Here is a 144179-nt window from a genome sequence, read left to right as displayed (position 1 = left end):
GTTGTAATCTTGGTCCAAGTTCTGTGATTGTATTACTCATAGGAAAAATATTAAAATTGACTTATTGTAGTTCAGTTATACTCTACCAAACTATCAAAACTTGTCAAGAACTCTAGTTATACTCATGAATGCTTGACTGCAAATTATTTGAATACTTAAAAGTACTAAAAGATGTTTACTTGTAGTGGAACAGGGTACTAGCATACTCCTTTGGTTGAACATATATGGTTGCTTGTATCATGTGTGGAGGCTGGAGGGGACCAAATACATGCAGATATAAACATTTTGAAGAGGAATGCACATAAATGCTATTTGATTGCGAACTTTTTACCGTATTATTTGTCTTGTTAGCTCTTGCAAAGTTTGTTGCACATAACTGGATGCAATAGACTAAAGTGGAGAAATCTGTTTCAATTTATGCTCTCTAAACTAACTAACAGGGTAGATAATCACTATTGACACAGGAAATTGCAACCATCTTTAAGACATGACATGATAAAAGATGGAAGATTTAGGATTTGCAACTCAACTTAAACACCTGTCAAAATCATAAACTAGAACCAACAATTGTTAGTTGTCAGCTCATCCAAATTCATAGCAAAACTTTCCCAAAAGTTCCCTTCATTTCCCATTATTACAAAATTATGTCTTAGTGTATGCTTCTTACAAGCCATTTTTGAAAATATGCTACTTGAAATAATAATTAGCGTTTTAATCCCCTGTTTGACTGGACCTCTTGACTACCCTTGAAAAGTAAAAAATAATACTCAATTTCTTTCCACACCTTCCACCTTTGTTTTCCAAGGAAGGATACTTGAAACCTTTTGGCCATCAAAGTTATAAAAGGTTTTCAAACAGCTAGCTATTGTTCAGCACTCTTAAGACTTATCATGACATTCATTGTTCTTTCACATCCTTTTATTAGATCTCATGCTCATCTTAAAGAGCATGTACTGTAGTCAAATGTTGCACAGTTATGACAGATGGAAAATAGACAATGCTCCAAAACACTGCAACATAAAGGAATAAAGAGAACATAGGGAAACAGAATTCCAAACAAGCAAACATCAAGATGAAACATCATGCTAAGAACTTCCACTCTGTGGGATCTAAAAACACAACCTATGACTGTGGCAATCATGGTGCAAATATCTTATCCAAAAACTAGTCCTATATGCTCTGAAAACCTATCCTATATCATTCCTATATAAAAACCAAATGAAAATCCTGGTAATCATTTTAAATTCTTGAACATGCCGAGAGTTGCTTTAAAGAAATAAACCTTAGATGCTAAAAATAACATCGCAGAATCAGTCAAACAGAAATAACCACAGAAATATCATATATACCCACTATACACATCAATGATGTTAAATCATCTATCTCCGAAAAAAATTTATAAATTGCCGGACAAAATTTAAATTAGCGGCATTTTTTATATATGTTGGTAAAAGAATACTGTTGTTTCCATAAATTGGTGTAGTGCAAGTGGTACTGATCTAAAAGCTGACCTACAAAAGAAGAAGGGGAAAGTCTCTGCCCTACCTGCAGAGTCTCCTCATACAGGCAGAGCTGAGTTGGAAAGCAACTAGTGGCCCTTTTATCTAGCTTTGGTAGTCTAAATGAAATGCTACGAAGAATGAAAAAAGATCTCTTAATTTAGTCTAAGTCTACCTGGTCCAAGACACTCTCCTCGGCATCAGGACCATAAGGGGTGACTGACGGGATCGCCTTTGAGGTAAAAGAGGATGAGCCCCAAGAACCCAACCTAGGGTTGGAGATGGATGACTAGCTCATGGCGAGCTACTAGACATGGCTCCTACAACCAAAGAGGAATGAAAAATATCAAGGGAGAGGAGCATGTACCAACCTAGAGGCTGAAGAAGACCAAACTGGAAGGACTATGAAGAGACTGAGACAAGGAGAACCATTAGAAGATCGAGCTAGGGAGAGACCTAAATAGGATTTCAAGATGCTCAAAATGAGAGGAAGGCATTGAGGCTTGTCTCCCTTATATAGGGTGCTTAACGGCTTAGATCTATGCACTTGATCGACTTCATGACTCAAAGAGCTAACATGTATCGTGCCAACATCGGCTGCTAGCTAGTCACATGGATCCGCTATGGCGCCTCAGAAAAAAAAAAGGTTACAATGCGGCATTCAAAAGCTTCCCTCCAAAGATTTAGAGCCTGTATCCTAAATCTCCTCAATCGGACTAGACGACCAGACTGAGCTCAATTTAGCTCGTGATCAGATGGATTGTCTACTTCCTTCACTCGAGCCAAAAAAAATGGCTCGAATTCGAAAGTAGGGGCAAGTGATGTAGCTTCAATTCCTTTCTAAGTTATAGGATGGATTAGGCATTCAATCATAATCCGATATGTAGCATATGAATTCAAAGGATAAGTTGCCACTCTGCACAACTAAGGGGTCCGAATAAAGATGGTTACATCTCATCCTCTAATCTCGAAGCCCAATCATAATTGTTCTACACCTTCATCTCTATATAAACAAGGCCAGAGGGCCTAGGTATGCATCAAACAAAAGCTTAGCTTGTATTCTCATTTTGCTCTTCAGATCTTCTTTCCTTTTTTTGTTTTGCCAAAAGCTTTACATACTTAGGGTCAAGGGATTCCTAACCAGATCAGCTACAGTAGCCTTTGATATTTTTTTTGCTCGCATGTCAGACTTCCTCTTTGAGCAAACCCACCATCGACTGTAAGATCTCCATCTCCATTCGGTCAAGTTTTTTGGCTATAACAACTGCCACCAAAATTAACCTTCAGAAACTAGAGGTGGTGGCTACCAAGAGAAATAAATCATTTGTGGAAATGTAGAGTTTGTGGAATAGGAGCCACAGTTTTCCTCGATTGTCAAAGATTCCTTCAAGACAGTCACTTGGATATAATTTTAGGCCTAGACAAAGGCTTTCATGAGGATCATTCTAGGATATAGAATATTATTATCAAAGAAGTGATCATTTTTTGTTAGCCAAATATGATTAGCAATATAAGACATTAAAATAACATATATACTTTGATTACCACTCAATGATCTCTCTTTAATTGTCTAAAGGAAGGCATCTAGAGAGAGTATTGGAATAATCGCCGCATCAAAAAGGGGAGCCCATGTCGAAAGATGGTTTGCCAATCTATAGTCCAAAATAACAAGAGAAATGGTTTCCTTTATTTCAGGGCATAAGCAATGATTGGATTTGGAAAATTGGTGTTCATGCAAGGGTTGTTTTGTTTCAATAGAAAATAGAATGGGGTTGATTCTCTTATCATGGTATTTACATCAGCATGATCTCCATATCCCAAATTGGCCTAAAACATTTATAGAATTCCACACCTTTAATTGACAAACCAAATGATGGACCCCATCCTAGCCTATCTACACTATTTCTACCCGATATAAAACTAGCAAGAATTTTTTTCTGCCAACTTCTCTGTAAAAGCTCAATAGATTACAATCATATCCTATTTGTTCTTACCTATCATCATAAGGCCCTTCACCATAAGATTTGTAGTGAAGAGATATCAACAAGAATAGGCCACCATGTAATAAGAATAGATAAAATCCATGGATCCTGAACCAGATCAATAGACGTCCCATTGCCCATAGATCACTTGAGATTAGAGTAAATAAACTGAGCAAAAGAACACTTTTTTTCCAAACAGGCAAGCTATTCTATGAATACACTAGAAAGGACAATAAGGAATATGCTCCATGCTTAGCCTTCATGAAAGAAATCCATAGATCATCTTGAGTCAAGATAAATCCCGCAGCATACTTAGCAATAAGGGCCTCACTCTAGGGCTAAAATTGGATCAGAGACAAACCAGATATTAGCATATCCATATCCTTATTTGTTTTGTATGATGAATACAGATATGGATATAGATGTTAGTCGGATGCAAAATTTCATATCAATATTTGTTTTAAATAGATATGGATATAAATTAGATACTGATAATATGGATATAAATACAGATATAGATCAGATAATTAAACTTAATCACCACAAAATCAAAGATAATATTAAAGGATGATAAATTAAGTTAATAGCATATTAATATGGTTATTTGTTGCTTTAAAAAGTTTATGCGCATCATATAAAATTAAATAGAGTTACAAATAGAATCAGATATTCGGATACTGATCTATCTATCCATATCCATTTTTTTATGGATATAGATATAGATACAGATATTAGTCGGATGCTCAAATTTTTATCCATATCTAGATAAATTTGAATTAAAAATAGATTCAGACAAATATTATCCGATCCACTTTCACACCTACCTCACTCCGAGAATATAAAGAAGGAATCTCTAAACCACTTGTCTAGGTAGTCTGGCAAATTCAATTCCAAGACTATAAATGCACTCTCCTAGAGGTATCAAAGGAACCATATAGAAAATTTTTGATTATTCCTTCCAACTTCAATAGAGCCCCTTTCGGAATTATACAATTTGATATCAAATATACGAGAAAAGCTGAACGAATGGATTTAATTAAGGTGATTCTTCCTACCGTAGACAAGGCTGTCTATTTTCATTCCTCTAATCTCTCCGGAAACTATTGTACCGACCCTCCACAGTCTACTGAAGACAATTTCTTGAGATAAGAACTCCCAAATGATTCCATGTCCCATTAGATTCTTGAATCTGTAGATGATTCCTTATTCGATATCTTGATAGACTGTTAATCTTTGGACTAAATCTAACTGCTGATTTTTCCATATTGACTCTTTGTCTTGAAGTCTTGCAATTCTTCTTAATAATATTGGATAGCACCATCACATTTGTCAATGTGGCTCGAGCAAAAAGGACACAATCATGAGCTAAAGGAATATGGGAGATATGAAACCTCAATCGTTGTGGCTGATATACTGATAAAGAATTTGAGGAAACTGCATCATTAAGCATCCTTGATAGAGGGTTTGAACAAATAATGTAACAAATAAGATGATAAAGGGCATCCTTGTCTCAATCCACAGAAGAATAAAAAGATTTTGAAGGCATTCTGTTAATCAAAATAGCAAATGAAGATGATTCTATATGGCTATGGATCCGGTCAATCCAAGTATCATGAAAACTCATCTATTGAAATGAGAAAAAGAGAAAATCCCACCTAACTCAATCATAAGCTCGTTCAATATCCTATTTAATTGCCATATAACGCCATCTAGCTGAGGCCCTCTATAAATCATACATTACCTGCTAGGCCATTAGAATATTATTTGATATACTCTAGCCTTTAAGAAAGGCCTCCTATCCCGGACTATTAATAGGATGCAAAACATGTTGTATTCTATTAACCATAAGATTAGCAATAATTTTTATTATGTTGTACATAGACAATAATGAGAAGGGAGAGAAGCATCTAGCCTCTTGGGGATGAGAATAACAAAAGTATACTTTCTAGATTGGAACATTGTATCTGAGAGGAAAAAATTACTTCACCCCGAGGCACACATCCTTATGCACAATAGGCCAAAAGTGTTTGAAGAAAATAGAGGAAACCCATCTTGATCTAGGGCCTTGTCACTAGACATCGACCACAAAGTATTCTCAATCTCCTTATCATCTATTGTCCTCAAGAGAGCTTCATTTTCAAACATGATACCATCACAGGTTCAATATTGTCTTTAGTAGACTAAAACATGAAAGTCTTTGGTCAGTACCAAATAGTTTGTTAGTAAAGTCACTAGAAATTAGGTATGAGTGACCTACCCTCACCCTAACATCTGCTAAGTTTAAACCCTTCCTATTTCCCAAAAAAAATATTTTAGTTATATAGAATTTTTAGTAATGATCATTAAACTGACTTTAACTAACAACATATTTTGTTGCAGAAAAGTGGCTAAAGTAGAAAGGCTGTATTTTCTAAAATGTGACTTTCGAAAAGTAGCTCTTGCTGGAAGTAAAATTTTGATGCTTGGTTTGTTTGGAAAGTGTATAGTTAAGGACTCATTTTGTTCGTAGGAAGAAGAGGGAAAAAAGTGTGGTCAATAGAAAAATACAGAAATGCCTCATGTTTGATTGAAGTTTTCAAAGAAGAAAGATGGAAAAGTAGTTTTTTCATTGAAATAAGATTTTCACATTTTATAGAATAGAAAAATCCATATGGGACATGCGAAATGCACTTTCCCTTATGTTGGGAATTGGGGTAATTATTTTTTCAAAAGTCTCTTAAGCTTTTAGATAGATAGGATAAAGTATTTTTCTTTAATGAAAGCATAATAGATATTTCACACAACTTCTCAAGAAAGTGAATAATCAACCAAACATAAGCCACTCTAGAATGTGCTACTTTTTCATGGTCAATCAAACATGCAAAAACTACTTTTTCAAACATCATATACCTAGGCATCGGCTTTCCAAAGTGCGAAAATTTCTTCACATGAACCTAATGAGTCCTAAAACTTTCTTTGAATACGAATTAGCATAAAATATCTATTAGGTATACATCTATTTATATCATATCCTGACAATCGGGATCATGGTACACATGGCAACTTTGGGACAAGATCCAAAAAGAGATTCCAAGTCAAGGAAAGCCTTGAGCCAACTAAGATCGAAAGCTTTGACTTCATTTGGTCTTACCAAAGAGTTAGCCAAGGAGGAGATGTGGCACCTAATAGGCTGACTTAGATAACCATCAGATCAAGTGGTTGTCAAGAAGGCCAAGTAAACAATGAAGCTAAATCAGCCAAATCATCCATGGTGAATAAAAGATCATTGCCTAACCAAATGGATGAAAAAATAGCACAAGACTGAATGAACAGTTTTGAGACTCAGCGATTCCCTAACTAGAAGTGGGAGTTGGTCGCGGACTGCTATCATTGGACATAGGAATTATCGTATCATTTGTCATCCTACATAAATAATAAGATCCAATCTAAAAGAGGGGACCCTTCTAATAATCACAAAAGCATTTATTATCTTTATTTTTAATTTATTGACACTTCTATCCTTTAAATTTATTGCTTTCAATTATCTTGTTAAACTCTAGTTTATCTGTAGCTTTAGCATAGATCCATAGCCCTAGCTACACCCTACATTCTTCTCTTTTAGGCAAACGACATTATATTAGCAAAAATCTTTGAAGGATAAGACACTAGGGCCACACCACCATCCTTTCCCTTTATCTTTTTTATCGGCTATTTAGTATCAGTGGCATGCCTACATATCCGAATCCACCAAAAGGACATCATGCCTTCTAGATTCCCTCCTACTAATGGTGGGTTCTCTAGCCAACAACTCTAAAGCATGTACAAGATAATAAAATAATATTCTCTTATTATTAATTATTTCTTGAATACTTAAATGATGATAATGTTATTATTATTATTTATCATTCAAAATGTGGATATAACCTTGATATGCATACCATCTCTATGGAATATGTATTGATAGAGTGAAATAGTATATTTTTATTTTCGTAATCTGTAGCACCCAATCTGATCAAGTTCTACTTGGTTTAGGTGAGGTGGGGCAGCATTGTTATTTTTTCTTCTTTTTCTGCTACGCAACCGAGTTCTATTTGGATTGGGCAAAAAGATCCCACTACCCTTGTCTTAATCCCACACTCTCTCTCCTTGAGAAACCTATGCATATCTTTGATTACATTGCATTTCTCTCTCTCTCTCTCTCTCTCTCTCTCTCTCTCTCGAATCCTCTCCATCTCGATCGAAGGAAACCACACTCTCCATGTCGTCCAAACACCCCTCTCGCTTTACCTGAATCCCTTGGGTTCCTCTATCTTCTAATGTTTAATTTTCTTCGTAACTGCTATGCTTGTAAGAATTTGGAAGTTTTAGTATAATTTCTTGATTTGGAGCAAATGAATGGTTTGGATCTCTTATTTCATGTCTTCTTGTTCATCGTTTCCTTTCTTTTCCCCTATTTATAGTTCATTTCTTTATTTGTATAGAAAAATTGGTGCTTTTAAAATGGTTTTTCTCTATATATAATTTGATCTAGCCACCCTGTTTTCTTTCTTCAAAAATTATATCCTATTCTGTAAATTAATTTTCTAAAAAATCATTTTTCTGGATTTAAAACTTTTGAATATTGAAAACAAAAAAGAACTATATATCCTATTTCAAGAACTAATTTCTATGAAATAAATTTTGCAATATTTATTTGTAGCAAAGCAAAATCTGTTTTGAATTTATGAAATTAAATTTTCTAAAAATCATATTTTGCTTTATAAATTTTTAAATTAGGTATATATCAAAAATTCTGTAAATTAATTTCTTAAAATTAATAATTCATTGAGTCATTTCTGATAATAATTAACAGAAATCTAAATTCTGACAATTAAATTTCCCTATTTTATATTCTAGGAACTTAATTTCTGCAAAATGAAATGCTATTTTAAAATTCTGAAAAATAATTTATGGATATCCATATATCAATTTTCATATTTTTGATTATTATATTTATATATTATAATCTATAATAATTTTTGTAAACTGAAAATGTTGTGATTCAATTTCTGTACAATAAGTAACAATTAAAATTTATATTATTAAATTTTCAGTCTATATTTTATATTTAATCTTTTAAATTTTGTATACTATTAAGAAACTTATTTCTATAAAATTATGAAAATTCAGAGCATAGATAGGTAATTAGAAATTTAATTTAGTATATCTTATGATATACTATTTTGAATAGATAGTAAGCATAAATTGATTTTAGGTTGGTCAATTCCATGCAGGCTTAGATTCTAGCAAAATTCTTCAGGATTGTACTATTTTAGCATGGCTCTATTTTGATAAAACATATAATTCTTGGAATATTAAGTTTTAAAAAAAAATCTTCAGGATTAGTTGGATTTGTTTACTGGGTACGCTCACAAGTAAGGTAATTATTCACCTTTCCTGAAGTTATTATTTATTTTCCTCTAAATAAATATTTGATATCAAATAAACCATAAATTGAGTAATAGGAAAGTTATGAATATCATATATTGCTTCTGCATACTTTGTTTAGAATTTAATATATATAATTAATTTATGAATATCTTTAATATGTTTCAAATCTATGACTCTTAGCTTGGTTATATTTTGGACTCCACTAATGGGGGTTCTACATTTGATTATTTTGAAATTTATTATTTTGGTCTACTCTGTAAGATATAAGTATAGTTTTTTGACCCTTTCATAGAGTATAAATGTGGTCATACACTCAAACTATTGAATTAAATTAAGTATATTAAATTATTCTTATAAATATTAATACTTGAGCAGGTACTAATATTCTTGATTATAAATTTATCATATTAAAATATAATGATTTTACTTATATGCTTAATATTAGCAAGAAAATTTTATTAGTCAATTACTTTAGTAAACTTGTTGAGGTATTTCATTATTTATTAGGCTATTCAGTTTATTATTTGGCTTCTTTCTTCTTTACAGATTTGGAGAACTAGTTACTAACAAGATAATGTTACAAGAGTGTGACTAAATGTAATAGTAGAATTTTTAATATGGCCTAGAACTAGTAGTACTCTTTGCATAATACGGCAAGCAAATTTTTAAATTTAAAGGCTAATAGTATTTTTGAGGCCATACATGCTATTTGCTTTGAATTTTTGACTATTAAGGATATTGATAAATTAGATTGTGAAAAAGATTTCATTAAAGAGTTAGAAAAATTCATACAAACCATGGAAGAAAACAATACTAATATTGATAATTCTCATAATAATGGTAATCATGAAGATATTAATGATAGTGTTACTAATAAAAATGACTTAAAACCTAACATTATAGACCTAAGAAAAAGCAAAAGATGTATCATTGAAATAGATTTGAGTCCTGAAATGTTTACATATTTATTAGAAGAGGATCCTAAAATATTTGAAGAAGCTATGCCTTTACTAGATGCTAACTTACAAAAAAATGCTATAGATGATGATGGTAATAATATATGGGCATTATGTGATCTTCCTCCTAACACAAAATCAATTGGATGTAAATAAGTTCTAAGGAAAAAACTTGGAACCCGTAGTAGTATAGAAAAAAAATACAAGGCTAAATTAGTTGCTAAAGGATGTAGCCAAAAGGAAGGATTTGACTCTTATGAAATATTTTCACCTATGACTAAAATAACATCTATTGGAATAATATTTGCAATTGCATCTATGAATTCTTTATGAATTGGAAGATACATTCAAAACCTTTTATAAAAAAATAAATTCTATTCGACCGGCCCATTTCGAGTCCAAATGATAGAATTCGGGCCTCATCAAGTCGTCACCTCAATCGAGGACAAAGCTTTTATCAAGGGGCAATAAATATGTCGATCAGTCTCCTTGATGTGTTGCCGGATACAGGCTCGAAAATGGGGGGCAAGTGATAAAGAAAATATTGGACACCACGACCTCGAACCTAACCAATCTCGACAACCTGGGTATAAACCGAGGCAAACAACTTTGTTCCTAGTTGAAGAGCCAACCAACTGAGGTGAATAGCTTTGCCTCCAACCGAGGAGCCAATCGACCGAGGTGAACAGCTTCGCCTCTGACAGAGGAATCGATCGACACGTGCCAACAAGGACTGACAGTCATAGCAATCAGCCATCATGATAATGACTGGTCGTTACAACAGCTTTACATCTAGTGCGCGGTCAGAACCGTGTGCTGCCCATGCTGAGGTCGTACTACTGGCCACCACCTAATCACTGGTGCATGCAAACTCAGGTGATGATAAAACTGACTCTCCTATATAAAGGGGCACTTTAAGGACCTCAACTATGCAATCACACGTGCTATGCGATACTAGAACCACTTTTCTTCCTTCCATATTATTGCCTCTCTATTCTAAATTAAACATCGGAGAGTTTTCTACTGGAAACTCTCCAACAAGCAACTTCTCTAACGCCACCATTCCATCGACCAATTGCTCTCTCTCTCTCCATCCACCGTGAAGAGCGAAGCCGCCACCCCTCTTCTTTCTCCCCTTCCTCCACTATCCCCTCCCCAATTCCTTCCTTCTCTTCTAGGGTTTCTATCTATCCGATCCATCGATTCCCAGTGATCGATCGATCCTCTCCTCCCACCGTCTGGGGTTTCTTGGAGCGAATTCTCTGACGTTCGATCAAACTCTACCCGGGGATCGATGCATCGGGTAAGAGAGTGTTCCGTTGGTGTTCTCAGTTATCTTATATAAGAAATAACAAAGACTAATAGGACGAAAATGATACTACGATTATGCGGCAACCAGCCTGCTCAACTCATCTCCAATGTCATCCGAGCTGCACTTCGACCTTGGTCTAGATTCTGCGGCAATAGTAAAGTTAGGAGATATTTGAAACATCTTTACATTATGGTTTGCATTATAAATGTAGTTCTCCTATTTTAGAATGTTATAGTGATACTAACTGGGCTCAAATAGAATTAATTATAAGTCAACTAGTAGCTACTTATTTACTATTGGTCATGCTAGTGTTGCTTGGTTATCTAAAAAATAATCTTGTATCTCATTGTCTTCAATGGAATCTAAATATATTTCCATATCAAGCTAGTAAAGTGATATTATAGATGAAGCAATTTTTGAGATGCATTCCTTTCATTGAAATTCTTAAAGGTCCTACAACCATGTGTTATGACAACCAAGCTACTATATACAATATCAAAAATATGAAAATAACTTGTAATATCATCAAGCATATTTCTATGAGATACAATAACATTAGAAGGATTGTGAAGAAAGGTAATGTAGTACTTGCATACCTTCCTATTGATCAAATACTAGCTAACCCCCTAACAAAGCCTTCATCTGGTGATAAAGTTACTAAAATCATGAGAGGTATGGGACTTTTATCAGTTTAAAAAAGATGGACTTAACTGTAGCCTACACTAAAAGGTGAAGTTAGTTTAGGATTCTACCTGATAACTAGAATATCACTGCTTAGAGTTATCATCCATGAAATATTAACGTGTAGGTTGCATTTTTGATATATTTTTATCTTTGGAGTAGTGGGGGCATGAAACTATATAAAGTTTCTTATCTATGTGATGTATTATCCACAACAAAATAGGTTGAACAATGTCCTTAACAAAACTCATAGGTTATGTGGGGTGAATAGTGAGGTTGTGGATACATTGGATAAGTTTTACATTTAAAAATATGGAGATTAGGATGGCTTCCAAGGAATTATTGGTAAGATGCTAGTAGACTTGCTAAAACCGAAATAAAGTGCGTAACAAGGACCCAATGTATAGTGTGAACATTAATATATGAGCTTTGATTAATTAAGATCAAAGTTTAATCCTCTTAGTTTTTCAAGTTTCATAATTTTTGTTCAAACCTTAGGATCAAGCATAATCCACCTAAAGCCTGCACCATATCAAACCTATGTTTGTTTTCTTCTTTTTTTTTCTAAACTAGTAATATTATTATTAGGAAATAAGTGGGAGATTGTCTTATATTTTTTTTCTAATAATAGTTTTTTAAAAACATAAAACTTTGTTAAATATTCTTGTTAAATCAGAAGTCTATTATCTGAAATTTTAAAACCTTTTAAACTCTTAATAGTTATTAGCTTTTGTGAAACCTCTACAATGTTTAAAAAAAATACGTAGAATTGCATTGTTTCTGAAAAAAATATGTATGCAACATTTGGACTCTGGAAAGTTGCATTGCTTTGGCTGAATGCAATCTTTGGACTCTTGTAAATTTATCGGAATATGAGAAGGTGAGATATACTTTTATTACTTTCTCTTCTGATTTTCTATTTTATAAGTTTTCTTTTCTAGAGCCTTCCTTCTGCACTTTATCTTTTTGGGTATAGGTTCTTGATTAAAGATGATTAAGAACTGCAATCTTATATTATTTTTAAGTTGGATATTGTATCTTGAGGGTAGGGTTTTTAAGAATCCTTTTGTCACTATCTTTAAGAAAGCTCACTAGAAGTGCTTTATCTAACTAAATTTTCTGCTGTTTTTATTAAACTCCTTTCTATTTCTTTGAACCGGCACAATATGGTTTGCTGATCAAATTGTAATGCAGTTGTGTTCTCGGTGCCGACTTGCAAGGCTGGTTGCTGTCTTGGATGAGACAGTGGAGCCGCCCACATAATGGGGGAGTTCTAGCCTACCCTCTCCTTGGTCCCTCGAAATCCTTCCGTTTTTGGACGCCATTATTCTCCTCTCCCGAGTCTCTTTTCAGTCCTACGCCCGGGCAACGCAGGAGAATGAGTGTTGTCCAGCATCTGCTAACGTGCCCATTGTCTCCTCCCTATTCAACCACTTCTAGAACTATATCCCACTCCTTGGCCCATCCATGCCTTTCTCACGAGGGAGGGAGGGAGAGAGAGGTAGTGAAGGTGGTGAAGACATAGCCAGATACGGTGACTCATTGCATATGCAGTGAATGGAACCATGAAGGAAATGGATGGGGTTGGTTGCTCATTCCTGACATGGATTATGGCATCCCCCTCTTTTTCTGGTGGGAACCCATGTCACTTATTGGAGAGGCACGTAATAATTGCATTGCTCTTTGTGGTGGTGGAACCACCCTCTTGCTGCCCTATTTGCCTGCCTTTCAATCAGCATCTTCTTGGTGCAACCCACTCCCCATTATTGACGTCCAAATGTCCAATAACCAGCCCCCTCGTCTCGCAAGCATTCACAAGTGGCTCAAATATTGCTGCACCTACTAATCAACGCATGCCATTCTTCATCTCTTTCATGGCTTGTGTATTAGTAGGTATCTGCTTACATCTTGCTTGTCTATTCTAAGGATGTCTTGTTTCCTTACTTCTATTGCTAGTGGTTCACCTTACTGGTCCGAACCGGATAGTACAAGGCATATTATATAGTACACCATATCGGTTCAATACTAGTATTCCGTACCAAACCATACTGTATCGATGCAGTGCTAGTGTGGCACCGGTACAGGATCCGGTACCGAGACGATGAATTTTGGTTAATCTAGATAGGCAGTGCATCATTATTGATACAATGTGAAAGGATGAAGAATGAATTTGAGGTTATAATTTAAATCATCTAGCACATAATCGACTACATTCCTTGGAAGTTGGTCACTCTCTTTATAATTGAAACGTTGGTGACAGCAGTCATAGACCAAGAGAGAGACAAGCATTTGAGAATAATGAGGAAGTTTATACATGCATCCATGTTAGCTTTCAAAGTGGTAATAATATGGTCGAGCATTGCATGTGAGGGCCCCCCCTTAACAATAACACCACGTTATCTTACAAGGGAGCACAGGTGTACGTACATGGACTGCTTTCTTGCTGGCTGAACATGGCACAGAGACCTAAAGACTACCTAGCACTCAAAATACCCGAATTCTGAATACCACCCTAACTCCGGACTTTAAAGCAAGCCACAGCTTTTGACTGTAGAAACAACAAGCATTTCTCGATCCAAACGGAGGAAAAGGAGATATGGATGAAACTTGGAGAACTTCCAGAATGACGTGCACGCAATTATGGATTGTTTCCAAGAAGAAATTAAACTGAAGCAGCCCATTGGACACTCGGCCACCGCCCAAGTCCACCCATGAGCCCAGGAGGGCCCTCACCAGTCTCATCCCACATTATACCACATGGGTCCTGGGCCAGCGCGACGCGTTCTATCTTTTGGTTGGTTCCATCTACTGACCTTCCAAAACCCCTAGCTTCCTTCCAAGTGTCTCTCACGCGGATTAAGAATGCTGTCGGCCCTCCACCCACAAGTCGTTGCCACGTACCCTCGTGTCACTTTTGGCTCTATACCACGTGTCAGGTCGACAGACATCCATAACCATGATGGGATTCTAGTGACCCACCCAACCCACTGGGTTGAATTCAAAGACAGTCCCACCCCAATCCTACATATCGTTTTCGGCCGCATTCCCGTCCAAATACTTAGGGGTAGGTTCATGTCTTTTAGATTGATATCTTGGTCTCATCAGCTAATTTGGCCCCCACCACACGCATGCAGCTCGAGATATATGTGCAGCCCATTGTAACTCCCATGAGCCACCACTTGGGGCCAACGAAAAGTAAAATCGCGCCAAATCATCAATTTGAATTGACTGTGACTGTATGAATGACATGCTAAAGATTTAGTGATTGATGGTGGCCTTGAAGTCGATTTCCGAGCTTGCATTCGAATCGCGTAGCAGGCAACATGGATAAACCCAATTCGCCATTGTAGATTCATGGGATGCAAAGATTGCGCGTAAATGACATGCGTTATGGTACGTAAGGACCTTGTAACAAGTAGATTTTTGACACGTAGATTGAAATCAATCTGGGGAGTCAGATGCATTGCTATCAGCGGTGGAAGTTGCTCAGGTGCATGAATTGTGTCATGGATAGCTACGTGACAGCAGATGCTTTTAGGATTTAAATTAGTGATGGACGATGCTGCGGTAGAGCTAGGGTGTGACAAGGAGGTGAGAGTTTTCGTGTCTTGATTGGTGGAGGGAATTGAGAGCCGAATGGGCTTCACATATTTAGGAATGAGAGGTGGGTGTCAGCGAGATGGATCTGTCGTTCGGGCCGCTTTCGGCGTTCCACGTCATGCGCGAAAGAGCGCAACAACAGCTGATCGATGCAGCATGGTGATGCAAGACAGGTCATGCGATGGAGACCATCCCTTCATCTCAAAGTTTTCGTGCACTTTAAGATTCACGCACGTCAGGTGATGCAAGCAGGGCTGTGGGGGAAACCAGAGAAAGCAACCATCATTGATGCATGAGTATTTGATGGTGTGGGAAGGACTGTGATGTGATATTATAATGGAAGTGAGACAATTGAGAGCAACTAAATGTGCATGCGTACATGGCAAGTGAGAAATATGCACATAGCTAGCTCCCATGATCTAACAAAAGACCAGGAGGGGGCCATGTCGTGAAATGATACCATTGATCGGGAAGTTAAGGTGATACTAAACATAATGGATAAAAGAGTGAAAAGATGAAGATACATACCTCCTACCTTGTATTTGTTACTTTTTTTTTATCTGGCTGGATGTACTCATGTTAAAGCTATATAAAATGTCGTTTTTACTAAAAAATAAAAAATAAAAAAAAAAGATGAAGATACATTAATTTTGCATCTTTCAATAACTAATTGCATCCAGTAAAATGATTTACGATGGATACTTTGGCTAGATCAGAATCAACTTTGTAGTGAGGGTAAAAGCCCAAAATTACTGTCCACAATTTCTAATGCTAAACCATTCCTGATGATGCTAGATTATTCGCGATGATAGATATCCAACCTCCCATTATGGAAGTAGCTTAAGATCGACTCATGATCTACAGTGCATATTTTGCACCACAAAGAATGTTGCATGCTTGGATGGCCACCATGTTGCTTTTTTTTTATTCAGTATATTTAACATCCCAACATGATGCTCTCCATTTTTGAGCTAAACAAGAGTTTTCTATTTTGAATATGAACAACATGACAGTTATCCAAGCAGGCAAATATGCACTACAGGGATCCGAACTCATTGAGACCTGCTTTTGCTTGGTAATATTTTTTTTCATGCATAGCACCTTCAATATTATACCAATTGAATGGAGTTATCACATTTTCCTCCTCCCTCTTTTCTTCTCCTGTGTCTTGTCATCTGCTTAGACTATGCTCTCATCAGAAATATTAAAGGTCCTCCCAATGGAGATACCGAGAATTTCTATCAGCATGCGCATAATTTAATTGCCAAGGTCGATGTGGTACATTATGCATCCTGCCGATCACCAAATTTTATTTCCATGATGCAAATATTTTGACACGTTAATTTGATGAGGCCTAATGCAACAAAATAATTTGAAATCACCATGTCAATCAAGATGGCAATCGATGAATGTCCCAAAAGCACATGAAACTTGAAGATAGAGACTTGTGAGCAGTATACCATGTTGCGCCCCAATTTTGTTCCATGACAAAGCTCCTTCGCCAATCCAGTTTAACTGCATCACCCATTAACCATGTTACGTGCGATGACTTCTTCTAAAGATATCGCCGAGTTCACCGACCATGGCTTTCCTATGTCACAGTCACACAAATATGTGACAAGCCGTCTCTTGCCACGAGCACGGAAAGGTGGCACCTTTTTGCATGTCCTTGGGAACATCCAAGCTCCCTACGTACGTTGGATTCCCACCAGCCTAATGTAAACCAACCATAAACCAACGACTGTATTGCCCTGCTTTTCCTATTATTAGTTTTTTCTTCTCATGCACGTTGGTTTATGCATGTTGGTTTATGGTTGGACCCATCTACCCAATAATTTCACATATGAACCCAAATAATTTATAACATAACCCTAATTTATGAAATCAAACAAGTTGCTAATGTCAACAAGTTGCTAACCACAAAAACAGTCCAGTTCGATTAAAGTATGTCTACAATATACTAACAGTCACAGATTGTTTGATGCTTTGCTGTTCACGTAGTATATTATCTTTGGTAGATCTATGGGTTCTTATATACTCTGGGCACAGAAGCGGATAAATGACTTTAGGGATGTCCATGAGTCCAGCCCAAGGCCGGATCAGCCCAAAATGACAAAAGCATCAGGAGGGGTTTTAACTCGATGATATACGATATTATATTGTATTGAAATTATGTACTATATTATTTCTCAAAACCTAAGCATGGGCCTGCCATGAAAGTTTCCAAGCTTCTTGTAGTTCACAAATTCAGATGGTTAAGGTTGGTTAAGGTTGGCCGAGCACATAGAGAGCCCTCATTCAGATGGTCTGATTTTTTGACCCTGGCATTAGACATACCAAGTACATGTACACTGGTAGATAATTATTTACAAAATGCATCATAAACACACATCAGTTAAATTGTATCAAGATATAAAACTTTCCAAACTCTCTGTAGATAATGCATGAAAGTTGAATTTGAGGTCAGCATCGAATTCAATACCAAATCAAAGTTAGTTTTGAATATCATATGCAAGTTTCTTTTTTGTGTGTGTGTGGCAGTATGTGTTGCTTTGTGATGAACTATCATATCCATTTGCACGATACATTTATAATTTTCTATGAGGCTGTTATTTCATGTTTATAATAAACTATTTTGGATTTAAAATAACAGGAATTTGTACTCTTTAATGATTAGATCTAACTCCAAAATGTTGTGACCGTAGATCCAAAGTAGATATAAACATCACAATGTAACTAAATCCATGATTAGAATGTTAAGCTGTTAGCCATACAATATGAGTAATTAAATATATTGATAATATCATGCAAACGTGTTTGAGAGTTAGAAAATGGTGGAACAAATTGATTAAGGTAAAATAAGTAGTCGCTTCTATGGCAAAAAGTTTTTTTCCCAAACGTATTGCAACTAGTATAAAGATATTGGATATGATATTTAATCACACACAAGTGCCATTAACAAATTGCAGTTCATGATGCCGATGGTCTTTATAAGAAAGAATCATAAAATTTGGTTAACTATCATCATAACTGAAATTTAGACCCTAATAATTTGATTAGAAATAATTTTCTCGAATGCAAAATTTCATATCAAATTTTTAACTTTAAGGTAGATAAATTTGAATCTTAGTTCAATTTTTTGTTGTAATGGAATTTATATTTGAATAGTTATTTTATACAGAAATTTAGTGTTGGAGTTTGCTTCGGCAACAGGAAATTATTGGTGCCTGTGAATAAGAAATAAAATATTGGCAAGTTTGTGTTTCTTTGGGAGGAAATGAGCCGAATCCAAAGATTCACTTAGAGAATGAAAAGTTCACCATCCCACACAAATAAAAAGGAAAAGAAAAAAAAAGAAAGAGAGAAAAATGCACCACATGGGGCCAAAATAGAAATCTGTAGCTCCTTAAACTTATGGGCAGTCAATGAAGTCAATCTTTAATGATTGAAAGCATCTTCTTAGATTATGGGCCTCATATTAGATAGTTTTGTCAGAGAAGATCCTCCAATTACTTCTAAGCAAATATACTAAAGGTTTCTTTGGATATGTTATAACTTTTGGCTAAAAAACAATTTTTGGCAAAATTACATTTTCAGGTAAAAAGTTGTTTCAGGGCAAAACTATTTTTGCTGTAAAGGCGTTTGGCTGTCAAGATGCAAAATCTGTTTTGAAGCTATAAAAGTGGTTTGCTGTGTGTTTGGATGATAAAACCAAAAACTACTTTTTGAATGACAAAATGACCGAAGAGGCCAAATGCAAAAAATGATTCTAATATTATTTAGATATAAGGCAAATGAGAAAACAAATTTAATAAAAATCATATAACACAATTTTTTTGCATATAACTAATGTGAAAAAAATAAAATAAAATAAATAATTGTTAAGCATGTTTCATCAAAAGATGGTTACATTAGCATACTCCAATAGCTATCTATATATGTAAACTATCACGTACTTGAGCCATTAAACGATCATCTTGTGCCACAATGTTTGGTAAGGGTTGTTGTATAATATCCCCATAGCTAACATCGCCCATAACAAATAGCATATAATCATCATCATTATCAACCTTATCAAACTCCTTAACATGCTTTACATGCTTCCTAATATAGTTATAGATAACCATGCATGCTAGCACATCCAGCTTATATGTAGGCATTCACCATTCATTTTTCCAAACTCCAAATATACGCTCTATAATATTTTGAAGTAATGCATGAGCTTGGTTGAATATCTCATTTAGACCTTGTATTGGTTAACTAGTATGTCGAAATTGAGGAATGTGAGACATTTCTTCTTTATAAGGTGCCACATACCGTTTCATGTTTGGGTATCCCGCATCAACAATATAATATTTGTCTATTCCAAAGTATAAATAATATCATGTCAAATAGAAGAATTATTCATTCTATTTAGAAAGTTGTAATAGAATTTATTTGTTACACTCACCACCTCATGGATGTGGAAAATTTAAGTACAAAGTTTCAATGAATATATGTGTATTATGAGCGATGTCTTTCCACTTAGCCCATACAAATATATAACATATGTCAAACCTACATACTATCATGATATTCTATGTGTAATCAGATTTCTTTCTTATATATGGGATTTCCTTATCCATGGGAACCACCATACATACATGTATTTTGTCAACAACACCAATACAGTCCTATGCATTATATGAAAAGCAGAGATGCTAATAAATATACAGAAATGTACAATTCATATATACAAAAATAAGATATCATATTGAGTCCTTAATTTGCAATATGGTTAAAATTGAGGTATTTGTCGAATGTATTTAGGGATGGTATCATTATAATCTGGTGGTGGCCTTACCATATCAAATGCAAATTTCTCTGATGCTCGAAGAACTCCATGCACAATTCATCCAAGTCAAAACAATGTTCAAACCTTGTGTCCCTGGATTTTTTTGCATGATATAAGACACATTAATTAGTATAAAAAATATAGCTAAATATATAAATCAAAACATATTTGTATGCATACCTTAATTATTCCTCCCACCATTCATCTGGTGCATCTATAGTTTGCTTTGCATGATCCTAACCTAGCCGAGTTTCTTTGTCCACTAAAGCATTCAAATTGTGCCACACCTTCACATTATCCCAATAATTTTCCAATTGGATTCTATCATATTTTTTTTTGGTCTCTTCATTAAACATTTTCACTAACAAATTCCACCCATCCTTTATGAAATGGGTACCAGGTCTGTATCCAACCCTTATAAGTTCCACACAAGTGTCAACAAAAATAGTATGACTTTTGCTATCCTAGACTGCTTTCTTCCTAATCCCCTCATCATTACTATCACCAATAGCTTGGCCTTTTCCTTTTATTATCTTATAGCTTTGGCCCTTCAGAATCTAGAATATATTCTACTCACTTGTCATTTTCAAAACTAACAAAATATTTCAAAATTTAACATCAATATAAAATATTGAAAATTTAACTTCTAAAAGTATTTGTAAATAATCAACATGGACATGGTTCATACTATTACTTAGTACAAGAAGTTTTATTAGGTTGAAAAAAGACAAAAATGAGAAAATGGCAAACTGATGCATTTAAGTGAGGAACAAGATTGTACCCAAAATCATTTTTCATAAACGCAAATACACCTGCAAACATCACCAAGTGAGGCAGTAACCACAACCTCCGAACCACACCTTTAGTTCTTCCTTAAGGTTGAATCTCCAATCAAATCAATATTGAGACGGGGGAGAGCTAGGGGACTTGAAGCTTGGATGGAAAGAATCTCCAAATTGATAAAGAGAAAGGATATTAAGAAGAATGTGATTCATGTTGTTAGCATCCGACCGACATAAGCAACAAAAGAAAGGATCCAGCCCACCTCGCTTTTTGAGATGTTCTCCACTTAGGATCTTATCTTTGATGACAAGCAAAGCAAAATAATTAGTGTTTTTGAAGGAAACATGGGCATTTCCATAAAGAGCTGGTAAGCACTGAAGTCACACCATAATTAAGAACTTTTTGATAGACATGTAGAAAGATCAAGGTGATTGTAATGGAAAATGATGACCTCTTTGTGACATATCTATGCATAAAAATATGCACAAAAGGTTAAAGATTTTTTACCGAGCTATGATGTGATCTTTAAGTTGAATTTATCATCTTGAGAGGTGTTGAGATTGTGAATAAAGCTTTACTATCCATTGCTACATCAATCCACATGCACAATTCTTAAGGCCTTTCCTAGACTCAAATCTCCAACGAATTGGGAGCGAAGAAGATGCTTCTATGAGAGGAGAGATCTAGTGCTTTCAATCTAACCCTTTTCCATCACTTCCTTTTTTTTTCTATGTACTTTTCACCACATTTGTTGCTCCCAAGTGTAAGGTATAAATAGACGAGGGCTGGGGTTAGTGGCCTGCCCTTGGTTGGCTGCCTATCTAGTGCCTTAGTTGGACTCGGACACTAACTAATAGGTGACCCTTATGTTGGGACCTCTTCCTACTAGTGGTTGAACTCTGTTAGGAAGTTTGGCTCCTAGTACATAGTGAAGAGAAGGGAGGGATGACCCACTAGGAAAAGTGGTTGCCTACTTCACCAATCATGGTCCAACTAGGATTAGTCTAGGTCTAGTCTAGTTCTTGCTAACAAGACTTAGCCTCATCCATTTGAGCTTCGGCAAACCCAATCTGAAGCTTAATAAATGCTCCAATTTGATTTTACTTGTCCCATTTTAGGATTAATAATCAAGAGAGTAATTAATTATAATTTTATTTTAATTAATAACTGGAGATAGGTCACACATGCTAAACATGTTACTTGAGGCCAAAGACCCTCAATGAGTTGGTGCAAGGCTATCAATTATCCTATTTTTAGGTTATTTTCTTCTTCTAGTTCAAGTATCCGCTGTGCTACTTTGATTTGGTATAGGCTTACCAAGCTAACCTTCATCATCAACACAATAATAAAGACTTTAAAGTTCAAAAAGTGCAGTTTGAATTGCAAAATAGTATTGCTAACCATTGCTCAATGCCTAAATCACCATTTAGATATAAGTAGCTTATTTCACCAAGGTTAAATTGTTGGAATTGTATCCTAAGAGTCAATCATCAGTATGTTGATGATTGAATTTTTGTAAATGAATTGACAAATTAATAAAGTGGTATTTGGCATTATTCATCATTTCATTGTACATCTTCAAATAAACTCTTATATGATGAAGTCCTTAGGACTTATTTTATGATAAAGAAGGATTTATCTTCAAGTTCTTAAAACTGTTCGCGATCAAATGATATGTCGTTAATAGAACGACAGCATTATCAAGATTAGGTCATTGTGTGACATATACGTTGGTTGTTCTCTTAACCAAGGAGTGTGGAGACACTGATATGTCACACAGGTAAAGTGTAGGAGTACATTTTACTGAACGTGACCAATTTTGGAATGCTCTACTGTTGAGAGATATTCCGAATGGATATGGGTATATGTGTCTCTCCGATCTGAGATCACCACGGTGACTAGCAAATAACTCACTGTACTATGGTACCGAACTATCAAAGTTTTTAATTTAGTGACAGAAGGTTACTGCGTGCAGTCAAGTACTTGCAAAATCGGTGTGGGAGTCAAGATAGAATTGACCCCTCTTGAAAATAGGAGATAATGCTTTATGTTCAATTTAGCAAAATCTTGGCCAAGATAATCCTTGTGAGGAGTCACAGAATTTCTAAAGTTGATCACATAAAGGATGTACTTATTACAGAGTTGACAGTGAACTTTGAAGTCATCCTGAGCATTTGGAGTCATAGGGATGAATTATACGGTAACCATAGTCCAAGGGTTCTTGAATGTTGCTTTGCAATCATTCGGCCTATCCGGACGTCGGGTACCATTGCTAGATGGTCATTTCAATTAGTACAAGAAGTTATTCTTTTACTACTCGCTTAGGTTCGAATCTATGGGGTCACGCGCATACAAGTTTCTAGGTTCATCAAATGGTTGATTGATGATTAAGAATCATTCAGGGATAATTTGGTCAATTCGATTGACAAATTATCCTAAGCAAAAGTTGCATTAAAATAATTATTGAATTATTGAAGAATTAATTAGAAATTAGATTGCTAATGAACTCAATTTGATTGAGTAATTGGCCTTAGGTTGAGCCAAATTGAATAGGATTCAATTTGGGCTGCATCAGGGTTTGACCTAATTGGATTGGGTTCAACCCAAGTAGATTGAGCTTGACCCAATTGATGGGACATGATCCAATTGGATTGTGTTGACCTCCTAATGGATTTTGATGGGTACAAAACACTAGAGTATAATTCTCTTTATATTAACAATTTATTTGAGGATTTCAGGTGTTTAACTAAGAATATTGTTAAGAATTGTCAAGGCATGTTTCCATATTTTTTAAGGATTTATTGAAGTTTTTTTGAGATGAAGAAATCAGATCAGGGGCAGCCGAGAGGAAGAAATGGCACGTCTGGAGACGTCCCCGGCACCTGCCGAGGCGTCTCGTAGGGTCGGAGTCGACTCCCGATTCTGCGGAGCCGACTCTCTCAGAGACGGCAGAAAGGTCGATTTCAGGGGATACGCGCGAGTCGACTCCGAAGGACGCGGAGTCGTCCCCACGCATAAAGCACAAACTTCCGGAGTCGTCCCCAGATAGCGCGGAGCCGACTCTCTTAGGGATTCCAGAGGACTCGTTTTTCATTGAGAAAACTTCGGAGTCGTCCCCGACATCGCGGAGTCGTCCCCACGCATAAAGCATGAACATCTCGAGACGTCCCCATAAAGTGCCGAGCCGACTCTCTCAGAAAAAGAGAAAAACAAGAAGTCGAGCTGTTCTTCGGAGTCGTCCCCAGAAAGCGCCGAGTTGACTCCAACATCGTCAAAAGAATTTTTATACAGTCGAGACGTCTCGCGTTCAAGCGGAGACGTCTCCGGAGCGCCTGGAACGCGACTGACACACTTTTGCAGGTTTGTTTGAATTTCAAACGGCTATATTTTTGTGTCTAACGGATCTATTGCTTGTAGGGCTATAAAAAGGAGCTTTTAAGTGCCTTTAAACACCCTCTCACCAACCAAACACAAGATCATTCAAGAGAGAAGAAAGAGAAAGAGGTTCAAGGGAGTTAGTGCTTTCAAGAGGAGAAATCAAGTGCATTCAAGTCTTCTTCTGATTTCGTGCTCATCTATCCACTCCCACTCGGCAATCAAAGCTCATATTCAAGCCAACGTGATCCACATCGGAAGAACCATCATCACCCACGCTTCCAACGGCAAAAAGGGTTCTTCCGGTTTTGTTGTTTCTCATTGCTATATTTGCTTTCATAAGAGCTTTTAAATCTTTGTAAAACGTTTGAATATTGAGCTTGTTCCAGTCAAGGGACTTGGAACAAGGGATAGGCGTCCCAAGCCTAAGTTAAAATTGGGGGATTGTAGGGTTCGTTGTTAGCCCGGGGTAAAACAACGAGTTGGGTAGTTCACTCGAAAAACTACCGGACTGTAATCGCTGATTATAGTGGAAATTCCCAAAGGTGTTTGGAGAGTGGATGTAGGAGCAGTGGAAGCTCCGAACCACTATAAATCTTTGTGTTTGTGATTGACTGTGCTTACAACTTTATTTTTACTTTAGCACATACACTTGTGTATTTTCTTTTAATTAGTTAAAAAGTTTTAAAACACCCAATTCACCCCCCTCTTGGGTGACCATCTCTGAGCAACAAGTGGTATCAGAGCCGGTGCTCTGTGTATTCTTGAAGACCTAACCGTCTTAGCCAAAGATCAAGATGGCAACACCCTTCAACAATGTTCCTGCTGAGGGGCAGGCTACCAATAGACCGCCACTCTTCAATGGGACAAATTATTCCTATTGGAAGACTAGAATGAGAATCTTTATTCAAGCACAAGATTATGCCCTGTGGAGAGTTATAATCAAAGGACCACACGAACCATCTCATATAGTAAATGATGTTCAGGTTCTCAAACCTGAGGAGGATTGGGATGAGAATGATAGTAAGTTAGTTCAACTCAATGCTAGAGCCATGAATTCATTATTTTGTGCTCTAGATGTAAATGAGTTTAATAGAGTCTCCACCTGTAGTTCCGCCAAGGAAATATGGGATAGGCTTGAAGTTACCCACGAGGGTACTAATCAAGTCAAAGAGTCTAAAATGAACATTCTAGTTCACAAATATGAGTTATTTAAGATGGAACCTGATGACCCAAAGATTGATTCATAGATTGATTTTGATGATCACAAAACCTTGAAGTATAGATACTAATGTTTATGTTGCAAGGAGAAAGATATTTATTTTGCAAGGAACATAGCAAGTTGGGAGAACACAAGAAGGCCTCCAAAGCTCTCAAGTTGGAAGAAAGCTACAATTTATTGGCCCAAGTTTAAAGTTCAGAGGATTCAAATTGGAGGAGTAAAATCAAAAGAAAAATTCAAAAGAACAGTCTTCGAGTCGACTCCAGTGGAATTCGAGTCGACTCCGGAGAAGTATGAGTCGACTCCGGAGAAGTATGAGTCGACTCCTAGGAGTCACAGGCAGAAAAGTCAGAGAGCAGTTTTCGGGTCTGAGATTCGAGTCAACTCCCGCATTGCACGAGTCGACTCCGAGACTCCGCGACCATCAACAGACAGAAAACCAAGTTACTGCCTCTGAGATTCGAGTCGACTCCCAGACAGCTCGAGTCGACTCCAAGGCAGCGCTACACCAAGATGGCAGAAGGCTGTGTTTCGCAAACTGAGAGCCGAGTCGACTCCAAGGAAGTTCGAGTCGACTCCAAGACTGGACGAGCCAAAAGACAAAGGATCGGGAGTTCGGGCTCTGAGATTCGAGTCGACTCCCAGGACAGTCGAGTCGACTCGAGTGGATCAAATTCAAAATTGGATCCACGGACTTCAGTGGATGAGCCGACTCCGAAATTGCCAAGTCAGCTCCAGAAGTTGGCGAGTCGACTCCAGGTTAAGTCGAGTCGACTCCCAGTCGAGGCAAGCACATTAATTCAAATTTGGAACAGTGGCCGAGTCGTCTCCGGTAAAACACGAGCCGACTCCTGCAACAGGCGAGCCGACTCCTGATCGCGCGAGTCGACTCCGATCCCAACGGTAACATTGTCAGGAAATGCAGACTGTGTCCAACGGCTCTTTTTCTTGTCTCTAACGGCTATATTCTTGTTTCCACGCCATCTAAAGCTATAAAAACAAGAAGAGAGCTAGGGGAGAACTTATGGAAGTGGGAGAGATCATCTAGGAAAGAGATCTCAAAGAGATTACAAAGGAAATCTCCCACAAGCACAAAAGGGCCATCCAAAACGAAATAGAGAGAAGAAGAGCATCCAAGTGAATCCGAAAGCTTCCTCTCCATCCGTGTGCTGCCTCGGGGATCCTCTACTTCATGCCAAATCAGAGGAGGATCAAGTAAAGAAGAAGCCGAGCTCCTCCATCTTCAAAACTCGTTTGAGGGCTTCTCTTTACTCTATTTGTTTATATTGTCATATCTGCTTGTTTAAGAAGCTTTGATTTGTTTTTATTCTTTGTTTTAATATCTTGTAACTTGATTCAATCAAGGGATTGAATCAAGGGGTTAAAGGTTTGTTGGTGAGCCAAAGGGAAAACCAACGGTGTAAGGTTTGTTGGTGAGCCAAAGGGAAAAACAACGGGATTAAGGTTTGTTGGTGAGCCAAAGGAAAAACCAACGGGGTTTAGGTTTGTTGGTGAGCCGAGGGTAAAACCAATGTGTAAGGGTTTGATTGTGATCCCGGGAAAACAATCGGAGTGGTTCTAGTCGGTGAGCCTGGGAAAACCGACCGAGTTCGTTGTGACCTCGTAAAACAACAAGTTGGGTTGTGAGCTTGTAAAACAACCGGCTATAATCGGTAGGATTATAGTGAAATTCCCAAGAGGTCTTGGGGAGTGGATGTAGGTGCTGGGGTGCACCGAACCACTATATGTCCTTTGTGTTTGTAATGCCTCTAGTTATTGTCTAACTAACACACTTACTTACTTAGATAAATTGCTTGCTTAATTCTTATCCGCACATCCTTTAGTTGCAAGCATATTTAATCAAGTCGAAGTCTATACATCAAACCCTTGCTAAGTTTAACTTTCACTGTGCATCTATACAACTTAGCATAGTTAATCATAAAGTTTTAGAAGTAGCATAAAAGTTTTAAAAGACTCAATTCACCCCCCCTCTTGGGTTGTATCTACTGGGCAACAAGTGGTATCAGAGCAGGTGCTCAAATATTATTTGTAGTCTTAACCAACTAGAGCCAAAGATCATGACAACTCAAATAGATAGTTTTCTAGGAGAAGGACAATCAATTGATACACCTCCACTATTTAATGGCATAAACTATACACATTGGAAAATACGCATGCGCATTTTTATACAATCAGTTGATTATAATTTATGGAGCATTATAGTCAATGAAACACACACAAACACTAGTCATAATGAGAAAATGGCTCAACAAAATTCAAAAGCCATGAACCTACTATATTGTGCACTAGATAGGAATGAGTTTAATTGCATATCTTCTTGCATGACTGCTAAAGAAATATGGAATATGCTTGAAGACAAATATGAATGCACTAACAAATCTGAAACATCATGTGTAGAAGGAGAGCAGTATCACATTGAAAATCCATGCTTGGTGGCACAAGAGGTACATGCTGAAACTGAAAGCAATTTTACATTTGATGAACTCCATGATGCCTTTTCTGATTTGTATTTAGAATATAAGAAACTTATTTGTAAGAACAAAAACTTGAAGATTGAAAATCAAATTCTAATAGATGAAAAACTGAAACTAACCAGTAAAACTGAAATCTTAATTAAAGAAAATCAAGAACTAAATCAAAGAGATCAACTTCTCATTGAAAGTCATGATAAACTTAAGAAAAACAATGAGTTACTTTCAGAAGATAACAGAAGATTAACTAAAGAAGTTGACAGATTAAAACCTGTTGTTGAAAGATTTACCCTCAGCTCTAAAAAATTGAACCTAATGATAAATAATCAAAGAGCTGAATTTGATAAAGTTACATTAGGATATCAACCTTGGTACACCCAAAAACCTTTTAAGAATATGTTTGTTAAAACAGTTTTTAATTACTCTAAAACAGATTCTTATAAACAAAAGCTAAGTAAAATCTCTTCTGTTGTTCCTAAATCTATACATTACAAATTTGATGAATCAAAAAGGGAGAAACAGAAAATTAAAAGTTTTCCTACTACTCATGTTCGATCTAAGTTTGTTAAATTCAACAAGAGGATACAGAAATACATCCCTTGTAATCCTAAAATCTGTAAATTCATGGACAAAATAGCTATTAAGAGAATATGAGTTCCAAAAGGAACAATTATAGCTAACCTACAAGGACCCAAAAGAGCTTGGGTTCCTAAATTGAAAATATGATTATTCTTTCAGCATGCATGTCTAGCTATCCAAGGTTCTAATGAAAGATGTTATCTAAACAATGGGTGCTCTAGACATGTGTTAAAGAATTGAATTTAAAATGTAATTTAAAAGAATGATTTAAATGAAAGAAAGAATGAAATAAGTAATTCTTACATCTTCTCGTATTGAAATTACTTTATTAGTTGATTAAAACATAACTTGAAAGTATTAATCATTTTTGTGATATAAGTGATTTTTTTTTGGGTATGAAAAGAAAATATATTCAAATCACTTCATTTTTATAGTATGCTCCACTCACTATTGGATAAGTTGCTAAATGATTAATTAATTTATTAAGAATAACTCTATGAATTCTCTATATGCTTGATTAAGAATTTGTATCCATGGCATTATTGTTTATTAATCATAAATATGATAATGTGTACTTGGTATGCTTTGGAATATATGCACTATGAATACCAAGATTAAAGAAACCATCTTTGGCATATAAAATCAACTCATGCTAGTATGTACTTAATCTCAAAAGACCTTACCATAGGCTTACATAGATTATCTACTTAAAGGTCAAAGTTTTGCTATGCATGCTAACTAAGGAAACAAACAAAAATCATTTCTAAATCTAAAGATGTTGTTTCCATCTCCAAGTTTTTCAAAAGCTTACATTGGATTTATTCTTGAAAAATAAAACTGAAGTATTTTTCTGTATTTACTAAATCTTGTAAAAGTGGTTCAAATGATAAAGGTTTCCAAACTGTGAAGATAAAGAGTATCATGGCACAGTGTTGAAAACCAAAATCCTGATAAAGGTTATACAGAAAATAATATTAAATCCAATGATTTCAGCACCAAGGACACCATAAGCAAAATAGGATTAATAGAATTCTTGAAGAAATGAAAAAGATAATTATGTATGATAGTCATCTACTTAAATAATTTTTAAAAGACTATCATCACTGCTTGTCATACATATGATTTCTATTTTTGATGAAAATTTTGATCTTCTGAAAAATGGAAAATGAACCATTGCATATCTTTCATATTTTTCAGTCGTACATGTTATTATGAAAATAATGCCAAATCTGATAGAGATATGTCTATCCTTGGATATCATTCATCAAGCAATGCATATAGAATATTCAATGAAAAGATTTTAGTTGCAGAAATATCAATTCATTTTATTCTTTATGAGACTAATGATTTATTATCAAAATACTAAAATCAAATTATATGGTTAATCTTTTACATATGCACTTAATGAAGAAAAATTGATGACTACTAAAAGACTAAATCAAGAAAAGAGAAAATAGATCTTGATAAAGATTCTTGCATGATTAGAAGTAAAGATCATCATTATCATGTGCTTGCTTCATGAGCTTTATATTCTGTCAAATAAATGTGTAGAATTCACTCCTATGTGGTTACTTCATTAAAAAGGAGATTTATGAAAAATAACCACCATATTTAAAAATACACATTACATATATGATAAAGCAATATGTGATTTAGAACAAGCATCAAAAGCATGATATATAAAAGCTTAAGCAACCTTTTTGATAGAAAGTAATAGTGATAAATCTATGCATCAAAAAGATAAATTTGTGATATCTTATTTGCTCAAAGTATGCATTGATGACATCATTTTTGGTTCTACTAATGAAGAGTTATATTGCAAAGTGAGTTTGAAATATGATGAATGAATTAACATCTTCTCTCAAACTCCAAATTAAGACAAACAGAAAAGGGGATCTTCATTGACCAACGTTAGTCCACAAGAAAACTCTTATAGAAGATTGGCATGAAGAAGGTATATCTATGACCCCATCTTGTAGAATTTGAAAAGGATGAGCAAAGTAGATCTATTGTGTTAAAGCTGTATTGAAGCATGATAGAATAATTATTTTATCATACAGCTAGTAGACCAGATTGTATGCTCATTATGTGACCTTGTGCAAGACTTCAATCTAACTTTAATTAATCATATTTTATTGATAACAAATAAATCATAATCTGAATTTTGATAGAAACAAATGTTTAAGATAAATTGATTAAAACATAGTTAATATATCTTATTGATAATTATCTTAAGCAAATAGAATCTAAACTAAATTGACTTGAACTATCTTGGTTAATGAATCTATCTCTTTAGTTCAAATGATATGTGCTTGCTTATATTTAGGCAATCTCTTGAGTAAAGTGACTCAACATGCAACTATTGTCATATCTTATATTGAGTCATCTAGTTAAAAAATATATATGTTGGATGAATGCTTTGTATCTTAAAGAAACTAATGACCTTCCTTCAAGAAAGAAAAATGAGAAATTTCAACTTGAAGGATATCTTCATGTAAGATACACTAAACATTCACATGCAAACAAGAGAGAGGATCTTCTTCAGCCAAAAGTTCACACATAAGAAATCTAGTTTGGCTTGAAGAACATATAATGAATAGGTAATTTTAGATACCTTTCTCACAAATTAATTGAGCAAAGTCAATAACTTAAATCCTATTATGGCATGATTAAATTCTTTAATTATTAATTTTTGATATCATGTCTATATGTGTATTGACTGACTTATACTTTTAGAAATTGTTTCATGGTTTGCTCAATCTAAAATATTTCTATGGCTGTATCATAACCATGAAATACACAAGTATATGATTAAAACTCTGATTTAGAATGACTTGTGAGAAGCTACGAATTCTTGGGCATAATGAAAATAGTGTTTGCATGATATACCTCTATACGATACATTTCATTATTTCTTTATTCTGCTCTTTCATGTAGATTACTTGAGAATAACAAAAAGAGAGAGAGATAAAGAAAAGAAAATGGACATTGTTCAAGAGATGAAAAATCTGAGCAAAGGCAAGTACTTCAATCTTAAGGAAAAGCAAAACAAGCATAATATATTCGGCACATTTGGAAGGGATAAAATCTATAATTAATTACACTCAAACAGGGAGAGTTTGAAGTAAACATTTTAACCTTTCTATATTGCTCATCATAGGGATGGTGCCAATGGGGAGGCTAGTGGTAGTACCCGGCACTATTTGACCCAACTATTCGGTGTAGGGCATATTAGGGACGGCACAAGAGGGAGGCTAGTGGTAGTACCTCGTGCCCCTTCCCAACTCCACCGGATAGGGAGCAAATAGAGTATAGAGCATAAGAAAGTAAAAATGAAAGACAAAGTAAATGAAAGTATATAAGAAGAATCAAGTCTTTTTTTATCACTTGAAAACATAATTTAAGGATGAAATCAATGCAAGATAATATTTGAATAGGAGGAGTTTATTTGAAAAGAATTGATTTTGATCCTTGACATGCTTGTTCTTATTATTTTAATGTATGACTTAACACTTAATATAGTGTGCATATGGTATGATGTTTTGAATTATGGGTTCTCAATATTTTGTAATGCTCCATGCTTAGATAATTTAATTGAATGTTTGAAATACTGCATAAATTTTTGGGTATTATTGAAAAGAAATTTCAGATTTGTCGTTCACAATCATCTTTAAAATCTGAAAGTTAAATAAATTTGTAAAAAGGAGAAGAGAAAGATATCTCTATTTAGGCAAAATGAATTAATCTTGATCTATCTTTCTACTTGCCTAACTTTGATACATAATATCCTAATACTTGTTAAAATATCCTTCATTTTGTATCAAAACTCAAAATTAAATACAAAGATTCTGAAAGTGCTCTAATGTTATTGAAATATGCGTTTTCAATCTTAATGATTTAAGATGAGCTATAATGTGGAAGATACATATCTCAAATTATGATTTTGAAAGCCTCAATTGAAAATCCTATGTAATTCAGAATCTGATTTTGTATACAAGCTTAGACTCAATATGATTTCTAAATAAAATCTTAATGTAAGAAAAACAGAATTAATTCTGATGCCTTTGGTTGATTGCTCCGATACGCATCCGAAACATATCATTTCTTATCTTCAAAGTGTACTAATATTGGTCCAAATGATGTGTCTTTCGAAGATCTTGATTGCAAACAAAAATTTCTAAATATATGATCTTATTTTGATATTAAAAAGATTTATTGTGCTTCATGTATCCATTGCAGAAAAACTATAATTAAGAAATTGAGTTCTATAAATAGATATACTTCAATGATCATCTATATGTTTTTCTCTCCTACATTATTAAAGACTTCCATCAATAGAGTGAATGATCTTAAAACTAGAAATATTTCAGTTCACTCAAATGACTCTAAAAGAAAGAAAATGTAAATGCTTTTGAAAGAAATTGAGCTTCAAATGAATCATTTTCTGATTAATATTTCTATACATTTTCTCTAAGATTAAGAGAAAGCATAACTTGTTCGTAAAGGATTAGAAAGAGTAATTACTACAAATTTTGGAATAATACTAGATTACTCTACATTCTCGATATTACAGAATTTCAGTGTTATTCACGTTTATCACTAAAATCTGAAATTCAACAATTTAAAATGATTAAAGAAGAATGCATCTTTTGAGGGGGAGCTTTAGATATTCAGTATCCTATCCCAAAGACACTTTATTTTGATGCATACTTTGAATTTTATGGATTGATTTTGATGAACCTCCTTATATTGCAAGACATGCTTTAATTTCCTTGAGATGAGTTCTATAAAGGTTGTCTTATCTCAAACCTTGAGTCTTATGAAAATAAGCTGAAATATATTTTTGAGATTGACAATCTTATTGAACATTATCTTAGGATTCTAAACTCTTAAATGGAATGATCAATTGAGGGGGAGAAAGAAAATTTCAGAAGGAAAGGTCTTATGGAACTTAATCGCATAAATCTATAACTAAAGGAGAGAGAAAGAACACTAAATGAAAAGTGATTCTAATACTCTCCAATATGTATCATCTGAAATTTAAATCTGAAAATCTGTATGATACACCTTGAGGCGTGTTATTTGGTTAGTATATCTCATGCATCACTCTTGAACCAAATTGCAAATCTTAAGAGCCTCTAATTTAATGAAAAAGGGGGAGAATAATGTGTTAAATTTTCTTGAGTATCTCTTAGAAAATCTATTTTTGGAACTTCACTAATGAGCTCTAATTGGCTTGCTTTTTGGAACTTCAATTTTGTGCAAATTCATTATTTTATGTATCAAATTGTGCTTATTTTCTAAAGAAATAAAAGAAAGTCTTTAAAAGAGCTCTAAGATGTATCAAAAATTGCATGAATGTATATTTTGATATTTGTGCCCCAATGCTCCTATTATCATAAAAGAACTTTGAAGTCATAAAGAAAATTAATTAAATTGCTCTCATGGTTGATAAAATACTTAATAGATTGGGCAAAAGGTCTTAAACGAACAAGCTTTCATACTCAGTGAAGAGAGGTTAGATTTCCACTCATGTTTTTCCTTGAATATCATTTGTAGTACTTCTTGAATTAACCTAAGGAAGATTCCACCTACACTTGATTAGAAAACTATCTGTGGTATCAAATTAGAAAACCTTTTGAATTCACACTCGATGTGTTCTGCTCTGATCTTTGTGCTTAATGTTTCACTATCTTTTTGATGTTGTCAAAAAGGGGGAGAAATATCTAAGTATATGCTATATATACTCATAATGCTTTATTACTTTGAATTGAATACAAATCAGCTTAAAATTTAAATATGTTAATTGTGTTAAGCTGATTAAATCTAAAGCATTATCATGAAGTATGTTTTTACATATATATGTTTTCTACTTCATGCAACTTAGCTATGTATTACTTCTAGAAATCAATATCTTTTATATTGCATATACTCCAAGTTTTGTCATCATCAAAAAGGGGGAGATTGATGACCCAAAGATTGATTCATAGATTGATTTTGATGATCACAAAACCTTGAAGTATAGATACTAATGTTTATGTTGCAAGGAGAAAGATATTTATTTTGCAAGGAACATAGCAAGTTGGGAGAACACAAGAAGGCCTCCAAAGCTCTCAAGTTGGAAGAAAGCTACAATTTATTGGCCCAAGTTTAAAGTTCAAAGGATTCAAATTGGAGGAGTAAAATCAAAAGAAAAATTCAAAAGAACAGTCTTCGAGTCGACTCCAGTGGAATTCGAGTCGACTCCGGAGAAGTATGAGTCGACTCCGGAGAAGTATGAGTCGACTCCTAGGAGTCACAGGCAGAAAAGTCAGAGAGCAGTTTTCGGGTCTGAGATTCGAGTCGACTCCCGCATTGCACGAGTCGACTCCGAGACTCCGCGACCATCAACAGACAGAAAACCAAGTTACTGCCTCTGAGATTCGAGTCGACTCCCAGACAGCTCGAGTCGACTCCAAGGCAGCGCTACACCAAGATGGCAGAAGGCTGTGTTTCGCAAACTGAGAGCCGAGTCGACTCCAAGGAAGTTCGAGTCGACTCCAAGACTGGACGAGCCAAAAGACAGAGGATCGGGAGTTCGGGCTCTGAGATTCGAGTCGACTCCCAGGACAGTCGAGTCGACTCGAGTGGATCAAATTCAAAATTGGATCCACGGACTTCAGTGGATGAGCCGACTCCGAAATTGCCAAGTCAGCTCCAGAAGTTGGCGAGTCGACTCCAGGTTAAGTCGAGTCGACTCCCAGTCGAGGCAAGCACATTAATTCAAATTTGGAACAGTGGCCGAGTCGTCTCCAGTAAAACACGAGCCGACTCCTGCAACAGGCGAGCCGACTCCTGATCGCGCGAGTCGACTCCGATCCCAACGGTAACATTGTCAGGAAATGCAGACTGTGTCCAACGGCTCTTTTTCTTGTCTCTAACGGCTATATTCTTGTTTCCACGCCATCTAAAGCTATAAAAACAAGAAGAGAGCTAGGGGAGAACTTATGGAAGTGGGAGAGATCATCTAGGAAAGAGATCTCAAAGAGATTACAAAGGAAATCTCCCACAAGCACAAAAGGGCCATCCAAAACGAAATAGAGAGAAGAAGAGCATCCAAGTGAATCCGAAAGCTTCCTCTCCATCCGTGTGCTGCCTCGGGGATCCTCTACTTCATGCCAAATCAGAGGAGGATCAAGTAAAGAAGAAGCCGAGCTCCTCCATCTTCAAAACTCGTTTGAGGGCTTCTCTTTACTCTATTTGTTTATATTGTCATATCTGCTTGTTTAAGAAGCTTTGATTTGTTTTTATTCTTTGTTTTAATATCTTGTAACTTGATTCAATCAAGGGATTGAATCAAGGGGTTAAAGGTTTGTTGGTGAGCCAAAGGGAAAACCAACGGTGTAAGGTTTGTTGGTGAGCCAAAGGGAAAACCAACGGGATTAAGGTTTGTTGGTGAGCCAAAGGAAAAACCAACGGGGTTTAGGTTTGTTGGTGAGCCGAGGGTAAAACCAATGTGTAAGGGTTTGATTGTGATCCCGGAAAAACAATCGGAGTGGTTCTAGTCGGTGAGCCTGGGAAAACCGACCGAGTTCGTTGTGACCTCGTAAAACAACAAGTTGGGTTGTGAGCTTGTAAAACAACCGGCTGTAATCGGTAGGATTATAGTGAAATTCCCAAGAGGTCTTGGGGAGTGGATGTAGGTGCTGGGGTGCACCGAACCACTATATGTCCTTTGTGTTTGTAATGCCTCTAGTTATTGTCTAACTAACACACTTACTTACTTAGATAAATTGCTTGCTTAATTCTTATCCGCACATCCTTTAGTTGCAAGCATATTTAATCAAGTCGAAGTCTATACATCAAACCCTTGCTAAGTTTAACTTTCACTGTGCATCTATACAACTTAGCATAGTTAATCATAAAGTTTTAGAAGTAGCATAAAAGTTTTAAAAGACCCAATTCACCCCCCCTCTTGGGTTGTATCTACTGGGCAACAGAACCCAATGAAACTATCTCATGCATGTTCACACGCTTCACTGATATAATAAATGGTCTAAAGAATTTGGGTAAATCTTACACTAACTCAGAACTTGTGAGGAAAATTCTCAGGTCTTTGCCAAAAGTTTGGGAAGCAAAGGTCACGGCGATCGTAGAAGCTAAAGACCTCAACAAGTTGGCACTTGAAGAACTATTGGGCTCATTGATGACGCATGAGCTCACAATGAAGCAACATGAAGAAGATGGGCCAAAGAAGAAGACAATCGCCCTCAAGGCTACTTCAAATGCTTGTGAAGAAGAAAGCAGTGAAGGTGAAGAAGAAAGTGAAGATGAAGACTTGGGCTTAATAGTAAGGAAGTTCAAGAAATTCATGAGAAGAAAGAAGACCTTCCCAAGAAAGAAGTTTGGAGGGAGAAATGATTGGAAAAAGAAAAAAGAAAAAGAAAGAGACCCAATCATATATTATGATTGCAAGAGACCGGGACACATCCACTCCGAATGCCCTCAACAGAAGAAGCACTATGGAAAGAAGAAGAAGAAGGCGTTGAAAGCAACTTGGGATGATAGTGACACATCCTCCTTCGAGGAAGAGAAGGATGAGACCGCCAACTTGTGTTTCATGGCATTCGACGACGATGAGGTATGTCAAAGCTCAACTACAGATTTTACTTTAGAAGAATTATATGAAGCTTTCCAAGAACTCATGAATGATTGTGCTATGTTAGGAGCAAAAAATAAAGAACTAAAGGTCTCCAATCAAAAACTAAAGGATGACATTAAAAATCTATTGATTGAAAAGGAGAGCTATGAAAATGATAGCATCGTTGACCTAAAAGATAAAAATTCAAAACTTATCATTGAAAATGAAACGGCAAAAACACTCATTAAGGAATTCAATCTAAGAGTCAAACTCCTACTCAATAGTAATACTTCACTTGCACAAAATGTTGAATCCCTTAAAAATGATAAGGAAGAATTAGCTAAAGAAAATTTGAACCTTAAAGATGAGCTACATAAGTATAAACCAATTGTGCAGAAATTTACACATAGCTCGGAAAAATTAAATCTTATTCTATCTAATCAAAGAGCTGTTTTTAATAAAGCCGGATTAGGATACAAAACTAGCAAACAACAAAAATATCTAAAGAACTTTTTTGTAAAAGCAAAAGATGTCAAAACTGAAAAACCTACATGCTTCTATTGTGGAAAAAGTGGACATAAAGCTTATTCTTGTATTCAAAGAAAGATTCAAACCAATAAGAACACACTTGTAAAGGGTAAAAACACAACTAAAATGTGGGTGCCTAAGGGAACCAACTACACTAACCAAGAAGGACCCAAGAAAACTTGGGTACCTAAGAGCTTCACATGACTATTTTGCAGGTATGCCTTGCAGCCGGGAGCAAAAAGAGAATGTGGTATCTTGATAGCGGTTGCTCAAGGCATATGACCAGTGACAAGAGCCTTTTCGTCACTTTGAAATCAAAAGAAGGAGGAGTAGTCACATTTGGAGACAATGTTAAAGGTCAAATCATTGGCGTTGGTAAAATCTCCATATCACCCTCCTCATTTATTGACAATGTATTGTTAGTTAATGGATTAAAACATAATTTATTAAGTATAAGTCAATTTTGTGACAAGGGCTTTAAAGTGTCATTTGAATCTTCCCTATGCATAATTAGTAGTCCAATTGACAATGAGATCACACTTATGGGACATAGACTTGGAAATGTTTACATGGTAGACCTTGATGATCTCACCATGAAGGATGGCTGATGTCTTGTAGCCACAGATGCCAAGGTCAATGAGACTAGCTGGTTATGGTATCGTAGGTTAGGGCATGCTAGCATGGATTTGATTTCTAAATTGATTACGAAAGATCTAGTCAAAGGACTACCAAAAATAGACTTTGAAAAGAACAAGATTTGTGCTGCATGTCAACTAGGAAAACAAACAAGAAGCTCTTTCAAATCTAAGAACATAGTCTCAACATCAAAACCCTTAGAACTAATTCACATGGATTTATTTGGACCCACTAGAACTGCTAGTCTAGGGGGTAAGAAGTTTGGTCTTGTAAGTGTTGATGATTTTTCACGTTATACATGGGTTTCATTTCTTGCCCACAAAGATGAGTCCTTTCCCGCTTTTATCAAGTTTCATAATAGGATTTTGAATGAACTTAATCTTAAACTAAAAGCAATTAGGAGTGATCATGGTACCGAGTTTGAAAATCAGCATTTTGAAAAATTTTGTGAAGAAAACGGTATCAATCACAATTTTTCGGCCCCTAGGACACCCCAACAAAATGGGGTAGTAGAAAGGAAGAATCGCACACTAGCAGATATGGCTCGTACCATGTTGTGCGAATCGGATCTACCAAAGTATTTTTGGGCTGAAGCAATAAATACTGCCTATCATATTTTAAACCGTGCCTTAGTTAGATCTATCTTAAAGAAAACACCTTATGAGTTGTTGAAAAATAAGAAGCCAAATATAAGTTATTTTCATGTTTTCGGTTGTCGTTGCTTTATTTTAAACAATGGAAAGGACAATCTAAGTAAATTTAGTGCTAAATCAGATGAGGGGATCTTCTTAGGTTATTCCTCATCTAGTAGAGCATACAGGGTCTTCAACAAGAGAACTCTCGTTGTTGAAGAATCCATTCATGTTGTTTTTGATGAAGCTAATGGAGATTCTTCTAGAAAAGAAGAAGATAGTGATGCAGGTATACTTGAAGACAGAATGAAGGAGTTCTCCATACAAGACAAACAACTTGAGGATGAAGTTAAGGAAGATACAATTCAGCAAAATGAAGAAGATCAACCCCAAGCAAGAGATCAAGATCTTCCGAGGGAATGGAGGTATGCACATGGTCATCCAAGGGATCTAATCCTTGGTGACCCTTCACAAGGGGTAAGAACAAGATCCTCTTAAGAAATACTATTAATTATCTTGCACTCGTTTCACAAATAGAGCCTAAATCACTAGAGGAAGCCGAAAAAGATGAAAATTGGATAAATGCTATGCAAGATGAATTAAACCAATTTGAAAGAAATCAAGTTTGGACTCTAATGAAAAGACCCCCTAATGTTTCAATTATAGGCACCAAGTGGGTATATAGAAATAAACTAGATGAAGATGGAGTAGTAATAAGAAACAAAGCTAAGTTGGTAGCCAAAGGCTAAAATCAGGAAGAAGGCATAGATTTTGATGAAACCTTCGCTCCTGTTGCTAGATTAGAGGCTATTAGACTACTTTTGGCATACGCATGCTTCATGGATTTCAAACTCTATCAAATGGATGTAAAAAGTGCTTTTCTAAATGGTTATATAATGGAGGAAGTTTATGTAGAACAACCTCCAGGTTTTGAAAATCACTTACATCCAGATTATGTCTTTAAATTGCATAAAGCATTGTATGGGCTTAAGCAAGCTCCTAGGGCATGGTATGAAAGATTAAGTAATTTTCTAATTGAAAATAAGTTTAAAAGAGAAAATGTAGACAAAACACTCTTCATTAAAAGAAAAGGGAATGACTTATTGCTTGTACAAATTTATGTGGATGATATAATTTTTGGTGCTACTAATGATAGTCTTTGTCAAGAGTTTGCTAAGCTTATGCAGGGAGAATTTGAAATGAGCATGATGGGTGAGCTCAACTTCTTCCTTGGGCTACAAATTAAACAATCAGAGGAAGGCATCTTCATTAGTCAGTCTAAATATATCAAGGAAATATTGGAGAAGTTTAAGATGAAGGATGCAAAGGAAATCAGCACACCCATGGGCTCAAGTTGCAAGCTTGACAAAGACGAAAAAGGTAAAAGTATAGACTGCAAATTGTACAGAGGTATGATAGGGTCTTTACTTTACTTTACTGCTAGTAGACCAGACATATTATTCAGTGTTTGCATGTGTGCTAGGTACCAAGCATGTCCTAAGGAATCACACTTGCAAGCTGTTAAAAGAATATTCAGATATCTGTAGGGACATTGTAATGCAGGCTTATGGTATTCTAAACAATCTGTTTTAAATTTAATTGCTTATTCCGATGCTGATTTTGCCGGGTGCAAACTCGACAGAAAAAGCACAAGTGGCACCTGTCAATTCTTGGGTGCTAACTTGGTTTCTTGGTTTAGCAAGAAACAGAATTCAGTTGCCTTGTCCACAGCTGAGGCTGAGTACATTGCAGCCGGAAGCTGTTGTGCCCAAGTTCTTTGGATTAAGCAACAACTTGAAGATTTTGGTATCAAAATGGACAACATACCAATTAGATGTGATAATACAAGTGTAATTAATTTAACAAAAAATCCTGTCCAACACTCTAAATCAAAACACATAGAGATTAGGCATCACTTTATAAGGGATCATGTGCTGAAAAATGATGTATTGATTGAGTATGTATGCACTGAAAATCAATTGGCCGATATCTTTACAAAGCCCCTTTGTAAAAATAGATTCAACTTTTTAAGAAATGCTTTGTGCTTGTATGATCCCAGCAAATAGATTGAACTTGTAATGCAATGCTTTGTAAGCTCTAGAGATACATGTGAATGCTACTCAAACTAATAATACACTTCAAGGCCACATATAGCAAACCTAGTGCCTAATAAGTGAAAATATGAATCTATCAAAGTTAGATGACGAATTGTTTGACTTTCCGGAGGATGGTTACCCTTCCTTGGACTCTTCATGGAGATATTTTCAGAGCCTATTTCATAGGCATTCGAAATTTGGTCAAACATTCCTCATTTCAATATTGATAATTCAAAAATCAATTATCAAACTTTTATAGGATGTATTATTGAGGGGAAGGATCACAAACAAGCTCACTCTATATTCACCAAAAGAAATCATGCTGATTATTGTGGTTGAATAAAACAAATTGGGAAAAGATAGAAATAATTCTGAAATTTTTCAGTGCCGGAGACGTCTCTGGCAAATCACAGAGACGTCCCCCCGGCGAGACGTCTCGCATTAGTCGCGGAGACGTCTCAGGGACCGAATGAAAGTTTTTAAAATAGGTCGAAACAGCTCGAGCCGTCCCGAGCTGCCTTTCTTCGTCCCCAACGAAAACCTAAACCCTAGCCTTCATCTTCTCTCCACCACAAATCGAACCAAAATCTCTCCCCATTTCCTTAGATTTCCAATCAATGGCCCCTAAGAAAGCTAGGCGTACGGGTGGGAGGCGTCCTAGGGTAGCAAACGACGATGAGGAACGGAGGGAAGAGCCCTCCACGCCGTCTCCTCCGGTTGCTCCGCCAACCGTGACCCCCTCCTGTGCGAATCGCACAGTAACCACAGGTAGATACATTGATTTTAATTTCCTAGCAAGTGAGGGGTTCTCTATTGGAGAGAGACTCCGTGCCCAAGGTTGGGAACACCTATGTTCCCTAAATATGTCAACCTATCCCGGCCTAATAAGAGAAATGTTTAGCAATTTGGCCTTAGGGAGCTCGGGCTACACCGGATATGTCCGAGGCACATTGATAGAAATCAATGAGGACATCTTATCTAGCTTGTTACAAATACCCAAATACGGTGAGGCTCCGACCTCACATCCCCAAAGGGAGATTGCCCTAAACCTAATTTTAGGTAGAGAGGACTGCGGTCCTCTTGACATAGTTAAGTCCCAAGACCTCAATGCTGAAATGAGATTACTCTTGAGCATAATCAACAGGGTCTTATTTCCAAAAACCGGTCGCTTCGATTTTGTTTCGGAGCGAGACTTGGCCATTATGCACCATATCTTGCTAGGGATTCCCCTAAACCTCCCGAGGCTCATGTTGAACTACATCTCCATATGTCATAGGTATTCTAGATTTAGCATACCATATGGGATGGTCTTCACCCTACTGTTCAAACACTTTAAGGTACCTATCCCTGAAAATGAGCCAGAAAAACCCTTGAGAAACACTGATTACTACAATGAGAGCACACTACATAGGATGGAGTTTCACAAGAAAGACGGGTCTTGGGTTAAGGTCTCTAAAAGAAAATCCCAAACCATAGAGCCTGAGATCCAACATCAGGAGCCTGACCACCTCTCTCCTCCACATAGCCCTATGGCCTTTCCTGATGTACCTTCCAGCTCGGCTGGACCATCCACTTCAATGCCTCCTCCTCCAGCTAGTGGATGATTGTCCTTATCAGATGAGCAGATGCACACCCTAGCATCTATGATGTGCCAGCAGATGAGGGAAGAGATGAGATCAATAATCTCTGCTGAGTTAGCTCCCATCCGTACCTCACATGAAGCACTCCTAGAAGAATTGAAGGAAATCAAAGTTCAGATAGAAGCTATAGCGTCAGAATTGGTTTGTGTGGCAACAAACCAAACAAGAAGATCATGTGAGATACAGGCTAAATTAAAGATCATATCAGATGGTCTTCAAGAGTTGGCAAGTCCTGAAGGAAATGTGGGCAGTGTGGCTGCCCAACTTAGAGGAAGGATTGACAGGGCAACCCATGAGTTTGAAGCACTAGTGACAGCCTTCAATCAATCTCAGGGAAATCACTTTAGAACCCTAATGGATTCAATAAATAGATTTATAGAGGCTGCTGCTGGGGCTATTGAGCATGGTCGCCGGTGAGGAACATTTTGTGGACATCTAGGGTTTATCCTTTTGTAAAATCCTAGGCTTATTTGAAACTTCTTCTCTTGTATTAGCAATCAATACTTGTAATAGCTTTTTATCCTTGTAATGGCTTCAAATGATTGTAATACCATATGAATGTCATACCCTTCTTTTTGAAACTTTGTGTATGTCTTAATTCTGTTATGTGCCATGGAAATGTCATAACATACTTTAAATGTTCAAACTTGACAATGTGCAATCATTTTACTATTTTGCCAACTTAACAATGCATATTAAACAAGGGGAGCACAACCTGTAATAACTGTATTTGAAAGGTCTGAAATGAATTCCAAAACAAAGGGGGAGTGAAATGAATGCTGAATTCATTAATGGAAATAACTTGGAAAGGGGGAGCATAACTTGAAAATCATTGATTGATTCATGGTAATATGAATGCTGAACTCTAATAGGAATTGCGTTTTAGGTACCTAAGGAAAATTTGTCCCCTTCATTGTTGATGACAAAAAGGGGGAGTAGAACCCAATATGGAAATGGAATGCAAAATACAAAATTTACACTCATACTTGAAAGTTTAATTAGAATCAACAAAATGAAAAGATAAAATTGAAGAATATTGGCTTTAAGACAACTGTCCTTCTGGAAAAGAAAGGGGGGGTCAAAAGTATTTGGTTTCTTAATTGTTTTTAGCATCAATATTTCATTAATTTACACTCTAACTTGATTCAAATCTAAAAGTGATAGATGACATGCCAAAATTGCTCAAAGAGCTACTAAGATCAATACTTATGCATAAAAGATAGAACTGACAGTTGACTATATTGAATTATGCATACTGTATCTAGCTCTAACTAAAACACAATACTTGTACATCTGATCAAATACTGTGTATATGTTCAAATTTTAAATTTTGCATATACTCAGTGTTTTGTCATCATCAAAAAGGGAGAGATTGTTGACCCCCTAATGGATTTTGATGAATACAAAACACTAGAGTATAATTCCCTTTATATTAACAATTTATTTGAGGATTTCAAGTGTTTAACTAAGAATATTGTTAAGAATTGTCAAGGCATGTTCCCATATTTTTCAAGGATTTATTGAAGATTTTTTTGAGATGAAGAAATCAGATCAGGGGCAGCCGAGACGTCTCCGGTTTGTCCCAGAGACGTCTCTGGCACGTAGAGGAAGAAATGGCACGTCTGGAGACGTCTCCGGCACCTGCCGAGGCGTCTCGCAGGGTCGGAGTCGACTCCCGACTCTGCGGAGCCGACTCTCTCAAAGACGGCAGAAAGGTCGATTTCAAGGGATACGCGCGAGTCGACTCCGAAGGACGCGGAGTCGTCCCCACGCATAAAGCACAAACTTCCGGAGTCGTCCCCAGATAGCGCGGAGCCGACTCTCTCAGGGATTCCAGAGGACTCGTTTTTCATTGAGAAAACTTCGGAGTCGTCCCCGACATCGCGGAGTCGTCCCCACGCATAAAGCATGAACATCCCGAGACGTCCCCATAAAGTGCCGAGCCGACTCTCTCAGAAAAACAGAAAAACAAGAAGTCGAGCTGTTCTTCTTCGGAGTCATCCCCAGAAAGCGCCGAGTCGACTCCAACATCGTCAAAAGAATTTTTATACAGTCGAGACGTCTCGCGTTCAAGCGGAGACGTCTCCGGAGCGCCTGGGACACGACTGACACACTTTTGCAGGTTTGTTTGAATTTCAAACGGCTATATTTTTGTGTCTAACGGATATATTGCTTGTAGGGCTATAAAAAGGAGCTTTTAAGTGCCTTTAAACACCCTCTCACCAACCAAACACAAGATCATTCAAGAGAGAAGAAAGAGAAAGAGGTTCAAGGAAGTTAGTGCTTTCAAGAGGAGAAATCAAGTGCATTCAAGTCTTCTTCTAATTTCATGCTCATCTACCCACTCCCACTCGGCAATCAAAGCTCACATTCAAGCCAATGTGATCCACATCGGAAGAACCATCATCACCCATGCTTCCAACGGCAAAAAGGGTTCTTCCGGTTTTGTTGTTTCTCATTGCTATATTTGCTTTCATAAGAGCTTTTAAATCTTTGTAAAACGTTTGAATATTGAGCTTGTTCCAGTCAAGGGACTTGGAACAAGGGATAGGCGTCCCAAGCCTAAGTTAAAATTGGGGGATTGTAGGGTTCGTTGTTAGCCCGGGGTAAAACAACGAGTTGGGTAGTTCACTCGAAAAACTATCGGACTGTAATCGCTGATTATAGTGAAAATTCCCAAAGGTGTTTGGGGAGTGGATGTAGGAGCAGTGGAAGCTCTGAACCACTATAAATCTTTGTGTTTGTGATTGACTGTGCTTACAACTTTATTTTTACTTTAGCACATACACTTGTGAGTTTTCTTTTAATTAGTTAAAAAGTTTTAAAACACCCAATTCACCCCCCTCTTGGGTGACCATCTCTGGGCAACAGATTGGCTTGATCCAAATCAATTAGAAGACCTTATTTGATGAAGATTATGAGTCCAAATAATCAGAATTGGATAAGGAGAAGAATCCCTAAATTTTAGGAATCCATCCTTATCCTTCTTGGAGAAGAATGACACCTTGATTTATCCCCAAGATTTCCCATACCTATCCTATTTATTTTTGGCCAAAAATTGGTACGAGAAGAGAGGAGGTGTGCGGCTATATTTTCTATAAAAGTGGAACCTCAAATATTCCTAAAAAGATTTATATGAATTTCCTAATTTGTAGGGATTGCATGACACATGAAATAGGGTGGTCTGTGGCTAAACTTTGGACGCATGAATTTCTATCTTTTAGGGATCCAAAATGCACAAAATTTGGATATGTTTATCTCCTCTTATCTTCCAAATCACCATAACTTTTTGGAGATTTTATTAGTTAAATTAATTGGCTAAGTTAGGTGTGAGGCGTGAAGACCCCCACGCCTAGGGTTCAACATATACAATATTTAGAGGTTTCAAAAAATTCTGAAAAACTTTTTTGAGAGCCTCCATCCCTTCTTCTCCTTATTCCTCACGTCCATCCTCCATATCCTTGAAGAACAATCAAAGATTGAGTATTTAGAAGGAGAAAGCTTCAGCCATTGCAGTGTTCCTGCGCGAGCTAGCACTTCCGCGGAAAACGATCTACCTAGGACTTCGCATGGACATCTATAGAGGCCGGACACATGTGCGGCTGCAAAGCATGATCAAGGAGTCATACAAGACCTCCAAGGAATCAGGTATGAGATTTAATCTTATTAAAGTTAAGATTAGATCTTAAACATGGTTGCTGAAATTTCAGGATTCCTGAAATTTCATAATTGTATATTTGACATACAATCATTGTTTCATGCTTTACATAAATATTTAAATCATGGTTCTTATTTTTGTTGTAGAGATCTAATCTCTAGCATGCATGAAAATTAAATAGTTTAATTTTTAAATGCTTTCGCTGTAATTTGAGCCAAGGTTTATTGAATGTTTAAACTGTTTATGCTTAAAACAATTTTATTAATCTGAGTAATTTAGTAATCTAATTGGATTAATAGCCAGGTCATGCGGTCATAGGAGAAAGAAGGATTTGTTACCCTCTTTTTCCATTCGATGGGATCTCCTATGGTGTGTAGAGGTGCCACTATGATTGATCCTTGAAGATGAACAACGAAAAGTAGATTGAAATATATTTTAATCTTTGTAATTAAATCCAAGATTTATAAATATGTTTAGATCAGATCTAAAGAGTATTTATGAATAATTTAGTTACTGATTTTGCATGATTAATCAGATCTGAAAATCAGTTGCATGTGATGCATGATATCTAGGTAAATTCATGTTGATGTATATGTGATATAAAGAACATGAATAAATCTAATATCATAAACTTGTTTAGATTAGATCTAAATAAAATTTATGATTCATTTATTTTCTGATTTTGTATAACAAATCAAATCTGAAAACAAATGTATACGATGTATGTTGTTTAAGTTAATTCATATTAGTTTGTATATGCAATATATGAACATAAATCATCTAAGATTTAAACATAAATTAAATCTGAAATAAACATGATTAATTGCAAATCTCAGATTTGAAAATAAGTTTTAAGAACTAAAACTTTATAATTAATATGTAATTAAAAAGAATATGCAATGATCTGAAATTTTCATAAGCTTACACTTAATTAAGAATTAAGTGATATGAAAATCTAGATCTAGAATTGTGAACTCAATTCAATGACATTGCTTAATTCTTGGGGCATTTGGATTAGCTCAAATCAAGTTCTTAAGATTGGGTTAGACCTAAGGTTAGAATCAAATCTGGTCTAATTAGAGTTAATTGATCAAATCTAATTAAGTAGTAACTAGATTAGGTAAAGAAAACTCTAGTTTAAATACAATAGTTGTAGTTGATCAAATTTCATGTCTTTGATTAGACCAAGATGGAACTTGATTGAGGCTCAAAGGTTGAGCCCGAGTCATTTGAGTAATCAAATCGAAATTGATTAACCAGTCGGTGTCTAAGGTAAGTTTGACAGTTTTGATCGGTGATTTTTAATTGGGAGCTACTCGCACTGATTTATCTTTGTCGAGTTAATGGCATATCCCTTCCACCGATCTCACTTATCTGGCTGACATGGTCAATCACATTGTGATTGGATCACTTAGTGATTCGAGTTGACCCATGCCTTTAAGAAAAATCAGTATGACTGATTTAGGTACCTCCTTAACCGGATTGAATCTAGTTCTTATTAATCTGTCTTGATGAAATCAGTGGAAGGATCTAGATTAATCGGCTCTTCTCATCTATTCTCAATTAAATCAAACCCTCTAAAATTATTAGGTCCTTAAAATGAAACAGAGATAACTAGGTCATTGCCTTCCATTAGGTTGGGTGGTAATGGGTCCAACGGATAGATAATTGGAGGTGCTACACGCCTAGTGATTATTTGATTATTGGAATTGTCATTCAATATATGATGAGTCGAGTGTACCTTCAATATGTGATCAGGTGGGCCGAGCCACACTCGGGCTTGGTCATCTATTAGTAGATTACACGGAACCCTATCATTTAATGGTGGACCTAACTAGGATTTTTGGTGGAGGCGCCACACGCCTGCCGAAAAGACTGGGGCAAAATTATCACTAGAAATTGTTTGATGAAACAATTGGTTCAGAACCTATCAATAGGTACATATGGGTTGGCCGAGCCACACTCGGGCCCATATGCGATCTATTGGGTTCTAGTGCCTACTAAAGAGTTAAGTGTAATTCTTTGAATTTGAGGTAGAGGCTACAAATTGTATAAAATAGTGGGAGGACCTTCAGACTAAAGTCCAAATCTTTAGGGTGTTGTCAATTCATATACTGATAGCCGATATTCTTTTTATGCAGAAATGGCCACTAGTTTGTCACTTCATTTATTGTTGGATAATGACAAGTTGACTGGACCCAATTTCAATAACCGGCGTAGAAAACTTAAGATAGTGCTAGAGCATGAATGGATCCTTTATGTGATAACGGATCCGGCACCTAAGCAACCCGCTGCTAATGCACGGGGTACAGTCAGAGACACTTATCAGAAGTGACTCAGTGACCGTATCATTGTCTGCTGCATTATACTTGCTGCAATGAACAACGAGTTCAGTCGTAGGTTTGAGAATACACAGCCTGAAGAGATCATTTAAGTGTTGAACGAATCCTTTGGTATTTCTGACGATGTTGAAAGGCACAAAACCAGTTGTGCTATATTTAGCGCACGGATGAAGGACGGAGCCTCGGTGACTGATCATGTATTGTATATGATTGAGTTAATCGAACGTCTAGGCACTCTCAGATTTTCCCTACATGATCAATTGGGGAAAAATGCTATATTAAACTCTCTTCCTGGTTCGTACCATCCATTTCTTACCAACTTTCGTATGACGAAATCGGTAGTAAATTATCACCAATTGTTGGGTTTACTACAAACTTTTGAGAAGAATCACCAACTCTTAAAAGGGTCGGTGAATTTAGTGGGAGGTTCGTCCAGGGGTCGTGGTACCTTTAAGAAAGGGAAGAAAAAAAATAAGAATCAAAAGAAAAAGGTGCAACATGCTAAGCCAAGTCAGACAAAGAAGATAAAGGCTGTCAAAGTAAGGCAGAGTGCTTCTTCTACAAGAAACAAGAACATGGAAGAGGAACTGTCCTCAGTACATTGCCTTCCTTGACCCAAACAGGCAAAAGAGAAAGATGCAATCAATTGCTGATCAAGGTACTTATATGATAACACCTTGTAATTTCTCAATATGTGATAATTCGACTTGGGTATTGGATACCGGTAGTTCCTTTAATATTTGCAATTCGTTGCAGGGACTACAAGTCAGTGAGAAATTTGGAGAAAGCGAAAGATTCCTGAACGTTGGAGATGGAAGATCAGTTCTAGTTCTAGCTTTAGGATGTCTGAAACTTGTATTCAATTCTCAAGAAATTGTCTTAAGTGACTATCACTTTTGTCCAAATTTTTTATTGAACATAATTTCTATAGGCCTTTTGGCCATGAATGGTTATGAGATTTCAATAAAAAGAGATTATTGTGATATCATTATGAATAGTGTTACTGTAATGCATGGACATTTGAGCAATGAAATTTATATATTGTCACAGCCTGTTAATGTAATATACAAGTCAAGTAAGCGCCCTAGAATAGATAATATCACGGATGTCTATCTTTGGCATCATAGACTAGGTCATATTAACAAGAACAGGATGAACAGGTTAAGTAAAGAGAGAATCCTCAATGTTAATGATTGCGAATTATTGACAATCTGCGAGTCATGTCTTCTTGAGAAGATGACCAAATCATCTTGTACCGAAAAAGGTGAACGAGCCAGTGTCTTATTGACCCTTGTACATTCTGATGTATGTGATCCAATGAGTACAAATGCTGGAGGTGGGTATTCATATTTCATTACATTTACAGATGACCTTTCTAGGTATGGTTATGTCTATTTAATGAGATATAAATCTGAATCATTTGAAATATTCAAATTATATCGTAATGAAGTAGAAAAATAAACTAAAAAGGGTATTAAAACTCTTCGATCAGATTGAGAAGGTAAATAGCTCACCAGTGAGTTTTTGACATATCTAGGAGAAAATGGGATTCTCTCCCATTAGACTCCTCCTAGTACACCGCAAAATAATGGTGTGTCAGAAAAGAGAAATCAAACTCTATTAGATATAGTTCGATCCATGATGGGGTTTGCTAAAATGCCCATATCCTTTTGGGGATATGCACTTGAGTCAGTCTGTTATATACTTAATAAGGTTCCAAGTAAATCTGTGAATAAAACACCCCATGAGATGTGGACGGGACGGAAATCGGTACTTTCTCACCTCAGGATTTGGGGGTGTCCGGCTTATGTCAAACGTTTAAAAGCAGACAAACTTGAAGCTAAGTCTGACAAATGTTTCTTTGTCAATTACCCTAAAGAAACTAAAGGATATTATTTCTACCTTGCTGAAGAACAAAAGTTGTTCGTAAGCAATAGAGTTGTTTTCTTGGAGAAGGAATTCCTTGGAGAAGGAAGTAGAAGCTCTAATATAGAATTTATGGAAGTTCAATATGTAGAAGACCCAACACCATCCACTAAACCTATTGAGTCAGATTTGATTAGATCAGATCTCGAACCCATCTTAGATGCACTATTAAGGCGATCAGGTAGAGTACCACGTCAGCCGGATAGATACTATGGTTTCTTGATTCGGAACGGGGATCTTGTCGAACTTGATGAAAACGATAAGGATCTGATCACCTATATGGATGCAATGCGGAGGTATGACTCTGATAAATGGCTTGGAGCCATGCAATCCGAAATGGAATCCATGAAGGTCAATGATGTATGGACATTAGTTGACCCACCCGAAGGGATTGAGCCCATAGGATGTAAGCGGATTTTCAAAAGGAAACGGGGCGCAGATGGAAGGTGGAAACCTATAAAGCCCGTCTAGTTGCCAAAAGATATCGTCAGCATTATGGTATTGACTATGACGAGACGTTTTCTTCTATGGCAATGCTCAAATCCATTCGGATTATGCTTGCGATAGCAGCACATTTAGATTATAAAATCTAGCAGATGGATGTTAAAACCGCCTTTCTAAATGGAGATTTAAAAGAGGAAGTGTATATGATGCAACCTGAAGATTTTACATCTGCAGATGAGTCTAAAGTGTGTAAGCTTCAAAAATCTATTTATGCATTAAAGCAAGCTTCACGGAGTTGGAATATACGTTTTGATAAGGTAATCAGAATATATGGCTTCATTAAGAATGAAGAAGAACCCTACATTTATAAATGGGTCAATGGTTCAGTAATTATATTTCTAGTTTTGTATGTGGATGGCATTCTATTAATTGGAAATGATGTCCCTACATTATAAGGAATAAAGGTCTAGTTATCATCTCAATTTGCCATGAAAGATTTGGGTGAAGCATCTTACATCCTTGGGATAAAGATTGTTCGTCCTTTCCTGTCTAACTAAAAATATGCTAAACAGATCATTGTTAGAACCGACAAACAAAGTTTAATTTAAATTTTTACTCTTACATGTTCTACTCGAAGAATAGCGGTTGTAAGAGGTCGATTCATAGGGAGGCAATTGGAGTTGCATAAAAATTAGAACATTCACTCGGATTCAAAATCGACTTTTGAATGATGAAAGAAAAAACATTATGTCGGGGATATTGACTGATTTCCTGGTCTACCAGAGAATTATTTTTTATTGAAATCAACTAGAGGACATATACTTAGATTTAAAAAGCATTTATATATTTAATAAAAAAAGAAAGCTCTAAACTGAAATGGATGAAAACTGTGCTAGGAATATTGAAGACTAGAACATCGATTTCATGAAAGAAATTTTAATGTATTAAAGAAAGATTACAGAATCTGAGGAACGGAGATTAAAAACAACATAAATTAAAAACTTTAGCATAAATAAAACTTTTTATTAAACTAAATCTAAAAACCCCAAAACAACATGTTTCAAAATAAAACTCTTACTAAAAAATTAAAACATTGCTCTCAATTAAACTAAAGAAATAGGAACAACATAATGCCCAAAATCACTAATACACAAATTAAAAACATAACTTCTAAAAAAATAAACAACTAAAACAATAAAAAAAAAAAAGTTAAGGAAATGTGATGCTCTGTTTTCAAATCTGAAAACAGAGCATTACTCTTCCCCTCTTTCTTCTCTCACAAACAGAGCCTTCCCCTCTCCTTGGACAAAAACCAGCCGAGCTCCCTTCTTCTTCCTTTGGACCAGCCGGTTCCCACCACTCCGAGCTCCCTCTTCTCCTCCTCCTTCTTCTCCTCTTATAGCCGCAGGGTCACTTGAAATGGAATCACGGAAGGGGGGCGCGGACGCGGTGCGGGATCGCGGAATCACGAAAGAGGGATTCCGAATCCGGCTCGGGCGCGATGTCGATTCGGGAAGGACGTTGGCTGCGGTTCTTTGATCACAGACGGAAGGAGACGCGGGCTGAGGTTGGGATTTGCTGGCTGTGAACGCGTTGATGGCGTGGGATCGACGGGAGGACGGACGCGGGATGCCGTCGCGGAAGGAAATGCTGCTGTGAGGAGCCGATTACGGAAGAGATCCGGGCGCTGGAGGCTGGGGATGCTTCACGGGCGGATGGAGTGGGCAGACGTGGATCACGGGATGGCTTGGAGTCCGGAAGAGCCGAGATTTGGGTGAATGGTTTCCTTCTTTGGGTGCCGGTTTGGGAGCGGGATCGACGGGAGGACGGACGCGGGATGATGGCCGAATTGGAAGCTTCGTGAATGGCTGGCTGTGAGGCGCTGGATCACGAAATGGATTTGGGATGCATGCGGAAGGTGGGGACGCTGGGAGGTGCGGACGGTGTGGCTGGCTGGCGAGCTGAGGCGTTGAAGACGGGAGAGAAAAATGGATGCGTGATGCTGGGGATCCGACGGGAGCTGGCACGCTGAAGAAGAAGATCACGGACGGTGAACAGCTGGGATGAAGCTTGGAAAGATGTGGCCGTGGGATGGTGCTCTGATTGCTGAGATGGGGGAAACGTGCCATGCTTGGGTCAAGTTGGTGCTATACCAGAATCAATGATACTCTGATGCGCGCGATTGGGAGCTGGAATCAAAGTTGGGCTGAGACAACGGTGGGTGGCAGCCGGTAGTGACTCGACTCCATCAGGGTGATGCCCGTGGGAATTAAGACAAGTCAGATGTAGTTGGGCTCGGTTGAACCTGGACATGGAATGTGGGATGCTTGCTCAAATAAAACATTAATTAGTTAATTTTATTTTAAATGATTAGCTGAAATACTAATTAAAATGGCCTGACGATTGCACTTTTGTGCTCTCATCAAAGATCTATCTAGATAGATCTAAAAGATTGCTTGGATTATCCCAATCTACATACATTGATACTATACTGAGGAGGTTCAACATGATTCATTCCAAAAAATGCTATCTTCCGATGAGCCATGGAATTAACCTCTCTAAGAAGGATTGTCCGACAACTCCTCAAGAAAGAGAGAGTATGGATAGAATTCCATATGCTTCGGCAGTGGGATCTATAATGTACGCCATAATATATACTAGACCAGACGTGGCATACTCACTAGGAGTAGTGAGTAGATACCAATCTGATCCAGGTAGCAACCACTGGAAGGTTGTAAAAACTATCCTTAAGTATTTGAGAAATACTAAGGACCAGTGGCTTGTCTATGGTGATTCTGACTTGAAACTTGAGGGATATACTGATTCCAATTTTCAGTCAAATCGAGATGATAGCAAGAGTGTGTCGGGTTATATCTTTACTCTTAAGGATGGTGCTATCTGCTAGAAGAGTTCCAAGCAGCACACAGTGGCGGATTCTACATGCGAAGCAGAATACATCGCAACATCTGATGCAGTCAAGGAAGCCGTATGGTTGCGCAAGTTCATCACCAAGCTTGGAGTGGCACCCTCCATTGAAGGTCCAGTTCCTATATTTTGTGATAAAACTGGAGCCATAGCTCAGGCAAAGAAACCTAGAGCACATCAGCGGACCAAACATATTCTGCGACGCTATCACCTGGTTTGATAGATTATAGAACGAGGTGACATTGATCTACAGAAAATTGATACAAAAAAAAAATCTGGCTGATCCATTTACCAAAGTCATCAGCATCAAAGAGTTCAACGAATACAAGTCGAAGATGGGTATTAGATATTGTGCCGATTGGCTTTAGGCTAAGTAGGAATTGTTGGAAATGTATCCTAAGAGTCAATCATCAGTATGTTGATGATTGAATTTTGTAAATGAATTGACAAATTAATAAAGTGGTATTTGGCATTATTCATCATTTCATTGTACATCTTCAAATGAACTCTTATATGATGAAGTCTTTAGGACTTATTCTATGATAAAGGAGGATTTATCTTCAAGTCCTTAAAATTGTTCGCGATCAAATGATATGCTGTTACTAGGACAACAACATTATCGAAATTAGGTCATGGTCTGACATATACGTTGATTGTCCTCTTAACCAAGGAGTGTGGAGACACTAATATGTCACACAGGTAAAGTGTAGGAGTACATTTCACTGAACGTGACCAATTTCGGAATGCTCTACTGACGAGAAATATTCCAAGTGGATATGGGTATATGTGTCCCTCCAACCTGATATCACCATGAAGACCAGCAAGCAACTCACTGTACTTTGGTACCGGACTATCTGAATTTCTAATTTAGTGACGGAAGGTTACTGGGTGCAGTCAAGTACTTGCGAAGTCGGTGTGCGAGTCAAGATGAAATTGACCCCTCCTGAAAACAGGAGATAATGCTTTGTGTTCAATTTGGCAAAACCTTGGCCAGGATAATCCTTGTGAGGAGTCACAGGATTTCTAAAGCTGATCACATAGAGGATGTACTTATTATAGAGTTGACAGTGAACTCTGAAGTCGTCCTGAGCATTTGGAGTCATAGAGATGAATTATACGGTAACCACAGTCCAAGGGTTCTTGAATGTTGCTTTGCAATCATTCGGCCTATCCGGAAGTCGGGTGCCATTACTAGATGGTCATTTCGATTAGTACAAGAAGTTGTTCTTGTGCTACCGGCTTAGGTTCGAACCTATGGGGTCACACGCATACAAGTTTCTAGGTCGAGTAGAATGTTTCGCTAGCGAGAGAGACTTTGATTTTGGACTGACAGAGAAAAGGTAGCTATTGCTCTTTGCTGTAAGAGCTAGTTCAAAAAGGTCCATTCCGAGGAAGAGCCCCGAAATAGGACCTAAGCAAAGGAACTCGAACCTCATAACCTTAGGTTCGGGAACTTTCGGGATATCAGGGGAAGGGAAATGCATTTTTTTATGAAATTAAGAGATTGCCGGGACCTTCGCTCTACTGATAGCTGGCTCTAAACCTACCTTTTCCTTCCCTACCTCTTCTGAACCTTACCCGTATCAATGGAATGAACCTCAGAGCGTATCAAGGTTTTAAGCAATAAAACCATATCGAGCGAAGAACAATACCCACTTCGGGGATGGAGGTCCTACGGTAGGTAACAGCACGCACAAGCAAAAGTTGCATTAAAATAAGATTAAGAATCATTCAGGGGTCATTTGGTCAATTCGATTGACAAATTATCCTAAGCAAAAGTTGCATTAAAATAATTATTGAATTATTGAAGAATTAATTAGAAATTAGATTGCTAATGAACTCAATTTGATTGAGTAATTGGCCTTAGGTTGAGCCAAATTGAATAGGATTCAATTTGGGCTGCATCAGGGTTTGACCTAATTGGATTGGGTTCAACCCAAGTAGATTGAGCTTGACCCAATTGATGGGACATGACCCAATTGGATTGGGCTTCATCTAAATCAATTAGAAAACCTTATTTGATGAGGATTATGAGTCCAAATAATCAAAATTGGATAAGGAGAAGAATTTCTAAATTTTAGGAACCCTTACTTATCCTTCTTAGAGAAGAATGACACCTTGATTTATCCCCAAGATTTTCCATGCCTATCCTATTTATTCATGTAGGTTCTACCCCTCCGAGGGAGCTTGCCTTGGAAAGTCAGTTTCCTTAGGCAGAGATGACTCATTCTCATACCTATCCTTTTCATGATTTAATTACGTAAATTAAATTCCGTATGGATAAGAGTCAGCATGATCTCTTGGAGGTGATCACTAGTCAAAAGGCCATAGTATTAGGCCACTCATGGAGTGGAATGAAGTGTTCTTTTTCTTAATTATGAAACATGTTGATCGACTTGTATTGATGCTTACTGGTCAGTTTCACGTACTGCAATTCACTCCGGTGTGCGATGCGGCAAACAAGGCTGGTCATGTTTCGGCCTATCAGTGTCGACAATATGGAAATGTCACACTCTTGGAGAGGCCTAATTTTCAAAAACTTTTGGCCTATGACAAGGACAAGGTCGGATACTATCTTGGTGAGATCTCAAGCTCTTAAACCCAAGGTAACGAGGATAGTACTTTGAGAGTAAATGCTCCCAATGGTCAACTTGAACTGGTGGCTAGCAACATTGCAGTTCCTAAAAGGCCAATGGTTAAGCCTAGGTTAGGTTCTATCCATGCTTATCTCCATAATACTATGTGAAAGAATATTGGGTTCCTACCCTAGGTTAGGTTCCTGCCCTTGGTTGGCTGCCTATCTAGTGCCTTAGTTGGACTCGGACACTAACTAAGAGGTGACCCTTATGTTGGGACCTCTTCCTACTAGTGGTTGAACTTTGTTAGAAAGTTTGGCTCCTAGTATATAGTGAAGAGAAGAGAGGGATGATCCACTAGGAAAAGTGGTTGCCTACTTCACCAATCATAGTCCAACTAGGATTAGTCTAGGTCTAGTCTGGTTCTTGCTAACAAGACTTAGCCTCATCCAATTGAGCTTCGGCAAACCCAATCTGAAGGCCAATAAATGCTCTAATTAGATTTTACTTGTCCAATTTTAGGATTAATAATCAAGAGAGTAATTAATTAGAGTTTTATTTTAATTAATAACTAGAGATATGTCACACATGCTAAACATATTACTTGAGGCCAAAGATCCTCAATGAGTTGGTGCAAGGCTATCAATTATCCCATTTTTATGTTATTTTCTTCTTCTAGCTCAAGTACCCGCTGTGCTACTTTGATCTTATATAGGCTTACCTGGCTAGCCTACATCATCAACACAATAATAAGGACTTTAAAATTCAAAAAGTGCAGTTTGAATTGCAAAATAGTATTGCTAACCATTGCTCAATGCCTAAATCACCATTTAGATATGAGTAGCTTATGTCACCAAGGTTAAATGACATCTTGGGGATTGCTTTTACTTAGAAGTACTTACCAAAAAAGCACTTAAGCGGATTCATTTGAAAAGAAACACATCTTCGTATGCTTGTTGTATAGCAATCACATGCTGGAAAGCATTTCTTAGGGAGCTCTAACTCAACCAATTAATGCATATGGTAAAGTATTGGGTCCAGCTAACTTGGATTAGGGTTTGCATAAGTTTTGGTTGTGTCGGCCAAGGAGAATTACGAAACAAAAAAAAAAGAGAACAAACAAGAACACACAATATTTATGTAGTTTGATCTATTGACCTATGTCCACTAGCAAAGACAATACAAAAGTTTCACTATAAAAAATTGGAGATTACAAAGTATGAGATTTTCTCTCAGACCTAGCCCTCAATATATTTGATCTCTAGAATACTTAATTACTTCTTTTCCTTTAGGATTACAAAAGATTATATATATATATATATATATATATATATATATATATATATATATATATATATATATATATATATATATATATATATATATATATCGATTTAGTATCCTACAATAATCAAGTTAGTTCAACCTATAGGAGCTCTGCCCCTGCACCTCTAGAGATGCTAGGTTGACAAATTTTGTGGCACACTCGGTGGGACAATTGCGTAAATATCATCATGCCACTAAGGAAGAAGATTGATATTTCAATGGTCAAATAATCGGGCAATCATTTTTTCACACTGAGTAGCCTCTGTACTCTCAAATGGGGCCATCCAGAATTCCTCCTCTAGTCCCATAGAGAGTCGAAGATTTCAATGATCATGTAGGTTCTACCCCTCCGAGAGAGCTTGCCTTAGAAAGTCAGTTCCCTTAGGCAGAGATGACTCATTCTCAGAGATATCCTTTCCATGATTTAATTACATAGATTAAATTCTGTATGGATAAGAGTCAGCATGATCTCTTGGAGGTGATCACTAGTCAAAAGGCCATGGTATTAGGCCACTTATGGAGTAGAATGAAGTGTTCTTTTTCTTAATTATGAAACATGTTGATCGACTTGTATTGATGCTTACTGGTCAGTTTCAAGTACTGCAATTCACTCCGGTGTGCGATGCGGCAAACAAGGCCGATCATGTTTCGGCCTATCAGTGTCGACAATATGGAAATGTCATGCTCTTGGAGAGGCCTAATTTTCAAAAGCTTTTGGCCTATGACAAGGACAAGGCCGGATACTATTTTGGTGAGATCTCAAGCTCTCAAACCCAAGGTAACGAGGATAGTACTTTGAGAGTAAATGCTTCTAATGGTCAACTTGAACTGGTGGTCAGCAACATTGCAGTTCCTACAAGGCTAACGGTTAAGCCTAGGTTAGGTTGCAGCCACCCTTATCTCTACAATACTATGTGAAAGAATATTTTGTTGATGCTAGTTCCATCTGTAGGAGTGGGTTGTCAAATGACCAAAATACCCAGTCTCAAGCACAGCCTATGCACACACTAAGGACTGAAGGACAATCTCAATGGGTTCCACCATTACAATTGCAGCAGCTTGCAACACCAAACTTTTATGCTGGAGGGCAACCTCCTCAGTACATGCTGCTACCTCTACTTCAATAATCGATGACACAAAATTTTAATGATAAAGGGCAACAATAATATTAGGATGCCTTCCGAATACACAATAATCCTCTCTATCAGCCGAGGCTAGGACCAGCTTTTCTGTCATAGATGGAGCCAAGAGAGAGAACTTCATGAATGTAGCTTAGTTGGCTGAAATAGTGCAAGACCAACTATTATTAGCATGTCTTAAGGTGAGTATATCAAAAGCCATATCTGAATAAGTATGACTAGGTGTACGAGTTTCCACGAGGTTGCAAAATTTCGAAGTTCTCAAAATTTTTAGAGGATGATAACTTGTCCATTATTGAACACATTGGCCAATTTTTAGTTCAATGCGAGATTGGCGCGAATGATTTTCTAATGCTTCGTTAGATTGCTAGCTTATTAATAGGACATGATTTGTCAATTTATCTCTAAATTCTATTCATACTTGGTAGGATTTGGAGTCTCCATTCCATTTGCAATTCTACCGAACCAAGTTTAAAGTTTCAATGGCTACATTGGCTTGGCTAGTTCAACAGCATGGCGAATTTGTAGAACGATTCATGGCTAGATTCAAGAGGGCTATGAATCATTTCTATACATCTTTCACAGAGGCCGAGTACATGAAAATTTCACTGAACGACCTTAATTTAGAACTAAGAAGAAAATTTGCTGGGCATGAGTTTGCTGAACTCTTCTAGTTGACTATGCAAACGGTGAACTATGGGACTATCTGTAGGAAGAGGAACAGATAAAAGCATCCAAAGGGATGTATTCTAGAAATTCTAACTAAGAAGTTTTGGCCTTGGAGGTCGATGGTTTCAACTAGTACAATTTTATGGGAGAAGACTGCAAGGAGATTGACAAAATGGAGATCCTCATAAAAAAGTAATATTTTTGCAAAGTGTTAAGTCGGCAAGCTTCTTAGAATTGACCAATGCTTGGACAACCTATCCCCAAAGGTGATATGTAATATTCTTTTGACATCATGAAGATCGAGCAGATTTTTGACCATCTGTTCAAAGACAAGTAGATTCAATTCTCCGAGGGGCATAAGATCCCTTCTCTAGAAGAATTGAAGGATAAGAGGTACTGCAAATGATATAATGAGTGGAGTCATCACACTGCCAACTATATTGTCCTATAAAGTGCCATCCAAAAACCTATTATGGATGGCAAGTTGAAATTCCTAGAAAAGGACAAGGGTGTTATGTTCGTTGATGGAAATCTCTTTCTAGAGGTAAAGATAAATATAGCATCGACAGATTTGATGTCCTTAGTATCGAAGAAATAGAAAGCTCAATAGACCAATACGGATAAAGTATCAATCAAGCATCAACTTGGCTTAAGCCTGATTAGAGATGGGAGTTTCATGAGTTAAAGATGAATACTCTTTGTATTTAGAAGCATAACGTTTAATATTGCAAGACCATGAGATGGAAAGCACTCCAACTATAAGAGTTACTTCGGCAACATAAATCCCTTTATAATATGTTCAATAGGCTGGAGGCACAGATGATTGTGAGGCAGGGCCTTTGAATAAGAACATTGGAAGCACTAAATCGATCAAGTCTCAAAGAACTCCAGATAAAAGAAAAGCCCTAGCTAAGCAACGAAGGTTGAAGGAGACATGCAGTTAGCTAGGAAAGATTGGTCTCGAGATTTTAGTATCAAAAGAAGGTACCTCTGAGTTGGTAGTGAATTGGAGGACATAAAAAAGCAGACAACCCTTGACTTGACCATACAAAAGAATGATAAAGCATCGAATATGGTAAAAGATAAAGCTATAGTCCGAGAGTTATAACCTCCTAGGGTAGAACGAAGGTTGAGAACCATCAAGCCACCTATCACTCTTTTGGGTTGATTGTAGAAGATTCAATCAAAGCAGTACTTTTCTTATCATTATCATAATCCTCAGTTCATGACAAGAACATAGAAGAACTGTGGGAAAGACTGAAGGTGATGGAGAAGAAGCAGATAGAAGGGGAGATACAAATAACCAAGGAAGAAGCTAGACACCCTTAAGTTACTATTCCTTTGGTCGTGACGGGCGATGTACCTGAAAGCTTAAGAACCAAAGGCACCAGTAACAAGATCAAGTTTGGCTCATTACTGAATAGGGTAGAGGTAAATATGGTATTCACTCTACCATATATCCTTCTAGCTAAGGCCTGTTAGCTGATAAGTATGGAAGGTGATGGGGGAGCTAAGAGAATGCCCAAAGATCTTGGCCAACTTAGAGACTGAGGAGAAGAGTGGCTTCCACTTAATATATCAAAAAGATGTTGCTGACGAGCAACCAACTAAGGTCGTTATGAATGTATTTCGAAGACCAACAAAGGAGATGGAAAAGCACATCAAGCCCTTATGCATCACACCCATATGTTCTATAAGTTAATAAGGCAAGTGCTGATAGATAATGAGGCTACTCTCAACATTATGCTAGCTTCAGTCATGAGAATGCTTGCAAGGGTGAAGAATACTTATTGGCAACAAATATAGTAGTGATTAACTTCATGGGCAATTCATGTATGGCCAAGGAGGTGTTATTGGTCCACTTGCAAGTGGGAACCTAGATTTCAATGATTGCTTTCTTTATGGTTGAAGCAGTCTCGACCTACAATATATTACTTGGGAGGGATTGGATTCATGCAAACTACTCATTCCATCTTTATTGCATTAGCTGTTGGTCTTGTAGAATTTGGATGCAAAGGATGGTGAGGACGAGGTCGAGGTGGTCGCTGCAAACAACAAATCCTTCTTGGTAAATGCTAATATAGCCGATATACGGCTCGATGATTCTGATTTTGGCCTCATTAGATTCTTGGCAATATTTTTAAAATCGATCCAGATTAGTCGATTCGATTAGTTGAACCTAAAACCATTCGCATATTCAATCTGGGTCAATGCATATCCTAAATTTGGTCAAAAATTGGTCAACCCAGGAGAATCAGATGAACTATTCAGACTGCCCGGTTTGTTCGGTCCTCACGAATTTAGTATTTTTTTTGGTTCGCCTGAGGCTAACCTAATTGGCAAATGGTCATCGGAGCCTCTAACCCTAAATCCCTAATTCCTCCTCCAATCCTCCAAGTTTTCAAGTAATCATTATCCTCCTCCGCTCCTCCTGAAGCTCTCTCTCAATTTTTCCCTCTCTCCTCAATCATTGGAATCCACCATCTGATTGGTGGCCAAAATTGGCTTCAAATCTCCAAGCATCCACCTACGTGGCCCCATGTGCTCTCTATCTCTCTATCTCAACTTTGAAGAGGAGAAGAAAAAGACAATAGAGATCGGCACCTCAAACTCACCGTCGCTCTCCATGAAAGTAAGTCTTCTCTATTCTCTCGTCCCCCCTCCCCCTTCTTTTTTTCCCTTTCTTTTTTGTTTTCTTTTTATTTTTTTCATGGTTATAGTTGTTGACATATTGATTAACATGAAATAGAAATAGCATATAAATGGGTCAACAAAATGGTCCATTGTGTAAAAAAAATGGAGCAATTTAAACAATATATGCATCTCAAAACTAACAAGCATTGTAGACACCATCTGATTTAAAATAGTGGAATTTTAAGCAACAACATTTATGAAATTTCAGTTATGGAGCTAATGCAACATTTAGAAATAAAAATTTGTACTGAAGTCAGCTCCACAAAGCAAATATCAAATGGTTAACTTTAGCTTCTACTTTGTTATATTACATTATTAAGATAGTTCTTCATATCTACAGCAAATCACTTTATCTAAATAATAGATTTTAAGATTGCCTTTTCTTTTCTTTTCCAACCGAAGGTATTCTGATTGCTTGAGATGTTGAAATTACTTCTGCAAATGTAAAACATAGTTCAATCCTGGTAGCTCATATGCATGAAACAGTAAGCAAGTTTTATATATGTATCCATAAAATATTGATTTGGTTTGTTTATTATGTCAAACTTTCAGATGGCTTGCTAAGGGAATCCAAAAATGCTCTTCTATTTTCTTCAATTTTTTATCACTAATTTTTGATCATGTTTTAGGTAGATACCACACCAATTTATCTTTTTTATTTGGTGTTCCAATTCCAAAGAACAACATAGGAGTTCTGCTGACAAATATGTTTGAATCATTGACAAGTCTTTCTTCTATTTTTGATTTTCTATTTTGCATCTACTATTTAATTATATGAAAAATAAAATAATGCAATTACATAACATGATTCTTCTTTCAATTCTTACTCAACTGCTTAGTTGCGTCTGTGTAATGAAGAATCAGAATTTTATTGTCCATGCTCTTTATTTATTAAAAATGGTTTGTGTCATCTTGTTTTAGAATAGAAAGTCAAGTATCTTCTTTTTTGTTCGGTGAAAAGGTTAAGCCAATGTGTTGATATTCCAGATGAAGTTCTATGAAAGGATGTTACTTGCTTTTGTTTACCATGGTGATTCTTATTTTCCTCAGTATACTATATTAATTCATGAACCTTTTGATGTGAAATAAAAATTTGTTTATAACTAATTATCCATTGTAGCATGATATCATCACTTCCATTTTGAAATAGCTATATAACTATTACTCGTTCAAATGTTCAATGTGTAATTATACATAGGTAATACTTATAAATTGATTATAACCATTTGATATTTGCTTTAATTATTTTGTCATAATAAATGAACTATTTTTGGGTTTTTGTAGGATAATTAGTGATGGAGACTACTAGTTCAACACCATCTACTGGTAGTGGCAATATGCCAGTCCCTTTTGCACAATCTATATGACAAAAAAGTGTTCCAGCATGGTAATACATCACTAAGGGGAAAACTGGCAATGGGAAGAGAATCATTGTTTGTGGGTTTTGTCAGAAGATTGTAAGGTGGTGGCATTAATAGAATGAAGCAACAACTTGTTGGATAAAAAGACAATGTTTATGCGTGTAAAAAGGTTCTAGGAGATATTCGATATAGGATGCAAGAAAGCTTGAAGGACATAGTTCAAAAAAAATATAAATAGAAGCAAACAAATTATAAGGATGCAAATCCATTTGGTCATAGTGCACAAAGTTTGAGAGTGGTAGTATTGGTCTTGTTGTAAGTACCAAAAAAGAAAAGAGGAAAGCACCTATAAGGATATATTCTTACATTGCCAAACCCCAAAACCATACTCAAATATCTATTAAAGCCTGTCTCCAAAGCCTAGAGAAATGGCATGAAAGAGATATGGCTATTGCTCCATTCTTCTATGATGCTTGCATCCCTATAAAAGCTATGAATTCATTCTATTATCAGCCTATGATAGATGCTATAGCATCTATAGGATTTGGATACAAGGGACCTAGTTATCATGATTTGAAGCTAAATTTATTAAGGGATGCCAAGAAAGAAATTGAGTTGCTTGTTGAGTCATATCGAAGTACTTGGGCTGATCAGGATGCACTATTATGGGTGATGGTTAGTGTGATTGTAGATAGATCAATTTTCTTGTGTATTGTTTTGGAGGAATATCTTTCATCAAATCAATTGATGCTTCGAACTTTGTGATAGATGGTCAAACTTTGTGTAATCTATTTTTAGAAATTGTGGAAATGGTTGGTTCAAGTAATGTTGTTCATATGGTGATGGAAAAAGGTAGCAACCATAAGGCTGCAGGGAGGTTGCTTTGTGAGAAATTTTCTTCTATTAGTTGGTCATCTTGTGCAGCTCACTTCATAAACTTGATCTTGAAGGATATTCGGAAGATGCCTTATGTAGTGGATTTAGAGAACCGAGGATCAAAGGTGTCAATATTTGCTTATTATCATAAATGGTGTTTAGATTGGTTGAGAAAGAGGCCTAGTTGAGTAGATGTTATAAAACTAGGATCGGCTCACTTTGCCACCACCTTTAGTGCATTGACGAGTCTTCATGATCACAAGCATGACTTGTAATCATTTGTGACTTGTGAGCCATTCAGAAAAGTGTGATTATTTAGGTCAGATAAAGCTAAAGAACCAAAGGTGATCATTCTAGATGAGAAGTTTTGGAATGATATTTTTGGGATTATAAAAATTGTCCGTCCTCTCACATGCTTGTTGCATCTTGTTGACTGATGAGAAGCCTACTTGGGTTATGTCTATGAGAGCATGCACAGAGCATATAAGGGGATTGAGGAGATATTTCAAAATAAGTAAAAACTATACAAGCCCTGCACTTGAATCATTAAGGAGAGGTGGGGCAGTCAATTTATGCCAAAATATCCATGCCGCAACATATTTGTTGAATCCAGCTTTTCCATACAATCAAAAAAAGTTCTATCACAAGCTCGAGAATATTTCAAGGCTCTTAGATATTATTGAGCAAAAGGGTACATATAGCAAGACAAAATTGTTAGAGAAGACTAGATTGTCTTAAGAACGATCGAATAGCTTTGGATGAGCAATGGTTTTAACTAATTGCAAGACTACTCGACCTAGTAAAAATAATAAACTCAAATCTTAAATTATACCATTCTTTATATCTAATTATATGCATGTCATTGATGCATGCAATCTATTCATTTGCTAATATTTGTTTAATTTTTACTAGATGAGTGGTGGAGCTTGTTTGGGCTTGATTCTCCAAATCTGCAAAAGTTGGCAATTCAACTTCTTGGACAAATGGCTTCTTCTTCTTTAGTATGTGACAGAAATTTGAACATTTCGAACATATATATTCCAAGAAGAGAAATAGATTGGAGTATCATAGGCTTAATGATCTTGTACACCTTCATTACAACCCCCATTTGGTATAAAGATTTATCATTTTGCAAATTCATTTTTTTTTTCTTATTTGAGTTGGTTCTTACTTTCGTATTTGCTAATTTGTTATTCATATAAATGAGAACATATTTGAATTATTGTTGAATTCCAAATAATTTTGTAAACTTTACAACAAGAAATGACCCTGTGTTCTTGTTGACTATGATTGATAGAGTGGGGTTTTGGATGGCTTAGAAAGATCCATAACCGAAGCTTGATTATGAGGAGTAAGGAGGAAATGCAAAAAAAGTAGCAAGTTCCAATACATCTAGTAGTTAGTTTGTTATTAACTTGATTAAAACTATATGTAGAATATTGGAGAATTATGTTTATATTTATTTATCTATTTTAGAAAAATACTTTTTATTTGTTTATTTGCCAAAATGTTTGTAGATGATGTGGTCCAAATTCAAGTAGTCTATTTAGCATCTTTTGGTAGTGGAAGTAGTGAAGGAAATGGTGGTGGAAGTAGTGAAGTAAATGGTGATGACAATGATGACAATTGGTTAGCACCACAACCTGGATTTGAAATATGATTTGTTCACTTTGAATTAGGCTTATTGGTTCTTTTGGGATTTTGTAGTTTGGTACCTTCTTCAGTGATGGTTTATAGAGGTATTTGAATTATGGATTGTTGGGTTATGTATGTGGATTTTGTGAGAATGATGGTTTGTGAATTTGGTATTATGTATTTCAATGAACATTGTATGTGGAATTTGTTGGGATGATATATTTGTATGTGGATTTTAACTTTGAATTAGGATTTTTTTAGGATCATGTTTTACATATTTATTAGGAGTTAATATATTGAGATAGATTCATATTATTTTGATTTATTTGCATGAATTTGGTGTACATTTATTAAAAAGTAGGTTAAAAATTGTATTTTTATCTTTGGTACTTTTTTGGAATTTTTTTTCTTGTTTTCTTAGAATTTTTTGAAATATAATATATATATAATTATGATATCATGATGACGTCACTAGTCGGACCGATTGGACTAGGAATCGATCAGCTTATCGATATGCTATCTGGTCTAGTTTTAAAAGTATTAATTCTTGGGTCTGGACAAGTATGGAAGGCCGAAAACTTTTATGGCCTTGAACTCGGTGTGACCAACTCTAAGAGGTTGGCTTATATAGTAAAGGTGTTGCGGCCGACAAGCATAGAATGATTGTCTATTGAAGATGAAACCAATGGATGAGACATTGAAGGAAGATAAGGCCGTGAAAGAAACCTTTACGAGGTTCACAACCTATGCAGAGTCAGAAAGAGACTTTAGATTATATGTTTGAATTCAGTTAGGTGAAGGACTTTGATGAAATACATATAGAGAAACTCGGCTATGCATAGCCGACTAGAAGGTACAAAGGCTAAAGTACAAGATCCCTTAAAAGAAGTAAATTTGGAGACTAACTTTCAACTATTGGCCAACATTTATCAATAGACTACTGAGTCCAGAAGATAAGAAGAAAGTAAAAGACCTGCTGAAGAGGTACTAGGATTGTTTCATATGGGACTACATTGAAATTCTAAGCCTAGATAGAAAGCTAGTGGTACATAGACTGCTCATCAAGAAAGGATTCAAGCCCTTCAAGCAACCCAAAATGAGATTGTCAAAGAAGAATTTGAGAGGCTATTCAAGATTGGTTTCATAAGAATGGCCCGATATGCTTAATAACTGAAAAGTTATTGTTCCAATCATTAAGAAGAATGAAAAGTTGCAGGTGTGCATCGACTTCCATAACTTGATAAGGCCACCCTGAAAGATGAGTATGCTATGTTGATCGTAGATATGTTGATTGATATGGCACGTCGCCACGAGATTTTATCATTTATATATGGATTTTCATTCGAGTTACAATCAGATATTCATTATAGAGAAAATTGTGCATAAGACCACATTATAGTATCCAAGATCGATTAGGATATTTAAATAGGTAGCGATGCCTTTCAGCCCCAAAAATACTGGTGCCACCTATCAAAGTGCGATGAATGCAATCTTCTATGATATATTAGGCTGATTTATAGAAATCTATATTGACAACATGGTGGTGAAGTCATAAAATCTGCCTGAGCATCTAGTGTACTTAGAAAAGTCATTTCAATAGATGAGGCATCATTGATTGAAGATGAGTTTACTAAAGTGCGCCTTTGAGGTTTTTGCTGGTAACTTCCCAAGCTTCTTAGTGCATCAGAGGAGAATAGAAGTGGACAAGAATAAGTCGAGGGCAATCATTCATGCCCAACCACCACGTAATAAGAAGCAACCATAAAGATTACTTAAATCAATTTCTTATGAAGGTTAATATCCAATTCCGCTAGAAATATTTCGGTTGTTTCTGCCTCTATTGAAGCTAAGGGGTGAAGATAATTTAGATGGAAAACATCAGTGTGCATTTGAGGAGATACCCTCCTATGCTAGCACCTTCTATAGTGGAAGTTTTATTGAAGTTATACGTCTCCACAGCCAAAGATTCTATTAGGAGCCTATTAGCTTAGGATAATAAAGCTGGACATGAACAAGCCATGTACTACTTGAGCAAGACATTAACAAAGGCTGAACGATGATATATGTCGGTCAAAAAGTTTTGTTTGGTATCGTACTATACTTGTACAAAGCTGAGATATTGCATGCTTCTAGTTGCTATGTAAGGAGTTTGCACTACTAATGTGATCAAGTATATACTAATTAGGTTGATCATACATGGAAGGAATGGAAAGTGGATGATTGCCTTGTTTGAGTTCTTGTTACAGTGTGTTACTCAAAAGGCAGTGAAAGGTCATGCCTTGGTCGATTTTTTAGTCGATCAACCATTATAACCATTGATAAGCAAATCATGCAGCATGTGAAGACTAGAGATATTGGCCTTCATCCCTGGAGGTTATCATTTGCCGGCTCAAAAATCAAGGGAGTCGCAGGAGCAAGGATTATCATTGAATCCCCTACTATGAAAAAGACGGCTTTCTCCTTCGAGTTGGGATTTTCCTGTTCAAATAATCAGGTTGAATATGAAGTCTTGATTATTGACCTAAAGATATTACTTAACATGGCAGGCAAAATAGTGGAAGTTGAGGGTAACTCTTAAGTTGTAATCAAGCATCTCTATGTGGAATACAAATGCGGCAATGAAGCACTTATACGGTATCACATGAAGGTTCTGTGGCTAATGAATTTTGCTGAGATGACTATGAAGTTCATTCCGTGAGCTGAGAAACAATAGGCCAATGAATTAGCATAGACAACGTTGAGAGTGAAGATTCCTAAAAATATCTATGTTAAATTCATTATGGCCGAGAAGAAACTTCTATCATCCATATTTGAGAGATAGCCTAATATGTAACATAAAAAACGAACCTTAAATATGGGCCAGAATGATTAGAGGTACCCTATAGTTCAATATCTAACAAACCCTTTCTGAGTGAAAGATAAAGTTGAAAGCCATCAGTTACATTTTGATGGGTGATATGCTATACAAGAGACAACCAGCTGGATTGATACTGAGGTGTTTTGGTGAAGAAGAATCTATGTTAGTAATAGGTAAAGTTCATATAAGTATTTAGGAAATACATCAGGTACGGTTGAAGATATGATGGCTAATTACCAGACATAGGTATTACTAGCTGAAGATGCTGGAAGATTGCTTTAGACACACTAAAGGGTGCTAAGCGTATCAAAGGCATACTATCATTAGCAGGTCACGAGTTCATTATTGTGGCTACCAACGACTTTATGAAGTGGGTGGAGGCGGTGCTTATAAGATCAGTAGATCAAACTACTATTTTAACTTCATTAGGTATCGTGTTATTCATAGATTTGGCCTCCCAAAGATTATCACAGTTGGTCAAAAACTATTTTCATCGACCAAGATGTCTTGACATTTGCTAAGAAGAATGGTGTCGGCACCATCCTTTCAACACCATGCTAATAAAAAAATTGTTAGCCAATATTTGTAAGTTTATTGGTGAAAGGCCATAAGGTATAGGACTTTTAAGAGATCGGCTATTGGAGCAACTATCTTCTTTTTGACTTATCGTTATGGTATAGTGCTGCCTGTGGAGATGATTGTTAGATCACACAGGATGGCTCATCAATTCGAACTGGCTAATCAGGATTATGCTCAAGCCATGATAGCCAAATTAGGGGAGCTAGATAAAATGAGGTTGGAAGTATTAGACTATTTGCATGCCCAGAAACTTATAGTTGCTCAGTCCTACAATAAAAAGGTTTGGCCAAAATCCTTCGGTATTGGAGAATTGGTGTGGAAGATAATTCTTCTTATCGAGGTGCACGATCCAAGGTATGGGAAGTGGTCTCCGAATTGGAAAGGATTGTATATTATTAATCAAGTATAGCATGGAGAAGTATATATGCTGAAAAATATTGATGGTGAGATTCATGGCCAAGCCATTAATGGAAAGAATTTAAAAAAAATATTATCCTACAATTTGTGAAGTATACAAAAGAGCACAACATTGAAATAACGGCTATGCTATTTCATTACTTTAGACTAATCAATTATACAAGCATAGTTACAAAGCCGATTGGACTAACACTCTCAAGATGCTCACTCCACTCTTAAAGATGATTATTCGCCATCATCAACTTGCTGGATCTATGGGACGTTTAATATCTTTTCCTCCCCACTTCTTCATTAATTGTAGCAAAGGTAGAACAAGTGCTCTGGGTATAGAGCTTTTGTACGGACCTAGTCACCAAAAGTTGAAATGAAAAGGGGTCCACCTGAACTAACCTAAGCATGGAGGATGGTGAAGGTACAGTCTTAACGAAAGGCTAATTAAAAAGTGTTGACTTGCCAGTTGGAAGCCCTCAACCGAACATTATGAGCTGATTGTGATGATGTTTCGATTAGGCAAAGTAACTTGATTGTGATGATACCTTAATTCAGCAAACCAATTAGAAGTCGGTTGATTAAAACAATTACAATTCTCTGGCTAATACTTGGTCCGACTTTTCATGGTGATGGAAAGAGAATTGGGGGAGGCATAAGTATGATTAGGAGGAAGAGGAGGAATAAGCAACGAAGAGAGGAATGTGGGGCCTATTTATATAGAAGAAGCATTTTTTACCAAGAAGTAAAGTCAGGATTCCAATTAATGCAGATCCTTTGAGCAGTGTGCGGTCACTCCAAAATATAGGAGCATTCAATGAAGAAGGATGCGTAGCAAATGCACGTCACTTAGGAGGATTGGAAAGCTGCAAGCGAATTGCCAAGGGCAATAATACTGCTTCAAAAATTAGGTAGTAATCGGTCAGCAGATTGAGGTAATAACTACGAGATCTCCACTCTATAGCTACCGAGGGATGATAATAGACAACCCATCGGCCTCTTGATCATCGGCCGACAAGATATGGAGGATATTGTTTAGACACCATCTCAACAATCTAGGTAGTGGACGTGAGCAAGCGCCACATGGACAAGATTAGCAGGAGTCAAAGTAGATGAAAGTCATGTAACCTTGCTGAACTTAATAAGGTTCGCCTATAATAAATCCCACTAAATGTGAAGGCACATGCTAAAGAGGTAGAGTTCAGTTATGATATTAATAGGTAGGTTGAAGGATCAAGATGAGTCACAAGCTGAAGGATGTTGGATCGCCATCTGGTTCATGGTTATACTATACATGGGATCATGGGAGTGAAGCTTCGAAACCATTGAGGACCATAGCGATGTAGGCAATTAAAAGGATTGGTGGCTACTTTACAGTTATTGTATTGTGTATAAATAAATAGAATTTGTACTCTGAAGAGGAACCTTTTGACTTCCACATATTAATCAATTCTAATTTATCTTTACTTATTTTTTTCATTAGCTTTATTTACCCAACACTTTGTTTACCAATAGAATTTTACTTTAGAAGTAGTGTTAACGTAGATCTCTTATACTGCAACTCATACTACATCCTATCTCTATCCAAATCCATCTTTTTCAAATGATAGTGGTCAAGGTATTTAGACCGTAGTTACCCTCGTATTCTCTCTTCGATCATCTTCTTTGCGGCTGCTTTAATTTAGTAGCATGCTTGCGCATATATCTATCCTTTGCTATTAAACTTGTCCTATATTTTTCTGGCAAGCAAATGAGAAGTAAGTCTCTTTGGCACACACCAAAGATACACTAGGCCAACAGAGGCCTATCCTCCCATGTTATAAAACAAAGGAGTGATAAATAAAATATATTAATTAAAAATTATGGCTACAAGATCTAGTTAGATATGCTATTGCATATAGGACTCATTTGGTTCATGAAAAGAGAAGGGGGAAGTATGATCAACAAAAAAATTAAAAAATACCTCATGTTTAGTTGGAGTTTTCAAAGCAAATAGATGGAAAAGTATCTTTGTCATGGGAATAAATTTTCTACATTTTATGAGATAGAAAAATTTATGTGGGACATAGAAAAGCCACTTCTTGCAGTAATTTTTTCCAAAAATCCTTTAAGCCATCATGATCTTCTTAATAGCTATTTTTAATAGTTAATCTTAGACTAATAAAAAATACTACAATAGAAAGAAGTTGGGGTAATTTTATTATTAAAATATATTAATAGCCATTTAAAATTATCACAATACAAAGACGCTGTCTAATTATTAACTAAAAACCCAACCCAATAAATATTTCTAATAGCTATTTTTAAATATTTAAAGATATTTTTAAATATTTTAAATTTAAAAATATTTAAGCATAGCTATTAAAAATATATTATGAATTGGGGCAATTTTAATAGTCAGACAAGTATCCAAATATATTATGAATTGTGATAATTTTTATAGTTAAAAATATTTAAAAATAGTTCTTGAAAATATATTCTGATTTTTTTTTGGGTTGTACATTCAAAACCTCTATATCTTAATGATTCTAATAATTATGTATGATATTTTTTTTTCTTGGAGTCTTTTTATTAAAAACATAATATATATTTTATATTTTTTTTTAAAAAAATAGATACTCAATCAAATATAAGTTATTTTGAAAAGCATACTTTCTATGCTACTTTTTTGTGGTCAAGTAAATATGCAAAACTTATTTTTGGAGATATTATATATTCAGACATCAGCTTCTCAAAAAAAAAAATTTCCAACAAGATACAGTTTTTTCCATGAACCAAGATTATATTATTGATTAAATTATCCATGACGGGCTTGTCCTCACTCCCCCATACATTTTGAATAATAATAAATTACAAAATACATCAACGACCAAAAATAAATCAATAATTTTGTATCATCTCAGAGCGCGCGACAAGCCAGCACCCAGCCGGTTACGGCCCACACGGTCCAAATCCAACCCCGCTTCCTTCCAAGCCTTAAACCTAACCCCCTGGTTTTATGATTGTATCCATGGTAGAAGCCCGCTCCCCCATTACCCTTCCCCCTTCGAAACCCTGGTGACCGCCGCCGCCGCCGCCGCCCGATCCATGGACCGCCGAGTCCCGCGGACAGTCATCGACCCCAAGTTCCGGCAGGTGGGCTTCGTCCCCCCGGGCGCCACCCCGCCCCCCGCTCGTTCCCACTCCGTGCCCAACGACGCCCGCTCCTCCTCCGAGCTCTCCCTCTCGGGAAGCTCCCTCTCCCCCGTCATGATCCCCCCGCCCCGCCACGCCTCCGCCGACGGCCTCCCTTCCGTCGTCCGCTCCGCCGCCTCCCCCGTCCCCATCCCCGCCTCCCCGCTCCGCCGGGACACCGTCCAGATCCCGATCGGGAGCTACAACCCCTCCGAATCCCTCCTCGGATCGTCCCCGATGATGTCGCCTTCCCGCCAGCTTGACGCCGTTTCCGAATTTTCCGACGATGTGCCGACATCTGCGCGGCTCGGCAGAAGTGGCTCGGGCAAGTTCGCGTCGTCCTTCCCGTCGAGCAGCGGGGAGATGATGACCATGAAGATCACTGGCGGCGGCGGCGGCGGGAACACTCCAAAGAGCAGCTTGACGACTGCCTCGGTGGTGAAGGCACTGCCCGGAGTGTCAGGTATGCCCCTATGCCCTGTGCTGTCTAGGGTTTATTTATTTGGAATTGATTGAAAATTTAAATTTGATGATGATTGGCAGACTAGAATTTGCTTTCTAGGGTTTTGACCCAGAACAGATTAAAAATTTGAAATTGATGATGTTTGCTACTATTGCCGCTGGAATTGGCCTGATCAAGATGCCAAGCTAGTTGAGCTGTTGGAGGGTTCAGACAGTTGGCTGTTCAGACCATGGAGGCTGGCTGAACATCACGACATGTCTATGAGATGGTGAGGTGGTGGTTGATATGCTCGGGCGGTGATGGCTCTAATGCTGATCGCTCCTGAGGTGGTGATGGAAAGAGGAGATCGTGCTCGGACCGTTGTTTATATGACGGATCCAATCTGAAACATCAACGATGAAAAACAGTGGACCCTTCTCTGCATGCCGGAGAGTGTCCAGCAAGGACCCTCCTATGCATGCCTAAGTAAGACAGTCTCTTAGAAAATAACAGAGGTATTATGAAAGTAGCAGAGTGGTAATACAATGACATAAATGACTCGAGAGCATTTACTTGGAGGGTCCATCAGGAATGGTTTATATATGCGAGAGTCGGTGCGTACCGTTGAGGAACTTAGATGTACATATTGGCTATTCTTTGTAGCCCATTGCATGTCTCAAAAGTCATACACCATATCATTCTCGCGCATCACGCTCTGTACATCTCGCCCACGTGGTTATGGAAATTGCTCACGATCGTGGCTAAGGTTTTGTCAATTAGAAGGAGAATTTGAAATTTGAATGATAGTTCTGCGCACCTCTGGGTCGGCCACGTGGCGTGCTTTGATTAGTCAATCGAAGGATTGACAATCTCTGATTGGTCGGTCTGTCACGTCGGTTGTGATCGGTTCTGAGGCATATAATTTGCCCCTACTTCCGAGGCAATAGTGAGTTCAACCAGCCGAGGTGAGCCATGAGACCGAGCTAGAAAATCAAATGCCGTAGCCAAGCCACCTCGGTCATCCTTTTAGCTTTTGCTATAGAAATCTTCTAGATATCACATTTATGAAGGATGTGTTGTCATTTGTGCTTTCCGAAGCAGTATCATTCGCGGTGAAAATATTGGTGCAATGATTAGACATTCAAGCCGTTGGCGATGCCGAGTGATCGTCAGGAGGCGAATGCCGAAGATCAATTGGGGTAAGTGAACCATACTGCCGATCTAAGTCGTCCAAGGCTCTATATAAGGCATGAGATTGGTTCATCTCTCCCATTTTGATCGCCTATGCTCTGGTGCTTAGAGAGAGAGACCACGATCAAGCCTTTGTGGCCGTTTTCTTCTTATACTTTGCCAGAGTTTGCCGCCTCACTGGAGTTCTTCTGCCTTTGTAGGTCTCCAGTGTGTTCTTCTTAAGCTTTTCTTCCAAACTTTTCTTCGGCCTTCTCGAGATCTTTTGTTCCTCCTTTTTCTTTCATTCTTTCATGGTGGGTCCATCTTTAGAGGAATGGTCCATGGACAATGAGAAAGCGAGTCAGGGCTCCCCTGACCGAGCTTCCATGGCTTTAGGTGGAACACAGTTCGAGGTTATCTCATGTTCGGATGCTGAAAAGAGTGTCTTGCAAGAGTTCGACTGCGAAAGATTCGAGTTGAGTTCTTTATTCCTCATAACTTTTTCTCGGAGTTGTCCAATCTTTTTGATTGGGCGACGTCGCCTTAGGAGAATCAGCTCACTCTCTATGAGAAAACTTTAAGAGCAAGGCTGAGGCATCCGATTTCTTTGATCATTATTGATCTGCTGGCTTAGTACTAGCTTGTCCCAGTCTAGCTCGTCTTTAATGCTTGGAGGACGATGGTTGGATTTTTCTATTTTTTGAGGTTCTATGGGATCGTCCTTATTGTGGGGTTATTTCGAGTCTTCTTCTAGGTGAAGATACATCCTCGAAACATGGGATGATAGAAAGGTTATGGCAGCCTTCTGAATGGTCAATTTTTTTTCGTGACCTCAATAGATTCACATGCTTTTCGACGCAGTGGAAGACGCCGAGGAAGAAGGCACCGAGCCTCTTCCCCATCCTATCAGATGAGGATCTAGGATTGGTCGATGTCTTTCGTCAAATGAAGGATCAAACTTTTGCCAAGTTGCTCTGCGAGGCGGCCTTAGTGAATGCTGGTCACAATCTCGCTTCTATTGGGGTAGTTTTCTTTGCTTTTGTTCTTTCTCAAGTATAACTATTCGGTTGGCTGACTTGTTTGCCTTTGTCTTTGCTGCGATGAAGTTTAAAGTTCACAAGCTGTTCGACACCTGAAGAGGCCTAACGAAGCTAGCTTTTTGAAGAAGAGGAAGAAGAAGATGGTGGTAGGCTTGTCTGTTGCCGAGGTTGAGCTTTCTGTTGTTGGGCTTGGTAGGTTGCTTGGGTCGAGGAGAGGCCCGCCAGTGAGGGATCACTTGAGGTGGAGGTGATTGCTACCCTCCCTATTTCTGTTCGTCCATTTGCATCGGAGGCTTCCCAGGAAGTGGTCCCAGTCGGGGCCTTTAAGGGTGCTTCAGCAGTCGCTCCGATGGCTGCCCTAGTTTCCATAGCCACTTCGGGGCCCGCTTAGGCTTCAGTGGCTGCTCTTAAGATAGCCCAAGTTCCAACGGCTGATCTCGAGGCTGCTCAGTCTCCAACAGTCATTCCAGAGGCCGCCCCAACTTTGGCGCTGATATCCACCTCGACTGCTGTGCTCGGGGGTTTTGCAGGCTTCATCTTCTGCACCTCAGTCTTCATCATAGATGCCCGAGTCGGCGACTTTTCATCCAGATTGGTTGGTTAAGGTCACCGACTCAGTGCTCTACTAGGGCAACCCCGTGGGTGATATGGGAGATGATTTGGGAGAATTATGCTTCCCAAGGACGAAGAGGAGCTTCAGAAGCGATTGATTGAGAGTCTCATCTTCTCGTTGCGCTGCGCTGCCATCGAGGTAAGGGTACGAGCTTCGACACTTCGAAGTTCTTTTTGGTCGATAGACCTGATCATCCTTTTGCTGCTCATAGTGGGTCTACGTCGTGTAGGTGCTCGTGGAGATCACCTGCTCTTACCAGCAAAAGTCTGAGCGTGCCGATTGCCAGAATTGTGAGGCCGAGCGAGGAAACGCTCAGGTTAAGGAGAAGCGATTGGAGGCCAAGAAGGCGAGGGAGGTAGCGGAGGCCCAAGCTCGTTTCTCTGAGATAAGGGTTGATGCTGCCGAGGCACAATTCAACTTAATGGAGGCCAAGCTCTAGGGGATCTAGCAGGAGATTGACGAAGAGATGACTTGAGTCAGGAAGGAGGATGAGGCAGAGATTGTTTGTCTCAAGGGCCTGGTGGCAGAGGCTGAAGGCATAGCTTTTTGGGTTGAAGAGAGGTTCGCTTGGGCAGAAGATAAGGTCGCTCAAGCAGAGGAGAAGGCTGCTCAAGGAAGTAGGGACAAAGCACAGAGGATTTAAGGCTGCTTCAAGGCAAAGGGTTTGGGGCTTCAAGGGTTTAGTGTGTTTTTACATTAAGTGGGTTTTGTTGGTTGGGCATTGTTAATGCACCATATGACCAAAAACAAACCTAGGTTATATACAAAGGGGCTGAGTTGGCTTGGGGCTGGGCCTGGCCTGTTAGAAATTTAAAAACTTAGACCTAACATAGCTTTTTGACCTGGAACCCGACATGGCAGTTTTTGTGAACAGATCGGACCTAACTGGGTTGGGTCATATGCTGCTGTCCAATTTGCAGCAATGCTAAAAGTTTCCTTGATTCTGTATAGTTAAATTTGACCAAGGACTCTGTATATCTTGTAGAGCAAGGTCAGCAATTCAGTAATAAGGTGTTAAAATACAAACATTGGAATTTATGTCTTATCTGTTAATTGTTGAATGTATGCTGTATGTAAAGAAACTTTTAATACTTATATAAGGAGTTTTTCTTTAACATAGTAGCTTGCTATTTGTGTTGAACCTACATGTTCAATCTTCCGTAAAAAGACACCCATACTGACTCATTGAATAGGAGGATATCTTCTATAACTAAAATGACATCCATAAATTAAAGTGAAAAAGGTTAGCAAATTCCCAGCTAGAACTATAACAATACCAATTGACATGATTTCTATGTACCGTATCCAGTTAAATGTTGAAACTTTGGCCTTCTGAGTTACATCTTAGGACTACATTACCAAAGCTAACAAATATTTTGGCTTATTTAGGAAGAAAGTTCTGTTTAATCTAAAATATTGTCCTTGGACATAATCCCTTGGATTTTGTCTAACACATTCAGAGCAATGTCAAATTTATTATCTTTAAGAATCAAATCTGTAAATGTATTTAATGAAAATTTAGTAGCAACTCTGGGTTGCTTTCTACAAATAATACAAACTATGTGTATATTGAGTGTGTCTCATGAGCATTTGTGTGCTTCTGACATTTTTCTTTTGAAACAGATTATAACCCAAATGTTGCTTTAGAGCTTTTATGTTGTAGACTAATATTTTAGTGAATGCAATTGCCTACTTCCAACAAGTGACATTTTGCAGAAAAAGATAGGGGAGCTTTGATTGAAGTGCAGAATGAAGGGATTTCAAAGCCACAGAAACAGAAAACTCAAAAGCTGAGAGGCGTGCCATTCAAGAGGCTCAGCGTGCAGCGAAGGCTGCCAGCAAAGGAGTCTGGTAATCAATTTGTTCTTTGTATTCATTCATTTATTTATGCATTCATTTATTATTTTTGCTCAATAAGTTTATATGCATTAGATTCTCATGTGATTTGATATTGATGTATCATTTTCAAGCTGCCAAATAATTTTAGATTTCTCATGTAAATAAATTGATCGTGGAGCTGCTTGTACGCTGTTCTTGTAAGAATTTCTGTTTTTTAATGCATATTAAAACCTGTTCTGTATTATGACTGGATTTTCTATTACTCGATTGAGGTGTTCTTTGGGTTGCTTTAGTGACCAGCCTTTTCTCATTGAGTTCTTTTTTCTGAGTAGTGTTTATATACCAGCACATATATTTATGAGTGCTAACTTCAAACAAGTAGAGGTGGGCAGCATGAAAATGCCAAGATGGATTCTTGCTCAAATCAAGAAAGGTGGATGAAGAATGAGTATATTAAAGGAAATAATTAAGAAACTGATTTAGACTCTGCAGGCAATGCGGAAGGAAGAACTGAGGTCCGAGGAGATGTTGAAATTGAGAGACTCAAAATTGTGTCAAGTAGTGGGAAGGGGAGAGGAATACTTCATATAAAATAGCGGAAGTTGCTAGGAAGAAAAGCTGGTAGTGGTGTTTGTACCCTTGATTGATAGGACTGGTAAAGGTTTTGTGAAGCATTGCAAACTTGTGATTATCGGTTGGTTGGGTGCCAAAACTCTGCTTCAGACAACTTTTATCAATTTATATTGCCAATTCTTATTGAAAGTAGGCAAAGCATTATATGACAATATGTATTGGTTCTATTTTTCTAGTGATGTCCGCTAATATGGTAACAAGTGATAATGATCATATGGAGCTCATGTTCTAAATAATATAAATATTCATATTCTATGAAATAATTGAGAGAAAGAAGTAGAAAATTTACAATATCAGTGGATAATTGACACTGCAGTTGTGTAGCACCATTTCAATTGTCAGGAGCATGCAAAACATTAAGGTCAGGATCCGTTGAATTGGTACTGGGTGCCATATTGGTTTGGTACCATAAAGACACATGATACGATATAGCTTACGGGTCATTTGAAGGGTATGCCATGTTTCTTTTTTTTTTGTTTTTCAGTTTGTTTTGTAATTTTTTTGTATTCAGTTACTATTTTAATCAATGTGGTTGTTTAGTTTAGGATTTTGATGTTGTTTTGATGTCTTCTTTGTCATCATATGGACTTGAAGTATAATTAATGAATTGTAACATAATTGAATATATGAGTACAAATAATTGAATATATATTATAATATCAAATGCACTTAAAGTACCAAATATATACCAATATCTAAAATTTTGTGGAGTGTCTATATCCCTCATAGACGTCAGGATTGCGGTGAAGGTCCGAGCCTAGGATATTTTTCCAACTTTCTAGATAATTTGCCCCATATCCTTACATCTCATAATCTGCATCTGCAGGATAACCATCCTGATACTGATTCTCTTTGATATGGGATTGGCCATCTAAAGATCATGGCAGTGAAATCCAACCTATAAGTTGCTTGAGGCCATGGAGGGTAGTAGCCACTCAATTATGATGCTTTAGATGAAGGATATTCATGCGATCAGAGCCTAGCTGTGTTGAGTACGATTTGGTGTATGACTAGGATTTAGATAATCTAAGGATTCTACTCTATATGCGAGATCATCTGTAACAGTAGCACTATATCTTGAATGATCTCAAGAGGCTCATCTCATGTATGAAATGCTATCCTCGCAGGTTGTACTAGGTCGTGCACTTTGGTTTCGATCCTGTATGGTAATGTCTAAATTGAGACTCACCATTGAATCAAAGACCCTAGGGCAATGAGTCATGCAGCCATGCCATGTCCATTGCACCTTCTTGGCTACTAATTGCATTGTTGCTCGAACTACCATTGGTATCATTGTTGGTATCATAAGATAATCTGAGCGTCCAATTATTTGGAGGCTCATTGGTCTCTAAATTAGAGTGAACAAGCTTCTCATCCACTCTCCAATGAAACTATAGTTGCCCTTTCTTGTTGATATAAGGACCTACATTCTTTCTCTGGATGCCCTTGCCTGCCTAGCTCTGTTGGGTGGTTTGACTGTGCGCACCACCCTAACCGGCCCTACCTGCCCGACTTGATTGGGTATTGTGATGGCTTTCTTCTTAGCGGCTCTCTCAAATCTTTGGGAGGATGTGTTGGATATGGTGCTCTGCAATGATGATCGACTCTTTCATGATCTCTGTGGCTGCTCAGGATGGGAGCGTGGGTATGTGCTCTTCTGCTCAATTTTTTTCGTATCCATCCTAGCCTCTTTTGCTATGAAATTGGTCGGTTAAGAAGGTGATCCTGGCTCATCAAGCTTTGGTTGTTGCTGTTGGCTCTCAAGCCAACCAATCATCGGATCCGTTTCATCGTATATGGAATCATTGTGATGTGGTCATCATTCTTCAACTCCACTTCCTCTTCAATATAGTTCAATTTGAGCCTCAGGCTGTAATGAACATATACCAAGTCATTCAAATACTTCTATGTGACGTGATTCTTCTGCTTGCTGTGGATCAGGGTGAAGGTAGACTAATTGTGCTCATAGCCACCGAAAGAGACCGTTGACAAGAGGATTCGGATTGCTAACTTTTTTAGGATTTTTGATGATTGACTAAAATGGAATCATCATTCAGTTGTAAATGCAATCAAGAAATTGCATATCAGATATTACTTATCATAAAACATTGGAACTAGTTATAGCTAGTGTCTGAAAATACTTAGAATCCATGCTTTCTTTGCTTGCTACAACTAGCCTATCACCAAAGTTGTGGGAGCTCTCTGTAAATGCTTGAGTCTAAAACACATACATATGATATGATGTCATGATTTGCTCAAGTTGACAAAGTAATGATTTTGTATGCCATTAAAATTAACTTACTTCTTCTAGACATTGGGCAACAACTATCAATCAGGCTCCATCTTATAGATCATATTACAAAGAGCGGTTAGAAGTTTCCTTGTCCATGTCTATTCTTAGGACATTGTGTTGGAACTACGAATTGAGGTAGTAGGCTACCAATACATTTTGCAATTAATTTAGTTAATGAACAAATGATTGCACTTGAATTTTTATTGTAAGAATAAACAATTATAAGAACGAACGAACTGTTACTTTCTAGATGTAATTTCTTACCCATCTAATAAATCCCACTTCTACTCAATTATGTCAATGTACTTTTGAGCATGCTTCAGGCCTGCGTATCTTAGCCTTAGCAACCATCATCATGTGATAAAGAAAGCCTATCTGAGGGTATCTTCTATTGTGCATGGCCTTCAATATGATATAATGGTGCAATAGTCTTAACAATTCTCTCGGCTTGCTACCAAAACTGCTGACTCATGACTAAGCCCTCATGTGACTGCCTTTCATGCTAGCCTAAGCATATCTGCTCTCATGCCACCGTTAGCACTGCATGAGAACATCTGATGCAGGCCGCCGACTGCTGTCTGTCTCGATGAAGGCTATCCCAGTTGCAATGTAATTTGTGGGCAAAGCGGAATGACTGCTGGCCTTTAGATACCTTCACCCCCACTGTACTTCCTCAGTCAAAAGATAGAATCCATTTGTGGTTGTATATGAAATCTTAATATTTCGCAATTGGGACTGTCTTGATAATGTTGGTTTGCCTACGAATCTTTTCTGATGTCTATCAATAATCAGATCGTATGTAGTTGTGCAGCATGCAGGTCTAGAAAATATGTGAGCTGGCTTGATCATCACAATTCTCCTTGGTCGGCCCCCTTATACTGTTGGTATGTTATTCCAAGATCACTTGCCATGTCATGGCTGGCCCCCTATCTGGTTCAAGAACTTTCATCAAACGTAGGAGTCCCACTGAGCATCGTGCTCTTGATCATAATAGCATCATCTGACTTGTAGAAAAGATGGTTTTCATAGTCACAACATGTTAGAAATTGAATGATGCTCCATCCAATTGGGACACATCAACCATCAACATGTTAGAGTCAGTCCCGTATGTGTCTCACTTATGGTAGTAGGAGACTACTTATTTCTCTAACTCATTATTATCCATAACTCACTATATATCTTTTGACCTGGAAGGATCTACACCCTAACTGGCTCTTTTCATGGATTTGATAGCAGATCAACAATGCATGCTATTTGCTGTATTTGCAGGGATGTGGCTGAAGTGAAACCATGATACGATAACTCTTAGCAATGTCCTTTTCTTATCCTTTGCAAGCATGGAATCGATTCTCTGTTGTTTCGAATCCCTGCTTGTGAAGGCATGTTGATCTACATCATGGAATGGTGGCCTTGCTGGTTATGTCTCTAGACTTTCCTCTTCTTGCTATCAAAGGTGCCAAAAATAGAGGCTATTTGGCCACCGCCACCACCAACAATTCTCAAATTAATGAGTCTCGTATGTAGGTTGGATCTTCCTTGGTGGGACCCGGAACCAAAGCCCGACTCGTACTTTGAGGGCTAAATCTAGCATATGCTTGCAACCTCCTCCCTCCACTTCTCATTCAGGCTCTCCTATATCGCAGTTTGAATCTGCATCTCCATGTCATCCAGATTTGATCCCTCCTAGTCCTTCGAATTCCTTATGAAGGCGACTCTGCTTCCCGTCATTTGATTTCGCTTTTTTTTTTTTTGGCACTTCTTTTGCTTGCTTGCCTTGAATTGGTAAAATGCTTTTCCATCAGCTTGGCAGGTCTCCTATAGGCATTTCTAACAAATAGACACATTGGGATACCCATAGGCTGGATGCTGTTTCAACCTAGTTATCTCTTCCTCCCAAACTCAATGTTGCATCCACTTTTACCTCTAATGTTGCTTGGCCTAAAAGCATCACCCATAATCCAAACTATGTCATGCCCGACTATTTCCTTTCTGGATCAATTTATGCAAGTTTGACAAGCACATATCATTTTTAGATCAATTAATAATTAATTAATTATTTCCAAAGTGAATTTACATAGTAATGCACAAAATCACTCAATTACTTCAACAAAATACTTCTAGATTATGTATACACAGTACTAATTTTTCAAACATTTCTAATTGATTTTTATACAATAAATTGATATTTAATTATAAATTAGTTAAAAATAATTTTAACTTAGATTATATAGAACGTCTATTAGGGATGCTCTATATATTTTTTATTTTAATTGATCATTATTTAATTAATTATTGAAAAAATTTGATTTTCATTCTAGTGCAAAAAATCGTATTATTAGTTCAAAAACATATTTTTGAATTATCCATGACATAATACTAGTTTTTCATATTTTTATTTTAACAAAATATTTTTTTTTATTTTTAATTAATAAATTACAATATCTAATTATAAATTATTTTGAAAATTAATTTTAATCAGATTAGTGTAGCATCCTATCATGGGTTCTACATATATTTTTCTTAGCCTATGGGTATGCACAATGACATTTATTCTTTAAATTTATTTAAATTGGGCCTTAACTTGCTACGATGCTTCATCATTCCTAAAGTTAAATAAATTGACGTCAAATTGAGATTGCATGTAGCATGCATACCCGCAAACATGTTACTAATTTTTCTGATTTTTTTGATTATTATTTTATTTATTATTTTTTAATCCAAAATATTTTTTATCTAAAAATTATATATTGAAAAAAAAATATAATTTTTGTTGCCACAACATAGATCATCTATTGATCTATAGCATATCATGAAATCATGCAACATTCAAGATTTTGGCATGATCACCCTAATTTTCCCTATTTTTGGCCAATTTCTGGTATGATAAAGAAAAAAAACGGCTGGAGAAGGAAGGAGAGTGGGCCCTTTATCTAATTTTGTATTGGATTGAGTGGAAATCTGCAAAAAAATCCATCCCTTTTCGCTGTTTTTGAGTGGAGAACTAAAATAGAGAGAGGTAGAGAAGGCATGGGAGACTCCCTACCTCCCTTTCAATCATTTAAAGTGGAATAGCGCCCGAACTGCCCTGAACCACCCGGTTCGGGCCAGAACCATCCGGTTTGGCCCTGTTTAGTGCTGAAATGCTAAACCATTCTGGTTCTGGGCAGAATGCATTGGTATGCCTCAAACCTAGTAGTTCAGGGAGGTATGTGTAGACCATGATTGAGGCTGTATTATATTGAACTTTTGATAGTATAGTATTTTTTTTAAAATATTCATCATAGTGCTCTACCATGCACATTTAAAATGGAAAGTTACATGCCCAGTTTATGGATTACTTGAATCAGCTGCCACAAAGAAATTACTGCAGGCTATTTTCATACAATTGATTGCTGACGTTTACTAAACATCTTGTAAATTTTAATTATGATCCTAGTTGGTGAAACATGAAGCTGATTGTCTTGTCGCAGAAAGGTGCTTCAGTCTGTCTGGATTAATCAGACATTTGCTCTGAGATAAGTTGTCATGGTCGCTAGAGCAGCTAGTGAGTCAAATAAATTTGTCTGGAATTTATTCTAATCAGTTAAAAATTTTATATGGGTTCTGTTAAAATGTTTCGACACTTTAGCAAGATGTAGGAAGACAAATCAAACATTCACATCCATATGTTCTGTAAGAGAGTATCAAAAGATGGGGCCTCTATCTGTTCACCAAATGTACACCTTATGCATTGCATGTGCATTGAGCATGAAACATGTTTCATGTCATTTTCAAATCATTTTCAAATGACTGACAAGAAATTGTGGAGAATAGTCTCTGCTTTTTTGATCTTTATTGACATGTAGATGGCTTATGATTAATGCCATGTTCTTAAGAAGTGCTTGTTTTGACTCATCATGAGCATTTTAACGAGAAGAAGGCAGGAATTTCTTTGTATCCTGCTTAATTTTCAAAGGAAGTTGTCTATAGATGCTAAGCAGAGATATAACTTTGTCAAAGAAGCTAGAAAATAGGATGATAACTGATGATTTTTATTTCTTTTAGACCATACAAACCTGTAGCATGCAAACCATGGTGCGTGCATAGGAGAAAAAGCTTATCTCATTCATGTGGATTCTACCTGCAGACCCACCTGTGTTGTTAGTTCCTCTTGATGGGCAAATTCCCAATGAAAAAAAGTGTCTGGCTGTCTGCAAATTCCTCTAAACTGCCTTTATTTTGCTCCATTGTCTTTGGTCTCTCTGTTCTGCCTTTCGACGCTTAAACCTGGAAGCATAACCTTGTCAGAGTCTCTTATTTTGGATTTGAACATGGAGAAAGCATCTCTCCCACTATATTACTTTTCAAGTAGGATTCTTGTTGCATTTCTACTTTTCAAATAGGATTCTTGCTGTTGCCTATCATAGGATCCATGTATGTTCAACCACCTTGCCAGTTTTATCTGTTAATGTTCTTTTTCTTCAGGTTTAAAGAACCTATAGGATTGTTTTTCCTTTTTCAATATCATTGGCAACTCAATTATTTTCTTTTGGTTCTTTTTATCCAATTTGCATGAGAAAAATGGTCATAGGTGGTGCCTCCAAGATATCATAAATCAATGAGAAACTATTTCAGTTATTCATATTTTATAGATTCCTAGCAATTCAAGTAACAATAGTTTTTTTCTTTTCTCCTTGTGAATGATGCAAACATGATGTAATTTCAACTTGACAAGGGTTCTTTATAGATATTTGTGCAAGAAACCTCTGATTTTCATGGCTTTTCAGCGTAAACTTGGATACATGCCTCTCAAGCAGTCCATGTATTAGTGTGGCCCCTGTATAATGCCATCATATGGTCAATGTTTTTGCTTGTAGGAGATCTAGAACCTCAAAGACTTCCATTGGAGGATGCAAAACTTTGTTAAAGAGCTTTGATGAGTTGATGAAGGAAAACATATGCATCCAACTCCTCACCAAGGCCAGAGGGTAATGCTTGGCCCAGATTTTGTGTTCCCACTGTGTTGCTTCCTGTCCCTTAATATTTCTTTTCCAAATTCTGGAGTATGCCCAAGAGGTATCTTTCCAAATGTTTAGGAACCTTTATTTGGAGAACCATCCTTCTTAGCCTAGACCATCAAAAGTAAATTGTTTTCAATGCTAAATTGAAATAGGCTACTTGTGCACATACTCTGCTGCACAGCACCCTGTAATTAGCAGTAATATCATTTTATTTTTCATCATTCTTTTGCCCATTTTGGCAACTTTAAGAATTTTTATTGCTCTATATTATCTCCAGATTTTTGTAATTTTTTTGAAAAAGAGCCAAATATTTTGTTTTAGCATTTTAATGTCCCTGATATTCCTTGTTGGGGTTGCACAGTTTTTTTCTAACCAAGAAGGGAACATTTTATTTCACTCATCTTCAAGCAGTTCCATGGCAATTTATGACAATGCAGCTCTATGTGAAAACTGTTAATGATCATGTCATTCAAAATTCTTTCTAGATTTACCATATTTCTTTGATCAGTTCATACTCCTGTTGTGGTTGTTCGCGGGCACATATGGGAGGGAGGGTAGGGGCGAGGGGTTGCCTTTTACTTATAACCCTAAGCTGGTAGAATCCTGTTTTTCTTAGAAGGGACATCTACAAGCATTAAGAGATATTTTGGATGAATTTATGAGAGTATCAGGCTCCTCCATATGTCAAGACATCCCAATACCAGCCTATGAAAAACTTTTCTGTGGTCATAATACGTTTAACTTCAACATGAGCTGCTTCTATGGAGACCCAAAGGATTCCTAGATCAAGTGTCTGAAAAAAAAATCATCTAGGAAATTGGTTGCATACAAATCCCTCTTAGATGTTCTGCCAGGGAAATTGTTTACAGACTGTTTTCCACCACATAGGGTAATCAATTTTTATTGCTTTATAATTGACCTTCTTAGATAAGAGGTCTCTTCCATTATCTGGCTTTCCTCACAGCTCAATCTCTATATCCAAATATCTTTGTTTTTCCAATAATTGAAGTGGGAAGTAATACATATCAAACGCTGCTTCCTGATTTTGTATCGTTTTTTATATTCAGGACCTCTGAAGCTCCTACTATGAGCATATCTGCTATTTTACTTTCATATCAGTAATACTTCAAAATGTCTTGGTAGGTTTGTTTGAAAGTGATACAGCTTTAGCACTAAAGAAGGGGCTGTCTATGTATCTATTTATCTTATCAAAACAGATAAACAGAAAACCTGATTGTATGCAGGAAAGGTGTTCTGAATAACAGGGGGTGAGCTTTTATTCAAAAAACTCATTTTTCAGGTTTTATGGCATGTCAATTTTTGTGCAACAGGTTTTGGAGAAGGCAGCCAAACATGTACTTTCAAACAGTTCATTTATTTTAGATTTGTGTAGACCCATTTTGATGACCTGAAAACCAAAAAGCCCCTTAATGTCAGCTTAGTTCTTTATCCACATTCATTTTTTTTCCTTTTCCATTTTTCAGCATTTATGTGCATTGTTTTCACCTGGATATGTATGTCTTCATCTCATATTTCTTCCTATTGAAATTCATTATATTTTAAATGTGTTTCCATGGTGATGATTCTAGGTGAAGCAGTCAAGCCTTCTGCTTCTTCTGGTGGTGCACTTCCTGCTTTAAAACAGGGTAAGGTAGTGAAACCTTCTTCCCAAAAGAAAGATGGGCCTCAGGTTACAGCTCCAGTTGCATCTTCTGAAAAGAAGGTTGTTGACCGCATTCCTGATAAGGACAGAAAGAAGGATGTTCCCCACCCTCGTATGCAATTTGATGATAAACATCGGGTTGAAAAGGCTAAAAGACGTGCAGTGGTTAATCAATCTGAAGCAAGAAATAGAGTTGAACTATTCCGGCATTTGCCTCAGTATATCCATGGAACTCAGCTTCCAGATCTCGAATCAAAGTTTTTTCAACTTGATCCAATGCATCCTTCTGTTTACAAGGTACTTGTTTAGCCATTATTAATTTGTTGGTTCAGAAAGTTGGGTATTTCTTACTGTAGAAATGCAGGCATGAAACTGCTATGCGTGTATTTGAACTCATCAGCAGAGATGCATTGCATTACACAGATTTAGTGCACCTCCGATAGCCTTTGTTTCTTGGTATGTTTGGATGGATGTAACATTCAAAACCTGATACACTGGCTGCCAATTATCGAGCTGATGTGATTCTTGTAGATGTTATAAGTTGCACAGCTGATGCTCATGACTAGTCTAGCTTTCTATTTCTCCCTTACCCCTCTTCATATACCCAGATATATTGGGTATGATCTGTTTTTGACTTCTCACCTCTTCAAATGGCATTATTTCTGTTGAATATCCTCCCATGCAAGGGCTGTGTAATGCATACCTGCAGTTAAGCATTCATGCATGTAAAGATTTGTTAAATGTGCAAGAGAGTGAGGGACCAAGCAACAATCTGCTCTATTAGAAAAGAAAGTTCTGAAAGAAAGCATTCCATTTTTCTATCATAAGGTAACATCGATAGTATGGTCTGTTGTCGCGGTACCCGGAACCAGACTGGTTGCCCAGCGGCACGGGTCGGTATGGCTCCACACCGTGCCGTGTCTGGTCTATATCGGCACAGTAGAGAAAGTGGGGGAGAGGGCAAATAGGAGAGAGAAAAAGATAGAGAGGAGAGAGGGAGGGCCGATGGAGGCCGGCAGAGGCTGGCGCTTGGGTAGGAGGTGGAGGCCGCGGCCGGATCCCCTATTTTGTTTGAAACAGGGATCCGACCGTTAAAAAATTTTGCTATTTTTAATACTTAAAAATCGTGAAATTTAAAAATAGCTGGACCCGTTTTAAACAAAATAGGGGATGTGGCCGCGGCCTCTGCCTCCTGCCCGGACGCCGGCCTCTGCTGGCCCTTCGCCGTTCTCCGCCACTCTCCGCCGGCCTTCCTTCCTCTCCCTCTCCCTCTCCCTCTCTTCCCTGCTCGCTCTCTTTTCCTCTCTTTCCTTCTCCATCTCCCCCTCCGGCAACTGGTTTCGTTTCCGCCGCCGGAACCATCCCGGTCCGCCGTCGAAACGGTCCTGGTCCGCCGCTGGGACGGCTCGGTGCGACCGGAACCGTCTGGTTTGGGACGGTTCCTCGACCCTGAGTGATAGCTTAATTTGTGTCATTATGATAGCTATTTTGTATACAATGGCATCATGGAATAAATATCACTGTGCATTGTATCGTAGGTTTCTCATCATATGTACTTTTAGAGGCTTTGTTGGTATTATCAAGTTATTTTGGTATATATGCACTTATCAAGCAATTATTGGTAAGAGAAACAAATTTCTGAAAAGCTACCTTTCTGTAAGTCTTGCTTTCCTTGATAATTTAGTGATCTTGCCGTTCTTTCACTTTCATATTCTTTAATATACATATTTCCCATGATTATATATGATCAATTAGGTTAATATTCTGATGCATGGTGTTATATATATGGTAATTAGATAATGTACTTTGTTTCCCTGACTTGCAATAGCAATATATGAGCTGCTCAGACTCAGAGTAACACTATTTAAAGGATCGTCTTATCTAATTGTTTGCTTGCAAATGTCATCAGGTTGGACTTCAGTTTTTGTCAGGGGATATCTCAGGTGGTAATGCTCGTTGTATTGCAATGCTTTTAGCTTTCCAAGAGGCAATTAAAGACTACTCTACACCCCCTGAAAAAGTTCTTGTTCGAGATTTGACTGCAAAAATCGGTTGTTATGTGTCATTTCTGATTGAATGTAGGCCCCTTTCTATTAGCATGGGAAATGCTATTAAATTTTTGAAGAACAGGATTGCCAAGTTGCCACATACACTGTCAGAATCAGAAGCAAAGTCTACTCTTATATCTGATATTGATCGTTTCATAAATGAGAAAATTATAATTGCAGATAAGGTTATAGTTAGGCATGCTGTTACAAAGATTAGAGATGGTGATGTTCTACTCACATACGGGTCATCCTCCATTGTTGAAATGATATTATTATATGCTCATGAGCTTGGAAAGCAATTCCGTGTGGTAGTAGTTGACTCCCGTCCAACGCTTGAAGGGCAGGCATTGCTCCATAAATTGGTGGCAAAGGGCCTTAATTGTACATATACACATATAAATGCCATCTCATATGTTATGCATGAAGTCACACGAGTTTTTCTAGGAGCTTCATCAGTCTTATCTAATGGAACAGTTTACTCAAGAGTTGGAACGGCATGTGTAGCTATGGTTGCAAATGCCTTCCAGGTTCCTGTTCTAATATGTTGTGAGGCATATAAATTTCATGAAAGGGTGCAGCTTGACTCTATATGCTCTAATGAACTTGGTATGCCTATAATGCTTTCAATGTTTTATTTGATTTCTTGACTTGCTTCTTTTGGTCCGAGTGATTTTGGAACACTATTTTATTGATCTATTATTACACTTCTCAGGTGATCCAGATGTCATTTCTAAGGTTCCCGGACGGAACGATTTGAATCATCTGCATAGTTGGGCTGACAATGAGAATCTGCAACTTCTAAATCTCATGTACGAGTCCTTAGTTTATACTGTTCTATAATTCCTATATTTCTGAAAAAAAACTCATTTTGATATGCTGCATTCACAGCTATGATGCAACACCTTCGGACTATATATCAATGATCATCACAGATTATGGAATGGTAAGCAAGTTGACTCTTTAAGTTTTCAAGTGGGGTATCTAAAATTTTACCAGCTATGGCAAAAGGAATTAGAAAATCATTGTCTTTAATTTCAATTTCTTTTTCTGTGTCGAGTGGTACATGTGATAAAAATTGTTGCTTGCATAAACAGAAGGGACATGCATTTGGAAAGCAAATCAACATTTATAATTATATTAGAAAAAGATGTATTCTCGAGGTAGAACATATAACAAGTTTTTGCCTCAATCCTGGTTCAGGGAATAGAATCTCTCATTTTAAGTAAAATTTCACAATTTAAACTCCAATATTTGAGATAGCTAGGCTGTATGAGTTCAATTTCCCCTTATCGAACCAATCTAGCATTGCACTAGCTGTATTTCATTTATTAATAGTTCTAGTACAGAATTTCACATAATTTTGGTGCTCATGATCTTGCTTCCATGGAAGCTCTTTTATGGAATTTCTTGACCACATGAGAAGTCATGATGTCTATAGCAAATGGCTAGTTGTACTTGTTTGAGTCGACGACTAACCATTTGAATAATTTTTTTACTTATACTATATCTATGATACAAAATTGTTGGCTGCAATGCTTCAAATCCTTGTTATTTGTGTTAATAAGGTGTTTATCAGGAAATTCTTAAATTTCTTAAGCTCTTAGAATTTGTAAGGTCAATGCTTGGTCAAAACATAGATGTGCTTTAGTTGTACTCTGGGGCTAGGCATGCCGTGGTTTGGCTGGACCACCCAAATCATGCTGGACTGGAGTACATTGGGCCTAAACCAGTAGTATGCAAGGAATGCAAAATCGTCTCGAATCGGATGTGTTGTGGTTCAAATTTGGCCTAAGGGTGACCACGCCAGAGGAGTCGAGGGAGCTGCTGGAAGGTTGAGGAAGAGGGTGAACCATCTCCCGCGCGACGGGATACCTACACAGCCTCACCAGTGGTTCCGGTGAGGGCTCTCCGACGCTCAAGTTAGAGTAGATCTCAGATGGATCAAAAGTTCTCTAGGCGTTCTCTGATGGGGCTATTTATAGTCTCCATAGAGGTGCCCAGGTGGCGAAGGTGTGGTCCGTCATCATGTGAGGAGATAGTTTTTAGCCAGATGGCGCGCAATTAGAGCTTGCTTGAGGCACAAGGCGTAGGCCATTCTTGTGAATGGTAAGGCGTTGGTAGATGTGGCAGGGCATGGCTGGGGTAGCAGGGCATGATCCCTGATTGATATGTCATGACGTGGCCAACAAGCAAAGCATAGTGCATTGAGGCTGCTGTAGGGCATGGCCGCAGCATGTGGACGACGAGATTGGCCTTCTGGGCTTGGCCTTCTGAGGTCGGCCTTCTGAGGTCAGCCTTTTGAGCTCGGCTTGGCCATAATTGGGTGACTTCATGCTGAAAATAAGACGATCTATTTTGCCCCCTATCATTTGCCCCCCGACTCTGAGTCCAAGTTGTCTTTTGGCTCGGGCGAAGGATGTAGTCCAGTCGTTGATCGTCCTGTAATATAGCCAAATGTCTATGGAGATGTATGTGTCGAGTAGCGTGTACCTCTCGCGCAGTTGGAGCTAACTGCTTTAGGCCGAGCTGTCCAAGCCGAGCTAAGTGACTGCTCCGAGGTCGATTTCAACGGCATTCTTTGGCTCATAGTCGACTCAGCAGGGTGCCCCCACTCAGATCGGGACGTTATTGTAGATACATACAGGAGACGGACCTCGTCCGTTAGTGATCATGCGCCTCCACCCAGATCGGGGTGACGTTGGAAATACTTGCAGGAGACAGACCTTGTCCGTTGGCGATTGTGCGCCCCCACTTAGATCGGAGCGACGTTGGAGATACTTGTAGACGACGAACCTTGGAGATCGTATGCCCCCACTCAGATCGGGGCGACGTTGGAGATGGAGATACTCGCATGTCGGCTTTTGCATTCTCCGACCTGGAAATATGTTGAATATTGAAATTATTTAAAGCTGAAGTGGCGTTCCGTACCTTTTGGAGATATTTTGACGACTTCCGAGCTTCGAAGTCCCTCAGAACTTGGCTTAGCACCGGCTGAGAGTCGTTGGAGACCCTTAGACGGCAGGTATTGCGCTCTAGGCTGGGCTGTTGCCTCCCTCTTGAGGTCAAGGAGTCGTTGACATGTAGGATATAGGACCTATATTGGGAGCATCTTCTTCTGCATGTTAAGGTCGGCCTGCGGAGAACCACACAAACGGGTGGCAGATAGGGACCACAGCTCGGAGGGCGCCTGGTCGGCCTAGAATGGCGTTGTAGGCTGAGCCGACCTGGACCATAAGAAAGTTTAGCTTCACAGTACTTTCTCGGAGGGCGCGTGCAGCCGTGATCAGTAGGCTGATAACCCCTTCTGCTAGTACAAGATCTTCTGTAAAGCCGGCCAGAGGGGTGCTCATCTTTTCAAGTTGTTCTACAACCATTGGAAAACATCATGAGACGACGTTCGTAGTGCTTTTATTATCCACAAACCCTTTCACATCAGACTTTGCGAGGGTAAGAAAAATAACTACAGCGTGGCCACGAGGGGTTTCAACACTCTTTAGGTATTCATAAAGGAGGCTCTGGGTCCCGTTCCTCGGGCTCCCTCCTTTTAGCTTGATCACGGATGAACCAACCCAGCCGACCTCGGCAGATGAGTGCCTCGATCTCATCACGGAGCCGGTAGCAATCTTCTGTGTCATGGCCGTGATTTCGATGGAAGCGGCAATACTTCTTCGAGTGCTTCTGCAACTCTGACGGCCATGTTTTTGGTGGAAGTTGGAGGTAGCCCCGACCCTCAATCTCCATGAGGATCTTGGCTTGGGTGGATGTGAGGAGGGTGTATTCCCCAAATTTCTGGAGGGAAGACCTTTGACGAGCTGGGCTCTTGGGTCGAGGAGGATTCTCCTCGCGCAAGGAGGATTTGCTGCTTCGTTGGGAGCGCCCCTCGTGGCGCTTCTTCTGCATCTTGGCAGGTCGTTTGACTGCCTTCCGCCGAGAGGTCATGGCTTCCTCAGCCTTGGCGTACTTGCGAGCTCGAGCCAACATTTCAGCAAAGTCAGCGGAAAAGCTCTTCTTGATGGAGAAGAGAAATTTGTAGGACCGAGCTCCAGTCTTCAATGCCGACATGGTGATTGACTGGTCGAGATCGTGAACCTCCCATGTGGTTGAGGTAAAGCGATCGATGTAGTCTTTTAAGGATTCGCCCTCTTGCTTAACGGCGAAGAGGGAGTCTGAGGTCCGGCGCTGACGCCGGTTGGCGGCAAAATGGGTGGCAAGCTGCTTGCCTAGCTGCTTGAAGGAGAGAATCGAGCTGGCTTTATCCCGGAGAACCAAAGACGAGCTGCCTTGCGGAGAGTCACTGGGAAGGCTCTGCAGAGTAAGGCGTCTATGGCCCCTTGGAGTGTCATAAGAGCCTTGTAGCTCTCTAAATGATCCAGAGGATCAGATAAGCCATCATTTGGCTCGATCTGTAGCATCTTGAACCTCTGGGAGATCGGCTTGTCCACGATCCATTGAGGGAATGGAGACTCGGTTGTAAAGTCGAGGTTGGCGTCTTGCTTTGGGGCTCGGTCTCGGAGTGTCTGTATCTGCCGCTCCAAGTCCTCGACTTTTCTGCCGAGCTCGGGCGGGGTTCCCATTGCAGCTCGGCATGGGGCAGACCCCGCCTCAGATGGTTGCTCCCATGCTCGAGGCGTCAGATTTCGGCGCGAGCTCTCAGGATAATGGCTGCACGACAAGCCCTCCCGGCTTGGGGACCGAGCTCGGTGGGAGCTTCGATGATGGCGACGCTCTGCAGGAGAGCGACGTCCTGAGCGCTGTCCCGAGGACTTGCACCCATGCGGAGGGAGTGCAGGCTAGGCTCCTGCCTGCTGCAGATCTTGAACAGCTGTAGTGAGTGCTTGGACTTGCTGGGCAAGCAGACTAAACTGCTCCGGTTGGGCCTGAGGAGTTCGGTCCGCCGGTTCCGCAGGGGGTGGACTTTGGAGAAAGCTGCCGGAAGTTGGTACCCGGTGTCTCGATGCGTTTGAAGCTCCTTGACCCCTCAACTTTATGATCACAACTCAGGCCCTTCCTCTAGCGCCAAATGTTATTTAAATTTGGCCTGAGAATGACCACATCGGAGTAGTCGAGGGAGCTGCCGGAAGGTTGAGGAAGAGGGTGAACCACCTTCCGCGCTATGGCATACCTGCACAAAGCCTCATCGGTGGTTTCGGTGAGGATCCTCCGACGCTCAAGTTAGAGTGGATCTCAGATGGATCAAAAAGTTGCTTAGGTATTACCTGATGGGGCTATTTATAGTCCCCGTAGAGGTGCCCAGGTGGTAGAGGTATGACTCGTCATCATGGAAGGAGATAGCTTTTAGCCAGATGGCGTGCAGCTAGAGTTTGCTTGAGGCGCACGGCGTAGGCCGTTCTTGTGAACGGTAAAGCGTTGGTAGATGTGGCAGGGCATGGCTGGAGAATCAGGGCATAGTCCCTGATTGATATGTCATGGCGTGGCCAACAAGTAAAGTATGGTGCGGTGAGGCTGTTACAGGACATGGTCGTAGCATGTGGACGACGAGATCGACCTTCTGAGGTCGGCTCGGCCACTGGGCTCGGCCTTCTAAGGTCAACTCGGCCTTCTGAGGTCGGCCTTCTGAGCTCGGCTTGGCCAGAATTGGCGACTTCATGCCGAAAATAGGACGATCCATTTTGCCTCCTATCAGGATGGTTCCGCCTGTTCCGAGCCATACTGGTAGCTTACCAGTATGGTTTCGGCTTTGAAAACGGTTTGCTGCTGGCGTCAGAGAAGAAGAAGAGACAGAGCGAGCGGGAGAGGGAGGAAGGAGCAGCGGCAGACGCCGGCGGAAGGATGTGGGGGCTGGCAGAGGCCGCGGCCACGGTCCTGTCCCCTGTTTCGAAAGTAAAGTCGTCAAGTGGCCATGACCGTGTCCCCTGTTTCGAAAGTAAAGTCGTTAAATCACTTGCCGACTTCACTTAAAAATTCTGAAATTAAAGTTGACTTCATTTGAAAATTTTCAAATTTTTTTCTGCGGCCGCGTCCCCTATTTTGATATAGCCGCGGCCTCAACCTCCGCTGCCCTCCCGCAGCCTTCGTCGCCCCCCTCCCCCCCCCCCCCCCACCCGCGGCCTTTGCATGAATATCATTTAAATGTATGTTTGCTTCAGATGTTACATGTAAATAATTCACAATTCCTTTGTTTGAATTCAAATGAGATGCTACTTCACAAATCTTAAAGGCTCATAGCATTTATTTTATTTGAACCAAGGTTTGCCATACCTGTGCATACCGACCATACCAGACCATACCGATATCGACCGGTATGCAGTACAAGAGGTATACCGATATTCGGTACGCCGAATTGGCCTCTGTACCAAGCATACCAATATCGTAATAGGATGGCGCTTGTTCGGGGTCCGGTACCAAGACAATGAATCTTTATCTGAACATTGCTAAACTGAAAACATCTCATAATACATATTCATGTTCGAGTGTTGCACATATTTATGTATGTAATGGGTTGCAGGCATCCACGAACCGACTCGATATGACATTGAGGTTAGGAGGCAAGGATTTTAGTACAAGTGCTATTTGCGTACCAGTTGTACCTTAATGTACTAAGGTATTGGCGTTGGTATGTCCCATGATATATCATACAAGAATTTGGTGTGCACCTCATTTTTGCTGTGGCAGCACCAATAGGTGTACTATGTATCAGTATGATACTCTACCATATTGGTACAATAATGGTCTTGATACTTCAACTCTTCTAAGGGACTACATTTCTAGGTTAAATGCGTGGTAATTTTGTTTTAGAAAAGGCATTTTCTCTTTTCTCATTTGTCAAATTAGTGCTAGTAGTTGACTACACTTTTAATCACTACCATCTTGGTACCATTTATTAATTATCTGATTTCCAGTTTTGAAGATGGGGGAGTGACATAGCTAATTACATTTCAATTGCTAATGCACGCATAGCTTTTCTATTTTTTTAATTGCAAGTCATGTGAAGCTATGTATAATTTAGCAACCAACAAATTTCAGCACATTGAATAGGATAACACAGCATTTAGATCCATACACTTGTCATATTTATGTAAAAACATAGCATTAGAATAATAGAACATATGAAGAAAGGCCGAATAGCAAATTTGGATGGCGAAAATGGGCTACACTAAGGCTATATCGGCTGCACTAAACTGTATTGGTTTGTATCAGAATAGATATTGACAGACGGGCCGGCTGGTGACCGTTATGGTATAGTACCAGTATGTACTGTATTAAACCGTGGCATGCTGGAACCATGGAAGGGGAGGGAGAGGGCCGGAGGAGTGGGAGGGAGAGGGGGCAGAGGAAGGAGAGAAAGGGAAAGAGAGAGGGAGAGGGGAGGAGAGGCTTACTTGGTTAGTCTCCTAGGTTCGGCAATTGCAGCCGAGGGACGACGGGGAGCGGGAGCAAGGTTGGAAGGTGAAGGACGGCGTCGACAACAGTGAGCGGACGTGGGAGAGAGGTGAGGGTTTTGAATTGCTGCATGGGGGGAGAGGGAGGGAGGAAGAGAGAGGCCGGGGGGGGGAGGTGAAGGGGTAGGGTTATTCGCGATGGGTAGGGGTGGTGCAATCGAGCCGAGCTGAGTCAGTGTCTAGAGGCTTGAGCTTGACTCGATTCAAAATACTCAGGCACGAAACTTGACTTGAGATTGATCGAGCCTTAATATCGAAGTTCGAACTCAACTCGATTGAAAAAAAGCAACACACGAGATCAACTCGAATACTATTAATCGAGTCATACTCGAGCATGAGTTCAAGCTCTAATTCGAGCCTTGCCCATAATAATTAAAAAATATAGTTAAAAGTTAAGAGTTAGGTCAGATTAAAAAATATAAATATTATATTTTAAAATATTAAATTAATAATATATATTATAAAATAAAATATAATATTATTAAAAATATATATACTCGACTAGCCTCGCGAGCTGTTTGACTCATTTGCACCCTAGCGATGGGGCAGCGATGATGGATGGGTAGGGATTTGATGCATAGGGTTGAGGGGAGCGCATTGTTTCTCTTATGTGAGCTGGGGTGGGGTGCAACTATTTAATCAATGGTCTAACCAGGGGGGATTGGGTTCGACTTATTTAATGAAATGGGCTAATCGGGGGGATTAGTTTCGGCCTATTTAATGAAATGGGCTAATTAGGGGTCTTTTTAATTTGGCTTGGCTTGTTTATTGACTGACAGGGCGAACCACCCTATTCAATACGCCCTAAACTGGGCGGTTTGAGACGGTACGATCTACCATGCTCTATGTCTTTTGTGGATATGGCATGCAATATGGTGTTTATTGTATTAGCCAGTTGTTAATATGCTCTTTTACTCAATATTTGAATCCTTGATATGGACCGGTTTGAGAAAATTCCAACTTGCTTCTTTTTATATATGTACGACAACTTTGCAGATCTGGAGCAATTCCTGCAAAGCATGTCTCGTCTTGTTTATGTTCTTTCTGCACATAAAGTAGTATAATATAGTCATCTTTGCATGTCTTAACTATGTATAAGCATATATGTGCCTAACTTTTCATATTCATGGTTGACAAATTTTTGACGCTTCATTTCTTTCTCATTTATTTCAAATACATTTATCATACATATGTCATATTCTGCTATAATTGTTGCAATCTTATGTTTCTACAATATCTTGAGTCTTTTCCTTCTTTTTCTCTCTGTGTCAATCATATATTATGGAATGTGGATTATTTCAGGTGCATGTGAAATTTATAGCTGGCCCTCTTTAATTGTATTTAACCATGTTTTCACCTTTTTACCACACTATTGGATTAATTTTGAAGTGAATGATGATCTTTCTGACCTAGTCTTAAGTTTTAATCTATTTTTTTTCAAGAGAGTGGAGCAGTGTCTCTGAATAGAAACATAGATGACTATAATCATTAATATTTGAGGGATTTCAGTGGTGATACTACAGTTTGATCAATGCTAACTTGAATTGTTTAGCAAATAGAAAATACCTGCTTCACATTTTTTCCACTTAACCTTGCTCAATTTCCTCTTTCCAAGTCATCATTTATTAGGTTTGCTTTAAGTTCATTTAAGGTCTAAGAATGTGGGGAACTGTTAACTAGCCATGCTCTACTGAGAGTGTGCCTTTTAATTTATCTTTTGCCTTTTAATCTTATCATCGCTGTTTATTTAAATTTGCATTATAATCCAAGTTGCATTCCATGTCAAATTTTTTGTTGTTGCAGATCCCACCAACAAGTGTGCCAGTCATTGTGCGTGAATATCGTAGAGAACACTTATGGATATAAAGGTGTCCTTTGTCCATTGCCATCCAGTGATCTCCGTAATCTGAAATATGATGCTTCTAATGTCATCTTTTACTCTCTTTTTTGTGGAGTGTGCATCCAGTTGCATTATCTTAAACTGTGTCAAATATCCTGCCTTTTAGGTTGTGAGGATTTTTTCTAATTTTATTTTCTGGAAATAGTGATCCATCCTTATTTGATTTGCTGGCGCTCTACATTTTGGTAACATGACTCCGTGAAGAGTGTAATATTTCGCCTCTCCGGGTATTTTTTGAGGGTGCTGGTTCTCTTCTGTAATATGATTTTTTTGGTGATTGTGGACCTTTTCATGTAGCAATATCATTTTCTAAACAATGGCCAATATTTATCTCTCAAATTCATAGCTTGCTTGTTTTGGATTTCGTTATTTGTTTTAGTTCATATGATCTGATCATGCATCGACCTGTAAATTGCATGCACTGATAATTATTCATCTGAATCTAGCTGGATATGGGCGCAAATGGTTCTGTTTGACTAGTATCTATTTCATTGTTAGTATCGTCCAAAATAAAAGTGGATGAGAATATGGATATACAATTCTGATCCATGTCCATTCTTAGCCTACTTTTTGATTTCATGTGGCTTGTATAAATTTCCAAAAATGATTTAACATGTAACAGCATTCATGTCATCAATTCATTCAATAGGGACATTTTTAACCTGGTTAATTCCATCCTTGAATCACTTACTCGAGTCTTTTAATCCAAAGTTGGTATCTTATTAGTTTTACTAAAATCTATTAAAAGGATTGTATGATGGAGTGGGTGCAGTTACCTTACCTCTTTATGGTTCTTTGTACAATCTTTTATTTGTTTTGGAAAAGTAGTAAAACGTAGTTGGACATGTATGCTTGTTGAGAAAAAAATATTATGCATGTAAAACAACTGCAGATATTATCTAATTTATATATGCTTTCACTAAAATAAACTTATATCCATATTTATTTTAAACAAATTTACATTTTGCTCATATCTGATTGATATCCAAATTTGTTTTAAGCAAATATAGAAAATAGAATTTGTTTAAATTCGATTCATTTCCATATGTAGTTAGAACAAATATAAAACAAATTCTAGCATCCGACTAATATCTCCATCAATATTCGTAGCTTCCAAATAATATAGGATAAGAATGAACTTATATTAATAACTGATCCAATCCAGGCAGCTTTTATCTCTCATCTTGAATTGACTATAGCATTAGTTTAAAATTCCTAAATTAGTTAAATTAATTAGAACCCAATGAGTCACCTCATTAACATTGGCCTAGACAATTTCTCTGTGTAGCTATACATCTGGATTCCCCGCTTTTTTTAATTTCCTTTGTGAAGGGGGTGGGGGAGGTTTTGGGTGGATGGGTATGCGTAATGAGATTAATTATATGATAATGTTCTAGGACCTGCTTGGATGCAAGCATAAGTTATTCATGGATAGGACTCTTGGCTCTTTGGGAGAGAATAGCAATGGAGGAGAAGAAAATCTATGAAGAAAGCATTTGATCAGGAGCATTCTGTATACCTATTTTGTTGGGTCTTATGCTCTTAAGTTCGAAAATCTCAAGGATTGTCACTCCAATTGCTAATCTGTGCTCAAAGTCTCAAAGGAAACCATATATAAAGTTAATCTACAGATAAATCAGACTGACATCCAAACAGCCCTTTAATTCATAAATGAGATGTTATGTTTTTGTCACCACCAAATAAATATGAAGTTGTTTATTTTAGATCCTAATGGTATGTTCATAATTGTTCTAGCTAGTATTATTAAGCAATTTTTATTAAAGGTTTGTTCCCTTGGTGAATTTCTAGGAACTCCATAAACATAACCATGGACATCATTAATAGGGGTTTGCATGGTTTGGGTTGGGTCAATTTAGGGGTATTCTTGAAACCGAACCAACTTAAACCAGTTTTCCAAAACCGAAACCGAAACCGAAACCAAAATTGAACCGACTATGTAAAACTAGTTCAAATAAATAAGCTTCTATCAAATGGGCAACTAAATGGGCTGGGCTAAATGGGCTTCTGTCCTTTTTAGGTTGAATGGGCTAAACATTCCAATTCATCCCATTACATGTTCCTAACCAAACTGTGCTGCTAGATGATTTTGCTCATGTAAAACCAATCATGAGTCAGTCATCCCACTAGTTAGTGATGTCAAGCTAAATGACACAGTTATTGGCATGAAATGGGCAAAGAAGCAGTAAGGTGACATTTAACATACTCTATTACTTATAAGGAATATATCGTGTGCTATGTGTTTTACAAGTAAAATTTTAAAGCACCACAGTTTCGCAGAAGGGGATGGTCGCAGATATTTGTATGCAGTCGTCAACAGCAATAATGTCTTTTAGGCTCTGTCAGATGACACTATAGAAATTTTTAAAGAAGTGTCTTCAATGAGGATTCCTGATGAGTGAATGATTTATGCCAAAAAATCTGCCACATCCCAAACAAACTTTTCCTGCATCACTAGAAACTGTGTCAAATAGATAATAGCATTCGGTGCGGAAAAGGGAAAATGAGTGTATCCGACGTTTGAAGGACAGGGCCTATTACAGAAACAGAACTTTAATGACAAAGAAGGTTGTCCACACAACTCCACAGAATTTTCTCACAAGCAGGCAGTCATCACATCATGATTCTTCTCAAGTCTAAACTTTTTATAATCATAATTCTGCTGTGCAAAATGTGTGACATGAGGCTGTGTTTCAGAAAGCCTTAACCATGTCAGAGATGAAGTTTAACAAGGCTTTGTCTCTGTCTCAGCAATTTTTCTTTCTAACAGGTCCAACTTGTGTAGGTTGTGTGGAGTAATCTCTCTTACAGATATAACAAGGGAAGTCATACCTATCTGGTTCAATACTCAGCTTTCTGCGAGCATGAGGGTCAGGAAAACAGGAACAATTGCAGCACATGGATGTTTCAGAGTATGCCTACCGACCATGGTATGCCGTACCGGCCCAAACCGGATGGTACAGAGCGTACCGTACTGGTTCGATACTGGTATCTAGTATAGGTGGTGTATCGAAACTTGGTACATCAAAAAAACTCAGTACTGTACCGATACTGTGCTAGTGTGGCACCGGTATGGGGTTCAGCACCGAGATGGCGAACCGTGCTACTGACAATGTGATGAGTCCATTTAAAAATCACTTCGTCCATAGGTTCTTCCGCCTTGGCCAAAAGAGAACATCTTGCATTTACCAGATAGCAATGTCATAATCATTAGGCAACATAAAAAATTATCTGTTAAAAATCAGCAAGAGAAGGGAATTTTAAACCAGAAAAAAAAAAAAATCTTTTCAATAGATGTTTCGTAATGTCAAACATAGATTATCTCTAATCAACAGTAAGTTCTTTTAATACTCTCCTTTTTGATCTCTCTCATTCTTTGCTATCTTATATTTACCTTTTTCTCTCCTTCCTATTATTTATCTCTTACTGCCACCTGCGTCTCTTTGAGGTTTGAACCAATCCTGACTGCTACCTTCCTTAGTGCATCATATGCAATAGCTACGAAAACACCTTCCACTGAAATTTTTTTAACAAGTACACAAGAAGACTGCAACCACTAAAGCAAACCATAATCCAGAGGCACGAGCTTAACAACAATAAATTGTCTTACTATCAGCAACAGGCTTAGGCCCCGTTTGGCAGAGCTGTTGGCAGTAGAGCTTTTTAAGTAGAGCTTTTATAAAAAGCTATTTGTTGTTTGGTAACTATATTTCTAAAGTGCTGTGAAACTTTAATATATGTTTGGCAAACAAACTGGAAAAGTACTTTTGGTATGACAAAATGACCATAAAGAATATTGCATAGTATTATACAACAAATATAATCTATATTAATACATAAATATAAGATATAGTATAATATTACTGTAATGTAATATAATATTATTCTATTAGTTAATATAATATTGTATACTATAGCATAATAATATAACATGATTTGATATTATATAACATAACATATCAATATATTATGATATAATGTAATATAATAATTTATTTATAGTATAATACAATATTTTGATATAAATATTATAATTATTATTATTATATATTCATATTTTATTAATATAATATTTTTAGAAACTATTTTTTGAAAAAAATAGAGGCACACAATCATAGTTGCAAAAGTGAGATTTTACAATTTTCTTCTTTTCAATGCTTTTCTTGTTCTTGCTTTTTTTATACATAATGAGATGTTATAGGTTGGTTTAGATAAATCACTGAATTTCAAAAACACGTCTAGGCAACATCAAATATAACAAAATATCAAGTATAATAATACCTTGATCATGTGGGAAGGAAGAAAACCAAGGCTGATTAAGATTTCTTGTTTGTTGGGGCTCCTGCAGATTTTCTTCTTTGTGCATTATGATATAAAGAGACACTTTCTGTAATTATATGATTTTATCATGGGTATTTTGGTCTAAAAAGAAAAATATTATAAATCTAAAACAACTTTCCGATGCATGCTAAAAGTACTTTTTCGAAGAATCTTCATTTTAGATCTTCTCCCAAATAGACGTTTTCAGCTTTCTGGCAAAGATAAAACAGCTTTCCAATTTTTTTACCAAGTACCTTATTCTATCCAAAAGTATTTTTGGAGGGTCAGAAAGTGTTTTCTGGTCCACCAAAAGCTCTGCCAAATAGAGCCTTAATACTACTCTTTTACTACTCTTAGCTTGATGAAATAAACATATGTTATCTTACCATCTGCGAATAAGATTGCTTTGATGTTTTGTTGGTGTGGCCCATTGGCAACATTTTTTGACCTTCTGCAAATAACCATATATTGTGTTACCCAAGGTTGGCTTAGTACCGACAAGCATGCCGGGCGGCGACCGGTACTATATGGTACCAGTTTGTATCGTACAAACTACGATGTACCAGAACCACGAGGAGGGAGAAAGAGGATTAGAGGAAGGAGAGGGAGGGAGAGGAGAGTGGGTAGAGGAAGAAGCAGAGAAGGGGAGAGGATTGAAGCTGTTTCTTGATCGAAAAGCCCTCAAGGGTCAAGGTTAGGATTTCACCTTGCCCGCTTCAGTTTCTACTTTTAAAGTCTCAAGAGAGAGGAGGGGGAGAGGGGAGGAGGACTTACCTGGCAGGGAGGGCTTCAAACAACGTTGGGAGAGCCAAAGGAGCTTCAAGCCCTTGTTAGTCTAGGGGAGAGACAGAGAGAGAGAGGGAAAGGGGAGGTGTCGGGAGAATCGAAGGAGCTTCATCTTTGAGCTTTTGTTTCAAAGTCGAGGGGGATGGCAATTGAGAGCTTTGAAGTGAATTAAAATACGAAGTGGTGAACCGTCTTGATGTAATGAATCGTGCCAGTAGCTGGCCGGTCCAGTTTGGTACATCCAAAACTGGCTAGTCAACACGGTTCGACCAACACTGGTCTTATCATTTGCAAATAACCATATATTTTCTGATGTTTCGGTTTCCTATAGAGGGGGATTTTCGATGATGTGAAGAGGGAGGGAAAGGGTTTTTGGGGATTGTAGCAGAGCAGTGGCAGCAATGACTGTTCTAGCGGCCGTGGAGTGGCCGAGGATGGAGATGATGGCGGAAGAAGGATGGTGGAGAGGCATGGTTGATTGTTCCTTGTATCCATGGTTCTACAAGTAGAAACTAGGGGTTCAAATATTTTTGAAAGAAGCAGAGGAGAGGAGAGAACCTGAGTGAGGGTCGGAATGGTGGAGGGAGGTGAGGGAGAGCCTAGGGCGATCTTGAGTGGTGTACGGGTAGTGTGGGAGGAGAAATGAGCCTCAAGAGGAGAGCACAATCAAGGTGGCCAGGGCTTAGGGCTGCTAAAGTAATTGAACCATTGGGGGAATTAGGCAAACTGGTATATATATGTATATATATAGTATCCTAGTCTAACCTATATATATATATATATATATATATATATATATATATATATATATATATATATATATATATATATATATATATATATATATATATATATATATATATATATAGATATATATAGATATACATATATCTATATCTATATCTATATCTACATACATATATATACACAGATTGGTTCGGTTCAAATTGGTTTTGTTAAAACTTAAATCAGAACCGAACCAATATCAATATATATATATATATATATATATATATATATATATATATATATATATATGTATGTATGTATGTTTGTATACACACGGGTTGGTTCGGTTCAAATTGGTTTTGTTAAAACTTAAATCGAAACTGAACCAATTTTTCCAGTTATAAAAATCTTGAAGCTGAAACCAAACTGAATGTGGAAAAATCTGACCCAAATCAAACGGAAATAACCAATTCAGATCGGTTTTGAGATTTTGTCGGTTTTCTTGCACACCCCTGTGATATCAATCCTAGTTTTACTTTGACTTATAACTTGTAAACATATTTTTCATGGTCTTCCCTTATTCCTAGTCTTCTTTACAAACTTGAGCACCTCTGGAATACATGCTTATAGCTAGTTGCTTGATTCTTCACAACATTATCTTTTTCGGTGATTTTTCTATCTAAAAAAGAAGATAAAGTGTGCTCATATCCAACTTGATGGTAATACAAGATCAGAATAAGTTAGGCTGATCTATTGGGTGGATGCAGTGCAAAAGAATAATACTCTCTCAATTGAAGTTCTCATCATAAATTCATGAATCGTGAAGTTCTTAATGGAATCATCAAAGAAGGGAATTCCATCATGGTTCCATCAATCAAAAGTGATATCGATTATAGACCATCATTCAAAGTAGTTGTCGATGTGAGGGTGAGCGTTGGCACAATGGTAAGTTTGCTCTACTATGACCTAGGTGTCATGGGTTTGAAACACGAAGAGAGCTTCTCTGCATATGGTGATAAGGTTGTGTACATCTGACTCTTTCCAGACCCATAGTGGCGGGAGCCTCATGCATTGACTGCTCTTTTATTCAAAGTGGTTTTCTATTTAGGACCATCAATGAGAGATTCCATAATCAACTGATATCCGCTAAAGGTGCATTGAGATAGATGTAGTGGTACAATTTAGGAAAGCTTCTACTGGACTTGGCTTTTCATATTAGGAATCTAGTAAGAAGTGAAAGATTGAAGGGATGTGGTGGTTAACATAGATGGCTAGGTTTTATGCTTGGCCACTTACCGGGCCTTCTTCATCTTCATTCGAGGAAAGCAACATGCCATCAACTATGTTGGATACTTATCTCAAGGAAGTTGAACATGTTAGGTAACTACAATGGAATGCTCGAGAGAGATTGAATGTGGTTCTACTTTGACTCAATTCTCACAATATTTTTTCCCCTCTAGGTGTCACATGTGTTGTTTGTGACAAATACTTGTGTTTGTGTACAAAGTTAGGCTGGCTCCACTCTAACAATGCCCGGATCCAAATACTCAAGTTTTTATCCATTAGGTTTAGATCTCGATGGTTTAAATTACATGACAAAGAAGAGACAAACTAATTTACTTTCTCGATGGTTTAAATCTCCATTGGAAACTAAGTCTCGAAAATGTCCGGGTGGATGGGTCTTAGCGAAAGATATCTGCAATCTGGTCAGAGGAGGAAACAGAGTGAAGTTGTACAGTACCACAATGAATGTGTTGGCGAATGAAGTGACAATAAGTCTCAGTGTGTTTAGGATGCTCATGAAAAACATCATTATGAGCAATTTGAAAGGCACTTTGATTATCATAGTAAAGAGTGGTAGCACCATGATGAGTAACTCTCATATCCTTTAGCAACTATTTTGTGCTAGAGAAGTTTATCAGTAGCATCAACAACAACCTTGTATTTTACCTCAATGTTGGACCTGGAGACAATAGTTTGCTTATTACTATGCCAGGAGATAGGGGTCACCTAGAAAGAAAAAATAACTTGTAGTAGAGCATCTATCAGTAGAATCATCAGCCCAATCAATATTAGAGTAAGCACTTAGGTGAAAAGAGGAATTGACAGCAAAATGCAAGTCATGAAATAGAGTACCCTTGATATAGCGCAAAATGTGCAAACTAATAGCATGAGTGGATCGAGGAGTTGCCATAAACTGACCGACTATATAAACATCATAAGCCATGTTAGGATAAGTAACCATAAGATATATAAGACTACCAATCTTGGTTCGTCTTTTTGGTATTGGATCCCATGCTGGTACATCTTATTACAGTGTTAGTATATGTCCGGTATGGTGGCCGGTTCGGCGTACTGAGGGTCGATATGACCCCTATACCGTGTACCTGTTTGGTACAAGCATGGTAAGATATGGGGCGGGTATGCACAGGTATCGATCGATACGGCAAATTTTGCTACCAACTATCTGTAATGAGTAACATCAGGAAGAGTTCTATCGATGGGTGTTAGTTAGTTTGACACAAGTCTCAAGAGGTGTAGAAGTAGTCTTGCTATCTATTAATCCAACTTTAGAAATAAGATCAAATGTATGCTTGACTTGTAATAAATAACACCCATCAAAACTAGATGTAACCTCAATGCCCAAGAAGTAACTCAGTGCTCCCAAGTCTTTCATCTTTAATTTTTGATTAAGATACTACTTAAGATCATGAATGCCGGTGAGATCATCCCCGGTTATAATTTTGTCATCCATAGGGTAATAATAAAGTGATACCTAAGAAGTTTTGCTGATGAAAAGAGCTGAGTTATAAGAAATGTGAGTGAAACTAAATTGAGAGATAGTGGCACTAAATTAGCAACTTGGGTTTGAGGAGCTTAAGACCATATAAAGCATGACGAAGCCGACATACCCTATTAGGTGGATGAGGATAACCTAGTAGTGGCTGCATGTATACTTCTTTTGAAGGATCACCATTGAGGAAGGCATTCTTGACATCCATTAGAAAAAGTGGCCATTGCCTTGTAGCAGCAACAACAATAAGGCTCCTAACCGAGGTTAGTTGAGCAACTAAAGTAAATGTTTCCTCATAGTCAATCCGATACTTTGTATAAAATCTTTAGCGATGAGATGAGCTTTATAATGCTCAACTGAACCATCTGATCGGGTTTCAATTTTATAAATCCATCTGCATCTCACCAAAGATTTGTTTGGAGGTAAATCAACAAGATGTCAAGTGCCAGTTTTCTTCAAGGCTTGTAGTTCTTCTGCCATTGCTGGCTGTCAAAGTGGATCAGAATTTTCCTTGCGAAAGGTGCGAGGTTTATGAAGAGAACTAACAACAAAGAAACAATAATAGTCACGAAGATGAGAAGGAAGTGCTCTTACTTTGGTAGAATGACTTAAAGGATCAATTTTAGAGGAAGATGGAAGAGTAGGATCAGCAGACAGAGCAGTTCTATTAGAAGTAGGTGCATCGACAGAGACTTGAGTGAGCTCACTTGAGGGCACTGCATCAGAATATTTAGAAAACATCTCAACTGAAGGATCAGTAAAGATTGAGGAAGGAGAAGAAATAAAGAACTGTGATGTAGAAGAAAACATTTTATGTTCCTAGAAGACAAAATGATGAAAATGCAGAGTCGTTTGGAAATAGGGTCTCCACACCTATAGCCCTTATGCTTAATTCCATAACTAAGAAAATAACACAAACAAGAACAGGGTTCCAATTTTGTATGCTCATGAGATTGCACTTGGACAAAACAAGCTCGTCCAAAAATCTTGAGTAAATTATAGTTGAGTAATGCCAAAAAGACGCTCATAGGGAGATTGATTACCAAGGATTGGAGAGGGATGCGGTTAATAGTATAGATGATGGTTAGAGCAGCTTCTATGCGATTTATGGTATAGACGGTAGTTAGAGCAGCTTCTCTCGAGAAACATTCAAGACATGAGGCAGAAATAAGTGAGGCACGTACTATTTCCAATATATGCCTGCGCTTACGTTCTGCCCTCCTATTTTGTTGAGATGTGCCGAGACAAGAATGTTGAAAAACAGAACCACTTTGTTTTAGAAAAGCGAGATGGATTTGCTTTTTATACTCCATAGCGTCATCGGCATGAATTTTAATGTTTCTAAAAAATTGAGTTTGAAACATTTTGACAAAGTTTGAGTAAGTATAAGGTAATTCAGATATGTTGTGCATGGGCTATATTCAAGTAAAATTAGAAAAATCATCAACAAAAAATAACAAAATAGTGAACCACCTGTAGTAGCAACGAGAGATGGATTCCAAATATCAGAATGCACTAAATCAAATGCTTCATAAGAGACAGAATCACTATTAGAAAAAGGTAATACAGTTTGTTTTTGCAAGTTGACAAGACTGACTGATTAATATGTTTATCTTTGACAACACCTAAATTGCCACTAGAAGCTAAAGAATGCAACCAACCAAAAGAAACATGACCTAAACGAGAATGCTAGAGACCCAAGGAGGATGAGGATGAGGTTAGAGTAGCTGCAATGTGAAGAGGAGGGACCCTAAGTGATGTGAGCTCAAACATGCATTTAACCTTATGCCCTGTCCCAATAATCTGCTTTGTCTGTGGATCTTGCATAATACAGCCATTATGAGAAAAATGTAAGTCGAGACACCCATATCACATAGCTGACCAACAGATAAAAGATTTAGAGTAACTTTAGGAACAAGGTACGTATGAGAAAGAGACGGGTTAGGAGTTGAAACGACCTACGTGACTAATAAGCATAGCAGATCCATCTGTAACATGAATACTAGGCAAGCGTGATGCAGAAATTTTGGAAGAAAATATAGTTGGATCAGAGGTCATATGGTTACAAGTTTTACAACAGACTGTGTCAAAAAATCAAGTAGTACCTGGAGTGACAGACATGGAAGAAGAATGTTTACCAGAGTTGGATGCACACTGAGTCAAACAAGCTTGTAGATCACTTAAAGAGAGAATGCTTGGTAGGAGAAGAACTTTAGGATCTTCTTTGTGATGTAAACATCATTTGCTTGAGTAAAACATTTGCAGTAAGACTGAGATCACAAAAAGAACATTTTTTTTTGGCATCATCTAGTCAAAATTTGCTATAATTAAATAACATTAGCAATTTTCTTGTAGTTGGAGAAGATTGTCATATTCGTATCAAGCACACAATCTCGTATCAATGGTGATATGCTATTAGTTTCTTGACCAAAGCTGGTGAGAAGCTAAAACTTTGCCTGAGCAATATTTAGCATCATTTATTAGTTAGTTCTATAGTTTTATATGGAAAATACTGTTTTAGATATTTTAATTTGAGAGGAGAAATTTGGGAAACTTGAAAGTGGACAGCCTTGTTCTCAATTTGGGAATCAAATGATAGTTTTGTTGCATCATTACCTTTATCACATAATATCTTATGTGATTAATCCCTTTGGAGTCTAATTTTCATTTGAGCAAACTTAATTAACCAAACCTAACTCTTTTTTCCTGCACACATAATTATATCTCATTACACCATAATCCGACTTGGCCTATTCAACTAAAAACCTAACTAGTAGAATGCATATGCCCTGCATGTTGAGAAGTTAATGGAAACAAAACTAGAAAATTATGTTCAAAAAGATTAACGAGATCATACATTGAAAAAAGTAAAAAAGCAAAAGTAATCCAAGAAAAACAATAAAGTGGAATTATTTGTTCATACAAATACTGAAAAGAATTTCTAGATTATGATAACATTGATGAATGGGTAAACTGCATTTGCTTATAATTTTTTTTCTTTTTAGTAAACAAGGGAGTGGCCAGTCCCTAAAACCCTTAAATTTTTCCACTGAAGTGAAGGTAGGATTTGATCCAAATCCATATAGAATAATTAAAGAAGTAACTTGCAGGCTAGCCAGCACCTTCCATTTGTCTCAAGTTTATATGAATTATTTTTTTATTTTAAAATTGGTGAATTTCAGAGAAGACATTGGGGGTGGGGGTGTGGAGGCAGGTGGCAAGGAGGCATTAGCTTCATATTTATGTTCAATGCCCAATTGCAAACAAAAGGTATTATATCAAGGAAACAAAGTTGAAGGGAGGCTAAAGCATCATTTGAGATGAACATGTTTGGAGAAGGATCCTTGGAGCATAGATACAACAATCTTGGACTGACCCTCCATCCACAATTGTATTGCGTGCAAAATCTAGAACATCAATTGTGACAAGTTTGCTGGAAGAGTTGTGGATTGTGAACTTAGCTGCCACACTTAATAACTGGTTCAGCGTGCCATCAAAAGGTCAATCTTTAAGAAGGGATTGTGACGCAACAAAAGTTCTGCTTAATGAAATATGGAAGAGTAGTTTAATCAAGATGTTGTCCATGAATGAGGTGGGAGCTATCCGCTAAGATAAAACGAGTATCTTTATTGTGTACCAAGCTATTGTGAAGTAATTACTCCATCCTTCCTGGTGAAGTAATTTTCCTTAGGTTAGTTGGGGTGGTTGGGTTGAAGAAAAGTTTGAGTAGATTTGTAATGCTAACATAATACGACTATGCTACCGAGAGGTATAACCCATGATAATACGAAGCCAAACATTACATCTTAGCTTCTAAATCCATCACAAACAAAATATAATAAATCAAAGTTCAATTTCATTATCCATCAAGTGCAACTAATATTGGTTCAGAGCATCTAAATCCAAACATAAATACCAAACCCATAATCCTCAATATTCAAAAAATCATTAACTAAAAATTTATGGCCAATTTAAAATACTAAATTTTTTTTACAAAATCGTCAAGCTTGCTAGCGCGAACTTCAAGCCTGGACCATGCTTCGTTCCTATCGATTCTATTCGTCTGGAGAGAAAAATAAAAATAGAGATATATGAGCAACACGGCTCAATAAGTAAATCTTTCAGTACTTTACTGGATCAAGCATAAGTTTTTACATACATCACTAAATCATTTAGAAAAAATAACTACCACATACTAATAGTTTAATCATAAACAATCATGCTCTTGCATATGTATAAATCATGCAAATACATAAACATGATTTCCAATACCTAAACAAAATCACAAATCATGCTAACCTTTACAAGTCATAAATCATTTGTTATTTTGTCATATTATAATTTATAATAATTTTTTCAGACTAAATGCTAAGGTCATCTTATACTCGTGACAGGACCGTAATCAATATCATGCCAGTTGTTGTAACCTGTTGGCTAGCCCGTATGCCAAGCTACTATAACCCGCTGGCGAGGGCCGTATGCCAAGCTACTATAATCTTCTGGCGAGGGCTGTATGCCAAGCTACGTATGCCAAGCTACTATAACCCGCTGGCAAGAGCCATATGCGAAGTTACTATAACCCGCTGGCGAGGGCCGTACTTGGCTATTTGAGAGCCCATAGTCCTTTTTTAAAATAAAATTTCTTAAGTCATATTTTCTTAAATCATATTATCTCAAATCATACATGAATAAACCGCTAAGAGACTATATAGAGTTTATAGTTTATAATTAAACATTTAACAATAGAGTAATCATGAAATTATTCTTTTTATGATAAAATACAAATTTCATAAATATGGAGTTCATAGTTTATAAATAGTGCCTAACGGTAAAATAATCATGGAACCATTATTTCGCAATAAATCATAAGCTTCATATTATCGTATGCTCAATCCTTCATTTGAAGAAAACATGATATCTTTGTTGGGAATTGTGTCCCAAAGCCAATTTTTAATTGTAAGAAATTGGATTATGTATATATATTTTATTAAAATAAATAAAAATTTATTCTGGTAATTTTCTATTCATCACAAGTGTTGCATCTTCAAATTGAACTCCTGTGTATTGTGATGAAGTCCTTAGGACTAATTTAGTGGATAAAAGAGGTTTTATCATTTAGTCCTTAAACCAGTTCGCGACCAAATGACAAGCTGTCAATTGGACGATAGCTATGTCAAGTATAGGTCGTTGTGTGCTATTTAGTTGGTTGTCCTCTTAAACCAAGGAGTGTGGAGACACTGTATGGCATACAGGTGAGATGTAGGAGTACATCGTCACTGAATAGTGACTCACCTGCGTAGCACTCCACTGTCGGGAGTTAGCTCGTAAAACGTATGGGCATAAGTACCCCTTAGACCTGAGACTGTCACGGTGACTTGCAAGCAACTCACTGTACTTAGGCACTGGATGACCTGAATTTCTAATTCAGGGATCGGAAGGATGCTGGGTGCAGTCAAGTACTCGCGAAGTCTGTGTACGAGTCAAGATGGGATTGACCGCTCCAGATTAGAGGAGTTGATGTCTTGCTGTATTTCAATTCAGTAAAACCTTGGCCAGGGTAAACCAAGTGATGGTCACTTGATTTGATTAATTGAAATATACTATGGATGACCGGATCCAGAGTTCGACAGTCCACTCTGAGGTCATCTTGAGCATCGAAGGTCATAGGGATGAATTATGCAACAACCATACGTCTAGGTTCTTGAATGTTGCTTTGCATATTTGACCTATCCGGACGTCGGGTATCATTGCTAGATGGTCACCTCGATTAGTGCATGGAGTAGTTCATGTACTACCGGCTTAGTGTTCGAACCTATCGGAGTCACGCACATTAGTCAAGCTGAGTAGGAAGGTCTTGACCCAATTTAATTAAGAATTAAATTATGGGTCATTTGGAATTTGGCTCTGTCTATGTTCAGCTAGCACTGAACATGAGGTACATGCTAAATTTCATGGATGAACAACTAATTAAGTCTGTATTTCGGGTCAATCAAGTTTTAATTAATATAATTGAACTTGATCAGGACTCAATTGTTGAGATTGGATTTGATTGGGTCTAAATTAGTGTAATTGGGCTCGATCATGATTTAATTGGGATTTAATTTCGTATTTGTTCTGATCTAAGTCGGACTTGGATCGAGCCGAAACTAGACCCAATTGAATCTCCTATGAGTCAGACTCATGTGGAATTTTTTCGGGTCAAAAATTCATTCAAATGGGCTGCAAATTTGGTTTAGAACCAAATAGACTAACTTATGATCAAATGGGCTAACCCATTTGTATCAAGTTGACTTTTCCCATTTTGTGAGGTTGCTGACCGTGAATAAATGCCATGGACCCGTGGACCACTCCCTTCACATGGACCCTTAGCATTTGTTTTGTGAGCCGCGACTCACCTGGGACGCATGAAACAGAGCTTCTCTGTTTCACGCGTCCGCAAGCTTTCCGACCGGCGATTGCGCGGCCAACCGGCCTCCGGCCAGACGGCCGACTGGACCGGAATGTGCGGTTTTGAACCGCCAACATTCCAGTCCAGTTTGATTTTTGAAATCCGGCAATAATAGGCATTAATCGCTGGTTTATTCCATGGTTGTTTTTGAAACAACCGTTATCAAATTCATTCATATTTGATAATGAATGAATTCAATAACGCTGGACCATTACGCCTCTTAACTCCTCTCAGCGTTGGCCTATTTGTAGGCCACCGTTTTCTCTCGAATGGAGAGAGAGAAAAAAAAATTTTTTTGGGAAGAAAACGTCAGACAGAGAAGGAGATTTGATTCTGTGGAGAAGAAGAAGAAGAGAAAGGAAGGAGTCCTTTCTCTCTGGTGGTTTGGAGTTCGGCCCAGATCCGGTGTCCTCTCCTCCCTTCCATTCCCTCTGTGATCGGGATCAAGAGACGGGCATCTGTGGCTTGTGCGTGCTGTGAAGAAACGGGAGAAAAGAAACTGAAGAAAGAAAGAAAGAGAAGAAAGAAAGAAAGAGAAAAGGGAACGTCCTTTTTCTGGATTTCTTTTCTTCCAAGGGTCCTTTTGCAAAAGATTGTTTTGCACGAGTAAAAACATCATCCAACCTTCTTGCGAAGTTTGACGTGCATGCGAAGTAGAGGGCTTGTAGATCCAGGCCTCGCAGAGCTACCTTCAGGGATCTAGATCCAGATCCAGATTCAAATTACCTCGACCAACTTCCGCTACGGCCTTGAGGTAATTTTACACAAAAGTTAAATTTAATATTTATAATTGTTATAAATAAAATAAAAAAATTAAAACTGATTTTTCATGCCTGGCGTTCGATTTTATCGGACAACTCGGGAAATTTTTTCTTCAACTGGTATCAGAGCCAGGTTGGCCGATGGAATTGGCCTATAATATCTAGAATTATGCATGATTTAATTTTTAAATTTAGATTAGATCTAGATTTATTGATAAAATATCAATCTTGTGCTGAATTATAAGGTTGTCCTGCTATAAGGTTAACCCCTTATAGTGAAAAGGTTGTCCTAGCACAAAATTGAGATTAATTTGTATCATAAAATAAATAGTTTATTTTTGTGAAATTATGCATAATTGATGTTTATGAAATTTCAGTTTTAAATTTATTATGACCACAAAATTTAAATATAAATTGTTTATATTTGGAATAAATTGACACCTTGAATCCATGATCATAATGCATTTAATAAAGAATTAAATGTTGAATTTAAAATTTAAAATTTGAATTTCAAATAAAGATTTAAAATTCAAAATTTGAAATTCGAATTAAAATTTAAATTTGAACATGGGATTTGGGGATGGGTTAGCACAATCAGATTAGTTGACTAGGTTAGACCTAATCATGAAATCAAATTGAAATGGACTAACTTAAGAAACATGATTTAATCTAATCAATAGTTGAACTAGACTAAATCAAGGTTTATAAAATGATCAAACTCAATAGTTGTAGTTTATCATATCCAAACATTTCAATTGGATCTGATTGTGGCTTAGTGGTCGAGCCCGAGTTCCCAAGGATAACCTAAATCAACTTGATAAACCAATTGGTGTCTAAGGTAAGTCGGCATTTGATCATGGTTTTTAATTGGGGCTACCTCTTACCTGGCCAACATAGTTGGTGTCTAGGAAAGAGGTTAATGGAGTAACCCTCCCATGATCTCTCTTACCTAGCCAATTTGGTCGATCAAGTTTTGATTAAGGTATCTTGATACTTGGCACTCACCCATGCCATTAAGAAAAATCAGTGTGACTGATTTAGGTGTCTAATAGACCAATAAGAGCTAGTCCTCTATATGATTTGGTGAAGTCAGTGGGAGGATTTAGAATTATCGGTCAGTGTTACATATCATTTAAAATCCTCTAAATTATTAGGTCCTTAAAATGATAAAGTTATATAGATAGCTAGATCATAGCCTCCCGTTAAGGTGAATGATAATAGGTCCAATATTACAGTTGAACATGCAGGACGCTTCCGTCTGGTGTTCCTCTAAATACTGGAATTATCCTTCATTATATGATAGCTTTTTGAGCTATCTAATTGTGATTAGGTTGGCCGAGCCTTCCTCGGGCCTGATCATACATTAGGTAGTATCATCGAGTTAGTTCATTAATGGTTGGACCTAACCAGGATTTTCAGTGGAGGCCTCCGCCTACTGATTACCACTTGGGGCAAAATTGATTGCTAGAAATTGTTTAGAGAAATAATTGGTAATGTACCTACCCTTAGATGCACATGGGTTGGCCGAGCCTTCCTCGGGCCCGTATGCAGTCTATGCGGATTCTAGTACCCACTAGGGAATTAAAGTAATTCCTCGAATTAAAGGTAGAGGCTACTAATTCGATTAAAATAGTGGGAGAAAACTTTAGACTAAAGTCCAAGTCTTTAGGATTAAATAAATCATATACTGATTAGTTGGATTTTTCCTTTATTTTTCAGATATGGCTAACTCATTGTCCCTCCGAACACTATTAGACAATGATAAGCTTAATGGACCTAACTTCGATAGCTGGTATCGAAAGATGAAAATAGTATTAGAGCATGAGCGGATCCTGTATGTGATATCGGATCCTGCACCTGAGGAACCTGCAGCCAATGCACCACGTGCAATCAGAGACGCTTATCAGAAGTGGCTCAACGATCGCACTACAGTGCGTTGCATCATGAGGGCCTCGATGAATGATGAGTTTAGTCGTAAATTCGAGGAAGCGCAGCCAGTGGAAATCCTTCAAATGTTGAAGGAGTCTTTCGGCACACCTGATGATGTTGAACGACATAAGACCTCCTGTGCTATATTCAATGCCCGCATGAGGGAAGGGGCATCGGTCACCGATCATGTATTGTATATGGTCGAACAAATCGATCGCTTAAGTAAACTTGGCTTTCCTTTGCACGAGCAATTGGGCAAGGACGCCATTTTGAACTCACTTCCCAAGTCCTACCTGACCTTCCTTAGTCATTATAGAATGACTAAACCTGAAGTATCCTATCATGGTTTGCTAGGTTTACTGCAGACCTATGAGAAGGATCACCAACTCAAAAAGGAAACGGTGAATGTGGTAGGTGGGACTTCTGCAGGACTTTCTTCCTTTAAGAAAGGAAAGAAGAAGAAGGTGCAAAAAGCTCGTGCTGGGTTCTCTAAGCCCAGCCAGACTAAGAAGCATAAAGCCGATAAGAGCAAGGCAGAGTGCTTCTTCTGTAAGAAGATGGGTCATTGGAAGCGGAACTGTCCGGCTTACATAGCGTCCCTTGATCCAAACAGGCCTAAGAAGAAAAGCAGCAAACAGTTGCTGCACAAGGTAATTATATGATAACACCTTGTAATTTTTCAATTTATGATTCTACCACTTGGGTATTGGATACCGGAAGTCCAATTAATATTTGCAATTCGTTGCAGGGACTTCAAGTTAGTAGAAGATTCAAGAATGACGAGAGATTCCTGAACGTTGGAGATGGAAGATCAGTTCCAGTCCTAGCTTTAGGAGTCATTCAGCTTGTTTTTGAATCTAGAGTAGTCATATTAGTTGATTGTCATTATTGTCCAACATTTTTAATGAATGTCATCTCTGTAGGCCTTTTGGCCAAAAATGGTTATTGTTTATCAATAAAAGAAAATTTTTGTGATATCATTTTGAATGGTATTAAAATTTTTCGTGGACAATTGAAATATGGCATTTATACTCTATCACTGCCTGTGAATGTAATGTACACCTCTAATAAACGCCCTAAGTTAGATAATGTCAATGAAGCCTATTTGTGGCATTGCCGGTTAGGTCACATAAATAAAAACAGGATAAACAGGTTAGCCCAACAGGGCATTTTAGAAATCAATGATTGTGAATCATTGCCAACTTGTGAATCCTGTCTTCTGGGTAAGATGACCAAGTCACCTTTTTCTGGAAAGGGTGAACGAGCTAGCGATGTTCTTGGCCTCATACATACTGATGTATGTGGACCTATGAACGTAAGTGCCAAAGGTGGTTATGCCTACTTCATAACCTTCACAGATGACCTATCCAGGTATGGGTATGTCTATCTGATGAAGCATAAGTCGGAATCATTTGAAATGTTCAAACGATTTCGTAATGAAGTAGAAAAACAGACTGGAAAGAGTATTAAGATCCTTCGGTCAGACCGAGGAGGAGAATACCTTTCCGGTGATTTCTTGACTTATCTAGAGGAGAATGGGATTCTCTCACAATGGACCCCTCCAGGAACACCTCAGCACAATGGTGTATCCGAAAGGAGGAATCGAACTCTGTTAGACATGGTTCGATCCATGATGGGGTTTACTAGTCTGCCTGTATCTTTTTGGGGTTATGCTTTAGAGTCTGCGTGTATAATACTAAATAAGGTTCCAAGTAAGTCTGTTGAGAAGACTCCATATGAGATATGGACTGGGCGTAAGCCGACACTTTCATACCTTAGGGTTTGGGGATGTCCGGCTTATGTTAAACGTTCTCAAACTGACAAACTTGGTCCTAGGTCCGATAAGTGTTATTTTGTAGGGTACCCCAAGGAAACTAGGGGTTATTACTTTTACCTTCCTAATGAACAAAAGATGTTCGTAGGACTTAAGGCAACCTTTTTGGAAAGGGAATTCCTTAGTGAAGGAATTGTTGCCTCTAAGGTTGAACTTAGTGAAGTTCAACAGGTAAAAGATTTAACACAATCTACTGAACCCACAGAACCGGATTCAATTAGATCAAACCCGGAGCCCAATGTAGAAGCACCATTAAGGCGATCAGGTAGAGTACTGCGTCAAGTGGATAGATACTATGGTTTCTTGGTCCAAGACGCAGATCCCATTGAGCTCGATGAGAACAATGAGGATCCGATCACCTATATGGATGCTATGCAGAGGTCCGACTCTGAGTTGTGGCTTAACGCCATGAGATCCGAAATGGAATCCATGGAAATCAATAGTGTATGGACACTAGTTGATCCACCCAAAGGGATAAAACCCATAGGGTGCAAATGGATCTTCAAAAGAAAGAGAGGCGCAGACGGAAAGGTGGAAACCTATAAAGCCCGTCTGGTTGCCAAGGGGTATCGTCAACGTTATGGTATCGATTATGACGAGACTTTTTTCCCTATGGCAATGCTAAAATCTATTCGGATCATGCTAGCTATAGCAGCATATATGGATTATGAAATCTGGCAAATGGATGTGAAAACAGCTTTTCTAAATGGAGAGCTGGAAGAAGAGGTGTATATGATACAACCTGAGGGTTTCACATCCATAGACGAGTCCAAAGTATGCAAGCTACAAAAGTCCATTTATGGACTTAAGCAAGCTTCTCGAAGTTGGAACATACGTTTCGATAAAACTATCAAAACATATGGCTTCGTTAAGAACGAAGAAGAACCTTGTGTCTACAAGTGGGTTAACGGTTCAGTGATCACATTTCTTGTGTTGTATGTGGATGACATTCTCTTAATTGGGAATGACATTCCTGCATTACAAAATGTGAAACTTTGGCTGTCATCACAGTTCTCCATGAAGGATCTGGGAGAAGCATCCTACATCCTAGGGATGAAAATCTATAGAGATAGATCTAAGAGGTTGCTTGGATTGTCCCAATCCACGTACATCGACACTATGTTGAAGCGGTTCAACATGGAGAATTCCAAGAAGGGCTATCTTCCGATAGGCCAAGGAATTTCTCTCTCTAAGAAAGATTGTCCGACAACTTCCGAAGAGAGAGAGCGTCTGAGTAGAATCCCATATGCTTCTGCAGTAGGTTCTATTATGTACGCCATGACATGTACAAGACCGGATGTTGCTTACTCACTAGCAGTAGCGAGTAGGTATCAGTCTGATCCGGGTGAGAACCATTGGAAGGTGGTGAAAACCATCCTTAAGTATTTAAGAAATACTAAGGACCAATGGTTAATCTATGGAGAATCTGACTTAAAACTTGTGGGGTTTACAGACTCTAGTTTTCAGTCAGACCATGATGACAGTAAGAGTATGTCAGGATTTGTGTTTACCCTGAATGGAGGAGCAGTCTGCTGGAAAAGTTCCAAGCAGCATTCAGTAGCCGATTCCGTATGCGAAGCAGAGTATGTTGCTGCATCAGATGCGGCAAAGGAAGCTGTTTGGATCAAGAAATTTGTAAATCAACTTGGTGTTGCTCCCTCAATCAACGGTCCAGTTCTTTTGTATTGTGACAATACTGGAGCCATTGCACAAGCAAAGGAGCCAAAGTCTCACCACAGGACCAAGCACATTCTGCGTCGCTACCACCTTGTACGAGAGATCGTGGAACGAGGTGACGTCAATCTTCAGAAGATCGATGGAAAGGAGAACCTAGCTGACCCATTCACTAAAGCCCTTTCTGTAAAGGAGTTCGATTATCACAAATCGAAGATGGGTATAAGATACTGTACAAATTGGCTTTAGTCCAAGTGGGAGTTGTTGGGAATTGTGTCCCAAAGCCAATTTTTAATTGTAAGAAATTGGATTATGTATATATATTTTATTAAAATGAATAAAAATTTATTCTGGTAATTTTCTATTCATCACAAGTGTTGCATCTTCAAATTGAACTCCTGTGTATTGTGATGAAGTCCTTAGGACTAATTTAGTGGATAAAAGAGGTTTTATCATTTAGTCCTTAAACCAGTTCGCGACCAAATGACAAGCTGTCAATTGGACGATAGCTATGTCAAGTATAGGTCGTTGTGTGCCATTTAGTTGGTTGTCCTCTTAAACCAAGGAGTGTGGAGACACTGTATGGCATACAGGTGAGATGTAGGAGTACATCGTCACTGAATAGTGACTCACCTGCGTAGCACTCCACTGTCGGGAGTTAGCTCGTAAAACGTATGGGCATAAGTACCCCTTAGACCTGAGACTGTCACGGTGACTTGCAAGCAACTCACTGTACTTAGGCACTGGATGACCTGAATTTCTAATTCAAGGATCGGAAGGATGCTGGGTGCAGTCAAGTACTCGCGAAGTCTGTGTACGAGTCAAGATGGGATTGACCGCTCCAGATTAGAGGAGTTGATGTCTTGCTGTATTTCAATTCAGTAAAACCTTGGCCAGGGTAAACCAAGTGATGGTCACTTGATTTGATTAATTGAAATATACTATGGATGACCGGATCCAGAGTTCGACAGTCCACTCTGAGGTCATCTTGAGCATCGAAGGTCATAGGGATGAATTATGCAACAACCATACGTCTAGGTTCTTGAATGTTGCTTTGCATATTTGACCTATCCAGACGTCGGGTATCATTGCTAGATGGTCACCTCGATTAGTGCATGGAGTAGTCCATGTACTACCGGCTTAGTGTTCGAACCTATCGGAGTCACGCACATTAGTCAAGCTGAGTAGGAAGGTCTTGACCCAATTTAATTAAGAATTAAATTATGGGTCATTTGGAATTTGGCTCTGTCTATGTTCAGCTAGCACTGAACATGAGGTACATGCTAAATTTCATGGATGAACAACTAATTAAGTCTGTATTTCGGGTCAATCAAGTTTTAATTAATATAATTGAACTTGATCAGGACTCAATTGTTGAGATTGGATTTGATTGGGTCTAAATTAGTGTAATTGGGCTCGATTATGATTTAATTGGGATTTAATTTCGTATTTGTTCTGATCTAAGTCGGACTTGGATCGAGCCGAAACTAGACCCAATTGAATCTCCTATGAGTCAGACTCATGTGGAATTTTTTCGGGTCAAAAATTCATTCAAATGGGCTGCAAATTTGGTTTAGAACCAAATAGACTAACTTATGATCAAATGGGCTAACCCATTTGTATCAAGTTGACTTTTCCCATTTTGTGTGGTTGCTGACCGTGAATAAATGCCATGGACCCGTGGACCACTCCCTTCACATGGACCCTTAGCATTTGTTTTGTGAGCCGCGACTCACCTGGGACGCATGAAACAGAGCTTCTCTGTTTCACGCGTCCGCAAGCTTTCCGACCGGCGATTGCGCGGCCAACCGGCCTCCGGCCAGACGGCCGACTGGACCGGAATGTGCGGTTTTGAACCGCCAACATTCCAGTCCAGTTTGATTTTTGAAATCCGGCAATAATAGGCATTAATCGCTGGTTTATTCCATGGTTGTTTTTGAAACAACCGTTATCAAATTCATTCATATTTGATAATGAATGAATTCAATAACGCTGGACCATTACGCCTCTTAACTCCTCTCAGCGTTGGCCTATTTGTAGGCCACCATTTCCTCTCGAATGGAGAGAGAGAAAAAAAAATTTTCTTGGGAAGAAAACGTCAGACAGAGAAGGAGATTTGATTCTGTGGAGAAGAAGAAGAAGAGAAAGGAAGGAGTCCTTTCTCTCTGGTGGTTTGGAGTTTGGCCCAGATCCGGTGTCCTCTCCTCCCTTCCATTCCCTCTGTGATCGGGATCAAGAGACGGGCATCTGTGGCTTGTGCGTGCTGTGAAGAAACGGGAGAAAAGAAACTGAAGAAAGAAAGAAAGAGAAGAAAGAAAGAAAGAGAAAAGGGAACGTCCTTTTTCTGGATTTCTTTTCTTCCAAGGGTCCTTTTGCAAAAGATTGTTTTGCACGAGTAAAAACATCATCCAACCTTCTTGCGAAGTTTGACGTGCGTGCGAAGTAGAGGGCTTGTAGATCCAGGCCTCGCAGAGCTACCTTCAGGGATCTAGATCCAGATCCAGATTCAAATTACCTCGACCAACTTCCGCTACGGCCTTGAGGTAATTTTACACAAAAGTTAAATTTAATATTTATAATTGTTATAAATAAAATAAAAAAATTAAAACTGATTTTTCATGCCTGGCGTTCGATTTTATCGGACAACTCGGGAAATTTTTCCTTCAATCATCAACATTTAATACTATTTTCGTATTTTCATAATACCAAAAAATAAGTAAAAAATTAAAAACTAATAAGGAGTGTTAGGGTTACTTAACTCTTCCGTCTTAAACTTACAAACTTCATTAGGTGAACCTGCTAAACCTATTTAAAGGCCAAAGCAAAAAAAAAAAACCTATTTAAAGATATTAAGAGTAATATTAATTTTCATTTGATAACGTTAATAGTATTGAAATAAGAAGACAGAGAAAACGGTTGGCTGGATGATGGTGGCCTGGTTGGGTCATGTCTAAGCAATTCGATCAATAAATCATGAGGGAATCATGGGGCACATACTAGATTAGGACTAAGGCCATTCGATAGGTTTCATTAATACTAGGTTTCATAGGCACTTAACACGGCGGGGGTGATTAGTTTGGTACATTACCTGGGCATGAAAGCAGATTAGGGCCCTTTGCAGGGTCAACTCGGGTCCATAGATAGGGAGATAGGACTCGGTCCATGGATCCATGGGTCTTAGAGAGAAAAATAGGGATATGAGAGAGAAAGAAGAGAAATAAGAGAGGGATGGCTCTCTCCTCTTCTTTTTCTTCTATTCTTTCTCTCTTCTTTCTTGGCAAAATAGAGGAAGGGAGGCGACTGGTGGCTACCGTGGTCGTGGTCCGATGGGGTAGCAGCAGGCAGCGATGGCGGCCAATAGAGGGCGGCCGCCGGCCGAGACGGAAGAAAAGTATCGAAACAGGGGAGACCCTATTTATCATCAATTCGGCAACTTGCCAGTCGGATTCAAGGTGGAACAATGGTCCAAAGACTGAAAAAAGAAAGAGAGGAAGCTTACCTCGCCTCTGGCGAGTTTTTCGGCCGAATCGACAGTAAAAACCCTAAGTATCTCCAATGGAAAGCCTAGAGTTTTATGTTAAGGGAAGAGCTCCCAAGGTTGATGCTAAAGGAGAGGAAGGACACTCTTTTATAGGTGAAAATCGGCTCAAACTTGGAAGGATTCGGTCATCTTCAGTCCCTTCCTCCTGGCGGGACCAGAGAGCGAAGAGAGACTCCTGTTCGGAGTCCGACTTCTTCCTCTCCTACATGCATGGGCTGTGTGAGCCCTTGCTCACATGAGCTTGTGATCCAATTCATGTGCAGACTAGCAATGGGCTGGGCCGATCAAGTGGATCAGGTCTAGACTGGGCCTTCACAATATTAACTTAGTTTATGTCAAATGTACGCTATTTGGCACAATAAAAGGAATAAGTCCTTTTTATTCTGCCTTATTCCGCAAGCAAACACAACCTTAGTTCATCAGAAAATTGCTTAACCTATTTCAGCCACTATCAATGACCAGTATTTCCTACTTGCACTTTCTATCTTCAAATTAATTCTTAGCTACTCCCCTCCACCTTCTAGCTTTCTTGTCTTCAATACTCTCCTCATGCACACCTTTATGCACACAGGCAATCCTAGCAATTTCCCTTATCCACAACTATTTACTTAGGCAACCTTGGCAATTGCCCTAGAATATTTGTAGCTTCAATCTGCAGGCCTCCACTTGCTAAGTGTTAACCATTGCCGCTAATTGATGACCTGTCCAATCCTCAATTCTATACCTTTGACACCCCAAAAACTAAGATTTGATGAGCACCTTGCCTAATCAAATTACACCCTTTTTTCAACCCTTAAATCTCATTAGCACTCATCCATCTCGGAAGAATAGAATATTCTTCTTTCAAATCATTATAGTACAAGTTATTATGTTCATTTCAAAATTGATACTAAGTCAAATAAGTAGTCTCCTGGCTCCTATTATCACACCAAAGGAAAAAGAACCACCTCAAAGATCAATATTTATGTATAAACCAGGAGTTAGTCTCTCGTATCCCATATTTCCACTTCGTAGTAAGTCCATGTTTCCACTTAGTAATAATTGTCTAGACAAACTTTAATCAATGTGGTGACTGAAACTTAATTTTTCCCTTCATGCCTTAAGGATCCCATTATTTGATCTTGCAAGTTTACATTGTGTACCACCAACTTTGGCATTTTCATCCTTATGACACGTATCTATTCATCTTTTCTTCCCAATGAATGATTCACACACTTCTATTGTAAATGATATTCTTCTGTCTCAAATATATGTGATTCAAGGATTTAAATATCGGTGGGATGTCAGAGCATCTGAACATCCGAAGTGTTGGAGATGGGATGAGTAGGAAATAGACTAGGATGAGATGGGACACCCATAGGATAGGTGGCATCCCATTCCAGAGGAAAACCAGGATGGCCCCTTCCAGTTTTATGAAAACCTTGATGTGATTGTCCCATAATTACAAACACTCATTTCATGTGGCTTAATGATATCTGAACTTCCCTCTTTTATCTCCTTTTCTTCAAAATACCTATTCTTCATAACCAAAATTGTTCTTTAATTGTGGGGAAATTTGGGTCATAGATTTCGATTGAAACCTTACTTTCATACACGCAAATGCTGACAACGTTTAATGCCGGCTGCAGTAAGCAAGGGATTGCATAGCACATATGTGGTACATGGACCATATATGGTTAGTATTTTAAAACTGTATAAAAATAAATAAATATAGTATAGTAACTATATTAATATATAACTATGCATACACACAATGTTTTAAAAGGTGGTTGTAGTAAGCAAGTAGTCAAGGACTGCATCGCGCATATGCGATATGTTGATGCATAGGCAATTAGAATTGTTTACCTGGACAAAATAAATAAAATATGGCAAGTACAATAAAAATTAACAATACTAATAGTAGTATTTTTTGATAAAGAATATCAGTATTAACAACAACAACAACTAACAGTTAGTGCTTATTACTTAGTATTTAATAGTTAATACTAATAGGAACAATTATATCATATTTGTACGTACTTTCAATATAACCATCAGTTTGAACATTCTCCATCTGCACAGGTCTACATAACCCAATGTTTGAAGCCATAATGCTAAGCGGGGTACATGTGTAGCCACATAATGCTCATGGAACTACACTTATGGTGGAGCATGGTCCAAAGTGGATTGCCTTTTTGGCCCCTATGCGGCATGACTGCATGTAGGCAATGCAGTGTGGCCAAGAGAGTGAATATGCATATGCGGCCTCGTATACATACATACATACACAGGCATACATTTGTACATGCATACATGCATATGCTTATAAATATACACATACACACACACACACATACATATATGTACACACACATACACATATATATACATACATACACACATACATATATGTATGCATATGTATATATATGTACTCGTGTGTATGCATGAATGTATGTGTTTATGTAGGCACATGCATGCAGACACATACACATTCTCATTAAATTACGTTTTATGTACCTTCTTCTAATATCAATCATCATATCTTTTATACGTTGGAATTATTTTCCATTGTTTTTATATCATCAGTTTGCAGTACAATAATGGCCAATAGCATTCACCATGGAGGCTCCTTTTGATTTTGGTTGGTTTTACGACAAGTCTAATAAGTAGACGCCTAGTTGTATCTGGAAAGCTGTCTTGACTTATTTACTCCTGATACTTGCTATTCTTGTTCTTATTATCTTAGTTAACGATTTACATGTGAAGTGCACCTTTCTAAATTTCAGAATAACACCTTGTGAAGTCAGGCATTCGCTTGTTCCCAGTTGACAAAATATTATTCGTCAGATCTTTCCTTTTTCAAAATTTGTTCATATAATTGACCTAGCAAGGAAGTGATATGCATGTTTGTACTTTCCTCTTAAACGTAATTTAGTTCTCCAAGATTGTTGTTATGTCAGTGTTCTTGTTCCATCAGTGTTAATATACTTCCATCATTTTCATAGTGCAGCTGAGTTTAACTCTGCAATTTTTGATGCAATTCATGTATCCCTTTTATAAACTGGCATGTATATACTTATAAAATTTATTGGCATTTTTCTATTCAAGATTTCATTCATTAAGCTAGTTCATTCCCAGATAGTCTCCTGAAATTCTCGATTATTGTTATTTATTGTCTTCAAGGTGGTCATGCCTATGTCTTATCCCATTATTGTTACTTACAAAAATTGTCTGGCATTTTTCTATTCAAGATCATGTTTGCTAAGACTTTTCATTCCTGATTAATCTCCCATGGTTTTGCATGGTATATATGCTTTTTGAAGTATCCTCATTCGTCAGTTCTGTTGTGAGTTTTCTAAGTCTATTTCTTCTGCCGAAACTTGGTACTTCTAAAAAAATCTAGAGATACCTTGATGTCTCTTGTATTATTATCCTCTTATTTCTCAAAGATGATGTTAACCTCATTCTTAATGTGCATAATCTGATCCACATATCTGCTTTCCCCCTGTCACTTTATTTTTTTCTTTTGACCTTGCTTAAGGCCAATGTATGTATGTCAAGAAAAGTGAACTTAAAGTTTACTAGCTTTGTTGCCTTCTTCATTCTCTTCTTAAGAGGTCATTCTATGTAAATTGTTTTATTCCTCTTAAAAAATTTATTAGAATTATTTGCCTCATACCTTCTCATTTTCTTTTCTTTATGGAGGAATCCATGCTGAGGAATAGTTCTGTTGATTGGAAGAGTGCTAGTTTCTCATCAAGGGAAGTAATGAATGTAATGTAGAACAGTGGTTTAGACTCTGACCATCAAATTATTTAAGTGAATTCTCATGAGGTAGGATTGGAACCCCCTGCTCTCCCAAAAATGCGAGCACTGCCATTGTTTGGCATTTCTAGAAAGAGCAAATGAGATCATGTTTTGAAGAATTGTCTTGAGTAAATATGACAAAATGCATAGAAATGTGATTCTAAGGGTGAAGTCTAACTCTATGGAGGCCATTTTTCTTCGTAGATTCACTGAGGTGGTTCAAAGTATACAAGGCTTATGGATACTGAAGCTTAATAAGGTTGCTAGCTGAAGCTAGTTTAGATGTCAATTTATTTGTTCTGCTGGGTGAGCAACCTATGTCTCCTTGTAGGGTCGCTTCCAATGAATCACACAGAAAGGGCATTATGAATGCTTTCGAGGCCTGTATGGTGGTGGAAGTAATGCTAAATTGGCTTATTGACCTGGGTCTATAGCAATCGAATTGATTGATTGCTATTCCTCTATGAATGCCACTTGATGGGCTTTTCAAGGTAGCAAACTGTAAAAACCTGCTATAATTACATCTAAAGTAAGGTTTCTTTTCGTCACATGAGAAATTTATGGTTTATTGGCCAATCATATGTTTAGAGAGCTTATATTTTTTTTTTCTTTTCTTTTTTTGGTAAAACTTATATGTTTCTTTAAATCACATTAGTTCAACCCCTCTGTGTCCTTATGTCTTTAGAAATATTGACTGGTGTCCGTGTTTCTACTGCCCCAATTCAGTCGTCAGGTGTCTTCCTCAGTTTTAGTTATAATCTATTTGGTATAGGTGACATTTCATGAGCTCTTGCTATTTTTGTTGGACATTTTACATTCACCACTGATACTTATGAGATGTCATATTGGTATCGCTTACATGTGCCTCACATTCGGCTGTTGAAATCATTATTTACAGATTTCATATATGTTTGCGGTGCAGTAGATATCCAATGAAGCCACTTTGTTCTCTTCTTATAAAAATGTTTGAGGAGCATTAAGGATAAGCAGTCGGGTTCAGTTTGCTGCTTTGCTCTGAACAGCCCATCCATGACCTTAAAGCCACTTAATTTTTGGATGTACCACAACTGAAGTGTCCTGTGTGTGGCGCCCTGCATGGTGACAGTAAATTGAATTAATTTATGGTTATGCTCAGCAGCCTCATTCCTACTCACAATCCACAGCAAAGTCTCCGTAAGGTGAATGATTCTTTCTTGATTTGCTTTTTTAACTTTAAACTTCTGCTGTCTATATCATGATCGAGCCTGATACCATGGAGAGGGCTCTATTGGTTAAATTATTGGTTATATTAGGTACAACATCAGCATCTTTTGATTTCAGTCACCAGGACACAGCCAAAATACTAGTGGTCCTCATGCTCGAATTCTTAGAACATAGAGATCCTGGGACCATCCGCACTTAAGGTTGATGGTACTCTGGGTCTTCTCTTGAGATTTATTTCGTTCATTAATTGAATTAGGATCGGAATGGATTAGAATGAAAATTGGAGCGGTTATATTTGTGACTCATTGGGTTCATGTTGGAATCAGAATCAAAATGATTAATTAAAATATTTTTGAAAATTAATTAAACAAAGAAGTATTTTTGGAAAATAAATTTTTAAGTAAAACTGGCGAAATGCGATTTGAATGTAAGGAGAAAGTTGGAATTGAATTTTAGAAGATCGGGGCATTCACATTCTTTTTTGGAATAGAAATGAAAATGTGACTCTTCCAACCAAGCAAGGGTAATTCATTTCCATTTCTATCTAAGAGCCTAACTCCCCTAAATGGGCATGTCCCTCGAACTAAGAATTGATCCCCCTGCCACATCGAGGGATTGGTGATTTATTTCACAAATCCACCCATCACACCCACAGAATTGACGATGGCATGCTATACAGTCGAGCTACAGTCTACGATGATACGTGGGCTCAAACACATAAGTTTCCAGATCTTATTTATATTCCAGAGTGTGGGATCTTGTTATTGCCCCAAAGCAAACTCCACAAGGTTACCAAAAATTCAACAAAAAAGCAAAAGTAACAACTCAAAGGTGCCATTGAGATGGTAGTTCAGTGGAACTGGGTCATTACTTTCACCCGCACGGTTCGAGTCCGAAACGTGCGGACGTCGATTAAATGTGGAGACCGGATGTTCTCCGCTTGGACACGTGAGATGGAAAGACTGATAGTCTCAGTGGTGCAAGGTGTGACGTACTCACACAGAGAGTTCGTGGCGAAGCCTAGAGAGATGATCGAGCCGGGCTTACGGATGAGGAGGGTGTGAGTAAAAACGGTTGGCGTGCCCAACACGTGGTCGAACATTTTTTCTGATGGGTGGGGGCTTAGTGGGAGCTGCTACGCAGGGTTGGCTTTGTTCCTTCATCTTCCTTCCTCTATTTGTCTAGCAAAGAAAAAAAAAAAACAACTCAGGGGTCGTTAAGTCACCCATTCTGACAAATCAAACTTCACAAGAGTCGTAACTCTTTGTCAGTCACCATGGCTGAACACTTGAAAGGGTAGGTTCCGGTGCGTCCCCGCCGCCTTAACAGCACACAGTCCGCTGCTTACGGGTCCTTAGCCAATATGTCCCAGACCTCGTGGGTCCTTACTCTAATCCCAACAGGAGGCTGATTGAAGGGGAGCTACGTCCATATAGCCCTTTAGATGGTCATTACAGGGGAAATGTACTGAACCACATTCTTTTCCCCATCAACTTCATGTCCGCGGTTATGCTGTCATAGCTAATCTATTCTGGGCCCTCGCACGCGTCATTCGGTTGTTTCTTGGAATTATTGGCAACTAACTCCTCGGCTTCTATAAAATTTACAAAAACTTTAGATGAGTTTCACTTACACTCTCTTTTACTTTAAATGTATCTTCAAATTTTCAAAATATTTCAAAATAATCCTACCATTCATATTTGTTAACGAAATGGCGTTACATGATCAGGATATGACAGTATAAAATTATATAATGGCCAAAGTAAGCTTAGCATCAATTGCTAGTGGGGTGTAAGTTCGGGCACCAAAATGCTCCAAAACACATGAGGTATCATGCGACTCCAGGTGATTCCTTTCCAATCGTCGTTGCTCTTGCATCTAAAAAACCCTAAATAAAACAAGGAGGAAGGATGTTGGGAGAAAGAGAGAGACCGTAGAGGGACCTCAATCAAGTTTCTTCGTTTCTATATTTTTTCAACTAAAGTTGATCATGGGCTGGGCTTGAGCATAGAAAATATCAAATTTTACATAGGCCCGGCTCGAAGTCCAATTAAAAATGAATAGAGTTTAGGCCCGAGGCTTGGCCTATAATCAGCTCTACTCCCGACGTATTAATTTTTGTCATTGTGGAACAAGGTCGCCTTTGCGGATCTCATAGACCGTTGGAAACCCTAGCTGGTGTTCCTTTGGATGCATGATGTATAAGGTATGTTGCTGTTTTTCTATTTTCGAGTTTTAATCTCTAATTTTTGGCTTGAATCTCCAGCCTCAACTTGGTGTTCCAGTTAAATGGGGGTTATGGTTACTTCTGTTAACATGATCCACCTTCAAGAACATCATTAACATGCTCTTGCGACGAAATAGGAAGCGCAAGGCCTAGCTTTCAAGCTACAAAAGATGGATCAAATGGGTTGTGTCCTATATGCTACTGTCCTGGGTTGTTATAGCTTGGTATGTTATGGTGTTTCAATTTTAAATGTGTGAAGGTTCCTAGGTTGAATGTTCGGGGTTTGGGAAGTGTCCTAGGCTAGATTTTTTGGGGTTTGTCCTATGTTGGATATTTTGTTTTGGGGCCAATCCCAACTTGTGTTGTAGTCTCTAAGCTATTTATGTAATAAGAATGATATTTTTATCTTAAATAAATGGCTTTACCTAACCAACATGGACCAATTCTTGCACGGGAAGTTCTCCAAAGGTTTTCAATCTCAAACATCTTCCAAATGCCCAGCACATTTGAAGCCGAAATACGTAAACAAATATCCAGTAAGAAATACACCTTGAACTTTCAAGTTGTTCCAATTACACATCCTATACCTTTCTAATTGTTCCACCGACACTCCCTCTACTTTCAACGTGTTGTAGACACACCCCCTCTAATTTGAAAATGGTGAATAGAGGTACCATAGCAGATACAAATTGTGGGTACCTGTAACTTGGATACTTGCTACATCATCCACTAATGTCTAACAATTCAGAAAAAAAATTATAAGAAGCAAAATACAATTAAATCACTTGACATAACATCCATTGATACCTACTATTTTCACAAACAAATCAAAACAGAGAAATCAAATCTATATTTCACAAGCTGATACCCTAGTAGATGTAGACTGTAAATATATATATTTTCCTGATCACACTTGAATACTTGCTGCATCATCTATTGATACATAACAATTCATAATAGAATTAAAAGAGAAGAATCATAAGATAAAACACCTGGCACATCATCCAATGATACCTACTATTTCACAAACAATTTAACGCAAAATATTTAAATTAGAATCGAAACATAAATAACATATAATCAAAATAGAAGAATTATTCACCATATTGGCACATAATGTCCAAAAATAGAGTCAAAATAGATTGTACCACAATGTATCACACTATATCACAATGTTTCAAATTGTTTCCCAATAAACATCAAAAGTGACACAATAGACATCAAAAGTGTCACAATAAACATCAAAAGTGTCACAGTAAACCCCAAAAGTATCACAAGAAACATCAAAAGTATCATACCAAAAATGATACACCAAAAGTGTGATGAACTAAAAGTACCACAAGTGTGCTGAAAATACATGGAGAACATCATGGCTGGGAGAGTGTTTTTGCATGCTGTGAGGATGGTGCTTGCTGTGAGGAGGCTTACTAGAAAGCTGCAAGCTCTAAGGAGGCAGGCTCGAAGGCTGCTGGCTTGGACAAGGCAGGTTGGGAGGTAGTTGGCTAGGAGGAGACATATTAGAAGGCTACTAGCTGGGAGGATACATGCTAGAGCTTGCAATTTTCTTTTTTGATGATCTCCTAGTGTCCTGAACCTAAAAGATAGTGCCGAAACATAAGTACATATGAGATATAGTGGTTGAGTGATGAAACATAAGCACATAATACCTATCCTCTCTTTCTTTTGTTGTAACCATGGCTGCTGGCTTGACTGGATCTAATGCCTTGATCCTTCTTCTTTGCCTGCTCTTTCTTGGGGCTTTTGCAAGTCCTAGAGTTATGGACCCATTGTTGGCAATTATTGTATCTCAAAGAGGTGCCCTTTTTTTCTGATTCTAGCAAAATCATTTGGCTCATCATCTTCTTTTGTTCTTTCTTTTTTGGGTCTTCGTGGAGGAGCCTTTAGGGGAGTGGGAGAAATAATGGGGCACCCTATTCTTGGCCAAGACTACATGTTAGGGACTGGCTGAATAACGTGTTCATAAGTCCGAATAGAAGTATCTTTGTTGTACTAGGCACTAAGAAAGTGCTCTGCCTCCTTTCTAATGAACATAATTGCTGCTACAACAATGCATTATGGGATGCTTGATAGATCGGGTGTCCTACATCTACAAGCACTCTCCTCCAAGTCTATGACATATCGCTCATTACGATGCTCAACTTCAAATATCTACCCTCATATATAATGGCAATCCATGGCCTCAAACTTATCTCTCTCCAATATCTTCTATATCTTGGGGCAAAGAGGGCCAGCAATTTTATCCAAACCTTCTCTCTTAGCTTGGAATCCTTGCACCAACATTCTTTTTATAGTCTCCAATAAGGTGATTGTAGGCTTATCTCGAGTATCCACTATTTACTTGTTGAAGGACTTGCATATGTTGTTTAGCAGCATATTGGACTTGCTTATTGGGCTGAAGGCCTGCCTTGACCATAATTCAGGTGGCTGTTGTGGGCGCCACTGCCATGCCTTCTCATCAAATTATTGAATCACTTGCATGGCAGCTTGAAAGTCATGTAATTTGGTCATCCTGGCACATTTTCAAAGAAAATCACTAAAATTCTTGCCCTTAAACACAATATTTTTAAAATTTGCATGCAAGCGCCGCACTCAAAATCTGTGATTGGCACTAGAAACAACAATCCAAAATGTCTTAATAAGACCCTACATAAGTGTTGAATAAGTGAACAAGTTAGAAAAACTAAGTACAAGTTAGTATTGAAAACTAGATGTATTGAACAACAAATACTTACTTTTGGTCTATCGGATATGAAGGTCTATCCATATTCCTCCATGATCCCAATATCTCCTAACAGGCATGCAAGAAACTAGCTCCAACTGTCCTTCGTCTCTGCCTTGACCACGGCCCATGCAATGGGGAACATATTATTAGGAGACATTGCTTTCCAAAGCTGGGGTGCTCCATGGGCCTATTTTTCCCCACTGCAACTAGTAGGTGCCTCCCAAAGGATCCTTTAGGGGGCATCCATCGAGTCCAATGATGGGTTTGCAGCCTCTTACATATCCATGCTCATATGCTGCAAGATAGTAGTATAACCTCCTAAAAATAGGCTGACATGCCTCATTTGGCCTCCTAACATCCAACAGCATCGTGCTCCCATGATTTGTTTGCCCGATGATTTCATAGTACTCTTATAGGTGGTATATTGCTCCTTGTGGCTCTCCTGAATGATCTATATTGCTCTTGTCTTAGCTTTGCAGCACTAGGTCCTAAAAATAGAGACCTTGACATCCCTCCTCACTTTCTTCCTGAAGCCTTTGACACTGCACTTTGTATCAGATCTAATCTCCTCAAGATACTTCTCTGCAAGAAACATGGATATCACATTATGCTTTCTAAATTGCATTCCACACTTGTGCATTGACTGGAAGGTCTTGATCTGATTAGTCTCATCCCTCTATACTGGTTAAGCGCGTATCCTCAATCCATAGCCTTTCTTGCATATAGCCATAGCCTAGTTTCTTTTATTCTTCTTGTATACAAAATCAAATCTCTCCTGAATTGAATCAAGCAGCAGCACCTTTGTAAATATAGCGACGCTACTAAACCTTATCCCAATTGCAAACTTGATTGTCTATTTAATATCTGAAGTTTTATTGAATTTGGGAGCTGAGAGCTATCATTACTCTTCGATTCTCTAAATGCTAAATCTCATCATCTGAATCACTGTCACGAGCCAAGCTATGGAGCTGCGAGCTATCACTACTCTCTGATTCTCTCCCCATGGCTTCTCTTCTCCAAGAAAATCTGCATCTACATGGGGCCTAAAGTGCTCTGTTCAGGCTATGATCTCCTCCTCGATAAGGTCTTTATCAATATACTCATCAAATAAATCATTATTCTTATCATTTGACTCCCTTAGCTCACTAAGGGATGCATCAGTATCACTGTTGGTGCCAATGTCATTTGTAGGCTCGGTAGTGGCAACACATCTTTTTTTCACCTGTGTAGCAGCTATCTCTCCCTCATATGTAGCTACAACTTTCTTCCCTTTGTCATCAATACTTTCCGCTTTCCAACCATAGATGATCTCCTTCCACCAATCCTTTGGACTGCTACTCTTGTAATCTTGGTTTTGGGCTTAAATGCAGCTGCTTTCTTGATAGTGCATGCAAAATTTACTAACTCAACCTCATTACCCCCTTGAGGAGGCATCTCTCCAATAGCTTCCTCCAAGCACCAGTAGGTTCATCTACTTGGTGCTTCACATACACTTCAACAATATTCCTCCCGCTCGTAGACTCCAATATCTCCAAAATATCTATGTCCCACCTAAGTTCCCTCAAGCCATTTTTAGAGGTGCATCTTGGCATGAGGTGGTAGAAATAGGTACAATTTCTATACCCTAACTAGCCCAGCATATCTTTAAGCTCTATGATGTTGAATCTATCAGGTCATAGTTATTGAAGTGGTTGATGGATCCACCGCTGTAATGATAGTTAGAGAGATACTTGATGGATCCATATAGTGGATTTGTATAGTGAATAAATTACTGTCCATCCTTGCAAGAATGGAAAAATAAAATATATGAACTTAATATGAACTAACATGAGCTTACATAAACTTATATGAAATGAAAATACATGAACTTACAATAAAATAGATAACAATTACATAAACTTGCATGAACATAGACAACTACATGAAATGGCACATTGCAACTTACATGAAATGAGTGATAGGTGCAACCATAACACAAAAGGAACCATAATTCCATTGCAAGAGATAGTTTTAAGTGCGTTATACTCAACTGAAAAAAATATTTCATGCATGCCTTGACATCTATTTTAGAGGATAAAAAGTTGAAACAGAGTACTCAATTTAATTGGCTTTTTGTCGGCCAATTTAACATAAAAAATCACAGTAGTGATTGAGGATTTTTTTTTTTATGCTTCCATTGTGCATTCAAAAAGTCACTGCATCAATCAAAAAGAGTTCTTTCATGCTTCCACTATAGCATAGTTAGCCAGACCAGAGTGGAAGATAGGATTGCCAGTGCTCGCCAGAAAATTGCTGGAGAATGAAGGACAGAAGCAAGAGATTCTAATGGAGTAACCCTCGAAATTAGGAGAGGTAGTTCAAACCGGTTTCAAATCATGCAAATAAGGGAGGAGCATTTTCATCCTTTGAAACGGCAGGCTAAACGCCACGGCGGAGAGCACCAAGTACTTGCCCCTACCTTTTAGAGTAGGGGGTAAGCGAGCGAGGTAGAAATTTAGAGAAGGGTATTTATGTAATTTTAGCAAAAATTTATTTTTATCTCCATAGAGTGCAGGTCTCTTTCGGACATGATGATGCCTCCCTCAACTCAAACCTGGTGTGGCTTTTTTGGGAAAGAAGGCATCCCCATAAATGGAAGGCCGATCCCTCTCTGCCAAGCTCCACCATCTAGAAAAAGAGACCGCAAGCGAAGTTGCAGAGATGGAACACCCACCCCAACGGCCACCTCCACCTCCTTCCCCACCACCCCCAGCTCCTGATCTCTCCCCCACCTTGGCACCATCCTCACCTTCCGGCCGTGACGCCAGGGATGTGAGGCTCTTCCCTTGTCTCTTCTGCAACAAGAAGTTCCTCAAGTCCCAGGCTCTTGGAGGCCACCAGAACGCCCACAAGAAGGAGAGGAGCATCGGGTGGAGCTCCCAACTCTACCTGACAACCACCACCACCCCCTCCACCCACCTGAGCCCACCTCCCTTCCCCATCGCGTCCCATTCGTGCAAATCCCTACCTCCGGGCCGTCCCTTCCCCGCCGACCATCCCGAGAGCTTCGGTTCCTCTGGAGTCCCTCGCTTTGCCACTCGCCTCCCCTACTTAGCAACCGTGAGCAGAAGTAGGGTGTTGCGCGCTGCCAGAGACCCCTCCGCAGGCTGCAGCGAGACAATCGATCTCCTCAACTGGCAGAGGGCCTCCCATCCGCCGCCGGTGCCCGCCGCCGACGAGAATGATCAGGATCCTTCTTCATCATCTACCTCTTGTAATGACGAAGACAACACCGGGCTTGATCTCTCCTTAAGGCTCTAGTCCGTGCTTGTCATTCCTCTGGTGAGTTATGTCAGCTGTAACTTGGAATCAGATTTCCAGACCCGTATCAGCCTCTCTCTTCTTTTTCCTCCCCTTTATTTTTTCTTTTCCCGTTCTCATCCTTTTTCTTGCTATTATATCTTCTTCTGTTGCTCTGGATTGCTTCGGATTGTCTTCCATGACTGTAAGGGAGTTGATGCCAGCTGCTGCTGTTGGGGGTCCAGTAGTTTGGCGGAGAGGAAAGGGTGGATTTGGAAGAAGACACATGCATGTGATTAAGCTTGCTTTGTGTTTGGTGGTGGTGGGGTGCTGATATAATGATAACGGGTGTACATTTCTTAAGCTGTTAGATCATGTTCCCTCCCACTGCATCTCTTCATTTCATTCTGGAAAAGCTTGGCCTATCAAACTCACTGTGGTACGAAAGGTCTGCGAACAGGACTTAGATTCCTTTCAACAGTCATTGTCATGTGATTGTTAGGAGGGACGTGTATTCGTGCTGCTCACCAGACGAGTTGTGCACCACAATAAGAAAATGCGAGACCTGAGCCACCGTCTCAAAATATTGCAATACTAATGTATTACGACAGCCAAGGTCTACTTAAGGCGTGCCCCTGTTTCCCTCTAATGGGGCTCGCTAACTAGCCTTTATTGGCTCTGTAATTTTGTTTTACGTCCAAATTTTTAGCGAGGTTGGTTTTATGGGGAAAGGAAACTTTGCCTTGATTTATTTCTGGTCCATTAAAAGCTGCCTCGTGCCCATTACAGCAATTGTTAGAGCACTGCTCGGATTGCATAGAATCTGCTATCCGCTTCTCCTCTATATGGAGATCTTCTTAAGGCTGTTCGGAAGCGAAATAGCATGAGTGGAATAATTTGTTTTGAACTTTCTGTATTTTGGTTGTTCTGTGGAATTCTGTTTGCTTCAAACTTTGTTATTATAAAGTTTGAATGCTATCTGGTTGGAAAACTGCAATAAGAAGGTTAAGAAGTAACCTTTTTAAAAGGGACAAAACTTTCCTAACGATAGGAAAATAGTTGGCCAAATATGAAAACCAATCATGTTATTGTTCTGTCTTCATACTGAATGTTATTTGATGTCAAAATAACATTGCAGATATTTTAACTATAATATATAGTAGTAACTAATGATCGGCAAACGTATTGTTGTTATGCTCTTTATGCAATAGCAATGATAATATTTTGTTATATAAAATTAATGTTTTAGATATTCTAACTATAATAAATATTAAATAATATATATTAAAAAGAAAAATTACTTAGATATTCTCTCAACTTAGAGCTAATTTTACTTAATATTTTTCAAGTTTAAAAAGTTTCAACTGATCCTTCGAACTCGCCGTTGGGCAATTTTCGGCATGTCTATCAGGCTGGGCGGGCTGCAAACTACCTACGGTGCAAGCTTGGAACTCATTCGCGAAGTCAGTAGTCTCAGGATATCATTCTGGCGTCGAGCTATTTTTCCGCAGGACCTCCCCTACAGTATCGTCACCGCAGTAGAGTTTAACCACCAAGTTCGGGATGGATTGGTGTGGTTCCTCTACGCCTAGGACACCAGAATATCGAACCATGAATGAAGAAAGGCATGAGAGAAAAGCATATTGGCTAGTGATTGTGGGGCCCCAATTCTTGACTGGAAGGGACACCAAAGGCCTCTGCCCTTCCATCCCTTGCCGTCTATTTTTGTCTACCTAGACTCACAGGATTCTATCATGTGGTAGTCACTAAGACTTTCAGAATTAAAATACCCTTGTGAAAAAAGATAGAGAGGAGGGATAAAAAGATGTTGGAAGAGGAGGACGTGGTGAAAGGGATGTAGAAAGAAATGGATGGGACTTGGGTGGGACCATGTTAGATAGAGAGGATGGATGGAGAGGAGGGACGAAGACAACAACGGGATAAGAAAGGAAGAGAAGGTGTTGGAAAAGGAAGAGGTGATGGGAGAGAGGAGAGATGGGAAGAATAGAAGAGAGAGCATTTTTTTGATAAATAACCCAATTCAATAAAGGCAAAGTTATCCTTTATGATGGTGCTTTAAAGGCCTTGGATGTCAGTTGGGGCTCAGGAAGATATTAAACTAGTTAACTAACTTCAAGGATTACTTTAAAATTTTTTATACTTGAGGGTAACTATGTAAAACTGGCCTTAAGTTGAGAAAGTGTTAAAATAATTTTTCTTATTAAAAATAATAGATTAATTAATGATCGAATGCCGAACATGTTACTATAACAATAAATTTATTGTTTTACTTCAAAAAGATATTTTAAATATTTTAACTTTAATAAATATTGAAGTACTTCTGAAAGTTTTATTTAGGAGAGAAAAGTAGAAAAGAAAAGATTGGTTAGGATGAGTAATTTTGGGAGTGCTAGACCAAGAATAACCAATCAAATTATCTTGGGTTAGGTGGAGTGGTTGGACTAAAAGCTAGTTTAACTAGGTTACGTAGAACCTAGGTTAACCAGATTAAATTCCTATTGTTTGGTAGGAATAGCTTGGTCGGCTCTTTTTAATCCCCCCCTACCATGCTTCCAAATGCAATCTAAGTGTTGCCAATTATGATGTGACTTGTATACAGCATTAGTTTTTGAAAATAATGTGTGCTATTTTGTAAGGCCAACCTCCTAATGAAAATCCAACAAGAAAGCATACGGTGTTGAAGTTAGTGGATGAAAATAGGAACTTAATATGCTTAATCTAGTCCAAAAATATGAGCAAATTAGAAATTCTATGTTAAGATTTATGAGAATAACTTTTAGATTTTATTTGTCCTTATGATTCTTCTTCTAAACTCTCTCTGAAAATGTTCCATATTTATCTCACACTCATACACCTCAATAGATTCTAAATGTTTGATAATAAATTCATAATAAATCATTATAAAGTTTTTCATAAAATAATATAAACTAATAAAGATAGACTTTTCTCATCATACACTAACCGAGCCAAATCCATTGAGAATTAAATGAGTATATTGTGACTTATGAAACTGAATGTGAACCAAGCAAGCCAAGCAATTAAATAGAGTTTACTGACACGAGAATTTGAATATCTGGTTTTATTATTAAAGAATAAGTATGGATTGTTATAAGATAAATGCTATATATGCACTTATACGCTCATATATATTCCATCTAGGTCTAATTTAGGACAATCACTGGATCTTTTGCAACTCAGATAAGCCACTATGTGGAAATTTTGATAGGGATTGGGATTCGGATCTCTCATATGCAGAACTTATTCGCATATTAAAACTTTAAAAGGGCATTATTTTTGCAAACACTATTTTTGATTTCAGTATTTTAGTTGTTAAGGGCTCTAAAATGCACAGGCAACTTATTTGATTTCCTATTAATAATAAATGTTGAACGAAACATCGACACAATAGAAGAAGATGATGATGTATGTAGAAGTCGATGTCTAGCTTCGTTCCAATTTTAGTACTATTTTTAAAAAATTGAATTCTTAGTGAGAAAGGGATTCTAATCCAAATTTGAAGACAACGACCTTACTTGGATAAATAAGAGTCCATGTACCATACTTTTGTATAATGATTTGAAGATAATTGATTTTCACCTTTCCATAAAAATTTGGCTAATGTTTCTTTTGCTCTAAAAGAGACTAACTTGAGTAGATTAAAAGAGGAAACTATTCTCTCCATGATGGGATCATGTTGGTACCTAAATATAGGGTCTTACATATGTAAAGCTTCAGATTATGGTCAAGACTCACAAGTGGTACTAGTGGGCAGTCAAAGAGTTATCTACATTTAAAGTTCTTTGAACGACAAAATTAAGAATAATGACTATTGAAAAAGAGACATGAAAGATCAACCTAACTATATAGGAGAGAAGATCATGTGACTAACAAAGCTTATATCTCAAGTTGAAGTTCAGAAGTCTCTATATAGTTGTATTGTGTGACAGGTCTTCTTCTGGAGAGAATAAGAAGTTGAAGAAAAAGCAAGGGTAACCAAAATTCCTACTTTCCATCTTTTAATGTCGAAGCTTGGCTTAATATAGATATTTATGATTGAATTGTGGATAAGGAGAAACTAGATAATTAGATAAATCAACTAGGAAACTATTTTACCTTATATGGTTATACTAGCACCTATTGGAGAAAATTTTATATTTATAATTAGGATGTTATGATATAACTTGGAGGAAATTAAAAAAAAGGATTAATAAGAAGAAATTTTACCCAATAGGTTATGAAGAAATTGGTGAATTAGATGGTAGTATCTTTTACAAAAGTATGACTAGTGCATCCAAGATTATACCACTTCACAAGCAAGCAGGATGTCTAACTTAAAGCGACTCGCCCAAGAGTCCCTGCTTTTTCTCTCGGCTGCTTTTTCTGAAGTAGCTATCTCTGTTGTTCAGACTATCTCGTCTCGTATAGTCTGGCTTGGCTTCCGGTGGAAGCATGCAATCTTCACAAAGTGTATCAATGGTCTCCATTAGATTATCTAAAAGGATCTAAAGATTTTTAAAGTGGAAAGAAGCAGTGAAGTTAGCATGAAGGCGATAAGTATAGAAGAGAAGGACAGACTGAAAGATAGAGTTGGGAAGGAGGGCAATAAGTCAAAGTGACATTAGTTGGGGCCCATAGGATCAGGATCCAATCAGTGAAAGGTGAGGTTGTACTCGCAGAAGCAAGAAGGTTTACCTAATTAGGTTGCAAAGCATTCAGTTAAGGTCACTTACAAGTAAGAGACAACTTGTGGTGTTCACATGGTTGGATAAATCAAGAAAGACCAAAAAAGCCTCTCTTACCCCAGATAGTAATTAGGGTTTCCCTAATACTATAGGGAAAAAGAAGGAGTATATTATTTTCCCTTTCTTTAGAAATTTTTTACAATGATTGCAAAAGCTAGAAAAAGAAGAAGAGCATTCCCCATTAGTTAAGGTTGCCTTCTGGAGTTGCACTAGAATAAGAAGAGCATTCCGATCATATGTATGAAGGTTGATATAGGTTGCACAATAGCAAGATGGAATAATATAATCAAGAACTTTCACAAAGAAAACTCAAAAGCTTAAATTCAGCTCACTATGATCATGAAGAGTGGAGTATATATAGCAATATTTATAGAACTCAATCATAGCTTGAATAATACAAAATAATGCTTCTAGAAACAAACCCCATGCCTTAGAGCATTCTGCACGCATTAGATTGATCGAATGGTGTCATAAGTGTCATTTGACCTAACCTAAACTGACTTGAACTAAATATTTCATCTAAAGGCAAGCTCTCTTCCATATGAATAAGCTTGATAGCATGCTCACTATCTTCCAACTTTAATCTATCATCAAGTTCTGCCATCAGATTAGACTCAGACTACACCGGAACAAGTTATAATTTTTCTAACATAACTTTCTCATTCGATTTCAAATTAATGTGATTCAACTCCCATTGAAGAAATTAATTACTTTAAGCTGGACACATTCGAAGTCCAGAGATTCCTGCTTCTGCCATTTTTGGTAAATTTTCGAAGCTACAAGCTTCTAGACTCATCCTATCACTGTAAAAAGTTTGAGCTCCTTGAACATATGTGAGTCATGTGCCACCACATGATCAGGCTTGGCCATTAATTTTAGCTTTTCAAAGACTGCACTTTGGTGCTACTCCTTTACTCTTGGCATGATTCTTAAGGGAGGAGCTTTCTGGCATGCATCACAAAAAATTAAGACAGAATAAATGAAAAGTCGGGCTAAAAGGTAGAGCAAAGTAACATCCAAGCCAATATTGCTTAAAAAAATTATTGTGATCATGATAAGAATAGTGGACGTACAAAAAATAAGGGTTAGGAAAAATTAGTAGCTTGAAATAGACCCTAAGGGAAAGAGGATGAAGGAGAATGCTAAGAGAAAGAAAAGACAATTCTTAGTATGGCTAAGGTTAAGGAGCTATTGGAACTGGAGCAAATAGACTCCATGCTAATTTTGATGAAAAGAAAGTTTAGGGCAACAACAGTGATGGACATTAGAATAGGTACAAGAAGTGCTCTTTAACTTCAAGATTCAACTCAAGCAAAGCATTATTGGAGCCATCAAAGATCCTGGTAGCTTGAAAAATGTCCTTTAATAATCCAATTTTGAAAGTAGAGTTGCAGACTGCATATCCATGTCCCTATTCTCTCGGATGGATAAAAAACGATTTTGAGACTAAAAATCATTAAGCAGTATACTTTCAAATTTGTCGTTAAAAGGTATATTAATAAGGTGATCTATGAAGTAGTTCCTTTGGATGTGGGTAAGATCAACCTTAGGATCCTTTATTTATAGGATCGGAAGTGATTTTCTACAAGCAGCAAGAGAAGTACTAGTTTGTCAAAGACATGGAAGAATTTATTATTAATGCCTAAATAGAAAGGAGCATTGATCTTTTGATTTCCACATACAAGTGAAGTGGCTAGCATAGATCAAGCTTTTTAACCGAGATCTTGAACTAAAGTCAAAAAGCTAAGCTTGGTGGGCTCCTAAAGAAGTTTAAGGGACTTTTGCAGGAAGTGAAGAGGTTACCACCAACGACCAATTGAGCATGAAATTCAATTGGT

At 38.0% G+C, this 144179-nt stretch overlaps 2 protein-coding genes across 4 annotated transcripts; both read left to right on the top strand.

Moving 5' to 3' along the window:
- Positions 1 to 73290: 73290 nt before the first annotated feature.
- On the top strand, positions 73291 to 129621 carry LOC103696536 (translation initiation factor eIF-2B subunit delta-like). Of its 3 annotated transcripts, none has more exons than XM_039131978.1 (8): positions 73291 to 73925; positions 78444 to 78578; positions 88082 to 88452; positions 90065 to 90809; positions 90916 to 91012; positions 91092 to 91146; positions 99407 to 99514; positions 129052 to 129621. In XM_039131978.1, the coding sequence occupies exons 1-7, from the start codon at positions 73376 to 73378 to the stop codon at positions 99467 to 99469; spliced, it is 2016 nt and encodes a 671-aa protein (XP_038987906.1). In that variant the 5' UTR covers positions 73291 to 73375; the 3' UTR covers positions 99470 to 99514; positions 129052 to 129621. The 3 variants fall into 3 exon arrangements, with proteins under 3 accessions (XP_038987906.1, XP_038987905.1, XP_008776419.2); XM_039131977.1 differs by having other exon boundaries at positions 129049 to 129621; XM_008778197.4 differs by lacking the exon at positions 129052 to 129621 and having other exon boundaries at positions 99407 to 99872.
- Positions 129622 to 136864: 7243 nt separating this feature from the next.
- Positions 136865 to 137965, top strand: LOC103724086 (zinc finger protein GIS-like). Its single transcript, XM_039132185.1, has 2 exons — positions 136865 to 137620; positions 137789 to 137965. The coding sequence occupies exon 1, from the start codon at positions 136931 to 136933 to the stop codon at positions 137597 to 137599; it is 669 nt and encodes a 222-aa protein (XP_038988113.1). The 5' UTR covers positions 136865 to 136930; the 3' UTR covers positions 137600 to 137620; positions 137789 to 137965.
- Positions 137966 to 144179: the final 6214 nt, after the last annotated feature.

This window comes from Phoenix dactylifera, chromosome 11, assembly GCF_009389715.1.
Source record: "Phoenix dactylifera cultivar Barhee BC4 chromosome 11, palm_55x_up_171113_PBpolish2nd_filt_p, whole genome shotgun sequence".
Taxonomy (NCBI): domain Eukaryota; kingdom Viridiplantae; phylum Streptophyta; class Magnoliopsida; order Arecales; family Arecaceae; genus Phoenix; species Phoenix dactylifera.
The sequence above is the reverse complement of the archived record's forward strand: the minus strand, read 5'-3'. Positions and strand labels throughout refer to the sequence as shown.

Coding starts and splice junctions, on each gene's coding strand:
- LOC103696536 (XM_039131978.1), top strand. CDS start 73,376: ATGGACCGCCGAGTCCCGCGGACAGTCATCGACCCCAAGTTCCGGCAG. Junction 90,810..90,915: donor TATATGCTCTAATGAACTTG/GTATGCCTATAA, acceptor TACACTTCTCAG/GTGATCCAGATGTCATTTCT. Junction 91,147..99,406: donor TCATCACAGATTATGGAATG/GTAAGCAAGTTG, acceptor TTGTTGTTGCAG/ATCCCACCAACAAGTGTGCC.
- LOC103724086 (XM_039132185.1), top strand. CDS start 136,931: ATGGAAGGCCGATCCCTCTCTGCCAAGCTCCACCATCTAGAAAAAGAG.